Source organism: Coffea arabica, chromosome 3c (assembly GCF_036785885.1).
Source record: "Coffea arabica cultivar ET-39 chromosome 3c, Coffea Arabica ET-39 HiFi, whole genome shotgun sequence".
Lineage (NCBI taxonomy): Eukaryota > Viridiplantae > Streptophyta > Magnoliopsida > Gentianales > Rubiaceae > Coffea > Coffea arabica.
The window spans coordinates 6,507,660-6,651,838 of record NC_092314.1 but is presented as its reverse complement, the minus strand read 5'-3'; the positions used below and the strand labels follow the sequence as shown (position 1 = coordinate 6,651,838).

The window sequence follows — 144,179 nt, the reverse complement described above, 5'->3', positions numbered from 1 at the left end:
AAAAACACTTTCACCATGGTTAATCGCACAATTCCCACCCCATTTGCCCCAAAACCCTAGTGTGAAAAAATCAAACAACTTGATCGGGGTGTTGCAGCAAAAGTGATAATCACTGGCGTGGGAGAGGCTATGAAGGTGCAAATGGAGTGGCAAATACTTTAATTATTAAACCTGACCCGACAAAAGAGATGGGTCAACGGGTTACTGGTTCAATCAGTGGGTGAGTGATTCAATCAGTGGGTCACTAAATATATTTAAATATTTTGTCTCATAATTTTTGATATGGTTGAAACTATAATAAATTATGTCATAATAAATGCTCAATTAGTCTAATTTAGCATAGAATTATTAATTCTTATAAGAATTAAAGAATTAACAACTCTAATTTACGAGTAAATCTTATACACACTGACAGTGTATACACTATCATCGTTGGATCTATAATATATGTGCAAAAATTGAATTTTAAATTCAAATTTTGCATATTTGTCATTCATCAAAGTAGAAAAGATTAATCCTAAATTTAATTACTAATCTACCAAACTTCAAGTATAAAATTTTATCTACGTGTAATTATCTAATTTATTTATGAATTTTAAGTGCAAAAGTTTATTAAGAACAATATTTGCTTTTAAAATTAATTGTGTAATATGTTATTTTTTAAATCCATTTCATAACTTATAGAGTTTGGGGAATAATAAAATGTTATTAAAAGATTCTAAATAAATTTTGTTTTGGAGAAATAAAATAAGAATAAAAATATAATATATAACATAAGAAAAACAAAGCAAATAACAAATGGGTTGGTTTAGTGGTGGTTGCACTCTACTCCTACACATAAGGTCCTATGTTCAAACCTTCAATTAAGCATCTTCATAAAATTTTTCCCACAACATATAGCCCGGATTCCTTAGAACGATTCCTTAGAAAACCAGCCGGTTCATCGGGTTGACCGGTTGAATTGCCAGTCCGTTAACAAGTCAATGGTCTAATTGCTTGAATGGTCCATCATATAGCTCGGGTTCCTTATAAAATTAGCCGGTTTACAGGGTTGATTGGTTGAATCGCTGGTCCGTTGACAAGTCAACGGTCTAATTGCTTGAACGATCCAATTAAAGACCTAGTCCGACTCAGTTGCTGATTCACTGGATTGACCGGTTGAACTATTGGATCGGGTCACGTTTAATAAGAAAAATAAAACAACTAACAAATGGATTGTTAGTTCAGTGGTGATTGCACTCTACTTCTACACATAAGGTCCCATGTTCAAACCTTCAATTAAGCATCTTCACAAAATTTTTTCCACAACAACATATAACCCGGGTTCCTTACAAAATTAGCTAGTTCATTAGGTTGAACGGTTGAATCACCGGTCCATTGACAAGTCAACGGTCTAATTGCTTGAACGGTCTAACATATAGCCCAAATTCCTTACAAAACCAGCCGATTTACCAGATTGACTGGTTGAACTGCCAACCCGTTAACAAGTCAATGGTCTAATTGGTTGAAAGGTCCAATTTAAGACCCAGTCCAGCTCAGTTATTTGTTCACCGGGTTGACCGGTTGAACTGTCGTGTTGAGCCGGATTTAATAACGCTGGCAAATACTGAGGAGAGATGACTACTTTTATCCGTACCTCGTTTATGGTAATTCAAAATCTTCATTACTAATCCATCTGTGTTTAAGATTGTTTATATGCATGCGTAATTGAAGGGAAATAAGATTTGTTTATATATCTGGGTAATGGTGATATTGGGAGGTTAGGTAGTCCAATATGTAGGTTCTGCAGTAGAAATTAGCATTCGAAATTGTGGTCCTACCTTGTTTGTTGTAAATTCACAATGTCGAAAAAAAGGAGTTGTTTTGAAAGTGATGTATTTTAATGACTGAAAAGTAACAACTTTATTTCTTTAGGGTCTTTATTTGGCTAAATTTGACTAATTTAATATTTCATTTGTTAGTCTTTATGTGTTGTTTTGTTGTGTTATTGACCTTTTTATCTCAATTGTCATTGTAGAGTCTGATACTGAATTATTTACTATTTGAATGCATCATGGGAGTAGAATTATGCGGGAACAATATGTATGGTATGTTAATGGAGAGGTAGACTATATAGATTTTTGTGTTGTCGAAAGAATGTTAACCATTGGACTAAACAAATGGTAGAGAAAATGAGACCTGGTAGAGCTGCCATAATGTACTACTACCTTGAACCAGACAAGGATCCAACAAATGATTTAAGAGAGTTGTGCACTGATGATATGTTAAAAAATTTTGTGCTTGGGCTTATAAGTACAAGGTAATGGAAGTCTATTGTAACCGTTTAACAGTTGAAGAAATTAATAGTTGCAAGTCTCCCTTAGTGGTCAAACCAGCACAGTAGAAGAAGAGTGGTGTTTTGATTATAGAGTTGGATGAGGAGGGTAGTATAGTAGGGGAACCATCTTCTCATCTAGTTCCTAAGAAGAGGTTGTTTATTAGGAACTCAGGTGGAGAACAAAATGGTAGTAGAAGAGCATCCAAGAACTAGCAACATAATAGTGGCTCAAGTGGTAGACAAAGTACTGATGCACAAGCAACTAACACGCTATAGCAGCATGTAAGATGCTCAACTGGTGGTCAAAATAGTGATACACTAGCTTTTAAAGACTAGCAACAACATGTAGGTGGTTCAAGTGAAGGACAAAGTGGTGGTGCACAAGCATCTAATAACCAGCAGTAGCATGTAGATTACTTAAGCGGAGGACAAAATAGTGATGCACAAGCATCTAACCCAGCAACATGGTGAAATAGCTACACAACAAGAAGGAAGGATTTGTTAGCAACCTATTGAAGATGAAGAACATGGTGGAGATGATGAAGATTCTGGATTGGAAAATAACTATGAGAGAGTTAGTGCTGATGTAGAATATTCTAGAGATCAGGCTTTTCTTGATGATTTGACATTTAAGCCAATCCAGTATACAACCACATTAGAAGAGGTGTAAATTGAAGCACCTTCATAGCTGGGAAGAGCTTCAACTCAGTAGGCTGCCACTGAACAGGATGAAACATAAGAATCACCATAGCTGCATCAAGTGCAACAGAAACAGGAAAAAGTAAGGAGAAGAAGAGATACATAATAGCAATAGCAAACCCAAGAAGGAGGACCTGAAACAGATGCATTGGCAAAAGATACACCCAGATTATCTAAGTAGTGATTCTATTCATCAGAAAAAGATCACAAAACTGAACAGTATGTTGGGAGGTATAAAGATTTTCTTGAAAAACATTTAGAATTGATACGTACCAAGTTCAAATTGGGTTTGAAATTTGAGCCACAAGCCCAATTCAAAGTTGTTTTCTAGGAATATGGTATTAAGATGGGAAAGCCAGTGTACACAAAGAAGAATGAACTCAAGAGAGTGAGAGCCAGGTGTAAAGCTCCATGTCCATGATATGTGTTTGCCTCAATTGAAAAGACATTTAGCACAGTAGATTTTGGGATGAAAACCATGTATGACAAGCATAAAAACTGCAATCATGCTTGGAAAAATAAAATTTGAAGGCCAATTGGTTGTCAAATAGGTAATGGAGAGAATTAGATCAAATACTCGAACGCTAACTCGGGAGATTAGGTAAACTATAAATAAGGAGTACAAAATACAAATTTCTAGATGGCTGGCTTCTAATGCAAGGAAAATGGCTTTTAAAGTGTACAAGAAAATTTAGGAATATTGTGCTGAGAAAAAGAAGACGCATGAAGGAAATACAATAGAACTAATGTTTACTCAATTTAGAATACCATGGGGTAATCCTAAATTCATGAGGTTGTACTACTACTTAGGGCCATTGAAGAAAGGATTCAATGATGGCTGTAGGCCAATAATAGGCCTGGATAGTTGCCATCTAAAAGGGATTTATAGAGGTCCGTTATTAACCCGTTGTTGTATACTCAAATAATGGATGGTGGCCCATTGCTTGGGCAATTGTGAAGAGAGAAGCAACTAAGCAGTGGGTTTGGTTATTGAAATATCTAAGTGAGGACTTGGAAATCGAAAACCAATATCACTATACCTTTATATTAGATCATCAAAAGGTATGGTTATTAACAATTTCTTAAGCTTTCAAAGTTGCTTTCCTTTCAAATTTGTGAAACTAACACCCTATCATTATTCCATTTCAGGGGCTAGACAGGGCATTTGCTGAAATTCTGTCAAACGGTAAGCACAAGTACTTTGTCAAGCTTTCATACATATACTTTTTTTTATCAAGGCTTTTGCATTGTACTCTTTAAATTGTTTAATAACAACTTTCTGGAGCTTTGTGAGGACAGGTATTGTGTCCAACATATGTACCACAATTTCAAGAAAAAACATCCTGATTTGGCTCTCAAAGAGAAGTTATGCAATATAGCATGCTGCACAACAGTGGAGTTGTACAATAAAGCTATGAAGGAACTTCAAACTTTTAATAAGGATGCATATGAACGAGTCAAGAAAGCTCCTCATCCTCGGCATTGGTGCAAGGCATATTTTCCAACTTACATAAAGAGTGACATGATAGTGAACAACTTATGCGAGTCTTTTAATGCTCATATTAAAGATGTAAGAGACCAGCCTATCATCACAATGTTGGAAATGATAAGAGAGTATCTTATGAATAGGATACAAAAAAGATGGGCTGTAATGGAAAAATACGAAGGCCCCATTGGATCTTTTATTATTGAAATAGTTGAGAATAGGGTCAAACATTCAACTTAATGCATGCCAATTTGGAATGCATTGCATGACTATCAAGTTAAGGGTCCAAGAAGAGCCCAATTTGTAGTAGACATGCAAAAAAATAATTGTACTTCCAAGTTATGGGAGATTAGTGGAATTTCATGCTGTCATGCAATTGCTACCATCCTTTTGCGAGAAGAGGATCCTCACAAGTACTTAGATGGTTGTTATAGCAGAGGGCTCTTCATCAAGATTTATGAGAATATCTTACAGCCAATTAGTGGTGACGATCATTGGCCCCCATCCACCATGCCTGTATTGAATCCGCCAATCTCAGTTACTCAACTTGGTAGGCCTAAAAAAGCCAAGAGGAGGGATGTGACTGAGAGTACATATCATGGTAGAAGATTGATAGGGAAGATTGTCATTCATTGTAAAAAATGTGGTAAGGTTGGCCATAATGTAACTATGTAAAAGAAGCCTCTTAATGACGAAAACCAACATGGTGCTAACAGGTCATCCGAGGCTCAACCTAGTAGCTAGTAGAGATAGCAACCAATAGAAAAAAGGAAGACTATAGTAAGTGCATTATATTTGTTCATTTTTTTCACTATTCTTCATTCGTCATGTACTTACACATATCTATTGGCAGTCTCATAGAAACTACCAACTAGTCCAGTCTTCTCAAAATTTGCAGCAAACTGAGTAATTCACTCAAAATTTGTAGCAACAAGCTCAACAAGCTAATGATAAAGCTGGGTAGCAACATCCACAACAGAAACCATCTAGAAAAGCCTCAACTACAAAGCCTTTTATCGATGCAGAAAAAGGAGCCATTAATACTAACTATGCTTATTTGGGTAAAAAACATCCATTCACAGTTGGCAATTGGAGGGGAGATGGAATGGAAGAGGTAGGGGTAGAGGAAAACAAGGTGGAAGAGAAATAGGAAGAGGAACAGCTATTGGAAGGGGAACTCAGCCATGATATTTCATCTAGACCACATTTTTAATTGACTCTTTTTGTCTTATGTTGTGTAAACTGATGGTGACTATTCGTGGCCATACAGGAATATGTTTTTGTGTCTAGTAGTTCCTTTTTGTGTCCAGTAGTTCCTTGTTGGTAACTTGTTGATTCTGCCTTGCATTGTAGCCAATTTTTGTTACTCAAAAATGTACTACTAAAATAGTTAATATGATACAACATGGCTTTATCTGCTCCTTCTTATTGCACTATTATTATGACTTTTTTCTAACCATAATACAAAACAATTCATTGAGTTGAGTAAATAAACTACAACACTTTCATTTAATAAGAAGAAGCAACTAGATATTTCATTGAGGCAACAAAAACACAGATTTCATTACAAGCATTGTGGACACATTATATAGTTATAAGTCGAAATTTAAATAACAAAGAACAATTTGGATCATCTTCTTCCCATGGAAACTTGAACTTGGTCCATTTTCTTTGCAAGCAACCCTTTATTTGTCGAAAACTAGCAAGGTTTCCATTTTTTTTTTTTACCCCAACTCACCAAAATTTAAAAAGTCAGCATCCATGTTAAAAAAACCAATTTTTGCAGCAACTTATTGACCCATTTCTTGCAGCAGATTTTTTTCTCCAATTCTTTAAATTTTCCTTCAATTTTGCTACATTTCTTTTATTTCTTCTTGCTATTTCTCCATATTCATCTTTGTCATTTTCAGCTGCATTAATTCTTCGAAGAAGGTCAGGTATAATCTCCGTCTATTGACGGCACATCTCCTCATCGATCCATGCCCAATATTCGCAGCAACCTTTTGCACACATAGCAGACCAATGGTTAGGATTCCTTGAGATCCATGAAATTATCACCCTGGTCTCTTTGTCACATCTATACACGGGGAGAGGGGAACTATTCATTCTTCGCATTTTGAGCTTCGGCTTTAACAACAATAGAGATTTTTCTTACCCTACTATATCTAGAGATTTAAGGTAAGGGAAGAAGCTGACTTTTTCCTCAGTAAACACTCCTGCATAGACTATACTGTCCTTCATATTCAGCCATGCGTCTCACATGATGATGCTTCCTATCAATCTTAACTGTTCGATTTGATAAAAGGACCATGAATATGCTCTTTTATTAGATCAAGGACCAAAACTTTACTTTTAATTGTTAGAGGACAAAAACTTTACTTGACAAAAAGTTGTAGGGTTATTGGGACTTTTTTCCCCACATAAAAATGGTCCTGTCTCCATCTCTAAACCTTTGCACAATTTTGAATGCTGTGTAAGACCACTGTAAATAAGGCGTTGATCAGCGACTTTACCATTCTCAAGAATGCATATCATGGGGAAGAGTTCATTCATTTTGATGCTGTTTTCCCTTTTAGCCCGTCAGTTCTTCTTCTCTCTATTCTTCCGGTGTTCCTTTCTATTTTTTTGTGCTTGTATACTTGCTAGTGATTCATTATTTAATTAAACTTTGAAAGTCTTTAATGCCCAAGGAATTCGTTCCCGTGTGATTTAAGTTACTATCAACTTTCAAGAATCTTTTTTTTTAATCATAGATGCTTTACATTTGATCATAAATCTTTAACTTCTTTTTCCTCTGCCATTCCATTAATAATTGTTGTGACTAAATTAGATTTTAAATCTTCTTGAATGGAAACTAAATATTATGTTCTTATCTTTGAAACCGCAGAAGAGCTCGCAATGCATTCTGAAGCAATTGAATGTAAGGTTGTAAGGTATATTTCACCCTTCAAATGTTTTGAGAAATTTTGCAAGACAGTATGCAAGCAAATCAAATTCAATACTTGGAGGTGTAAGGGCAACATTTGCTATTGCACAAAAGGATAGAAGGATCAGCACCACCAGAAACTTCCCCAGCACTTCCTCCACTAGGGTCTCTTCATATTCATGTTTGAATATGTTGCCTGCAAATGAATCATCCCCCAATCCAATCCTAGAGGCCCATGGTGCCAACATCAGTATTTTAGTGGGACGTACAATGTTAATTAGTGGAGAATGTTTTTTACATTATTCATGTAACCAGTATTGAAGAATGGAAGAGACTGTTGATATGGATTTGCTGAATCTTTTCATTTTGCACCCTTAACAACTTTGATAAAATATTCCAAATATTCATTTGTATATAGAATAATAAGGCAAATTACACATAACCTCCATATGGTTTCACTCGTTGCTACATAACTTCTCTGATGTTTCAAAATATCTACTTTACCTTCATGTACATTGGAAATTTGATAGAAAATATGTCATTAGTTGAAATGCCAGTATCACCCTTAGTTATGCACTGAGTAAAACGGCGGTCTAACTATCTCATATTAAAACATAGAAGGATTAAGTGGATAAATATAAAAAATCAAAAGAAGGTAAAGTGGATATTCATGCAAATTATAAGGGGGAAGAGTGATATTGTAATTCTTTTACATGCATTCTTAGAGGTGTTTGGTTCAAAAATTGCCATAACTGGTTGTACTTTTCATCCATTTTTCATTTTATATAAAATCACAAGAAAATTATATAATTATTTAAAACCTTAGAAAAAGGTTATGTAACAATGTACAAAACTACAAGAAGGTCATATGTAATTTACTCGAATAATAATGATAAGTTGGTGAGGGGAATGAATTTTCATCAAAATCTATAGGGTGTTTGAATTACTAAAGTTTGATAGTAGACTTTGGACTTTAACTTTTGCTTTTAATTTTTTTTCCTCTCTTCAATTTCTCCCATCCAATTTGATGCCATAGCTATAATATCAAAATAGTAGCATTATTAAAAGAAGGGAAAATTGTTAAAAATTTCCCTAATATTTTGCAAAAAAAATTTTTTCTCTCACTTTTAAAAGTATATTTTTACATCCCTTATAAATTTATATTGGTTAAATTTGGTCCGTACATAGGTTTCCGACTAGTTTTTAATCGCAATCCATAGTGTGCCTTACACGTGATCATTTTTTAAGAACAAAATTATCAAATTAAAATTTACATAATCTGATCCATAGTCCCTCACATTTCACAAAATAAATTTTTTTGTCCCTCACATTTTACAAAATGAATTTTTTCATCCCTTATTGATCATGTGTACGAATAAATTTTCTTTAAAAAATCATGTATATATCTATTTAATTTGACCTGAATAATATGAATAACATGTAATATATTTCTATTTGATTTCGTTTGAACATACTATTCAGGCGAAATTAAATAGATATATACAAGGATTTGAAAAAATTGGTAGTTTTTCACTCATGTTCATTTCCTTTTACTCGAAAATTGAAAATAAAGAAGTTATTTAATCCTAAATATTATCAAGTGTTTATATCGAATTAAATTTGGACAGAAAAATAAACAAAGAAAAAGTATGACAAAAAGAAGTAAGTGATTGATACTTTCAAATTTTAAGACAATCATAAGGCAACAATTTCAAATGTTGATCTTAAAGGTGGCTAGTAGAAATTTTAAATTTAAACTGCAATTTGTTAGCATGACTATAAAATTCGAATTAGACCAATTAATTAGATGACCTTATTACACAACTCAATAAATGAATTATTGTCAAAAGAGAAAAGGTCATAAATATTGAATATATTCACATGGTGAAATCAAATAGATATATATATATATATGGATTTGAAGCAAAATTGTTAGATTTAAACTCGCACACATATATATCAAATAGTAAATGTACAATTACAATTAGTCTGTTTAGATGAAATCAAATAGATATGTACATGAATTTTAAAAAAATTATTCATACATATGGTTAATGAACGATGAAAAAATTCATGTTGTAAAATGTGAGGGACGAACGAATTCATTTTATGAAATGTAAAGGACTATAGATCAGATTATGTAAAATTTAATTTGATAATTTTGTCCCTAAAAATGATCATATGCAAGAAACGTGATGAATTCCGACCAAAAACTAGTCGGAAACCTAGGTAGGGACCAAATTTGACTAATGTGAATTTGTAAGGGATGTAAAATTATACTTTAAAAAGTGAGGGACGAAAAAGTCATTTTATAAAATATGAGGGACGTTTTGAACGATTTTCCCTTAAAAGAATAATCATTACTCCCTTTTACATCAAAAGTATGTTTTCAACATAAGAGTTGGTGCACCAAAATATCCAAAATGATATATCAAATTTGTGATACAAAAGTACTCTTTTATTATCATCTATTTCTAAGAATATCCAATTTGTCAACAGTTGACTTTCCCAAGCAACGTTTGGGGAGAATAGGATATTCATTGATCATGAGCCCACTTGTTGGCTCGTTCATCCTATTGAGGACAACATAACAATCTAGCATAAATGTGCTGTGCCGAAAATTGATTAAGCTATTTTCTCCTCTTTCCCTATCCCATCCAAAAACCAGAAGTTAATCTCTACAAACACTTTCAAGGAAAAAAAAATCAAAATTGCCATGTTGACGATTCTAAAACCATTTTGCAAATCCCATTCGAGAAAAGTGTTTGACAGTGGATCGATCTGCTTTCAAACTTTACCATTAGTTCATGGCAATAGAAAGATAATCTCAAAGTGCTAACCTCGTTTTATTAGACATAGTACAACAAATTTTGACAGATTAATCAGAGACAACCTTTTGCAAACACATCAAAATCAATCAACATTATCTTTCATTGCATTGAAAGTAAACGGCTAAAGTACTACAAATAATTGTAAAGGTTCACTTGATCAACTTCTTGAGAGATTGCACTATCGATTATCAAGCCCTTTTTGCGAAGGAGACAATCACATCCATGAACTCAGTCCTGCCGCTGGACATGCAATTAGCAAATATTTCCTTGGAACTAGAGAACGTTTCTTCTGTTATTCCTTCACCAAAGTGACCATACAAGCAAGGATCTGCAAGATATTATTCCGATGGATCTCACTTCTCAGTATCCTCAAGACCATCAACCATAAAAGATTCTTACTACTGCTGGTGAGGGTGTGTATTGTGAGATATTGAATGAATCTAGTTTCTCTTATTCAATCAGACCCTTTAAAGGTGACGTCAATTCATTAGCACCATAACCAGTTATATTTTCACTAAATACTTGTTTTACCCTATCAAAATTTTTATGTCAACGCAAAATTGTCTTAATCAATATCTTCTAAACCAATTGAGCAACAATAGAATCATGTGGATTAATCCTGGAAATACAGCATTATAACCTCGATTCCTGAGTTGATCCAATGACATTGGAGCATAAATTACACACGTACATAAAAATGCTTAAATCGACTTACTAATAACCTATTATCCAGTATATTATTCAGCAATCAATATTTCATATTTCTTAACATGGACGTTAGGAAGCGACAAGATGGGATTATATTATACTAGTTTTTCAGCCCTAACGCCATGCATCAGATAGCTGAGACTCATTATTTTGTTGTTACGTTTGTGTGTTTTTTTTTTCTTTGTTAGATATAGTAATCATGTGTGTGAGTGTGTGTTTTTTCCTAATTGCACAGATAAACATGACCTTGAAATCAGGTTATCGAACATCTTAATGTAGTATTAATCAGTAAGTAATGCTTAAAATTAGGTAGAACTAAAAGTCATGATTATCTAACATTCTTAACGTAGCATTAATCAATAAGTAATGCCTAAAATTAGGTAGAACTCAAAGGCATAAGGCTATACATGTAATGTGTAGTCTTGCTTATTAGTCAAGTTACTTATCTAAGATAAGCAAATTTTCATTTTTTTTGATAATTTCTATTTGCTAGTATTTCAAATTTAACAGTTTGATAGAAGAAAGAAATAAAGAAAGACAATTATAAAATGGGTTTGTCATTTTCTTTTGTTTGCTAGACTTGAATGAGCATTCAAACATATTTAAAAATATTTTCAAACCAACGTAAAATTGAATTAATCTTTTATGTATATACAGTGGCTTTTTTTTTAAATATTAATAGGTCTGGATTCATGATACATAATTTTTATTCAACTCTAGCCCATCATGACCTCGGTTTATACATACTACCATTTCTCCTAATCAAGATTTCATATTAGATCCCATTCTTTTTTGTTGCAATTTAGATGATTGTTTGATTGATAGATTAAAAGTGTTCAAGAATGGAGAGAGCAACAATGGTTTCTTTGGACAGGACATCATCCGCTGAAAATGAGCCTTGGACTCTTAATATTGAACAACTTCAACTTGCAAGGGTGAATATACAAATTTTCTTATTTTTCTTTCTTTCTTCCCTTTTTTTTTTTGGCTATCTATCTCTTTTTTTTTTTTTTTTTTTGGAGATTTTGATGATTTTGGTTCTGATAATTTGTATACGAGGCAACACTTTATGTGATGAGTATGAGGAGCATGGAAGAAACTCTTTGAATTTTCACTAAGATAATGGCCTAGATATATACAATATCTAACGATTTCTTGAGTTTAAAATTTTTCTTTTTTACTTTCTAGGTTCTTTGGATTTATAATTTTTACTTATTTGATGATTCTTTCTATTACTTGGTTGATGATTTTTTTTCGTAGTCTATATCATAAGCTGCAAAATTATAGGTTATTTTGTGTTCTTAAACCATGTGCAAAAAAAGGAGAGTTTCTCTTTTCCTTTTTCTTTTTTAATAAAAGTGGTATTCAAAATCAAGAGATAGTTGGAATCTTTAAATGGTGAATTCCAAATCAACTTGTTTTAAGGATAGGTTAGAACAAAATGTTAAGAAATAATTGGTGGAGATATTCTAAAAATGGGGTAACAAACTCGTGTTTAAAGTTAGAAAATACGTACTTATTAAATTATTTTTTCATGCTCAAAAGAAAAAAGTTGGGCCTACTGTAGAAGTTCAAAAACTATAATCCATTTCTTAATTTGCATTTTTTTATGAAGAAAGTTTATCCTTTTGCAAAAAAAAAAAAAAAAAAAAAATTTTAAATGAGAATCCCTTTATATTTTTAAATTTTTTTTGTAAAACAGAAGGACCTTCTAACCATTCTAAGAATTCAAAAAACAACTGGGCAGCTGCTTGCAGCAGAGTGCAAGGTTCCCTTGAACTCTATTTGTGTGGCTGTAATTGGAAATTGCTGACCGCCAAAATGTTCCCATCCAAGACCCCCGTGCGGACAGAAGTGAATTTCCAGCAAAAACCATTGCCATCCAATGTCAAAAACCAAAACACCCCTCAAGCTCACAAAAATCACAGTATAACCGACCCACCAAACACTGTTCACAGGCTATTGATGCTGTAAGATTGGGTATGGACTGAGAATGAAATTATCTTATCTTGGATTAAGTTAAAGGACAAAGGATAACAAATAAAGTCCAAACTCCAGAGTTGCTGTTGCTCTTGCCAGCTAAAAAGTGGAAAATGACAAACTCGGATCATAAAACTGCTACCAATTTCTGGCCTCTCAAATTTAACCGATCTTGACTGGATATGAGCCATGTTCTAAACATGTATTATTTCTGATCGTTGCTGTAGTAGCGTACACAATTCAGAATTTGTGAGTACTAATCCAATCCTAGCTACTAGTTTCTGCTTGTAATTTGAGGATTTAAAAGTATAATTCTTGTAGTTATGATTTTGACAACTCCGATGACACAGTTGTAGATATTCACTTCTTGAGGGATTACATCGCAGATTATCATGCCCTTTTAGCCAAGGAGACAATCACACTGATGAACTGAGTCTTCTCTTTGGACATGCGATCAGAAAGTATTTTCCTGTACCTGGAGAACACTTCTTCTATTATTCCTTCACCAAAGTGACTAACAAGCAAGGGTTCAGCGACAGCTCTCATGCATTTGGCAACATAATATCCACCATCTTTGAATTTATCAGACTCAAGATCGTCACTGTCATATGCATTCCAATGGATCTCACTAGCCTCAAGATGATCAACCATAAAAGATCCTTCCATCTCAACTAGATTTCTTACTTCTGCAGGTGATGGATTGTAATGTGGGATGTTGAATGAATCTAGTTTCTCTTCTTCAATTAGACCCTGCAAATGTGATATCAATTTATTAGCATCAAATAGTAAAATTTTCTCAAAATACTAGATTTAATTAACCGGTAATTTTGTTATGTACAACAAGGATTTGTTTAAGGATCTTGAATCATGTGGAGGAATCACTTGGGTGTCATTAAAATCACGTGGCGTAATCTTGAATATCCAGTAAATAAATTACAATTGTAAGGACTTTAAAAATTTTCTTTATGACTTGAATCTCAAAATGATAATAAAAACAATCCCAATATGCTGATGCTAGCTCCAGCTAAAAGTGAAAATGACAAGAAGAAGTAACATGGGCCTAGCTTCCAAAAGTACACCAATTTCTGACTTCTCATATATATTTAATCAATGTGGACTAGACATGACTTGTGTTCTAAACATCTATTCTTTCTTATTCCTTGCTATAGTACTAGACATAATCAAGAATTAAAGAGTACTATTGTACTACTGGTTTCAGTTTATAACTTCAGAAGTCAAAAGTACAGCTGTTCTAGTTCTACTTTTGATAACTCTGACGTCTAGTTCAGAGATTACAAGATAATAGACTTCTTTAGATGAAACTCAATTAACGCTAATTCCTACTTTGTTTAATACTGTGAAGGTTTGAGAATATGTTATATGCTGAACTGTGGTGTACATTGGAAGCAAATTACACAATTTTCTAAGAATAAGATTATTCAAAATACAAGGCAAATACCTCAGAAACCAGATCATCAAGGGCCAAAGCTAAAAGCTCCCAAATGTAGCAGCCATCTTTGCTACAAGGATCTTCACTTTTTCTCCCCAAAATCGTCAAAACCATGCGGCCACCAGTTACCAATTCCTCTGCTCGGCAGCTCAGAAATGTCGAGAAATCCTTCTCAAATTGCTTGACATATGCCCTTATCACGCTTGAAGGGCTTGAACTTGCCATGTAAATGTTTCCTTTATTAATCTCTTCCAATTCAGGGACCTAAGGAGTAAAACCAACATTACTTAAGTTCAATTTAAAAAAAAAAAATTTGTAAACTTGAAACCAACCATAAAAAAAAAAAAAAAGATGGAGAAAACATGCTTGGGACAGCCATTGAAGACTATAAGATGAGTGAACAAAATGAACAGTTTTGGTGGGGAAAAGCCTTCGGTAGAATGAACCAGGAACTCCAGCGAAAAAACATGGTCCAAACCCTGATTCCATCTGCATCTTCAGTTTTTCTTGAAACGGTGGCACAGACTTGAAAATGGTGTTGAAATCATTGCTAGGAAGATCATTCAAATATATCTGATATTCTGGAGATTTATGGCCAAAAATTTTGCGCTTCTTGTCGACAGTTTTGATTAGCCCAGAAACAGCCAGAAAAGTGTTAGGTCCAGATGAACATCCCAAGTCCGCAATGCATATGCTTTTGGGGATGAGGCTGCAGTAGAGATCACTTATGGCCGCTTCTGTTATTGGCCTGGTCATCAGTATCACCTTTTGCTGCATGGTCCAAATTGAAGGTAAATGAATACTAATCAAATTGTTGTCTTTTTCCTTATAACCCACCAAAAAAATGGAAAAAAAAAATGCATGCAAAGATTGTATCAAGATTAAAGGTTGGTGCAAATTTTGAAGTTAGGAAGTAATCCCAAGAACAAAATATATTGTTCAAGGATTATATTAACTATATAGAGAAGAAGAAAACTAAGTTAGAGGTAAAAAGAGAGCATAATTTATTAAGGATAAGTAGACAACCGGAACCAATGAGTTGTTTGCATAACTTATATCTCCATTCCCTCCATTCATGTGAAGAACTTCAATTACTTCCATCGCCCTTTCGCTTTCGTGACCGACTTTCTTTTGATGAAACAAAGCTAATTAAGCTGATTTTCCTTGCTTTGATTTGCTTCGATCTGTGGGTTTTGCTTAATGTGCTCATATCCTACTTATAATGGTTGTCATTTGCACCCTGGATGTTGACGGAGATATTATTTTAATACTTAAAAAAAAAAGTGGCTAAAAATTATTTCTTCGTGCGAAGTTGAGATACACACAAGGAATGAACAGTTTTGAATTGCATACGTTACATAAGTTACCTGCGTTATTAAACGCATCGGCTGATGTCATAGAATTGGACAATATCAGCCATTAATCTCAAATAGATACAAAAAACGTTGTCAATTTATCATATACGAACGAACTTTAAGATTTTTACCTAAAGAGGTAGAGCTAAAATCTGGAAAATTGTACTCTAGTCGACCAAAAGAATACTGAGAAAAAGAAGGAAAAAAAAAAAAAGAGATCATTCGAAATCTTATCTTTTAGAAAGAAGGAAGAAAGGCTTAATAAGCTGATAAGCTCCTTGTGCCTCTCTCCTCCCCCCAGTGGTTGTGCAGATTTATTAAGGGATAATTTCAGAAACCTTCCTTGAGGTTCCTGACAATTTCACTCAGCTCTCCTCAGGTTTAAGAAATTACACTTACTTTCCTTGACATAGTAAAATACCTACAATGTCCTCTATTTAGTAGACAATTTTAAATTTAAGGTAATAAATTTACAAAATCTAAAAAAAATCTATTTTTTTGTCTCTTGTCTATTTTCTAGTTAATATAACCTCTTTTATTATCTTCAATTTTGTAGATATTAGCAAATTGAAATTACAAAATCTATAAAGGGAGTAGATTATGTGTCAACTAGAAGGAAATGAAGAGACTCGCATGATAGAGAAATAAATAATGAAATTGATGATTGAAATGGAAAGAAGAACTAAAGATGTGAAATTTATCATACTTTATTTGTTGTTAAGAAAAACTTTTATAAAATATCAATAATTACATAATGATTTCTTTCATTGGGTTAGAAATTTTTTATTATGATTTTATTGTGGAGGTAGAATTTGTTATCTACTTTTTAGATATTAATATTTTTAAGAACATAGGACAGTTGTAATGGTGGTTCTAGATCAAATTATTTTATATTGATATTTAATTTGAGGGTATAAAATTGGTTGTCAATGGGGTTTTATGTATTTTTTTTATCGTGGCAAGTATTGATACTGTATCAAACTAACTTTATCGAACTAAAATTAATTTATATACCATCCTAAATCAACACACTACTTAAGTTTTAAGTTTGGGTTGAGCAATAGAACCTGCATATGAAAAAATGAAGAATTAAATCGATATTCTTGCATTTTAAATTACAATTGTCTCTATTTGAAAATTTTAGTTAAATCATGCCTCTAGCTATTAGCAATTTCAGGAAAATCCAAAAGAAGATTTAGACAATTGTTCTCAGGGTCATTTCCAATACAAATTAAAGAGAATAAGAGGATTGTGGGTCGTGTAACGAGTTGGTTTAGAATTAATGAGCTATGCCCTATTGTACTAGAAAATTGAGATCCGAGAATATCCTATATCCTATATATCATTTATTATACTAACATCCAAGCCTTCCAATTTCCTGAAACCTTTATCATCCGTTAAGGAATTAATTGGATGTTTACATAATTGGATTTTAATTATAATTAATTAATTTAATTATTATCTGAACAATCATTATCATATTTATGTCCCCATGTTTAGCCGATACTCTTTTTTCTTTTTCGGTTTCCTTTAAATTGAGGTGAGTTCTTTGAGTTTGTCTTCTTCGATTGTAGTTTTTTTGTCTGATGATTGATTTATTCAAAAACTCCATATAGTTTGCCTTTTGATACTTCTAATTCAAAAAACTAACTAATTGTATAGTTTTTCTTAGTAGATCCCAGAGACTCTGTCTCTGGTCAAAGTACAATTTGAGATAATGTTGTTGCTTTCTAAAATAATCAGAAAAGCAATTTTATCATCTTTTCTTCCTCAGCCAAGGTATTATCTGTTTTTTTAAGTCAAATAACCTTATTTTTCATGAACTTTCTCATATTATTCTTTACTCCAGGGATCTGTTGACTACATTCCAGTAGTTATGGTTCAAGTAGTTATTTTTTCATGTAATATGATTTGAAATTCAACTTGTGTTTATTTTAATTGAGAATTTTATGATTGTAAAATTTATTAACTTAAAATTTTGTACTTCATTGAAACTAAAAAAGAAAATTAATCATGCTACATAGTGCTAAGATGTCATTTGCACTCTATTTGCTTTCTATGTTATGATCTCGTTTTTGTATTATACTGTTTATATAGTTTCAAATACAAAAAATTTGTTTTTTTATACCATGTAAAAGAATTTGTAATGGAACTTGATGAGTTTAAATGCTTTAACTACAGCACCATTTTGATTGCATTGTATTAATTCATTTACTCATAATTGTATGTTGTACAATGATAAATAATGTTTCTTGATTTGATTGAAGCAATTATTATCCATAGTTCAAACGAGTCACTTAAGTAGAGATGCTATATTGAATACTTATAGAAGTAAACATTGAAAAATATCATTAAGCAGTTTCTACCTATAGTTTGCAATTCGAATTCATATGAGGAATTTCTTCTGATTTTACTTATCATTTTCTACAATTTCAATTTTAGAGAATATTATTTGCACCAATTGTTTATAATCAAGATAGTTTCAATTCAGATCTTTAACAATTATGCAGATTTGAACTTATTTATGAGATTATAAAGAAATACCCCTAGCAAAAAATACCAAATCTGAATAGTTTCTACAAAATTTTGAAAAATACCATTTAAGTTTCTTATCTATCTATCATTTTTGGATATTATTATCTCTGTAAGAAACATGTGATTAAGTCGTATTATACCCACCAAATTATATAAACAGTTAGTAAAAAATAAAATTATTTTAGATTAGATTGGACGCAAAGTAATTGATGGATAAACTTGACTTGATAATTCAAGTTGAGCTTAAGTCGAGGGAGAAATCAGAAGCATTGCTTGAGGATCTTTCACGAATATATATAGATTCGAGAGATGAAGGGTCCAATTGATACTTTAAAATATTTTATCATATTGGATAAGTTTTAGAAGAGACATTTGGATACTTTTCAATTACACTTCAAATATTTTTACATTTTCAAACTACCTTTATCTTTGCAGTTGAAATTCAAACATAACATTTGATCACAACAGATTCTTATATAGTATAACGATAAGGATGTTTTATTGCACATTATTTTTATTGACTCACTATGTAACTTATTATTTTTCTATTAAAATCACACGATAAAATCATCATACTTCAGTTCCTATACTACAAAATATTAAACAATAATTATTAATTATCTTGAATCACAAGCACCAAATTCCCGCGCGTCGCGCGGGCTGTCCCTTCCTAGTATATATATATAAAGGAGTTGTTGTATGACTCTTGGGTGATTTTCATCTAACATTTGTAGGGGCGTTTTGGTAATGGTAAAAATATAACAGTATTGATTAAGCAAAATACACAAGTTTCTGTTGCCTAATTTTGCATGGTTTACCTACTGTACCCTTTAGTGGCTAATGGTTTGGCTACTTTGCCATTGATTTAGCAAAGTGGGTAGAAAAGCGAAATTAACTCCCCTCAAGTATGTTTAGCTGAATTGATTATGCAAATTAAATGCATTTAAGATAATATTGGTGCAGTAAAGTTAAAAATGAATGCTTGAATTGTAACTGTAGAAAGTTTCGTCTTCTTCATCATTCAAGCTCAAGAACCATTAATTCAACTCTTGCAACAAATGGCACTTATTTGAATTAATAATTGTAGCACATTGATGAGGCCATTAAAGTGTGAGAGGTAAAGAATCATTTGGAATAAATGTTACAAGAGTAACGCAGGACCTCCTATTTTCTTCAACATTTGCTCATCAATTTGTAACGTAGGTTACCATAATGGCTATTGTTAAGGTACAAAATTGAGGATTAAGAAGGTTTGCACAATACCAAAGTTGGGTTTGTAGAGGTATGCTCAATTTTGCTCTTGCTTTCTGGTCTATGAGTTGCATAGCTTCCATTCTACAAAATCCTGAATAAGCCTTTGTGCTTGCTATTGCAAGCGGACGAAGTGTGGAGATATTTTGCTCTTAGATTGCATTTTACTACTGAAGGTACATGGTAACTCTATATTCCCACTTGATGCATGTCATTTATTGATTAAATATGATTACAATTATACTTGATCCATTTGAATCATGTGCTTAAATGAACAAGTGTGTGAATGATTGTTCCATTTTGAAAATTATCTTGTAGTTGATACAATTTATTGGTTCAATAGTTAAGTGACTGAATTGTTGTGTGTGGATAGAAATTGCCATTTGAATAGATAAATAGCTATATTTACATGCTTTGTTATTTTTGTATTGAATTTCGTAGACATGAGAATTGCATAAATTCAATTGCAAATAGGATTTTAGATTTTACAACTAGCATAACTTTCCCTCTTGAGTGTGTTTTGTTACTCTAATAAACAATTGAGCTAGACAATGACCCCGCCAAGCATTCACTTTAAGAAACACTAAACACTAATCTTGGTTAGTGGAGAATGATAATTGCCTACAGATGTAGACAAATTTTGGTTAGTTTCCTTCATGGGACTCGATCTCTTTATGAATATAGAAGTCTCGGACACACACATTATATATATAAACATATAAAATTGAGGTGGGGAAAATTAAAAAAATAAGCCAGAATGAGAGTTTTTCAACTTATTGAGACTACTTAAAATTGAGCTGGTATCATTAAAACTTGGATCAGAATAATTAAGTGGTGTTTGCACTCTAATTTGGAGATGACTTTTTAGGAGTCTGACATGATGGTTCAAATCAAAATGAATAATTTTATGGCCTTGCTACTCCCACTGTGTATGTGTGTGTGTTTGTTTTGGTTTTCTATATATGTTCATCTATTATCTTTTTGCCATTTCAATTCTAATAAAAACAAGATAATTGAACACGTAATCTGTCAATAAATTGTCAAATTAGTGGTCCAGCTCTAAAATTGCAAAATTGATCAATTAGGAAACGATAAAATTAGAAATTGATCGATTGTCCTTTCCTAATATAGGTGCTTAGACAAGAATTGTGTACATAAAACAATCAACGTGCACAATAATACAACACATGTATGTGTGGCTACTCTTCAACCATGCGTTCAATCACATATTTCAAATTGTATCTCAATATTGATTTCAACCACCCAAAAGTTAAAGAAGGATAATCTCAACCATCAACCCCACTTTACACAATTATTTCTAGTAATCATATTTATGGACGCCTCATTTGTCAAAATCCTATAGAACAGAGCACCTAGAAAAAGCCTTTAGTATTATTGTCTGTTTCTGCATTTCACCCAAATGGACCAGATCAATAAATCATACTAAGAAATGGCTCTATCAGTAGGCGAGGTCATCCACACTAATCCAGGCTTGAAGCCTATAGTAGCCATAACTAAAATTTAGTATCATCAATGGGTCAACTAGAAACATTAAAAGAAGACCAAATGGTCATTGCTTTGTGCTAAATCAGTTATACTATTTGTTACTTGCAGTGCTCTCAACGTTTAAAAAAAAAAAAAAAAATTTGTGTCCAACCAACAGAGTGAAAGTTCTATAGGGCGAAAAAAAATTAATTATTAATATTAGTTTCACATCATTTTGACAATATGGTTTGCTTTTCTTTTGGGTCAATAGAGCTTTTTGGAAAATTAGAATGTCTTCTTTCCATTTATTTGAGTATCACCCTCTTCCCCAAAGGTAAAAGCATTGCGTCTGCCCACAAAATTAGTTGGTTGTCATCCCATTATTTGGAAATATGCTTTTGCTGCTTGTATGCACAGCGCTTCCAACTCTAATTTTAGAAGATCAATGCAATAAATGTGAAGAACGTCTCAGTATTTTTGCACATTTTATTCGTAAACCAAATTGATTGATAACCCAAGTTCAATAAAGATGAACTGCGCGCCCAGTTGTTCGCATCGAAATGATGAAGTGCTTCCTTCTAATTGCTTGCAGTTGTGGAAAGACATTTCCTATGTAGAGTCCTTTTCAATTGTTGTGTCAATGCGTAGTGTACAGCGAAGTTACTATTTCTTTACAAAAGGTCATGCATGCATCTGTATCTCGTTACTAATTAAAATGGTGTGTTGGTGAATAACTTTTAAATATTTTTATAAGCGAATTATGATCGGGGTAATACCTTCACTATGGTGTTGATCGAAGCGGAAATCACCTAAGTAAAATAGAAAATGAACTCAAGTGAGTTTCTATTTTATTTATCCAAAGATCACAAGTATTCATATGGACAGTCACCGTCATAAGTACATAAGTTTCCCCAAAAGAGACTATCTTTTTTTTTTCTTTTTAAATTTTGATCAGGAGAAGGGGTAGGAAGAAATTGGTTCTACAACTTGGAAAATTATTTCTTAATAGATGTAAAATTTTTTATATTCACATGTTCAGTGAACTTATGTGAGGCCTTGGCTTGAAATAGTACAACAAATTGTGCAAACTTTTCATTCTTCCATTAAATGCCTAATATGGGACACACTCTCTAGAAGTGCGTAGCAATAAAACGCATCCTACCTCTCTACGGCTAACTTTTATATCCATCAACATTTTTCAATCTTCAACGAATTTATAACTTACACCTTAGACTCGTACATAATTCATTTTCAAACTAATATATATATGTGTGTGTGTGTGTGTGTGTTTCTATATATAAACACACACATATATATTAGAAAACAAAAGTCAGGTGTACTAACAAGGTTTTGAAAACCAAGAAACGAATAAAGATATTGCTAAAAGTGACGAAAGCCGTATTACTCGACACTATTAGAAGTATTTTCAACTAAGCTATTTAAGTATTTAGTTACCTAAGCCATTTACTCTGCTGTTTTGGTGTCTAGACCAGCTAAAATTAGCTTTGCCAAAGTTCTAGCCAGGCTGTTGGATATTACAAATGTCAAGAGTTCAAACCTTGCCTCCAATCAATTGTCACAATATGTGGTTTTCTCGAATTTATACGGATGCGTAGTGCTCCGTCTGTTCTGATGGTGGTTCAGTTTTCATCAGTCTCCCTAGGTTCAAACCTCCCCTTGTAGATTAAGTTAGAGTAGGGAAGTATAGGAAAAATGATGATGATAGAAAAAAAAAAAAAAAAAGTTCAAGGTAGTTAAATACAAGTCAAGTCCAAAACCGTGTGATTACTTTATTTCCTTATTTTTAAGAGTTGTCAGCGATCAGAGTCCGAGTACTAGCTGGTTTTGTGTCTTTAGGCAATCTCGAGTCTTATGTATATTACTATCATTAGGCAATCGAGAGTCCTTATTTATTGCAAAGGGCCTAAACATATTGAACTCAATTATCTGATCTTTGAAACCCCATTGAAGCAAACTAAATACTTCTCTTTTAGGATACTAACTCTCATGTAAAGCCATTTATTTGAGGGAAATGAATCAAAACTCATTTGACCAAAGGAAGGAAGCAGACAACTAATGCTCACAGTGAACTATAAAAGGATCTTTTCATTGCATATTAAACTGCAGAAACTATGTAATGTTAGATTCATGAGTAAAGGATTATGTGAGACGGTTAATATATAAATAAGAGATCGAAACCTAACAGCTTAAACTTTTGGATTAGAGTTGGGTTCTTAACTTACATATTGGGCTCTTTGGTAGATTCTCTCGAGGTATTTATCTCTATGAAATTGGTATCAACGTTTTAGGTTATGAGACTGGTCTACTCATGGGCAAGTGAATTCTTCTAAAAGTTGGACCAGTGAAAATTCCCTTCTTAATAGTGGACAGAAGTGCTAAAGTACTAAGGAGTTTGGTTAGTGTTGGACTAGGTGCGTCATGGGTTTGACGGGGGTCCAGTTAATGTTAGACCAAGGAACCAAGGGTTAGCAGGAGTCCAGAATACAATTTAAATAGATGTTGAAGAAGAGTAGGTTCATATTTGAGAGAAGAGGTGACTTTAGATGATAAGGTGAGCTTGCGTTGAGTATTAAAGTGGACTCGAACAAGGACTTGTAAATTTGAATTCAATGTGAGGGGTTACTTATGAAGGAGGTGATATATTAGGTTCATGAGTAAATGATTATATCTCACATTGGTTCGAAAGATAAAAAAAGAGTACTTAATATGTAAATCAGGGATCGAGACCTAACAGTTTAAGTTTTTGGATCAAATTTGAGTTTCTGACTTAAATATTGGACTCTTTGGTGGACTCTCTCGCAATATATTTCTCCCTAAGTCCCTATCATGTAATAAACACATTTTGAAACCCCAGGACCCGGTAAAGCTTAATGTATCTGGCAGTGGATATTTGTTTCAAACTTTACCAGTAAACCTTGGCAATAAAAAGATAATCTCAAAGATCAATGGTAAGATTTTTTTTATTATGTTTAATACCTACGAAGCAAATTGGTAAAAGACATTGTTTTGCCACCACAACAACAGCAATCGACATAATCTTTTATTGCACGAAAAATGAACGACTAAAGTACAGCATAACAATGGAACTCCCTTTTCGGATCCCTTTTGACTGCTTCTTTGGAGGTATAGGCAAAGAAATTTCATAACAAACCATTGTCAAGGTGTAGTTCTTAGGGGAACACATTGCATATTATCATGCCCTTTTAGCCAAGGAGACAATCACATTGATGAACTGAGTCTTCTCTTTGGACATGCGATCAGAAAGTATTTTCTTGTACCTGGAGAACACTTCTTCTATTATTCCCTCATCAAAGTGACTAACAAGCAAGGGTTCAGTAGTCAAAGTTGAATATAGAAAAAACACTCTTTTAAGTATAATAAATTATCTCAATAAAGGATAAAGAAGTAATAATTTCTATTTAGGTTGATATATATTGCCAATTCTCTAAAGGCATGTTTTCTTATTGGTGCTAAATATGCTACTTTAAATAATCTACTTTAGTGCTCAGAAGCAAGATTTTGAAATGAAATATAGAATATCCACGTGTTTTGATATAACCAGAATAATGTAGTCATATGTTTTTGGTGATATTTCATTTACCATCATGTTTTGAAATACAAATCTTAACAAAATGCTTTCAAACGAAAAAGTTTGAAGCATTATCTATGTAAGAAAAAAATTTGGAGTAAATGATAACAATTCTTCTTCACATTTTACTGGTGTTAAATTTTAGCTCCTTACATACAAAATAAAGATTATAGTCCCTAACAAATTCAAAACGTATTTTTCTGGTCCCTCAAAACATTCCCAGCCATATTTTCGTCGAAAATAGTCAAAATAGATGCAGCTAAATGGTGTGAGGGATGGCTTCAAACTTTCTGATTTTTCATTCGGATAAAATTTTTGAAAAGTTAAAATATTTATCTTCAAAGTTAGGTTTGTGCCTATAGATCATTCTTTTTCTTTTTCTTTTTTTTTTCCCTTTTGGAATATACCAGTCACTGTCGATCAAATCATTCAAGTCAATTATACAATGACTAGATCAGTAACGTCAACCAATAATCTACCTTTAAAACATATAGTTGTCACCCAATTGTACTATGATTTAAAAATAAAAACTGGAGTACTAGACTAATGACTACATCCAAAAACCCCAAAAGAAAAAAGAGTCGACTATAACTAGCAACTGTGATAAGTGACGCCCGTGTGTTTGGATAGAAGATTATTTAGGATAATTTTTTAAAAAAAAAAATACTATAACGCTCATTTGTTGTGATGTTTGTGTAAGATAAAAAAAATGAAAAATGTATGTATGATACAAGCAAAAAAATTTGAAAAAAATAAGGTGCGATCCAAACACACACCAATTTCATAAAAAGTGCAAAAAACTCCTCCACTACCAATCGGTGTAAAAAAGAATAGTTATTCTGTCTTTTTTTTTGTCCTGACGGAGTAGGTGTCCAGGTCAATCCTTATGGAGCCCAACTAATCCCACTCCGACCCGGGAGGAGGGTCTCCATTCCTCCAAACACGATAACTACAAGACTCGGACCCTTGTCCGTTATTCTGTCTTTTTTTTTTTTCCTGACGGAGTGGGTGTCCAGGTCAATCCTTATGGAGCCCAACTAATTCCACTCCGGTCCGGGAGAAGGGGCCCCATCCCTCCGAACACGATAACCACAAGACTCGGACCCTTGCGGACATTGGACACCACCTCCTAAGAAGATTTACTGAAACCAACCGAGTTGCCCATAAGAAGCAGACAATTTGGTCGGAGGTAAAGGTTGAACCCCTGGCCCTGACCTCCCGCCTCACCGGAAGAAGTGGTGGCCGCTGAGCTTTAGTGGTTAGTTATTCTGTCTTCTCAATATTCACATCATTATGTTGAAAAAGGTTGCAAACCGTCGCGTGTACGTAATATTTCCAATCTAATGTTCAAAACAATGTAAGAAATTGAGGGACAGATCACGTGATCAATGCACATACTTCTATATTTGGGAGCAGCAATATTTGGCATTTTGCCTGCAAATGTGGTTCAATAATTTATCATGGTTTTTCATGGAATATGATTTCCTAGTTGTTTTTTCCCTTTCCCTTTTAGTTTTGGTAGGAGAAAAAAGTGTTCAATGATTCACTCCGGTCTGGAGTTAACGCTTGAAGAACCCTCCTGAGAATATGAAAGAGAGAAAGAGAAGACATTTCAGAATTGGACGTCAAGATTCTGAAAGGAGAACAATGCATATTCATCAAAATCCTGTCACTAATTAGATGCCAGTGATATAGGCCATTGATATTTGCAATTCTATGCAGAAGGGCATTAAAGACAAATGGTCCAGCAAAGAACTACAGCTTAACAACCTCAGGGTTGTTCTATTTGAATCCAACAATAATGCTAACATCATCAAAGTTAGGTCATGCTATGAACCATAATGTGCATCAGCGTAAGAAGTAAGAAACCTGGCATTGAAAAGGACAAGCACCAGTATCAAGTACCACAACCACCAAGACTGTGTCGGATACATGTCTGATTTACATCAGGAAAAAAAAGGTAGAGCGGAACTGGCTAGGGAAATAGAGAGAATTCTGAGTTATAGAGGATTTGAGAAAAAGATTCATTCTCTTCATAAAAAAATAAGAGATAGAACCAATAAAGATTTCTTTTTCGATTCATCCCTAGAGTTGAATACCTCATTTAAGAATTGTTTTTAATCCAATACATAGGAATCAATAGAAAAGGCAAATCTCTTATGATGCACTAGATTTGACTCGATTATTGGTAGAGTGAATAAATTAGTCATTTTTTGAAATTTCTGTTCTAATTTAAAATTGTGGTGTAAGGTGTATCCTTCCCTGTTCTAGACATGAAGCAGATGAAATAAATCAAAATTGGATTCTTGTTCAAGAATAAAATCTTATTTGAATTGTCCATATCCAGTTCATAACAATTGTTATGAATCTTCTTAATTGATTTTCACATGTTTATAAACAACTTTTGTACTAATACCCTAAGATTCAACACTAATTGGCTAAATGATCTCAAAGCAAAATATTGCAATCTAACTGACCCTAATAAAGATTATAGTAGAGAAAATTTTCTATATCTAACCCATAATTGAAACAAATATCCTAGCATTTAGGGTTATAAGAACTAATAGACGCTTTTATTGAATAGAAATGTTGAAATTTGGCTAAGCGGACAAATGTCGCCTATGGTGCCCAAGTTTTGGGTGCTCAAATGAATATCTCAAAGGAAGTGAAGCGGCAGGAGCATACAGATATCTTCAACTCTTTGGAGTGTCTGATATTTGGTATACACTTTAGGAATGGAAGAAAGAAGGAAAAAGAAGAAATTTAATGAGCATTAAGTTACCTCTTTTCCCCCTTGTTTAGGGTTAATAAGTTTTGAGGGTTGAGTGTGTAGGTAGACAAAATGCTTATAGACCAAAACCACATTCTTCCATTGAGGCCTTTCTCTGCTTCTGGAGCACACAATGCGATTAAAAGTTTATTGCAGACCCCAAATTGGACGATTGGCACAAAGTTTAGGCCAGCCTGATTCGTCTATGTGGAGGGTGGTGTTTCGTTTTGCTCTTTCTGGGAGTAATATGTTCATGTTGGTGTGAAAAAACTACACTTGGCCTAACATATAGGAATTATATAGTAATATTGGTTCAAGTAATTAATTTGAGTTTTGAATTATTCTTTTTTCGACAGCCATAAAAGGTGCGAAATAAAAAAACATGTCCAATTGGATTAGATGTTTTTGGAACACTTTATAAAACTTTGCTGTATTTTTTTATTTGTTTTAAATATTTTCTAACGGAGTTTTCCTTTTAGGTGTTATTATTAGAGTTTTGGGGCGATTTTGAAAAACCACAATATCCACCACTTCCTACCTCTGCAACCACCGGCAGAACCAGAGCTTGGGAGATTGGGGGGCGAAATTTGTGAAGATGTCATTCTCTTTTTTTCTTGTAAAAAAATTTGACGGACAAAAACATAATAATATTCATTGGGATATAAGTGAAACTCTTAATATTTTAAAAGAGAGATAAAAGGACTTTTAAAATTTTGGAGAAGGGGGCAAAACCTAATTTCTTCAAGGATATATATGAAACACTTACAAATTTTTAAAGAGTTATGGAAGAATTTCTAACATTTTGGGGAGGAAGCGGGTCGCTCCCTACCTTCCAATCCATTGCAGCCGCTAGTGTCTGCAGCCCTTATCCCACCCATCATGGGAGAAGAATAAGAGAAATACGATATTGCCCGTATAATCCTTTATACGCCTATTATCCAATACTCAATATAATCCAACCTATAAATCATCAATAAAATAGGACAGACGTACTTAAACAAGCTCACTAACATAATTTGGCTGGTCAATGGCACCGTAGGCGAAATTAATGATGGATACATACATACATATATATATATATATAAATCAAGTACAAACATGATAGACGAAAGCCTGCTCACTCATTATGTACAACTACTGATCAAGGTGCAGTCCATATTTGTGTTAATAACGAAAATTTTATTTTATTTTTTTGTAACAATTAATTTCGAAGAATATAGTTTTACACTTTTAGGATTAGTTTGTAGGAGAAGTGATGGAAATTTTTTATAAAAAAAAATACATTACTACAATTATGGTAGCTATCAGTATAATTTAAAATTCATAATTACACAAAATAAAGTATATATCTTTTTTGGAATATGGTAAACTACCATGTAATGTGATAGTAAAAAGGTAATTCAAACGATGACAAAGTTAAGAACACCACACGGGTCTCCGGGCATTGCATGTAGTAACATAACATTAAAACGATTGTTTCAAAATAGGCCAATAGCGGAAGGGGGAAAAAAAGTTTGCGTATGGATATTTTCTTCCCCTTTGTGTAGTTGTGTCAATTGTTATACTTTTATTATGTAATGACAAAACATTAATAGTTAGTAGAAAACGTATTTTGACGCCAGTCCCTACCAGTATAAATAGGGCTTATGTCCTTATGCACCCAGTAGTAGGACTACTAATTGGATTTTATGAGATGGGTTCTGGCAAACCCAAGTTCGGAACAAAAAAAAAAAAAAAAAAAAGTTGAATGTTTGAGTTTTTAAAATATTGGGGTTTGAGTTCAGGCTATGAGGCCCACACTCACTGATTTATCGGAGGTTTCGGGCTTACTTCGGGCTCTCTTGATACAATTAATGGACAATTATGTATATTAGTGCTCAATGCACATCCTATGTGTGTGCAATCAAAAAATACATAACATTTAATGTCATATATTTTACATTAATTTTTTTTAACTTAAGCAAACTTTAATCTTTTAAATTTTTTCATAAAATAATTTTATATTAGTTGTTATAATACTTAGGGATAATTATGTTGAAAACATACACTTAAATGGTTAAAAGTGAAAATAGTCATGAGTAGTTATAGGTAGTTAAAGTAAAAATAGTTTTTATAATAGCAAAAAAGGAAGTTTATAAAGTGTTAACCCCAAACTAGGGGTGGGTACGGGTCGGGTACCCGACCAGCACATAATTTAGTTAATCCGATCCTAATATATCGGATCAACTATTTTGCGACCCTAATCCACTCCTAATGTCTCTGGGTACCCAACCTAAAAAAAAAAAAAAACCTACTTTCCACTAAAAAAATTTGATTTCCAATTAATATCAACCTATTTTCCAATATAAAAAAACCTGCTTTTCAATTAATATTAGTAGAGATATTGTAATCAAAATCCATACATCACCATTTTCACACACTGCAACCAACAATCAAACCAATCTCATAAATTTAGTACATATTAGAATTATAATATCTAATACATAAAATCAAGTTTCATGATAATTTGAATACATCGACATTCTCACACATTTCATCCTTCTATAACACAACAAATACAAGGATAATAAGCATTTGGCAACTTGCCCCAACTTCCTTAAGGATGTTATGGTACAAGACTGCATCTCAGATGAGCAGACTATAGAATCAAGTCCGGAAAAGAATTGAACAGAACTGATTACTTTTGGAGAAAGTATAAGCAAAATTAGTTTGAAAAAATCTTCCCTAACTTCCTTACATCTTTGGAATCGATGGAGGTAGAATAAAAATAAAAAAGATAAAAGGGATGAAAAATTTTTATGATAGAGTTTCACAAAATTTTCTTCATTTGGTTCAAACTTCACCGAGAATTTTCGCTTTCTTCAAACACAATGAGCAGAGTCGAATCATATGGGATTAGAATGTGAGGCTACGAGCCACTTCACTTACACTTAGAATTTAAAATTATAAATCATAAATGACTCCTAATTTTTTAATATTTATATAATATACCCTGCGAGTCGGGTATCCACGGGTTTTATTTTTCTAATCCGTATCCGTATCCCTTTTTTTGCGGGTATCCGATCCTCATCTGCCCCACCAAGAAAAATCGGATCGGATATCCTATTTTTCTGGATCAAGTCGGATCGGATTCATCGGGGTTTCAGAACGACGGATTTTTTGCCCACGCCTACCCCAACCCCTTCCTCAGGCTTTATATATAGTATAGATAATATTATATATCATTATAAAATTATACAAATTAAAAACTAGATAATGTATTAAACACATAACATATATTTATCTAAATAATTATTTTTGCTTGGCTTTTATTGAATCAGCCCAATGAAGCTCAAACTGGACCAATTACAAGTAAATTGGACTCGTACTTAGGTCCAAACTCTATCTCTCTGCCTGGCTGTTAAAGGGAGTGGGTTCGGCTCCAAAACTTTCAGGCCAGCCAGGCCTGGGTCGGAATAGTCCGGGCCTATCTGATTGTCCTCATGAGCAGCCAGTAGGCAGGTGACTTCGATTCGACTGTGGTTTATCTCAGGAGTCTCTCTCCCTCTAGTCTTGGACCCAAGAAGAAGAAACAGGGGTTTCGACGGTCAAATAAGTAATCAACAGTTTGTTGGACTTGATTTGGCATCGGTTTGTCGTCGTTATTGATATTCTTTTTTGTTGTACCTGGGAACTTTCACTGCTTATCAATGGAGCCGGTACTCCTAACACCTCTTAATCTTATTGAAAATCAACCTTTTTCTACATCGCGTGGAAATATTTACTTCAAGATTTTCTATGCACAAAGAATTTTAAGTTTTTAATCAATTTTGTTTGGATTGAGATAATTTCAGATAAAATAATTTGCGTCATAAATTCCAATCACCTTTTTATCTTACATACACCACATCATAAAAAGTGCACAGTAATTATCTCAAATAAATCATCCAAATAAATTTCTATCCAAACAACCTATAAACTACTCTTTTACGATCCTCCACTTGGGATTTCCTATACTTTTCTTTTTGTTTATATGTTGGCCAAAACATTTACGAAATGCAATGTTTCATAATCTTGTTCTTTAATTGCTTGGGATGTAATATGTCACTTATCTCCCCTTTGTCTTGTTTGTGATGAGAAGGGTGACAAGATCTTTACCAGGCCTTGATAGGGCTGGAGCTGAACCAAGTAGCTCGGCTCGAGCTCGCGAGCTACTTGGTCAGCAGCTCGAGCTCGAGCTCGGTTGATCAAGTTCGATCTCGAGCTCGAACTGCTCGTTAGAGCTATCGAGTCGAGGTCGATTTTAAAAATATGATACTCGAGAGTTCGACGAGTTCTATCGAGCTTTTTATAATATATATTTTAATTTTTATTATTGTGAAATGTCAATAATATCCTTTATTTAAAATTATATATAATATATTAATTTTTGTTACTTGAGCTTGATTAGGCTTGATTGAGCTCGAATAAATTCGATTGAACTTGAATTGAATTAATTACATTTAATTAAACTCGAACTCGAGTTCCACAAATTGATGTCGAGCTCAAACTCGTCAAGTTTTGAGCTCGAATTTTAAAAGCTTGACGAGCTCGAGCTCGAGGTTAATTATTTACTACTCGAGCTCGACTCGACTCGACAGCAGCCCTAGGCCTTGATGAGGAAGTAATGATTGAGCGCGCCCTCTTGCACGATGACAAAGTTGAATTTGTTGAACGGATAATAATGAGTTGCCTTCTGCCATTTAACCCAAGCTAAAGCGCGCTCCCGTTTGTTTTCAATTTCTTCAAAGCCTCGTCAAGAGTGAAAAGTCAAAACCCCACCAAAACTCAATGTGAGATTCTGAACCTGGTTAATGCCTAATAGATGAATCACACGATCGTAGGCCTTTCTTCTGCTTACATGGACATTTTTCATTTTTTGTAAATGAAATCCCGAATAAGAGCAAATGACACAAATAGTCCCTCAACTGTTTTAGTAAAGTCAAGATATTCCCCTAACTTTGTTCTTAGCCAGTTTCATCGTTCAACTATTTTGTTGTAATGAATTGGATCCTTATCTGGCTAAACCACCTAATTAGTAATATCTCTTTGCCAATGATTAATGACCGTCAAAGTGAGGGCAAAATAGAAAAACTACCAACAGCCCTTCTTAAAATTTAAAAAATGGCGAAATTACAAAGAAATTGGATTAAATTGACACTAAAAACTTGGTGCTTTTTTTAGTAAAAATTCTATATAAAGCCTCAAATTTTAAACTCAATCTCATTTAGATTCTGAAATTATATCAGTCAAAATCTGAAATTATTTCAGTCAAAATCGTGTTTTTTTCTACACGCAAGCTATCACAAATCAATGATCAATGAAAACAAATTAAAGAAAGTAAGGTATTACACAAGTGCTGAAATTTTTGTTTAAGCTAAGTCTTGTGCTTTATAAAGCAATATCGTGACTGTTATATTGGCTTCTTGAAACATTGGAAGGTCCGGGAATAAGGCAATAGGTCATTAATAATGAAAAATACATACAATAAGGAGATGCATAATACCAAGTTACAAACTTCTTTATTTTGGTTAGGGGTGGCAATTGGATCAAAAAACGGGTTAGCGGATCAGGTCAAGATCCGGGTATAACAGGAGACCCATTGAACCGAACACAACCCGTTAACCCGCGACGAGTCAATATGCCTGACCCGAATACGAAATTTTTAGGTTGGCGGATCACCCGAATGATCCAAAACATAATTTTAATTTACTAATTTACCGCTATAATTTCTAACAGAATCAATTCCGCACAAGACTAATTACATAATCAGTAATAAAAATCTCAATAAAACAATCTCAAACCAGATCTGAAATAAATTAAAACACTGTAAAAATGTTTATCCCAAGTCAGATATGAAATAAATTAAAACACTTTAACAGTAGAAAATAATGTTATACATCATTTATCCAAATATAACAATTCCAACTTCACACAAGTTAAACAAAATCGTTTAGGATCAAGTGGTGAATGCCTTTGGGGGAAAAAAAAAGAATAACTTAGTTTAGTCAGATAAAATATTTTTTATATTTATTAAATTATTTTTAATTCATAAACGAGTTACTAAATCAACACATGGGTGACATGAATTCCACTTATTTTCTTTTTGAATTCATCTAGTTCGACCCAATTCTAACCCTAACTAGCGAAGTCTCAACCCAAATCTATTAATTTTGTGTTAGGTTCAGCTCATGCCAAAAATTACCATCCCTAATTTTGATCATTCATTTTGAATCTTGAAACCTAGTCATCAAATCAAGCATAACTGTTTTTCAAATTGTCACGCTGTGAAGAATCAATGTCTCAACAATTACTCCAGTCCCAAAACCAATGAACACACCCCATTCTAAGCCTTCATTGACTGAGGCCTTTCTCATGTCATCAAGAATGAACAAGACACATGTATTTGACACATACCCATGCTCACTTAGCACGCCTTGTGGCACGTGGCTTTCCAGGTTTTATAGCCAGTTGTTCTTCCACTTGATCCAAAATTGCAGGCCCACCCAATGGCGGAGTTAGGAATTAACTTTGGGGGAGGGGCGAGTCTATAGCAATGAAAGTGAAATATATTTACAAAAAAATAATGTGAACATATATACCACAAGATTAGAAACAAACTTATATAGAATGAAAATTACTTATACGCTTCACATATACGAAAATATCATCATATTTACAAATCTATTTGATTGTGTGGGACATATGAAATTGTGCACGACGACTTTTAATTTTATCAAAGTCATCAATGATTGAATTTATATCAAAAGTTCTAGCAATTTCTTTCTCAATATACATTATCATAGAGTTAGCAAGAAAGTCTTCCTCCATCCTAGAATGCAAGCAAGCCTTGATAATTTTCATAGCAGAAAATGCACGCTCTGTTGTAGCTGTTGAAACAGGAAGAGTCAAAATAAGACGAATCAATCTATCAATAAGAGTATAGCACATTGACTTTCTTGTCTTTGCTAACACTTGGCACAACTCCTGAAGTGATGACAAATTTTGAAGCTGAGAATTACAGGAAAACTCAATCTGGAAAAGCTCTAATTGAGTTCTTAAGTGTAACTTCTCTTGATCTGTGAAGTCAGCTGAATAAAACTTGTTTGCAAGTTGACACAAATTTGTTCAATATTGAAAGCCTGAAAATTATCTTTTGGGTGCAATGCTGAACTAAGAATAAGCAACTCTATTACATTTTCCTTAAACCTATTCTTCATTTCAAGTATTTGACAATCAACCGTTGCCAAAAATACATCAATCCTGTAGTGATGCTCCATGGTAATTGGATAATTTTGTTTTCGAATTCTTCCTCGACCTGCTTTATAAATGACATTCATATCAGACATCTCTATATTTCGTGAATCACAAAATATCTTTACATTGGTGAACAATTCATTCCATCCATTATCTCTGTAACTTTGAAGTCGATCCTTTGTTACTGAAACCAATTTAAGGGCATTCAAAATATCTTGAGATTTGCATTGTAAAGCTTGAGAAAGTACTTGTGCAAATCCTAAAATGTCCCTCATCATATGCATAACAAGAACAAAATCAAAGGATGTCATGAAATTGTAAACTCTGTCAGCTTCACTTCTTTGAGTTGATGTATTTCCATAATTGATAACATCAATTAGGACAAAGCAAATGTCTTCATATTCTATGAATAAGTTACAGATAGAACTAAAATGAGACCCCCATCTTGTAGTCCCTAGCCGTTTTAAGGTACCAATCTGATTCTGACCCCTACCAGTCTCAAGTTCATCAATAGCAATCAATTCAGCAATTCTAGTAGCTCTAGCAACTCTCAGTTGGTCCACACGTTTGCAAGAAGATGAAATTAAATTTATAAGAATAGATAAGTATGTAAAGAATTGTTCCACAGGAATTACCTCTTGAGATGTTGCTACCAATGTTAATTGCAGTCGATGAGCAAAACAGTGAATATAATATGCATAGGGGCACTCCTGAATAAATAATGCTTGCAGTCCATTCCATTCTCCACGCATGTTACTAGCTCCATCATATCCTTGACCATGAATGTTTTGCACACTAAGATTATGGCGAGAAAGGACGTCACATATCTCCTTCTTCAAAGTCAAGGAACTGGTTTCGTGCACATGAACAATGTCAAAAAATCTCTCTCGAATATAGCCTTGCTTGTCCACAAATCCAAGAACAATAGCCATTTGCTCTCTTTTTGATCTATCTTGAGCCTCATCAACAAGTATAGAAAATTTTGAATCACTAATCTCCTCTCGAATATACTTTTGTATATTGCTCGACCAAATGGACAATATCTCCCTTTGGATCGTAGGAGAAGTATAAGATGCATTTCGAGGAGCATTATCAAGGACCACAGCAGCCACTTTTTCATTATAAGAAGACACATGCTTGATCAACTCAATAAAATTACCTCAATTGTTAGAATCTAAACTTTCATCAAGACCCCTAAAAGCCACCGCTTGAAATGCACACCATTTTGCAACATCTATGGAAACTTGAAGTTGCAACCGATTTTTTGCAACCATCTCAGAATTTTGCTTCTCAATAATTTTATCAAGATGTTGCAATGAGTTTCCCAAATCATGATAGCATTGCATTGCCACTTTGTGTGATGAGTTAGGATCTTTTCCAATGTGATTTAAAAAAGTGCAATTTTTTCCATCATTTACCTTCTTCCATGATCTAAATCCACTAGTTGTGAATGTCATTGATCTAAAACGGTCCGTTGGCTTGGAAAAAAGTGAGCAAGGAAGACAAAATGCAGCATTCTTTGTTGGAGAAAATTCCAACCAATCTGAAAACAATTTATACCAAGAGAAAAGGAAACGTCAGCCCTTCTTGTGAACAACCATTGATTCAATCGGAAGCTCAGGTTGGTATGGCCCAAACTTAATATATGCTCTCCGTACCTCATCCTTTTGATGCTCTAGATATTCCCAAATGGATTTTCGCTTTCCAGGATCACGTTCTATGGATAAAATATCAAACTCTAATGATTCAGCTCTACAAAATTTCTTTTTTTGATGCTTAGGAGAAGAATCACGAAGAGGACAAGGAGTTTCACCACTTCCACTTGGTTCTAGACGTCTTTTCTTGAAAAAAGAATCAATTGTCCTGTTGGCCATTACCACTATATTTGCAACGAAACAACAACCTGTAACCGAAATAAAATTGATTGAGAAATGCTGGTTATGGCATATAGAGATGGGAATTTGACCAATGCAAAAGACTGGTTTCCCTAATTCCCTTACAAATTTCGGCCATTCAGCCTGACTAAAAAGCCTAGCCATCACCCAAGGAAGCCAACAGGATTCTCAAAATAAAATTAGTATGAAAATTGGAAAAGGAAACCAGTCTCAGAATCAACTAAAATAAATGCTTATCACCCGAATTCAGAAGGCCAAGTACAAAAAACAATACAAGTCCCTCTCGAGCAATTCATCAAGCAACTGGCGGGCAAACTTTTTACACCCACATTTCACTAAATAAATGCAATGTCAAACTAACCTAGTAAATGGTAATAGCTTGAAATTTCAGAGCTTTTGGTACATCCAGTTTCAAAGCCACGCGTTTCAACTTTTGCAGAAAAATTCGGGTGAGAACTGAGAAGTTACAATCCTCTGCCACAAAAAAAAAAAACTGGAGATCAAAGAGGGAATTGAAGTTGGGAGTTGAGAGTTGAGAGTTGAGGCTTTTCTGTAAGAAGGAAATAAGAGGTGAATTGGTGAAAAACGGCAATTGTGAAGTTCAGAAAATAGTATGTAAGTTATTTGGACCAAGTCTGTTATTCTCCGTTAAGAAAATAGTGACAATTCTCTGTTATTTGGACCAAGTCCAAATAACTTTCAAACATTATTGCTTGGGCCCTTGGGGGGGCAAAGTGAATTTTTTGATCAATTTTTGGGGGGGCAAAACATAATAATAAAAAAATTTTTTCTTAGAAATTTTTTTTTTAACAATTGGAGGTGGGCGGTTGCCCCCGGCCCCTGGGCCCATCAAGATGTGCAATCCAAAACACTGAGTTCAATCAGAAATACCAAGAGGCTCAAATGCTTCTCTCATGCACTGTTCTTCGAGATAAATCCGGGAACATCCTTGAGAAGATTAAATGGAAGCCCAACCTCATGTAGATGGCCATCAATAGCACTGTGACTATCAGGAGAATAGTTTGGGCTGCCAACACAATCTAAAAAAAGGGCCGGTCAACTCCAACAACAGGGTCAGCACCAGTTATGAGTGCTCCTGTGCCATCTCCGAGCAAGGCCTGAGCAACAAGACAATCCAAATGCGTGTCACTTGGACCACAGAAGGTAACTGTAGTGATTTCTGATTGAACAACTAGGACGCCAGCATTTTTGTTGTTGTCGGTAGAGGTGGCAAAATGGGCGGGATGGGCGGGATTTGCTTGGGTTTGAGATAGAACCGAGTTATATGGGTTTGGGTTCAACCTTACCCATATGTGTTTCGGAACTAACTTGGGCGGGATCACTTTGGGATGGGTTTAGATTGATCCCGCCCAATACCCAAATCCATTTTCTACATATTTTTTTCCTTTAATTCATTTTTTATATAATTTTAATATTTTTGATTTATTAAATTTCTTTTAGTTTTATTAAATAAACATGCAAGTGCTTTATACTCAAGATTCCCACCAAAAATTGGATTAACAAATAAAGGAAAAGATAGATATACAGCCATATTCCAACATATATCAAGATGGCCAAGGTCCTTAGGATGTTGAATATTTATCCTCATCATTGTCCAAGGATGACAGGTCTAAACTGACTGAAATGTTGAAAATTCTTGTGGATAATGACTAGGAAGATTATTAGATTATATTCGCTGGTATGACTATAAAAATTGTTAAAGATAATTTTTGAATCTAAGACTCCGTTTGGATTGGCTATTTTTTCAAAAAATAAGTTTTTCAAATACAATGTTATAGTAATATACAATAACTCAAGAAACATTCCATGCATATTAGTATATCAAATATTTCAAAAAAATTTTATAGTAAAAATTTTTTATATACACTACTACAATAAAATATTTCAAAAACGCCCCCCAAAAACAACTAATCCAAACGGAGCCCTTGCTATTTGAGCCCAATGGGTACCCAAGTATTTCCTACCCTTTCCCATTCATTATTGGGTATAGTTGGGATGTGTCCCAACTTAAACCCAATACCAAATTATAATACCCATTCCGCCCAAAGTTCCTTTGGGCATGGGTAGCCCATTGGGACTTGGGACAAATTGCCAGCTCTAGTTGTCGGTCAAGTCCTTGGCTAGCCGGAGAACCGTTCCACCCACAAAACAGTTCTATTGGTACATCATGAAGCGCTTGACCGATGGGCAGAGGCCCAAAAGCTTAGTGAGCTAACAGTCCGCTCCAGGCATGTCTTCCCCACTAGTGGTACAAAAAACTAAATGGGTAATCCCATATCGTGATTTGCTTTTTGGGTGCTTCTTTCTACTGAAATCGATAAACTTAGCATCTAAGCTAATTTCACAGAAGAACCCCAAAAGACGTTAACTTTTTGGGATGCTTCTTTGCAGCAGTTTTGGTACTTCAACAACCACCATGTCTCACCTGGCATCCAATGAGGGTGCTATGTAAGCACAAATATTGGGGTTTTCCTTCAAGATTTCCTCTGTCAAGTAAATGTAACAATTGATGACGTTTTGACCAAAAAAAAAAAAATACATGTAACAACCGTCGAGTTTTGTCTCACCACCAAAAATGGATTAAATTTCTCTTTGAACTATAGGTCGAAAATTCGAACATCACTTGTGGTAAAAAAAAAGAAAAAAATCTACCATTTGATCTAATCGAATCTGTATACTTAATATTATTGTTGTTCACTTGTAGTAAAAAAGAATCCATCATTTGGTCAAGTCAAATCTGTATACCTAATGTTATCGTTGTGGTAACACTTTTTGATCATGGATCTCTCACCTAAAAGTATAGTAAAATAAAAATCCATTAGTATTAATTTGGATAGTCTAAACTTCTTTTTCCACAAACCAATTAAGCAATTATAATGTCATATTTGAGCAGTTCGAAGAAGTCTATTAGTGGCATGAACAAAATTTTACCTACTTGGCACAAATTTTAATTTCCGTCATCACCTGATTATGAAGAAAATTTTGAGTGGAACTAACACCATGAATATAGAATACATTGACGTGAAATTATTATTTCTTGACATGAAAGTTTAGCCAAGCAGTAAGCAAATTCTTAGGGTTTTTATTGTTTTTTAAATTAGATTTAGACGAATAATTCATCTCAGTCAACCGCACAAGTATGCAGCAGAAAGTGCGCGAAATTTGCAAACTCCAATTTTGTAAAACTACAAAAGCCTATAAAACCCTGAATATATCTTAATTTCAATTGTACCTTCCTTCCGATGATCTTTAACCCATTTTTGGATGAATATGGTACAATCTCAATCACACACTCGTCAAATACATGTTTCATACATAATATTACTTGTTGGCCATGAATAAGCAACGAGCATGAGAAAGAAACCTTTGTTTAAATCATACATTGGATTTTTTGGCACGAAATACATATTTATCTCTTCTTCAACGTTGTTGCATGATTATTTACATTGTCTCTGTCTTGTTCTTTAGAGTCATCTATGCATTAGTTAAGTTACTGAAGTTAAAAAGTATTTTGGGTAATTGAGTAACCCTACATTATGTTGAATAAATAGTTCAGCAACTCTAGCATAAGACTCAATGCAGCAAGTAGAATAATTCTACACACTTGAACCAATGTTTTTGTGATTATGAATGCATTCCTGATCACTTCGTGTAGCGAGAGATGCAGGCCAGTTTAAAAACAACAAAAAGAAAAAGAAACCATATTTGCCTTAAAAAAGACTTTTAAGGTTGATTAATTGGTGGAGAAAGAAAGGTAAGCTGAGGTTTAGGTGATAGCAGCTAATATTGATGTTTAGGGAAATGCTTTGGTTCATATAGTACCAGTTTAGGGGCTTCTATATAACAAGTTTACATGCCGGCTGAACGTTGACAGGGCCACTCAAACCGATCAAAGTTGATTTGTGGACAAAGCATTGTTTTCCTTTCTTTAGTTTAATAGATCCTGTGCCTTGCAAACACATATATAGGACACAAAGAAAGCTGCTGCAATCAATCACTATCATCTTAGTGGAAGAGGACATAGTCAAACTGTCCGGGCAGGTTTTTTTTTTTTTTTTTTTTTTTTTTTTGTATTTGTCTCAGACAAAAAGTGTTTATGTTTTGATTTTGCATATTTATTGATCTGGATTTTGTTTTTCTTTGTGTGGACTATAATTGCATACAGCATCATCATATGTATATTGAATCTTCTGCATTTGAGCCTTTCAACTCCTCATCTCCAAGTCCCATTTTTTGTCAATAGCATCATCTAAGACTGAGTCTGTGACCTTGCCTTTCTTTTGGGATTTTCCTGTGACGAATCATGCTCATGATTATGACATTTATCTGTCTTATCCTCTTTCATGTGCGCAACAGAAAGATGAAGTTACAAGTAATTTCACACCCTTCAAGACAATTGATCCACTATGGTTTATGCTCTGAATCCAATTCATGTCATCATGTATCACAACAATGAAGAATTACTAGGGAATATGTCAAACTTCTTGGTGCAATGAAATCAAGTTCTTCATATCATATATGACAAAATATACCAGAATAAGGTGTAACACCTTATTGTCATGATTGTTACATAAACTTAGGGCACACATAAAAAAAATTACTTAGTACTCCATAGTAATACAGATTTGGAATATTCATTGAAAGATTCAAACATGATTACTTTTGAATCGTGACACTGTGAAGAACCACTGTCTCAACTGTGATTCCAGGCCCAAAACCAAAGAGCACACCCCAGTCTAAGCCTTCCCCTGTGGTGTTGAATCCATCATTGGCTGAGGCCTTTCTCATCTCATCAAGAATGAACAGGACACAGGCACTTGACGTATTTCCATACTCGCTCAGCACATGCCTAGTAGCCCGTAATTTTTCGGGTTTAAGAGCCAGTTTTTGCTCCACCTGGTCTAAAATTGCAGGCCCACCAGGATGCGCAATCCAGAAGAGTGAGTTCCAATCAGAAATACCGAGAGGCTCAAATGCTTCTTTCAGGCTCTTTTCAGTGTTCTTGGAGATTAACCCGGGAACATCCTTGAGAAGATGGAACGTAAGCCCAACCTCACGAAGTTGGCCGTCGATAGCCCCGTGACTGTCTGGAAGAATGGTTTGGGCTGCTGTAACGAGCTCAAACAAGGGCCTCTCAACTTCGGGAACGGGATCGGCGCCGATAATGATGGCAGCTGCCCCATCTCCAAACAGGGCTTGGCCTACAAGGCTATCCAAATGCGCGTCACTTGGGCCATGGAATGTAACTGCAGTGATTTCTGAGCAGACGACAAGGACACGGGCACCTTTGTTGTTCTCAGCCAGGTCCTTGGCTAGCCGGAGGACCGTCCCACCGCCAAAACAACCCTGTTGGTACATCATGAGGCGCTTGACGGATGGGCGAAGGCCCAAGAGTTTGGTGAGCTGATAGTCTGCTCCAGGCATGTCCACACCACTAGTGGTACAGAAGACTAGATGGGTGATCTTGGACTTGGGCTGACCCCATTCCTTAATGGCCTTTTGGGCTGCTGCTTTGCCCAGTTTTGGTACTTCAACAACCACCATGTCTTGCCTAGCATCTAGTGAGGGTGCCATGTAAGCACAAATATTGGGATTTTCCTTCAAGATTTCCTCTGTCAAGTACATGTAACGCTTCTTAATCATGGATTTGTCACCTGAAATGAAATTCAAAAAAAAAAAAAAAAGTTCATTAGAACCAATTTGGATCATCCAGCTGCTTACTTAGATGATGAATTGGGAATTATCAAGTCATCATGGTTGAACAGTTTGAATACGTTTTCTAATGCAAGAAAGTTGAGTTTTATCCACTTGGGGCAATATCTAATTCCCATCAGAAAAGTATGCTTACATATGTGTCTACCCTATCTATCTGCAAAGAAAAGAATTAAGAAATTAACACACATCTTAGCATGAACCTTTAACCAAGAAAGAATCTGACTTTTTAATTCTTCAATTAATCTGGAGTTTCCAAAAACATATTTCATAAATCATGTGATAGTTTTCTTTTTTTGTCTTTTTCCTTTGAGTCATGTTCCTACTTTTGTAATCCAGGGAAGGCCAAAAACAAAACTTCCATTTATCCTTTGGTATTTTCACTCTTGAAAGCATACATTTTGTCTCTTTTACTGCATCAACGTGTTGGAATGTATGCCCTAAGACAATGTATTTGTTTTTATTTTATACATTCCTAAATTATATGTTTTGTATTTTAATAATTTCTTATTTATCTGTTAAATATTGGATATAACTGATAAAGTCCTTAGAATGTTTACTAATGTGATGGTAGTCACAAGAGTTGATGACTATGAGATATCAATCGCATTTATAGTAATATTCTTAAAATTCCCTAGTTATAGTACTAATGAAATAGAACATCTTTAGTACGGTAAAACTAGTACATAGTTAGCCTCTAATTAATGTAATTAGTGGTTGTTCTCATCAACTATGGTATGATGATACCTAGGCTAATGTGTAGATAATTTGGAAAGTACAAATGCATTGGAATGATCCATTTAGAGATCCCGTTAGGATATCTATCTAGTGCCAATGGTGTATCTCTAGTGAAAAATTGTGTAAGTGATCCTACGACTTGAGATCACCATAGTATCTTGAGTGTGAATCGCTACATTTTGACTCTATTTACTTGTTACTCTTCGTGAGTACCTTAAAGTGTAGAAGTTGGATGTAGTATGAAGCATGTAAAGAGAATGGATGATCGAAATAGGATTTACCACTCTGATAGAAGGAGTTGATATCCGGATGGCCACTAGTGGGAAATTAGCCCTAAAGTCGACTATTAGGTAAATTGAAGAATGTCTTCAATTTAACCTAATTCAGGGTAAATTTCGGGAACTAGAAAACTTAATTAGTCATTAGGGAATTGGCACTTATTCCTTATTCCTGACTAATTGGATATTTTTGGTGAAAGGATAATAATTACACGGTAATTTTTCACGGAAAGATTAGGTCAAATTCCCTTGACTAATTCCGAGTAATTGGGCGGTTGCGATGTGTTGCTAGACACCGCTCGTGATCTTTAATTATGGATTAATTATTTATTATAAGTTATGATAAAATAAAGTCGTTTATTTTATCTAATTATTAAACCATAATTATTACCAACTTATTCGGGACCTATTGGGTCACACGCAATAGAGGTTTAATCCTGGATTAAAACTATATAAATTATCGGGGTTTAATTTTAAAAGAAAATAAATTCCAGGCCTATTTGAGTAAATAAGAGTGAACGATTATCTCTTATCTGTCAGATAACTGATAGATAGAGTTTTGGGTGATGAGAAGTCTTATCGTTTGATTTTGAATCAAATAGAAAGACTCATCATTCTATCTTATTATCTTTCTTTCTCCTTTTAACTCCTAAGGGAGAGATAGAGGAGGTGACAAAGGTGAAGGTAACAAAAAGGCAAAAGGGAGAATCTGTAAGGGTCACATTTTTCGAATAAGAGCAAGAAGGGCTAGCAACTTTTTCATGCTCTTCAGTACATAGTTCGTGAGACGACCCAGGGTTGCTCTAGCGTGGATATCAGTAGAGGCAGGATGACTGGACTGCTCAAGGGCTGACCATCCTCAAACAACGCTGTAGGGAGACGCCGCTTGGATTAAGGTAATCGTAAAACCCACTTTTAGTACATCATACGTAAAATCTAGGGTGATTCCTGGATGGTTTTAGGGAAAAAAATTTTTATTTTTCCGCTGCGTAGTGTCCCTAAAACCCGACAGTGGTATCAGAGCCATCCTTAAGAATTTTACGTATGATTTTAAGCAATTTTGGATTCATGGATTAATATTACTGGTTGGATTTAATTGATATGCGAAATTGTGTGTAAGAACAAGTTTCGGAGGAATAAAAATATTGGGACTATATGGAAACTTGAATACCAAGGGCGTTTAGAACTGGTTTCATGCACCTTGGACTCTTGTTATGGTTCCGACTAGTCTGATATTCTTCTATCTTAATCCCTTGCATTAGCCAAGAAAGCTTTGAATGAACAAGTTTGCTGTAATCTGATTATAGCGTTGTTATGGGTTTGGTTTTCTGAAATTTTGAGGCCTCCAACTAACCTTTAAAATCTGGAAAAGTTACAGATTTTATTGGTTATTCATTCAATCAAAACTTGAATTTTGATCATCACTTTGCAGGGCATTTGCGGGTCATGCTGTCCAACGTGATTATCAGGTTTTCTTTTTCTTATGAGATGGAATCAGACCTGAATCTTTGTTGATGATCTGCAAGAGTTGCTGGTCTCTTAGTTTTATGAAAAAAAAAGGGTTAGCAGCCAAAGTGCAGCAGTTTTGCTGCTGCAACAGCCGACATTGCTGCCAGCGATCTTCCAAGGGCTGCCGCTTGCTGCCGCTGCTATGTGAGGCCGAGGGAGGCTTCCTTGGTGGTGGTGGAAGGTTGCTATAGCTCTTGGTGGTTGCTAGGTAAGCAAACCAAGAGTTTTCAAGGCATGAGAATGCATCAAAACTGCTGCAAATTGCAGCAGCAACCTATGCAAGAAAAAACTGCAGCAGGTTACTGCTGAAGATGAGCTCCATTGTTGCGACCACCTGGGAGCTACTGCCGGGAGCTGTTGCCACTGGTGATAAGTGTAGAACCCAGTGGTGGTGACAGTAGAAATGGTGGCCAGTGGTGGTCGCAAGTGATGCTAGAAAACGATTGCAAGAGTGGTTTAGGAAACTGGAATTTTTTTTCCCCTAAAACTTGAAGTTTTGAACTTTTGGCAATCCTTTGAATTAAATCCCATTTTAATTGTTAAAATGTGTTATGGAATCATTTATTTCATATATTATTAGGTTGGGAATTATTTTAGAACTAATTTGATTAATTTGAATTATTTTCCCATTCTTTCCTCAAATTAGTTGAGGATAAAGTTGACCTAATAAAATTTAATTTTACCAATATTTCTTGCGTATGCATAGACCCAAAATTTGTTTGGGACCTTAGGAATTAAATCCAATTAATCCATGAATTGAGATTGCTTATTTTACATGCTTTTCTTTTATTTAAAGTTGTTTAAATTGTGAAAATGCATAGTGGATGGTTGTGGATATAGTACGCAATATGATTGTGGTATTTTGGATGGTTACAATCATTCTAGGTTTGAATGGTTGTAATTAATTTTAAAATAGGGCCTGCGTGTCCTGCCTTTCTTATTTTCTAATTGTAATTTCTTTTCTCATCTAAATTCCCCCCGAATGTAACTCGGGGTTTCTTCTATACTATTTGTAATGTACAATAGATAGGAATAGATGATAGGAATTTATATAATTTATATTTGAAAAGAAGAAAGGAGGCATACTACAACGGAGGAGTTCGTCTCGGTATTAATGATTTTAGTCTCATGCTAATTTTCCTAATGGCCGGGGAAATTAGTTTAGGAATATCCACAACCATCCATGATTTAAATTCATGTTTATACGTTTTTGAAATGGTTATATGCATGTTTATTGATGAGACCAGACGAGCAATTTTTCCAAATTTTAATTATAAAATATTTTTGAAAAAAAAGGAGACAAATCCCTCAACAATAATATTAAATCAATAAAATGTCTTCCATCATTATAGTATAAAACTAGAGTAGTTATTAAGTGCTAGCTTGTTGGGATTCATCCAAGGCTGCCTTACTTACTACATGTTTTTTCTATGAGAAATGTTCTCAAGAATGATGGGTTTGATTTAGCTAAAATTATAATTTGTTGGGATTCACTCAAAATCATTAATTTTAGAGGCAAGTGTTGGGTTGATTCATAGAGATTTAAAGTCAAGAGTTGACACCCAACTAATTTAGGAATTACAATAAGTTGTAATTGGTAAAAGTACCTACCTTTCATAATTATTTTCGATTTGTTGGGACACACTCAAGGTCGAAATAAATTAAGATAGGATCCTAGCCACTATGAAATTTTAGAAATTCCCGATTCAATTTAAGAGGGTAATTGATTTGAAAAAAATTAGTGGAAATAAAATCATAATTTTGAATTTTATGATTTTATTAAACAAAACATTTTTCTAACAAATTCTATCTTTCATGTTGTTGTAGAATGAGTAACAATTTGAGCCTTCGTACTATTCTTACTGATTGCAAACTCAACGACACGAACTTTCTTGATTGGCATCGTAATGTCCTTATTGTTCTTACTTATGAGAAAATTGAGTATGTACTTGATGGTCCAATGCCTCAAGAGCCTGAACCTACTGCACCTGCTGCTGTTAGAAATGCTTATAAGAAACATAAGGATGACAATAGGGAAGCTTCATGTATCATGATAGCTTCCATGACTCCTCAGCTTCAGCAGCAGCACATGAACATGGGGGCGTATGATATTGTACAACACCTGAGAGAGTTATTTGAACAACAATCAAGGACGGTTAGATATGATACCTCTAAAGAATTGTTCAGGTGCAAGATGGCAGAGGGAGCACCTGTTGCTCCGCATGTCTTGAAAATAATTAGGCTAATTGAAAAACTGGCCGAATTAGGTTTTAAGATGGATCAGGAGTTGAATGTTGATTTAGTGCTCCAATCTCTGCCAAATTCTTTCTCACAGTTTGTTATGAACTATCAGATGAATAATCTGTAGCACACTTTGTCTCAATTGTTGAATGTGCTGAAAACTGTCGAGAAAGAAATCAAAAAGAGAAAAGGCTCTACTGGTGTGCTTGTCGTTACTTCCTCTAAGAAGAGGAAGAGGCAAGAAAAGGGATTTAAGAAATCCAAAAACAAGCCCACCCAAAAGCCCAAAAAGGCAAAGGCGGACCAGTCCAAAGCAACCTGCTTCCATTGTAATCAAACTGGACATTGGAAAAGGAACTGCAAGTCATACTTGGAGAGCCTGAAGCAAAAGAAGCTTGCTGAAGCTTCATCATCAGGTACATATATGATTGAGATTAATGTGTCTACTTCCAAATCAGACTTTTGGGTATTAGATACCAGATGTGGTTCTCACATTTGCACATCTATGCAGGGTCTAAGGGACAGTAGAAAGCTGGGAAAAGAAGAAGTCACCTTACGTGTGGGCAATGGAGCAAAAGTTGTTGCTTTAGCTGTAGGGACTTATTATATCACTTTACCCAGTGGATTGATTTTAGAATTATTAAATTGTTATTGTGTTCCAGCACTTACTACAAACATCATTTCTATTTCCTGTTTGGATTTAAATGGGTTTCGGATAACCCAGGAGAATAAATGTTGTTCTTTTTCTAAAAATGGTGTGTTTTATGGTTCTGGAAGTTGGAATAACGGTTTATATATTCTAGATCTTGATCATCAAATTCTCAATGTGAGTGAAAAAAGAATGAGAATAGATAAACTAAATAAAACCTACCTCTGGCACTGTAGGCTTGGTCATGTAAATGAAAAACGCATCTCCAAATTATACCAATATGGATACTTGGATTCATTTGATTATGAATCATATGATACATGCGAAGCTTGTTTACTTGGCAAAATGACCAAAATGCCCTTCACTGGAAAAGGGGAACGAGCCAGTGATTTACTTGGGCTAGTACATACTGATGTATGCGGCCCAATGTCGATCACTGCTAGAGGTGATTTTTCATACTTCATCACCTTCACAGATGACCATTCGAGATATGGTTACGTGTATTTAATGAAATACAAATCTGAATCCTTTGAAAAGTTTAAGGAATTCAAGAATGAAATAGAAAAACAAACCAATAAAAGTATTAAGACACTACGATCTGATCGTGGTGGAGAATACTTAAATGACGAGTTTGGAGTTTATTTAAAGGATAATGGAATAGTTCCACAATGGACTCCTCCAGGTACACCACAGTTAAATGGTGTATCTGAAAGGAGAAACCGAACCTTATTGGATATGGTTCGTTCTATGATGAGCCACTAAAGAGCCCCAAAATCGTTTTGGAGATTTGCATTAGATGCAGCCTCTTATACTCTTAATAGAGTACCCACTAAAGTTGTCGACTCCACACCATATGAGATATGGAAATGAAAGAAACCAAATCTGTCTTATATGAAGGTTTGGGGCTACCCAACTTATGTGAAGAGGGCAGAGTCAGACAAGCTTGAAACTAGATCTGACAAATGTTTGTTTGTAGGGTATCCAAGAGAGTCTATAGGATACTATTTCTACAATCCAATTGAGTAAAAGGTGTTTGTCTCAAAACATGCTATTTTTCTAGAGAAAGAAAACATTCTAGAAAAAAACAGTGGGAGTAGAATAGATCTTGAAGAAATTCAGGATCATCCAACAAACATTGAACGATCTAATGAAGAACAACTTCAACCACATAATGATGGGGCAGATACTGAAGCTATTGATACACAAGGGCTCCGTAGGTCAGTAAGAACACGCTCAACTCCTAAGAGATACCAATTTCTTATGAGCCATAGCAATGATGTTCTAGTCATTCAAGATGACGAACCTACTACTTACCAAGAGGTAATAAGTAATCCAGACTCCTCTAAATGGTTAGAAGCCATGAATTCCGAAATAAATTCCATGTATGACAATAAGGTGTGGACCTTAGTTGATCCACCTGAAGGGATAAAACCTATAGGGTGTAAATGGATCTTCAAGAAGAAGACTGACATGGACGGTAATGTGGTTACCTATAAAGTTAGATTGGTAGCCAAAGGCTACAAGCAGAAAGAGGGAATCGATTACGATGAAACTTTCTCACCAGTAGCTATGCTTAAATCCATTCGGATATTGCTTGCCATAACAGCATATCATGACTATGAGATTTGGCAGATGGATGTAAAAACCGCGTTCCTTAACGGGACATTGTATGAGGATGTGTATATGACACAACCTAAAGGCTTTACATCTACAAATCCTAGTCATATATGTAAGCTACAAAAGTCTATTTATGGACTTAAGCAGGCATCTAGGAGTTGGAACATCCGATTCGATGAGACGATCAAAGAGTTTGGATTTCTCAAGAATCCGGATGAACCTTGTGTGTATAAGAAAGTTAGTGGGAGTTCGATTGTTTTCCTTATTTTATATGTAGATGACATATTAATAATGGGAAATAATATACCGATGTTACAATCGGTAAAGGGTTGGTTGTCGAAGAACTTTTCCATGAAAGATTTAGGAAAAGCGGCCTATATATTAGGCATTAAGATCTATAGGGATAGATCTAAAAGGCTACTGGGTCTTTCACAATCTACATACATAGAAAAAGTGCTAAAAAGGTTTAGCATGGATCAGTCTAAGAGGGGTAATTTACCTATGACTCAGGGTATAAGCCTTTCTAAAAACATGTGTCCAAAGACACAAGTTGAGACTGATAAGATGCACAATGTTCCATATGTTTCAGCAATTGGATCAATTATGTATGCTATGTTATGTACAAGACCTGATGTCTCCTATGCTCTGAGTGTCACAAGCAGATTTCAAGCTAATCCAGGTGAGGGTCATTGGATAGCCGTTAAGAACATTCTTAAGTACTTAAGAGGGACCAAAGATTTGTTCTTAATATATGGAAAGGGTGAGTTAGAGCTCAAAGGCTATACTGATGCGAGTTTTCAATCAAATAAGGATGATTGTAAATCACAGTCAGACTTCATTTTTACTCTTAATGGATGTGCTGTTTGTTGGAAGAGTTCCAAACAAGACACCACAGCGGATTCTACAACAGAGACTGAGTACATTGCGGCCGCGGAAGCAGCTAAGGAAGCGGTTTGGATCAAGAAGTTCGTAACTGAACTTGGTGTGGTTCCAACCATTGTTGATCCGGTCACTTTGTACTGTGATAACAATGGAGCTATAGCTCAAGCCAAGGAAACTAGGTCTCATCAGCGATCCAAACATGTGCTTAGGAGATTTCACTTGATTAGAGAAATCGTTGCTAGGTATGATGTAAAGATAGAGAGAGTCTCCACAGAGGATAACATAGCTGATCCTCTTACTAAAGTTCTTCCTCAAAAGAAGCATGATAGTCATGTATTATCTTATGGGATGAAAAACATGGATAATGTGTTTTAGTGCAAGTGGGAGATTGTTGGAATGTATGCCCTAAAACAATGTATTTGTTTTTATTTTATACATTCCTAAATTATATGTTTGGTGTTTTAATAATTTCTTATTTATCTGTTAAATATTGGATATAACTGATAAAGTCCTTAGAATGTTTACTAATGTGATGGTAGTCACAAGAGTTGATGACTATGAGATATCAATCGCATTTATAGTAATATTCTTAAAATTCCCTAGTTATAATACTAATGAAATAGGACATCTTTAGTATGGTAAAACTAGTACACAGTTAGCCTCTAATTAATGTAATTAGTGGTTGTTCTCATCAACTATGGTATGATGATACCTAGGCTAATGTGTAGATGATTTGGAAAGTACAAATGCATTGGAATGATCCATTTAGAGATCCCGTTAGGATATCTATCTAGTGCCAATGGTGTATCTCTAGTGAAAAATTGTTTAAGTGATTCTACGACTTGAGATCACCATAGTATCTTGAGTGTGAATCGCTACATTTTGACTCTATTTACTTGTTACTCTTCGTGAGTGCCTTAAAGTGTAGAAGTTGGATGTAGTGTGAAGCATATAAAGAGAATGGATGATCGAGATAGGATTTACCACTCTGATAGAAGGAGTTGATATCCGGATGGCCACTAGTGGGAAATTAGCCCTAAAGTCGACTCTTAGGTAAATTGAATAATGTCTTCAATTTAACCTAATTCAGGGTAAATTTCGGGAACTAGAAAACTTAATTAGTCATCAGGGAATTGGCACTTATTCCTTATTCCTGACTAATTGGATATCTTTGGTGAAAGGATAATAATTACACGGTAATTTTTCACGGAAAGGTTAGGTCAAATTCCCTTGACTAATTCCGAGTAATTGGGCGGTTGCGATGTGTTGCTAGACACCGCTCGTGATCTTTAATTATGGATTAATTATTTATTATAAGTTATGATAAAATAAAGTCGTTTATTTTATCTAATTATTAAACCATAATTATTACCAACTTATTCGGGACCTATTGGATCATACGCAATAGAGATTTAATCCTGGATTAAAACTATGTAAATTATCGGGGTTTAATTTTAAAAGAAAATAAATCCCAGGCCTATTTGAGTAAATAAGAGTGAACGATTATCTCTTATCTGTCAGATAACTGATAGATAGAGTTTTGGGTGATGAGAAGTCTTATCGTTTGATTTTGAATCAAATAGAAAGACTCATCATTCTATCTTATTATCTCTCTTTCTCCTTTTAACTCCTAAGGGAGAGATAGAGGAGGTGAAGGTAACAAAAAGGCAAAAGGGAGAATCTGTGAGGCTCACATTTTTCGAATAAGAGCAAGAAGGGCTAGCAACTTTTTCATGCTCTTCAGTACATAGTTCGTGTGACGACCCAGGGTTGCTCTAGCGTGGATATCAGTAGAGGCAGGACGACTGGACTGCTTAAGGGCTAACCATCCTCAAACAACGCTGCAGGGAGACGCCGCTTGGTTAAGGTAATCGTAAAACCCACTTTTAGTACATCATACGTAAAATCTAGGGTGATTCCTGGATGGTTTTAGGGAAAAAAATTTTTATTTTTCCGCTGCGTAGTGTCCCTAAAACCCGACACAACGGACTCAGATGCTGTTAGTGTTGAAATGTTCTTATAAGGGCGGTAGAGGCTGTAAATTCTGTATTAAAGTATGCAGACTAGACATTAAAAAAAAAATTGCAGGCTAAGTAAATTGAGCTCTCATTATGGATATTTCTCAATCATTCAAAAATTTCTGTGTCTTTCAGCAAAGAAGAAACTTAACACAGTTTATTTTAATTAGTAGGAAAAGGTAAGTTACTAACTATCATGCATGGTCCATAACAATTCTAAGGTTTTGCTTCAACGTACGAATGTTTTTTCTGATCTTCAAGGCACTGTAATTATGAGAGTTACAAGAATGCAGGTGAGTTATTACAAAAAAAAAATGAAAACCCAATGAGGTCAGGTTAGAATGGATTTATGCATAGAATTTTTCTATTAAGTAGCAAAACGAAATGAAGGAATGAAAGGAAAATGATCTCAGAAGTCAGAAGCTTCAAACTGTGTTATGGAACCTAGAATACAGCTGGTTCATATCATTTCAGCAAACTAACTTCTTTTATTGGAGGAAACAATTAATCCCTGTTATTCAATCCTCCCCTCCATCTTTCACCTAATTCCGGGAAAAAGGTGCAATTAATATCATTCCCACCAATTACTTACCCAAAAAAAAAAAAGAAAATCAGTCACACTATTCTTTTTCTTTTTGTTTTTCCAATCTTCTATATATATATATATATATATATATATATATATATATCTTTCAAGACATTCAACAAAAAACCAATCAATCAATGATTTATGCAAAATATTCGAGACCATGCATTTCTAAGCCTCCTAAACTCTAATGCATGTCTAAATATCTAACCAAGACACCCTAGGTGATCATCAAGTTTTACGTGTACAAATTTCAACCGAAAAAAAAGCCCAAGTATTTTGGCTGACTTTCTTTAAGAAAAAAAAAAAAGAGATTATGATCAATCAAACAGATTAATCACAAAAGCAAAAGGGTTATATATACTTACACATGCGCTTAAACTTTTCTTTGAGCTCAGTCTTATGCTCACTATCAGTAATGCGAAAATAATAATCCGGATAAGTGCTTTGCTCGACACAATTTGGTGGCGTAGCTGTTCCGATGGCCATGATCGTCGCCGGTCCTTCAGCCCTTTGAGCCCTCCTAACTTCCTCGACGGTAACCATTTTTGCTCGGAAAAAGAGAAAAATTAAGGTACGTAGACTTTTGCAGGTAGCTGCTAGCTTTGTAGCTCCGGAAGAAGTTGTGGCTGTGCAAGTCTGCAAAATGGTTTGGTATATATAGTACTCGAAGATGGGGTAATTACTATAATGGTAGCTTAGAATCACATGCCTAGCGAACGTAAGGTTGCCGGCCGCACGTGATAGTTTCGTGTGGTTTGCACTTGCCCCTCAAACCATCTACATGACCCCGAAATTTGGTACCTAACACCGAGTTCCAATTTCCCTGCATACTCTCAATTTTTGTTGCCATGTTTGGACCTTAGTGTCATCAATCAACACACAAGCTAGTAATAAAGCTATAATAAACCTATTTCGATATGGTGGTTTTTTGAGAAAAAATTGATTTACTAGTTTTTCATGCTATCTGTCAGGTTTACGGTCCGAATTTTGAGGATAAAAAGGGTGTGAAGAGAAGAGGAAGGACAAAAAAGAAAAAAATTTTGGTTCACTAGTATTACTACTATTTTTTTAACTAGTATTTCATTAATGGTTTAATTGCTTAATATTGTTTAAATAAGTCTTGGTCTAATAAGAATTCAAGGTTGAAAATCTATGAGTTAGAGGTTTTTTAAGTTCAAATTTTGCTCTATGTAAGTTTCTTCTAATCTAAGCATATGTTAGTATACATCCCTTGTTATGTCATAATTTGTTTGTGCTGGTCCAAGAAATGATGGTGACTTTCTCGTAATCTTATTTCAGAAATGTTGTTCAAGTATCAGCATTGAGTAATTGTTCCTAATAAGAATAACCTTTTTCATTACAGTTATAAGATATGTTCTTGGTTAGTGTGTGTGTGGATAGTAGTTTATTTGAAGATAATTTTGTATTAAAAAAAAAATACTGTAACATTTTTTTGATGAGATATATGTGAGATCAAAAGATTATTGAAAAATGTAATGATGATATAAGCAAATAAAATAGTCTTAATTTCTTAAAAATCCGGCTAATTTGTATTGACAACATATATATAAAAAAATAAAAATGTATTACTTATTTTTTTTTTTAAAAGGAAATTACTCTGTAGTTATGTTTTTGGAGTTATCTCCGAAAAGCTGCATTCTGTTGTTAAATGCAAGTTGTTCTGCCATAGAACCAGCAATTTTCATGAGTTAGAATAAAGACTCTCTATTTTAATAGATGGATATTTAAGTGCGTTGACTAGGTAGTGATTGAAACTCCACAAACACTTCAAAAAAGAAGGAAAAAAAAAAACCAGAGGCATTTTTAGAGTTGAAAATAGCTACCTATGTACTTCTTCAGGCATATGTGTTCATGTTAACGTAAGATTCCAATCAAGAGTTCTGCCTAAGAATAATTTTCCGGCAATCATTATGAGGAAAATATTAGGACGAAATCAGTAGAAGGAATATGGACTCAAGAAACTAAAGGAGTTTGTTCTTAGGGATAATTTCAGAGATTTCTCCTCAGATTTCTGATAGTTTTATTTATTTAGTGCTCTGAGACTTTAAAAAATCTCATTTGACGCTCCTACTTCAAACTTTTTGTGACCTTTGAAACCTATTTCGAAATATAATATTAAAAAACTCATTTTGGAAGAGGATATGCAATTTCATTCCGACTTTGCCATTTTCTTGTGATTTCTTAATTGTCATAACACACCAAATTTATTGCTTAACTCTTGTAAATTAATCGATGTTGTTCTTTAATGAAAATTTAAGAGTTGATAATAAGATCAAAAAAACTCTTTAACAATTTTTGTGATCTGTATAAGTTTTAACCAAAGCTTAATTATCTGGATAAAATGCAAAAATGACTTGTACATTATTGAATCACGAACATTTCCATTTGATTTGTCTTTTCTTCTTTTGGTAGTTGTGATTCAACGTCTACTCTCTGTTCAACCGTCTTTGTTACGTGGACTACATAGTATTTAAGATATCAACTCGAACTAACAAACAAAATATCTACCAATTTATCAAGCCTATCTACTGATCCTGCATCAAAGATGAGATTATTCCAACGGGAACCAGCACGTTGTTGCTCCTAACAATCAACTTTGTTCATTTCCATGAAAGTTGAAGGCTTTTTTCTGGCATATGATCAAACAACCAAATTAAGTTAAAATCCTGTCATGATTGGTATAGGCCAGAAAATTCGTCTTCAAATTAACGATTGAATATGTCTAAAGGTGCCCATTGCATACTCATTAAAATATATTTTTGGTATTAGATTTTTAGAAAGATAATATTAATTAGGAAAAGTGTATAAATACAAGAGAGAGTAATAATTATCAGTATGTTACTATGACACTAGTTTAAAAAACCCTTAATGGTTTTCCACTTTCCTTTATACTCAAGTACCTGGGAACCAAACTCATCACATCAAATCAATTTACATGCACATCTACTTTCCATTTCCTGGTACAAATGGTTAGGATTTGTTCATGATATTTGGCAAACAATTGCACAACACGTACATTGAATGTTCATTTGATGCTTTTAGACAAATACCTAAGACTTTCAGCAAAGGTTTCATTTGCTACATTCCATGTACAACGCTCTTGTAGGCCACCAACAGAGTTTTAAAACCTCTCCCTGAGTGTAGGTCAAGGGATTTGGTGTAGATCGAGAAATCAATATCCAAGTCTTCTTGAAAATATTTCGCCAACGGGTGCTTATGTACTCGTCTGAACCGGTGATGGTTCATCTGGTTCCCCTTCACCTCTTTAGGTCCCCCTCCCCTAGTGTAGAGTAGGAGTAATTAAAGTATCGAATTTATCACGTCAACAAAAAAATATATATATACAATTTAATTCTCGTCGGGGTCTAACTGTAAGCATGTGACCAAGATTCTTGTTTTGGGGACGAATCTCAGTGCAAGGTCCAATTACTGAACAAAGGGAAGTTACTGTGAAGACATCAGCATGAATCTTGTGCTATAATTGAAAGTGAAATAGCTTTGATGTTATTAAGGTTGTGATACGAGAGACTTGGCCGAATGAAAATCTCTAAACTTACCAACCACCATTTCGTCATCAATGCAATCTCCAACTCAGCCCCATACCAGGACATCACTGAACGGTTGTGGAGGATTAAACTCTTCCAGAATTTCGACATCAACTTGTAAAATTGTTCACCATATCACCAGCTTTCAAAACCGTCTTCAAAAGTGTTTCTCTGATTGACCAAAAAGGAAAATGAAACAAAAGGGCTTTCTTTGCTACACTGTTTGGCAGAAAATAAAGAGGCTTTAAGTCTTGCTACTAGGAAAGCTTAAGAACACATGGAATCAGTTCGCTAGTTTCGATTATTATGGACTAACTTCTCATGTTCCAGCTGCTTAGACTTTCACGTCTGCAAAACAATTTCAATTTAATCAGGCACGTAATCCAGTCCAGCTATAGGCAGATTATTTCAATCTATAATATCGTCAAATTTTTATAATGGATACAAACCTGATCTAGTAGAATTTATTTTACTTACCAAACTCTTTACATTTGGTAATAAAATAGTTCACCAACTAACTGATGTGAATGGTTTTGAAGCACTTCTAGTATCTAGTGAAGTCGACCTGCGCATCTTGGACGAATCTGCACCTGTTATCATGCTGCCCAATGGCGAAATAGTCCATATCAAATTGTTTCAGTTCTCAATTTAAAACTTTCCCCAGAAAAAGAATCCTACTCTATAACTTGTAACCAATAAGACCACTCAAGCTTTTAATAGCAATTATTATAGAAATCTGGATTCTTGTGGATCTTTCAATACAGATGCCAGCCATGGCTGTAGCGTAAACCAACCAAAATATCTTCACATTGTCGTATCCATCATGCTAAGCATCCTTGTCAGATTTACTAGCAATTGCCCCTAATTGACATCTGCAGCAGGGCTTTGATTTCTAGCTGACACTTGGCTGGGGGCAAGGTAAATAGGAGCACACGATTTTTAACCTATTAGCTATAAAATAATTAGGATAATGCTAATTATAAGTAGGAGGACATAAATATTAGTTTGAATCATAAGAATCTGTAAAGATATAAAGAAAATTTTGAAGTTCGATCTCTGAATCTTTCTAGGCTGGTGTTTTAATTTGATGACTTGGTTTTACATGCATAAGCGTGGAAGCAAACAAATACAGAAACCGATATTTGCCGACCCTTCACTCTCATGCTTCACATTGACTTGGTATGATATTCATTTGCAAGTAATAAGCATTTGAACCAAAGAAATATTCAACCCAAATTGCTTTGATATTCACCGCCTACTGAATACAAAAAAAACCACGGCAAAAACTTATGACGAACCAATTAATTAGTTCCAGGACATCAAGAATAGTGGTGGAGGGTTAAGCCATTCCAGCATTCCTCCGTCATCTTGTACTTGGACCATTGGGATCATATATTATATATATGTATAGGTCTTGTTCTTAATTACAAAGAATATCAAGATGAGCAAAAGTATTCTGCCCTCGTACATATATATATTACTTTGATAGTTTTATTTTTGAAGAATGGTGTTATTATATCTTTTTTAGTGAAAGAACATATTATTGTCGTGACCCAAAAAATGGTGATACAACTGCAGATGTAAATAATCATAGAAATCACATAAGCTATTTTTACTAAATAAAATTTTTAGTCACTTTTCACATAAGTTGTTTTTAAAAGGAGTTATTACTAAAAAAAATCATATAGTATAAATAATCATAGGAATCACATAGTATACTTTTTGGCCAAAAAATAAAAGTATATACTTAATCATTGAATAATACTAATGTTTTCCACATGCATATATCCACTTTTCATTTTCTTTCTTTGAAAGTGAACTATAACGGTAGTAAAATGTTGGTATTTGTCCATAGTTAAATATATACAGCTGTCTTTTTTTTTGTAAAATAGTCTTGTATTCATAAAAAAGAATTTCACTTCTTTTACTTTGATTGTCCTTATTAATAATTCCTTTTGATGTTTAAATATATCGATATTTCTTTACACAAATATTCAAATATCATAAATTATCACAAGAACCTATAGAATTTATTTAGTAAAAAAAAAACTTATTTCATTTTTATAATTACATATGCAATTGTATCACTATTCTTTGGACTCTACAAGGTTTTTTAACTAAGAAAAAACTATCAAAGTATTATGTACACGAGGGTATGAATGTCTTGTCACACCCTTCATATACAGAAAAGCACCCAAAATGTTTACCTATTTGTCTGTAGTGGGCAATTTATGTTACACGGAACAATTTAGTATTCAACCTACATTGCGGGGATGGACTTGCGATTAAGTCTAAAAGCCATCTTGCCTACCAAACTGATGGGTAAATTGTAAATGACTAGCAAATGTTGTAACAAGAATTGACTTCAAATCGTGATAGATATCACTTTCCTTTAGGCTTTATTTGTCCAGTATAATGTGCAATAACCTTGGACAAATATCCTTTAGGATAAGATGAAGTTTTGTTTGTCTTAACCTTTTGCACAAAGCAAGACAAACCCTTTGTGAACTAAGGAGTGCTTTTTGAGAGAGTAAGGATAGTAGCAAAGTGATTTTCTGCAGCAAACCACTCTCTACTTGACCTCTTTATATAGGAAGATTGTTTGGGAAACAAAAGACCTCATTAAACACTTGTATGAATAGATTCAAAGCATTGTGTACACATTCATGCACTTTAATTCATGCATCTCATGATCATTAGATCAAAACATGAATCTATCCTTTCATTCAATAATTCCCATATACATGAATACATTCATAAATGAATGTACATTTAAGAAACATTCACAATACTATACATATACCAAAAATTAATGAATATACATTAATTACATGTATGTACATCATACAAATTTTGAAAAGTTTCCAACAATCCCCCGCCATTTTCAAAATTATAAAATGGATTTCTAAAAGGTCACCAAGTAATCTGACACTCATATGCATAAATAATGGTGTCTTTCGATTGAACCACTATCTTAATGAAGGTTCTTTGAAATCAATCATTCAAGGTGGTAGACAAGTTTTGAACCACTTGGACATTGGACCAACCTCATAAACTATTCATACAAGTGTTTAATGAGGTCTTTTGTTTCCCAAACAATCTTCCTATATAAAGAGGTCAAGTAGAGAGTGGTTTGCTGCAGAAAATCACTTTCCTACTATCTTTACTCTCTCAAAAAACACTCCTTAGTTCACAAAGGGTTTGTCTTGCTTTGTGCAAAAGGTTAAGACAAACAAAACTTCATCTTATCCTAAAGGATATTTGTCCAAGATTATTGCACGTTATATCGGACAAATAAAGCCTAAAGGAAAGTGATATCTATCACGATTTGAAGCCAATTCTTGTTACAACATTTGCTAGTCATTTACAATTTACCCAACAATGTATCGTTGAAGAACTTATGATTGTGCATTGCTCAGTGTGTGATGTGTTTATGAGGTTGGTCCAATGTCCAAGTGGTTCAAAGCTTGTCTACCATCTTGAAGGATTGATTTCAAAGAGCCTTCACTAAGATAGTGGTTCAATCGAAAGACACCATTATTTATGCATATGAGTGTCAGATTATTTGGTGACCTTTTAGAAATCCATTTTCTAATTTTGAAAATGGCGGGGGATTGTTGGAAACTTTTCAAAATTTGTATGATGTACATACATGTAATTAATGTATATTCATTAATTTTTGGTACATGTATAGTATTTTGAATGTTTCTAAAATGTACATTCATGAAATATGAGATACAAACTCTGCTGCCATTGTTGAATCAGTGATACAAGTCTGTTTCTTAGAACCCCAAGAAATTGCACCTCCACCAAGCATAAAGATCCAACCACTTGTCGACGAGTGATCATCTTTATTGGTGATCCAACTAGCATCTGAAAATCCTTCTAGAACAGAAGGATAACCGGTATAGCATATACCATAGTCCTTAGTGGCCTTTAAATACTTTAAAATTCTGGTTACACCTTGCCAATGTAACCTACTAGGGTTGCTTGTATATCTGCTCAATATACCAACTGCATATGCAATATCAGGTCTAGTACAAGTCATTGCATACATTAAACACTTTATAACCTTGGCATATTCCATTTGAGATTTTGGATCCCCCTCATTTTTCACAAAATTTATTTTGCGATCCAATGGTGTTGAGGCTGGAATACAATCACTTTGATTGAATTTGTTAAGAATCTTTTCAATATAATGTGTTTGAGACAACATTATATTATTATCATGTTTGAAGATTCTCATACCAAGAATGACATCTGCCTCACCCATGTCTTTCATGTCAAATTTGCTTGAAAGCAAAGTTTTTGTGACTTCAACTTGTTCCAAGTTAGTCCCAAAAATCAACATGTCATCAACATACAAACAAATTATGACACCTTTGCCATCATCAAACTTGCTATAAATACATTTATCGGATTCATTTATTTTGAATCCACTAACAAGAATAACTTGGTCAAATTTCTGATGCCATTGCTTCGGTGCTTGTTTTAATCCATATAAAGACTTTACAAGTTTACACACCTTATGCTCTTGACCAGGTATCACAAACCCTTCGGGTTGCTCCATATATACTTCTTCATCTAAATCACCATTCAAGAATGCTGTTTTAACATCCATTTGGTGAATGACTAAATTTTGGATCGAAACTATAGCAAGTAGCACTCTAATTGTAGCAATTCTAGCTACTGGTGAATATGTGTCAAAATAGTCCACACCATACTTTTGTGTGAACCCTTTGGCAACCAACCTGGCCTTGAACTTATCAATAGTTCCGTCGATCTTCATTTTCTTCTTGAAGATCCACTTACAACCAATTGGTTTTGAACCAGATGGTAAGTCTACTAATTTTCAGGTTTTATTACCCATGATTGAGTCCATCTCATCATTAATAGCTTCCTTCCAAAAGGAAGCATCTTGTGAGTTCATTGCTTCTTCATAGGTCTTGGAATCAGCCACAATATTGAAGCAATATGAGATTTGGTTGCTCACTGCATCTCTAGTTCCTTCAACTAGATACATATAAAAGTCCGAACCGAAGTCTTTTGACTTTCTAGCTCTTTTGCTCCTTCTCAATTCAATGGTTTCATTTTCACCATCTTTTGTCAATTCATTTGATTTTGGAATAACATCTTTTATAGAGGTGAACCTATTCTCTTCAAAAATAGCATCTCTAGACTCAATTATGGTATTAACCGAAATTGAATCATTAGGTTCAATTACCATGAACCTATATGTTTTGCTATTTTGTTCATATCCTAAGAATATACACTCCACACCTCTTTCTCCCAATTTCCTTTTTTAAGGTTCTGGGAGTTTTACAACAGCTCTACAACCCCAAACTTTCAAATAGTTTAGGTTGGGCTTTCTTTTATTCCAAAATTCATAAGGGGTTATAGAATTCCTTTTATTAGGAACTCTATTTAGGATATGACAAGCCGTTAACAAGGATTCACCCCAAAATCCTTGATTTAAACCAGATTTTGACAAAAGTGCATTAACCATTTCTATCAATACACGATTTTTCCTTTCGGCTACACCATTTTGTTGTGGTGTGTAATGAGCAGTCACCTCATGTTTTATTCCAACAGACTCAAAATAGGTAATATCATAATATTCCCCACCTCTATCTGTCCTTAGACATTTGATAAAGGATTCACAATGAAGTTCAACTTCTGATTTGTATGCCTTAAATTTTTGCAAAGTTTCACCTTTTGAGTGTAATAAGAAAACATGACAGTATCTACTATAATCATCAATAAAAGTCACAAAGTACTTTTTACCACCCAAAGTAGGAGTACCAGGCAAATCACATACATCACTATGAATGAGATCCAAGATTTTAGATGATCTTTCAACTTTAGGAAACGAATTTCTTGTGATTTTCGTTAGCATGCATGTTTTGCATTTTCCTTCAATCTTTTCACAATATGGCAGCAAATCAAGTCTCATCATTTCATGCATTCTTTTGTAATTAACATGACCAATCCTATTATGCCATAATTCAAAAGAAGACTCAACCAAGTATGCAGAAATAATATCACTCTTATTATTTCTAATAGCAAGTACATTCAACTTAAACATCCCATTAAAAAGATAACCCTTGCCTACAAACATACCACCTTTAGACAAAATAAATTTGTCAGACTCAAACACAAGTCTAAAGCCAAATTTATTTAACAGTCCAGCCGACACCAAATTTTTCCTAACTTCCGGTACATAAAACACATTTGTCAAGGTTACAACATTTCCGGAAGTAAATTTTGATTCTACTTCTCCAATGCCTTGAACCGGAATTGTAGCAGAATTTTCCATGTAAACAACGGCGTTTTCATCCACCGGTTTCATGGATTTGAAGAACGTTCTATTGTTACACACGTGTCGCGTAGCTCCAGAATCAACCCACCAAGCAAAATCATCTTCAATCATATTGATTTCAGATATCATTGCTGCAAGATTTTTGTTTGTGGTTTGGGAAGACTCTTGTTTCTTCTTCTTGTTTTGAAAAATCTTGCACTCGGACTTGTAGTGTCCCTCTTTCTTACAATAGAAGCATTGTCCCTTCTTTCTTTTCTTGGATTGATTCTTGGGTTGTTGCCCCTTCTTGCTTCCTTGAGACTTTTCAGTTTACCTCTCTTCAATCACATGCACTTTTGAAGTAGAATCTTTGTTCTCTTCAAGGATTTGACTATCCTTCTTTTCTTGCATGCGAATTTCCTCTTCTACTCGAAGAGATTTAGCAAGAATCTCAAGAGAGATATCCTCTTTCTTATGTTTGAGGTCTCTTTTGAAATCTTTCCAAGAAGGTGGTAACTTATCTATTATAGAGCAAACAATAATGGCTTCATCCATGTGTAGATTGTGTTGTGTGAAGTGATTAAGAAACCTTTCAATCTCACTAAATTGCTCCATAACAGACTTATTATCTACCATTTTATAATTATTAAAAGACGAGACAAGAAACTTCGTACTTGTAGCATCTTCTTGCATGTACTTGGACTTCAATCGATCCCAAAGTTCCTTGGCGGTAGTAATTGAATGGTAGACAGCGAACAGGTTGTCACTCATGGTATTGAGGATGTGACCACGGCATATTTCATCGTCGTTCTCCCATTTCTGACGGTTTCGGATGTCTTCAAGAGTTTCTTCATCGGGATTGATCAATGATTTTGGTGTGGTCAAAACATAGACCACTTTGAGTGCAGTGAAAAGGAAACGAACACGTTTTTGCCAACGAATGAAATTCCCTCCATCAAACCTCTCGAGCTTGACAATATTGGATGCCAAATCTTTCAAGGTACCAGCCATTGTAGAGTATAAATAAAGCCTAAAGATTGTTGGGTAAATTGTAAATGACTAGCAAATGTTGTAACAAGAATTGGCTTCAAATCGTGATAGATACCACTTTCCTTTAGGCTTTATTTGTCCGGTATAACGTGCAATAACCTTGGACAAATATCCTTTAAGATAAGATGAAGTTTTGTTTGTCTTAACCTTTTGCACAAAGCAAAACAAACCCTTTGTGAACTAAGGAGTGCTGTTTGAGAGAGTAAGGATAGTAGGAAAGTGATTTTCTGCAGCAAACCACTCTCTACTTGGCCTCTTTATATAGGAAGATTGTTTGGGAAACAAAAGACCTCATTAAACACTTGTATGAATAGATTCAAAGTATTGTGTATGAATAGATTCAAAGTATTGTGTACACATTCATGCACTTTAATTCATGCATCTCATGATCATTATATCAAAACATGAATCTATCCTTTCATTCAATAATTTTCATATACATGAATACATTCATAAATGAATGTACATTTTAGAAACATTCACAATACTATACATGTACCAAAAATTAATGAATATACATTAATTACATATATGTACATCATACAAATTTTGAAAAGTTTCCAACACAAACTTGCGAGATATTTGAATTGCCAGTGTAACTGATCACCATATAGGAAAGGGTTGGGGCAAATGTTGAAAGTAGGTAGAATAGAAGCCAGTGATTGGTTGGAGGAAAGACGGTTAATTTTGAATTCAAACTCTCACTTGTACTTAAAAAAGAAAAAAAAAAAGGGAGCCAGTGATGGGGTGAGGGAGAAAATTTGGAGTTTTGTTTGGAATTAAAGGGTTACTTCCACGCGTACGATTTTCCCAGATGACGAATCAGTAACATATGAATTCAGACGCAGTGCTGATGGCTAAACATGCAGGATGGTGATAAGAGTTTATTTTACGTATTTTTAGTGTGTTTTATTAGTTAATTTTGGTTTGATTATTTAGTTTTATAACTAAAATAACTAAGGTTTTGGTAAAAAAACTACATTTTATGTTAAAATGGCTAAACATTGCATTTTATGGATTTTTATGGTAAAAAAACTTCATATTTTGTAGGTTTAATGATTCAATCATCAAATGAAGTGCATTGGGAAGATATTTGGATGATTGAAGATGGATTAAAGTGGTGAAAAAAAAAATATGAAGTGTAAAAGGAAAAATGCAAGAAAAGTCAGGTTTAACAACTCTGACACGTTTTGGTATTTTGACTATATCTGGAGCTACACAGATCGGATCAAGGTGATCTTGGTACCATTTTGAAGCTAAGAGATATATCTACATTTGGTATGAAGACATCAAAGTCCAATTCAGCCGTTTTCATAGTCCAAAAGTTGAAATACCGAAATTCAACTCAGCTGTCCAAAGTGGAAAACAGAGCTCCGACCAGTCTATAGTATTTCAGTCATATCTCAGGCTACAAAGCTCCAATTTGGATGATTCTTGAAGCATTGAAAAGCTAACTCAAAGGGCTACAACTTTGGTGTTTTACACAAAAGCTAGTTCGGCCTTTATGATAGACAAAATCGCAGATTAAGTAAGGCCAAAGTGAATACGCGAGTACACAAAACGTGACTTGTAACCGCGTTTTGTGTAGGCGCGTTTTCTGGCCGAAATTCTGCAATTTGACTCAGCCATTTTCCTTGTGTTCATACCACTTTCCAGCTATAAGATGCAAGGGAATTCGGTGCACATGCTTCAGAAGACAAAATGGCAGACAATATGGCTTATTTTCAAGTCAAAAACAATGGTTTTTGACTATCTTAACAAAATGAGATTTGAAGAATCATAGCAGCAAATTTGGACTGGGAGAAGAGGAACTTTTCATGAGTTTATATGCAGAGACAGAGAGCCATTCATTCATTATCATACGGGAGAGAACTTGAAGTGCAGAAATGTAGTTCTTTCATTTCCTTAGTGTAGGATAGTGTAGTAAGTGTAGTTAATCCATTCTTGTATAATAGCTAGATTAGGATGAAGATGGAGATGAAGAAGGAGGAGTTGAAGCTCAAGTGACATGGGTTATCTCTACTCCAATTCTTTATCTTTTGTATTGGATTCTTAACTATGGTTATAATGCAAGTTCTGGAATTTATGTTTATTATTTGTTTCTAAAGTTTATGCCTTGGGTTTGGTTGAACTTCCTATGATTGTTAGTGTTTATTATTTGGCTATTTGATTGCTAGTATTTGAGCAAGTTATTTAGCACTTTGGCTCTTTAAATCATGATTAATCTGGTACCATTAATTGTGATTATCTAAGGTGTTATTTCTGCAATGAAAATTGAGATTTAACATTAGTTCAATAAGTGCTAAACATGGGGAGTACACTCACGAGAGTAGAGGTGCACCTATGGGGTTTTGGTGATTAATTTCATGTAATTTCATTGAAGAAATGAACTTGTAACTAATTTCATAACCATGAGAATAGATATGGATTGGTTATTAGTATAATTGATTCACTACGAAAGTAGGATTCAAATGCATAAGGAAATTACACCATAACTAGCTTAGATGTAGTACTCAATGATCCAAATATAACACTTGCATGAGTAGTTAGGGATACCACAACCTAAGGAGCTTTTATTTGTTATTTTGTATAATTTCAGTAGGTTAAATTTCTTATAATTCATTGATAGTCTAAATAATAGAGAAGCTTTAGTAATACCAGTAATTGTTCACTCTTCCTTGTGGGATCGACCCGATATATACCCTAAACTACTAGTTGATCTGTATACTTGCAGTGAACGGGTGTAATTCGGTATTTTTTAGCTTGCACGTATGTAAAATACCCGCCAAGTTTTTGGCGCCGTTGCCGGGGAAGATTTGGCAATATCGGTGTGAAGAGCAACTTTATTAGTTTAGACATTTTATTAATTATAGTGTGAATGTTGTTTTCTGTTATTTTAGTGTTTTAAATGTGTATGTGTTTTATCACCTATTCTTCTTACTAATTTTGCTCTTAAATTGTTTAAAAGTAATTTTAGGTGATGAGAAGGATAGGTCAATTTGGAGGACAATGCTTGAGAAGTGGAAGATTGGCAATGGATGGTTATCAAGTGCAAAGCTCCTTCAACAGAGGTAACCAAAAATTTACTGAATGTATGTCTTTTGAAGATGGTTTAAGGTGCTTAAAGGCTAAATTTGATGTTATGATGTTACAAGTTCAAATGGACACAATTAAGCATGAAATTGAGCAAGGGAGGAATGTTACTGCTTTTAATTCTTATCATGTGATTTGTGACTTGTGTGGAGGTTATCATGCTACTAATACATGTATGCAAGCACAAAATGTGGATTATTATTATGAATTCGAGCATTACAATCCTTGTTTTGATCAATATAGTGCTAATTGGAGCAATTCTCCTGCTTATGGTTGGGATAATCAATTTACTTATAGTAATTCTTCATATTTTTATGATTACCAATCTGAATGTGTCCAATATGAATCAAAACCATCTTGGGAGTTGGCAATAGAAAAAGTAGCTAATGATTCTAAGCCATCTTGGGAGTTAGCTTTAGAAAAATTAGCTAATGCAACTTCTGACCGTTTTGATAGGATTGAGGAAAGAATAGATGAATTAGCTTCTCACTTTGGTAGAATACATGAGCAATTGAATGCATTGTGTGAAGTTATTTTCTCTAATAATTTGCAAAACGATCCTAGCATGAATGGTAGGAATGTTGTATGTGAAAATGGGTTGCATTTTGATGAAAATGATGAATCTCAATTGTGTTTCAATGAGCAAATGTCCATTTCACATGATAATATTGTTGGAACTAACTTTGAACCTCAAGAGGTGAGTTTTAATGACTCATTTTTCACCCCTCTTGAGGAGTGCATTGAAAGTATAGGTTCTAAAGGTATTCCTGCCCAAGATACTCTCATGACATTTCTTTTGGTAAGTTCTCAAGTGGTGCATATTCAAGGTAATATTTATGAAACACTTGGATTAGGTAAGTCACTTCTATTTCTCACATCATTAGATCATGTGGCTTTTGCTATAAAGTCACCTTTTAATGATCCACCACGACCTAAAATGGTGGATTATTCTTTAACCAAGCCTCCTTGATAATGAGGTTCAATAGTCGAGCCAACGACTATAAATAAAAGCGCTTATTGGGAGGCAACCCAATATATATATATATATATATATATTTTTAGCTATTTATGTTATTTTGGGGTGATTTTATGTTTACAGTATGAGTTTGAGTTATTTTGATGTTTTTCATTTGTAGGTATTGGAAATGAAAGCAAAAGTGACCAAATGAGGTGAAAAAGGCGAAATTTGATCAAGGAACTCAACCCCTCGATTTGAGTAATTGTTGTTTTTGATTTGTTAGAAGGGGTTAAAATGCATATTTTGATCATTTTACATGTGCATGCATTGAGAATTTTAGCAAACAAATGATCTATGATGCATTTTGAAAATTTGGGGTATCATTTGTAATTATTCTTAAGTTAAATTTCTGCTAAATTTCGCAGCAGAAAATGCGTTTTTCTAAAAAAAAACGCGCCAGTGAATCGCGTTTTCATAGAATCGCGTTTTCAATTCTGCGCCTATAATGAAGAAAACGCGCCTTAAAAACGCGACAGAAAGTCGCGTTTTCTACCAAGTCGCGTTTTCCAGCCTGATCAAAAATTGAAAACGCGCCTTTAGAAACGTGACATTAAATCGCGTTTTTAAGCATAGCCGCGTTTTCGATCCTGCAAGATATGTGAAGAAACGCGACTTCAAAAAACACGGCTTGGTGGCGCGTTTTGATGAGTCACGTTTTCTGAGCGAAAATGCAGCTTCCTTGATTCTCTTTTTCTTCTTTTTCTCATATATTTTCTTGTACCTTGAGTTGCTTATTGTATTTTTTATAGGTACATCACCAAAACAAGGGCTTGAAGTTACGGATCGCCGTTTTGATGTCTTAAGCCTTTGTTATCACTTTTGTTTCTCATTTTCCATTTTTAGGTTTACATCACTAATGGTTATCCAATGGAACTCATGAAGCGTTGGAGATACACGGACAATGGATCTTGAAGCTTCATATTCAATCACAACAATAGGGGAGTATTACTTTCTTCATCTTAATTTCCCTTTTTACACATTGAGGACAATGTGCATGTTTAAGTGTGGGGGGAAGAATTGAGATTATATACATTGTATGTGATTGAATTATTAGTTGCAAATATTGGACTTGTGTTAAAATTCAAAATTTTTCTAACATCTTGTCCAAAATTGCAAATTTGCCCCAAAAATTTTAAAAATTTAAATTTCATCCAAAGGGGTAACAAAGTTCCATACCATTAGTAGTTCAAATTCCTTCTACATTTGAGATAAATATATGTGGTTTAAGCACTTCTTTTCTCATTTAACTTGGAAATGACTATTATGTGATTATAATTTTTGCATTTGTAGGAAAGTATATCTTTTAAAGTGGAGAAAATTATGCCTATATTTTTTTTTTGCATATTTGATGAAATTTCTTCGCTTTATTTGATTTTATAAGTTAAGTGATAAATATGGTCAATAAGTGCAATACTCTTCTCATGATTATTCTTTTGAGGAATTTATTATTATCTTTGCTGTAAAAAGAAAAAAAGAAAAAAAATGAAAAAAAAAGAAGAAAAAAAAATTTATTTATTCTACTCCAATGATTCTTGTACTTAGTAACCGGAAGTCTTCATCTACAAATGTCGACTTTCGCGTAAAACGGTACTTGAATTAAGAGTATGCAAAGCAACTTGAGTATGTGAAGTGTTGAGTAACCGGTGATCTTCATCTAAAAATGTTGATCCTCACGTAAAAATATACTTTCACAACTTAAGTAATATTAGCTATATTATATAAATAAATCCCTCTTTAAATTAAATAAGAAGATGATCATGGGTTTAGAAAGCATATTATTGACCATATAAGTTACTTACTTGTAAGATTGGGTAAGGATGAAAAATGGATTTGAACCTGTTATAATTACGGTATAATTGGCTCTCCTTTACTTGATATTATGAGTACTTGAATTTAATTGAATAATTGCATAATGGTTATTTACTTTGTTTTGAGGAAATGAAGTTGAAATGCTACATATGTTTATTTTCAACTTTTGGATCATGGTTGGTTTGTATTTCTTATTGCTTGAGGACAAGCAATGATTCAAGTGTGGGGGTATTTGATAAGAGTTTATTTTACGTATTTTTAGTGTGTTTTATTAGTTAATTTTGGTTTGATTATTTAGTTTTATAACTAAAATAACTAAGGTTTTGGTAAAAAAACTACATTTTATGTTAAAATGGCTAAACATTGCATTTTATGGATTTTTATGGTAAAAAAACTTCATATTTTGTAGGTTTAATGATTCAATCATCAAATGAAGTGCATTGGGAAGATATTTGGATGATTGAAGATGGATTAAAGTGGTGAAAAAAAAAATATGAAGTGTAAAAGGAAAAATGCAAGAAAAGTCAGGTTTAACAACTCTGACACGTTTTGGTATTTTGACTATATCTGGAGCTACACAGATCGGATTAAGGTGATCTTGGTACCATTTTGAAGCTAAGAGATATATCTACATTTGGTATGAAGACATCAAAGTCCAATTCAGCCGTTTTCATAGTCCAAAAGTTGAAATACCGAAATTCAACTCAGCTGTCCAAAGTGGAAAACAGAGCTCCGACCAGTCTATAGTATTTCAGTCATATCTCAGGCTACAAAGCTCCAATTTGGATGATTCTTGAAGCATTGAAAAGCTAACTCAAAGGGCTACAACTTTGGTGTTTTACACAAAAGCTAGTTCGGCCTTTATGATAGACAAAATCGCAGATTAAGTAAGGCCAAAGTGAATACGCGAGTACACAAAACGTGACTTGTAACCGCGTTTTGTGTAGGCGCGTTTTCTGGCCGAAATTCTGCAATTTGACTCAGCCATTTTCCTTGTGTTCATACCACTTTCCAGCTATAAGATGCAAGGGAATTCGGTGCACATGCTTCAGAAGACAAAATGGCAGACAATATGGCTTATTTTCAAGTCAAAAACAATGGTTTTTGACTATCTTAACAAAATGAGATTTGAAGAATCATAGCAGCAATTTTGGACTGGGAGAAGAGGAACTTTTCATGAGTTTATATGCAGAGACAGAGAGCCATTCATTCATTATCATACGGGAGAGAACTTGAAGTGCAGAAATGTAGTTCTTTCATTTCCTTAGTGTAGGATAGTGTAGTAAGTGTAGTTAATCCATTCTTGTATAATAGCTAGATTAGGATGAAGATGGAGATGAAGAAGGAGGAGTTGAAGCTCAAGTGACATGGGTTATCTCTACTCCAATTCTTTATCTTTTGTATTGGATTCTTAACTATGGTTATAATGCAAGTTCTGGAATTTATGTTTATTATTTGTTTCTAAAGTTTATGCCTTGGGTTTGGTTGAACTTCCTATGATTGTTAGTGTTTATTATTTGGCTATTTGATTGCTAGTATTTGAGCAAGTTATTTAGCACTTTGGCTCTTTAAATCATGATTAATCTGGTACCATTAATTGTGATTATCTAAGGTGTTATTTCTGCAATGAAAATTGAGATTTAACATTAGTTCAATAAGTGCTAAACATGGGGAGTACACTCACGAGAGTAGAGGTGCACCTATGGGGTTTTGGTGATTAATTTCATGTAATTTCATTGAAGAAATGAACTTGTAACTAATTTCATAACCATGAGAATAGATATGGATTGGTTATTAGTATAATTGATTCACTACGAAAGTAGGATTCAAATGCATAAGGAAATTACACCATAACTAGCTTAGATGTAGTACTCAATGATCCAAATATAACACTTGCATGAGTAGTTAGGGATACCACAACCTAAGGAGCTTTTATTTGTTATTTTGTATAATTTCAGTAGGTTAAATTTCTTATAATTCATTGATAGTCTAAATAATAGAGAAGCTTTAGTAATACCAGTAATTGTTCACTCTTCCTTGTGGGATCGACCCGATATATACCCTAAACTACTAGTTGATCTGTATACTTGCAGTGAACGGGTGTAATTCGGTATTTTTTAGCTTGCACGTATGTAAAATACCCGCCAAGTTTTTGAATGCAATGCTGATGGCTAAACATGCAGGATGGGCCAAAATGGTAGTCCATACAGACTGCAAATCAGTAATGGATCAGATAAACAGGTGCAATTACTGATTACAGCATTGCAATTATCCTGGAAGACGTGCAGGAACTCAGAACAGGCTTCGAAAGTTGTAGTTTTGCATTTATACCTAGATCAGGAAATGAAATCAGCCATACACCAGCTCAATTTGCTGTTAAGTTAGTGCATGATGTTGAATGGGAACAAGATTTTCCAAGATGTCTGATAGATTTAGCACAGAAGGAAATGAGGGCAATGATCCCTTTTTGTAATTAATCCTTGTGCTATCAAGTGTTTATATAAAACTGTTAAAGTTTGTTAGAAGAAAAAAAAAAAAGGATTTGGACGCGTTAGAGTTTGGGATCTGCCTGTATGTCACTTTTTTCATTTTTTATGAAATAAAAATCTTATTAATGAGATTGCTAGATATTGTCCAGTACAATTTGCTTAACAAAATTTGGAGGGAAATTTCACAGAGTCTCAGAAAGGGAGGCAATTTTTACATAATGAGCTAAACGATGCTCAAGTTTATTAGTCTTTCTTGAACCTCAAAGTGCATTGAGAATATACTGATCTAATAAAACCAAGTGAATATCCTCAATTATCAGGTTTATCTACCACTGCTCTTTAAAAATTTACATCAACTAATCGATTTGGACGGTTCGTAATTTAATGGAAATGGAGCTTAAAATTTCAAAAACTTCTTACTTAAAGTTCCGTTTGGATTGGTTATGTTTTGAAAAACAAATTTTTCATATATAATGTTGCAGTAATACACAAACAAAAACAATTTCAAAAACATAAAAAACAACCTTAAAAACATAAAAAATAGCCTCATGTACAGTAAAAATTTTTCACCTACATTATTACAGTAAAATATTTCAAAAACACCTCCAAAAACAATTAATCCAAATGTAGCTCGTAAGTAGCTATTATTAACTAGTATAAGTTAAAAAGTTGTACGGACTTTCCATGGAATAAAAGTGTAGAAGTAATTTTGTTACAGGAGAGCTTCTTTTAAAAAGTGCACAGTAATATCTCGCATAAATCACATCATAAAAAGTGCACAGTAATTATCTCAAATAAATCATCCAAATAAACTTCTATCCAAACAACCTATAAACTACTCTTTTACGATCCTCCACTTGGGATTTCCTATACTTTTCTTTTTGTTTGTATGTTGGCCAAAACATTTACGAAATGCAATGTTTCATAATCTTGTTCTTTAATTGCTTGAGATGTAATATGTCACTTATCTCCCCTTTGTCTTGTTTGTGATGAGAAGGGTGACAAGATCTTTACCAGGCCTTGATGAGGAAGCAATGATTGAGCGCGCCCTCTTGCACGATGACGAAGTTGAGTTTGTTGAACGGATAATAAAGAGTTGCCTTCTGCCATTTAACTCCAAGCTAAAGCGCACTCCCGTTTGTTTTCAATTTCTTCAAAGCCTGGCTAATGCCTAATAGATGAATCACACGATCGTAGGCCTTTCTTCTGCTTACATGGACATTTTTCATTTTTTGTAAATGAAATCCCGAATAAGAGCAAATGACACAAATAGTCCCTCAACTGTTTTAGTAAAGTCAAGATATTCCCCTAACTTTGTTCTTAGCCAGTTTCATCGTTCAAGTTGAAACTACCGATCCTAAGTAGGATCGATTTTAGTTTCACAGGATCGGATCGTAGGATCGGATCGTAGAATCGTAAGATCCTACCAAAAGCTCTTAATTGCAATTAAAGGTTGCAATTCTTTGATAAATTACAAATATACCACAAATATTTTCATTTATTTGCAAAATGGAGCTTTGTATTTCAAAAATTTACAAAAAAAATTGTAGGATCGTACGATCCTACCGATCCTACGATCCTACACGATCCTACCGATCCTGCTACGATTCTATGCGATCCTGCAAAGATTAATATGATTTGTGACTCTGCATACGATCCGGATCGATTTTGGTTATCCGGATCGTAGGATCGTACGATCTTACAATCCGGATCGCGATTTTGACAACTATGCGTTCAACTATTTTGTTGTAATGAATTGGATCCTTATCTGGCTAAACCACCTAATTAGTAATCTCTCTTTGCCAATGATTAATGACCGTCAAAGTGAGGGCAAAATAGAAAAACTACCAACAGCCCTTCTTAAAATTTAAAAAATGGCGAAATTACAAAGAAATTGGATTAAATTGACACTGAAAACTTGGTGCTTTTTTTAGTAAAAATTCTATATAAAGCCTCAAATTTTAAACTCAATCTCATTTAGATTCTGAAATTATATCAGTCAAAATCTGAAATTATTTCAGTCAAAATCGTGTTTTTTTCTACACACAAGCTATCACAAATCAATGATCAATGAAAACAAATTAAAGAAAGTAAGGTACTACACAAGTGCTGAAATTTTTGTTTAAGCTAAGTCTTGTGCTTTATAAAGCAATGTCGTGACTGTTATATTGGCTTCTTGAAACATTGGAAGGTCCGGGAATAAGGCAATAGATCATTAATAATGAAAAATACATACAATAAGTAGATGCATAATACCAAGTTACAAACTTCTTTATTTTGGTTAGGGGTGGCAATTGGATCAAAAACGGGTTAGCGGATTAGGTCAAGATTCGGGTATAACAGGAGACCCATTGAACCGAACACAACCCGTTAACCCGCGACGAGTCAATATGCCTGACCCGAATACGAAATTTTTAGGTTGGCGGATCACCCGAATGATCCAAAACATAATTTTAATTTACTAATTTACCGCTATAATTTCTAACGGAATCAATTCCGCACAAGACTATTTACATAATCAGTAATAAAAATCTCAATAAAACAATCTCAAACCAGATCTGAAATAAATTAAAACACTGTAAAAATGTTTATCCCAAGTCAGATATGAAATAAATTAAAACACTTTAAAAGTAGAAAATAATGTTATACATCATTTATCCAAACATAACAATTCCAACTTCACACAAGTTAAACAAAATCGTTTGGGATCAAGTGGTGAATGCCTTTGGGGGAAAAAAAAAAGATTAACTTAGTTTAGTCAGATAAAATATTTTTTATATTTATTAAATTATTTTTAATTCATAAACGAGTTACCAAATCAACACATGGGTGACATGAATTCCACTTATTTTCTTTTTTGAATTCATCTAGTTCGACCCAATTCTAACCCTAACTAGCGAAGTTTCAACCCAAATCTATTAATTTTGTGTTAGGTTCAGCTCATGCCAAAAATTACCATCCCTAATTTTGATCATTCATTTTGAATCTTGAAACCTAGTCATCAAATCAAGCATAACTGTTTTTCAAATTGTCACGCTGTGAAGAATCAATGTCTCAACAATTACTCCAGTCCCAAAACCAATGAGCACACCCCATTCTAAGCCTTCATTGACTGAGGCCTTTCTCATGTCATCAAGAATGAACAAGACACATGTATTTGACACATACCCATGCTCACTTAGCGCGCCTTGTGGCACGTGGCTTTCCAGGTTTTATAGCCAGTTGTTCTTCCACTTGATCCAAAATTGCAGGCCCACCCAATAGCGGAGTTAGGAATTAACTTTGGGGGGGGCGAGGCTATAGCAATGAAAGTGAAATATATTTACAAAAAAATAATGTGAACATATATACCACAAGATTAGAAACAAACTTATATAGAATGAAAATTACTTATACGCTTCACATATACGAAAATATCATCATATTTACAAATCTATTTGACTGTGTGGGACATATGAAATTGTGCACGACGACTTTTAATTTTATCAAAGTCATCAATGATTGAATTTATATCAAAAGTTCTAGCAATTTCTTTCTCAATATACATTATCATAAAGTTAGCAAGAAAGTCTTCCTCCATCCTAGAATGCAAGCAAGCCTTGATAATTTTCATAGCAGAAAATGCACGCTCTGTTGTAGCTGTTGAAACAGGAAGAGTCAAAATAAGACGAATCAATCTATCAATAAGAGTATAGCACATTGACTTTCTTGTCTTTGCTAACACTTGGCACAACTCCTGAAGTGATGACAAATTTTGAAGCTGAGAATTACAGGAAAACTCAATCTGGAAAAACTCTAATTGAGTTCTTAAGTGTAACTTCTCTTGATCTGTGAAGTCAGCTGAATAAAACTTGTTTGCAAGTTGACAAATTTGTTCAATATTGAAAGCCTGAAAATTATCTTTGGGGTACAATGCTGAACTAAGAATAAGCAACTCTATTACATTTTCCTTAAACCTATTCTTCATTTCAAGTATTTGACAATCAACCGTTGCCAAAAATACATCAATCCTGTAGTGATGCTCCATGGTAATTGGATAATTTTGTTTTCGAATTCTTCCTCGACCTGCTTTATAAATGACATTCATATCAGACATCTCTATATTTCGTGAATCACAAAATATCTTTACATTGGTGAACAATTCATTCCATCCATTATCTCTGTAACTTTGAAGTCGATCCTTTGTTACTGAAACCAATTTAAGGGCATTCAAAATATCTTGAGATTTGCATTGTAAAGCTTGAGAAAGTAATTGTGCAAATCCTAAAATGTCCCTCATCATATGCATAACAAGAACAAAATCAAAGGATGTTATGAAATCGTAAACTCTGTCAGTTTCACTTCTTTGAGTTGATGTATTTCCATAATTGATAACATCAATTAGGACAGAGCAAATGTCTTCATATTTTGTGAATAAGCTACAGATAGAACTAAAATGAGACCCTCATCTTGTAGTCCCTAGCTGTTTTAAGGTACCAATCTGATTCTGACCCCTACCAGTCTCAAGTTCATTAATAGCAATCAATTCAGCAATTCTAGCAGCTCTATCAACTCTCAGTTGGTCCACATGTTTGCAAGAAGATGAAATTAAATTTATAAGAAGAGATAAGTATGTAAAGAATTGTTCCACAGGAATTACCTCTTGAGATGTTGCTACCAATGTTAATTGCAGTCGATGAGCAAAACAGTGAATATAATATGCATAGGGGCACTCCTGAATAAATAATGCGTGCAGTCCATTCCATTCTCCACGCATGTTACTAGCTCCATCATATCCTTGGCCACGAATGTTTTGCACACTAAGATTATGGCAAGAAAGGACATCACATATCTCCTTCTTCAAAGTCAAGGAATTGGTTTCGTGCACATGAACAATGTCAAAAAATCTCTCTCGAATATAGCCTTGCTTGTCCACAAAGCTAAGAACAATAGCCATTTGCTCTCTTTTTTATCTATCTTGAGCCTCATCAACAAGTATAGAAAATTTTGAATCACTAATTTCCTCTCGAATATACTTTTGTATCTTGCTCGACCAAATGGACAATATCTCCTTTTGGATCGTAGGAGAAGTATAAGATGCATTTCGAGGAGCATTATCAAGGACCACAACAGCCATTTTTTCATTATAAGAAGACACATGCTTGATCAACTCAATAAAATTACCTCGATTGTTAGAATCTAAACTTTCATCAAGACCCTTAAAAGCCACCGCTTGAAATGCACACCATTTTGCAGCATCTATGGAAACTTGAAGTTGCAACCGATTTTTTGCAACCTGCTCAGAATTTGCTTCTCAATAATTTTATCAAGATATTGCAATGAGTTTCCCAAATCATGATAGCATTGCATTGCCATTTTGTGTGATGAGTTAGGATCTTTTCCAATGTGATTTAAAAAAGCACAATTTTTTCCATCATTTACCTTCTTCCATGATCTAAATCCACTAGTTGTGAAGGTCATTAATCCAAAACGATCCGTTGGCTTGGAAAAAAGTGAGCAAGGAAGACAAAAGGCAGCATTCTTTGTTGGAGAAAATTCCAACCAATCTGGAAACAATTTATACCAAGAGAAAAGGAAATGTCAGCCCTTCTTGTCAACAACCATTGATTCAATCGGAAGCTCAGGTTGGTATGGCCCAAACTTAATATATGCTCTCCGTACTTCATCCCTTTGATGCTCCAGATATTCCCAAATGGATTTTCGCTTTCCAGGATCACGTTCTATGGATGAAATATCAAACTCTAATGATTCAGCTCTACAAAATTTCTTTGTTTGATGCTTAGGAGAAGAATCACGAAGAGGACAAGGAATTTCACCACTGCCACTTGGTTCTAGACGTCTTTTCTTGAAAAGAGAATCAATTGTCCTGTTGGCCATTACCACTATATTTGCAACAAAACAACAACCTATAATCGAAATAAAATTGATTGAGAAATACTGGTTATGGCCTATAGAGATAGGAATTTGACCAATGCAAAAGACTGGTTTCCCTAATTCCCTTACAAATTTCGGCCATTCAGCCTGATAGAAAAGCCTGGCCATCATCCAAGGAAGCTGATAGGTTGCAATTTTATCATTTATTTTATTATTAATTTCCCCTATTATCTGACCTAATGTGGATTATTTGTTAGATTCTACTCACTTTTGATATTTTGCATATATTTCAGGGAGTAGAACGAAAATACCATAATAAGTGCCAATTTGATAATTATCAGGAAAGAGTTCAAATAGCAGGCAATCAAGGGCATTCTTGAAACAAGAAAATGCAAGACCTTATTGGTAATTTTGACCGAAGACAGCAACTAGAAAAAGGGAAAAGAAAGCAAACCTCAGAGTCTTCTTTTTCTCTCGTGCGGCGGACGCCGCACAGGAGGAGTAAGCACTTAGATAGGAAATATAGGAATTGCAGAGGAGAGCTGGCTTTAGTCTTAGTCTTTTCGTCTTGTAGCTAGCTTCACTTTTTGACTTTGCTTAGCCTAGAGTAGTCATTCTCACGTATGTGAGGGAAAATGAGGCATCAGCCTTGACCTTCCCTTTGTAGCTTTTAGTTGTTTTTTTTCCTTCTTCCGTCGCATGAGCCGACAAGTGAGGACAGTAAATTATACTCTGCAACTTTGCTGTGATTTATTGCTTTGACCGAATTGAACTTGGGCATTCTCTCAATTGATGGCCGCGGCTTTCTTTACAATTTCTGGTGGGTTTAGTTCATCAATTATGAATTAATTTTCCAATTCTAGTCAAGGAGCAACGAAGGTTCTGGTTCGCCTAAAAATTGTGAGATCGATTTAATTTAATCTTTTCTTTTATTTATTGGTATTCGCATATTTCTTGATTGCTATGCTTATGGTTATTTAATTAATTGACTGTTTTGGATCCGGATAATTAATTGATTTGGTAACCTATTGTCAATTAGGGCATTAAATCCGTAATTGTTTAATTGTCCTGAAATAGTGACAACTGGCACGATTAGATTCGTGTCAGGGGGATACGCGAGTTAATCTGAAATAACCCTGGTAGTGCGTTATTTGGTTAGAATAGGGCTCCTCTAATACGTAAGGCAATTGGAGAACTAAATTCTACGGGCGTACCTAAGATTATTTCTCAATTAGAGCAGTGATTAATGGGCGTACCTTGATCACCGACACAGTAAGGAGGGGTTGACTGCCATCGCTTGTTTGGTAGTTATAACCTATTTATTGATAAATAATTGGAATTGCCTTTGCTTCAATGATCAATTAGGTGAACCATTGCTGAAGTTATTTCTTGGCTAGATTTTTAATTAATATTACCTTGATTTTAGTGAATTGCCACTTGACTTTTAGTTGCCTACTTTATTTTATTTTTAATTGTTTCCTTGTTTAATTGAGTTAGGCCTTTAATTATTGTTATTCTAAGTTCAGTGAATTGTGGTTTAATTTATAGTCAGTTATTTATTTTTATTTTCTTATTTGAATTTATTTGGTTGTCGTCGTTCCTACAAAATCACCCCCTGTGTTACTTTGAATTTCTTAAGAAACAAATATACCCAGTCCCTGTGGATACGACCCTACTTGCCCTGTCTACAAATTCATAATTATTTGTGAAAAGAAATAACCATTCCATTCGGGTATATCGGATCAACCAAATTCTTCGGGAACAGGGTGAATCAAGTAACCCATTGCACACCTAGAGTCCCTGCTCCAGTACTTGAAATTGGGTTTGGTCATTTTAACTGGCAATTAGGTTTAATTTTATTGTTGTACAGACTTCGACACCCTGTCAGAAGCCAACAGGATCCTCAAAATAAAATTAATATGAAAATTGGAAAAGGAAACTAGTTTCAGAATCAACTAAAATAAATGCTTATCACCCGAATTCAGAAGGCCAAGTACGAAAAACAATACAAGTCCCTCTCGAGCAATTTATCAAACAACTGGCGGGCAAACTTTTTTCACCCACATTTCACTAAATAAATGCAATGTCAAACTAACCTGATAAATGGTAATAGCTTTAAATTTCAGTGCTTTTGGTACATCCAGTTTCAAAGCCGCGCGTTTCAACTTTTGCAGAAAAATTCGGGTGAGAACTGAGGAGTTACAATTCTCTACCATAGAGTATTAGCTTGTATTTTGAAATGAAAAAAAAAAAAAAAAACTGGAGATCGAAGAGAGAATTGAGAGTTGAGGCTTTTCTGTAAGAAGGAAATAAGAGGTGAATTGGTAAAAAACGGCAATTGTGAAGTTCAGAAAATAGTAGGTAAGTTATTTGGACTAAATCTGATATTCTCCGTTAAAAAAATAGTAGCAATTCTCTATTATTTGGACCAAGTCCAAATAACTTTCAAACATTATTGTTTGGGCCCTTGGAGGGCAAAATGAATTTTTTGATCAATTTTTTTGCGGGCAAAACATAATAATAAAAAAAATTTTACTTAGATTTTTTTTTTAACAATTGGAGGGGGGCAGTTTCCCTTCGTCCCTGGGCCCACCAGGATGTGCAATCCAAAACAGTGAGTTCCAATCAGATATACCAAGAGGCTCAAATGCTTCTCTCATGCACTGTTCTTCGAGATTAATCCGGGAACATCCTTGAGAAGATTAAATGGATGCCCAACCTCATGTAGATGGCCATCGATAGCACCGTGACAATCAGGAGAATACGTTGGGCTGCCAACACAATCTAAAAAAAGGGCCGGTCAACTACAACAACAGGGTCAGCACCAATTAGAGTGCTCCTGTGCCATCTCCGAGCAAGGCCTGAGCAACAAGACAATCCAAATGCGTGTCACTTGGACCACGGAAGGTACTGTAGTGATTTCTGAGTGATTTTTGTTGTTGTCCACCAAGTCCTTGGCTAGCCGGAGACCCGTTCCACCCACAAAATACTTCTATTGGGACATCATGAAGCGCTTGACCGATGGGCAGAGGCCCAAAAGCTTAGTGAGCTAACAGTCCGCTCCAGGCATGTCTTCCCCACTAGTGGTACAAAAGACTAAATCGGTGATCTTGGACTTGGGCTGACCCCATATCGTGATTTGCTTTTTGGGATGCTTCTTTGCAGCAGTTTTGGTACTTCAACAATCAACAACCACCATGTCTCACCTGGCATCCAATGAGGGTGCCATGTAAGCACAATATTGGGGTTTTCCCTCAAGATTTCCTCTGCCAAGTAAATGTAACAATTGATGACGTTTTGACCACACAAAAAAAAAAAAAGGTACACGTAACAACCGTCGAGTTTTGTCTCACCACCAAAAAAAGATTAAATTTCTCTTTGAACTGTAGGTTGAAAGTTCGAACATCACTTGTAGTTAAAAAAAAAGAAAAAAAATCTACCATTTGATCTAGTCGAATCTGTATACTTAATATTATCGTTGTTCACTTGTAGTAAAAAAAAAAATTCATCATTTGGTCAAGTCAGATCTGTATACCTAATGTTATCATTGTGGTAACACTTTTGATCATCACTTGAAAGTATAGTAAAATAAAAATCCATTAGTATTAATTTGGATAGTCTAAACTTCTTTTTCCACAAACCAATTAAGCAATTATAATGTCATATTTGAGCAGTTTGAAGAAGTCTATTAGTGGCATGAACAAAATTTTACCTACTTGGCACAAATTTTAATTTCCGTCATCACCTGATTATGAAGAAAATTTTGAGTGGAACTAACACCATGAATATAGAATACATTGACGTGAAATTATTATTTCTTGACATGAAAGTTTAGCCAAACAGTAAGCAAATTCTTAGGGTTTTTATTGTTTTTTAAATTGGATTTAGACGAATAATTCATCTCAGTCAAGTATGCAGCAGAAAGTGCGCGAAATTTGCAAACTCCAATTTTGTAAAACTACAAAAGCCTATAAAACCCTGAATATATCTTAATTTCAATTGTACCTTCCTTCCGATGATCTTTAACCCATTTTTGGATGAATATGGTACAATCTCAATCACACACTCGTCAAATACATGTTTCATACATAATATTACTTGTTGGCCATGAATAAGCAACGAGCATGAGAAAGAAACCTTTGTTTAAATCATACATTGGATTTTTTGGCACGAAATACATATTTATCTCTTCTTCAACGTTGTTGCATGATTGTTTACATTGTCTCTGTCTTGTTCTTCAGAGTCATCTATGCATTAGTTAAGTTACTGAAGTTAAAAAGTATTTTGGGTAATTGAGTAACCCTACATTATGTTGAATAAATAGTTCAGCAACTCTAGCATAAGACTCAATGCAGCAAGTAGAATAAATTCTACACACTTGAACCAATGTTTTTGTGATTATGAATGCATTCCTGATCACTTCGTGTAGCGAGAGATGCAGGCCAGTTTAAAAACAACAAAAAGGAAAAGAAATCAATGGCAATATAAAAAGAAACCATATTTGCCTTAAAAAAGACTTTTAAGGTTGATTAATAAGGTGGAGAAAGAAAGGTAAGCTGGAGTTTAGGTGATAGCTGCTAATATTGATGTTTAGGGAAATGCTTTGGTTCATATAGTACCAGTTTAGGGGCTTCTATATAACAAGTTTACATGCCGGCTGAACGTTGACAGGGCCACTCAAACCGATCAAAGTTGATTCGTAAATTTGTGGACAAAGCATTGTTTTCCTTCCTTTAGTTTAATAGATCCTGTGCCTTGCAAACACATATATAGGACACAAAGAAAGCTGCTGCAATCAATCACTATCATCTTAGTGGAAGAGGACATAGTCAAAGTGTTTATGTTTTGATTTTGCATATTTATTGATCGGGATTTTGTTTTTCTTTGTGTGGACTATAATTGCATACAGCATCATCATATGTATATTGAATCTTCTGCATTTGAGCCTTTCAACTCCTCATCTCCAAGTCCCATTTTTTGTCAATAGCATCATCTAAGACTGAGTCTGTGGCCATGCCTCTCTTTTGGGATTTTCCTGTGATGAATCATGCTCATGATTATGACATTTTTCTGTCTTATGCTCTTTCATGTGGACAACAGAAAGATGAAGTTACAAATAATTTCACACCCTTCAAGACAATTGATCCACTATGGTTTATGCTCTGAATCCAACTCATGTCATCGTGTATCACAACAATGAAGAAATACTAGGGAATATGTCGAACTTCTTGATGCAATGAAATCAAGTTCTTTATATCATATATGACAAAATATGCCAGAACAAGGTGTAACACCTTATTGTCATCATGATTGTTACATAAACTTAAGGCACACATAAAAAAAAATTACTTAGTACTTCATAGTAATACAGATTTGGAATATTCATTGAAAGATTCAAACATGATTACTTTTGAATCGTGGCGCTGTGAAGAACCACTGTCTCAACTGTGAGTCCAGGCCCAAAACCAAAGAGCACACCCCAGTCTAAGCCTTCCCCTGTGGTGTTGAATCCATCCTTGGCTGAGGCCTTTCTCATCTCGTCAAGAATGAACACGACACAGGCACTTGACATATTTCCATACTCGCTCAGCACATGCCTAGTAGCCCGTAATTTTTCGGGTTTAAGAGCCAGTTTTTGCTCCACCTGGTCTAAAATTGCAGGCCCACCAGGATGTGCAATCCAGAAGAGTGAGTTCCAATCAGAAATACCGAGAGGCTCAAATGCTTCTTTCAGGCTCTTTTCAATGTTCTTGGAGATTAACCCGGGAACATCCTTGAGAAGATGGAACGTAAGCCCAACCTCACGAAGATGGCCGTCGATTGCCCCGTGACTGTCTGGAAGAATGGTTTGGGCTGCTGTAACGAGCTCAAACAAGGGCCTCTCAACTTCGGGAACGGGATCGGCGCCGATAATGATGGCAGCTGCCCCATCTCCAAACAGGGCTTGGCCTACAAGGCTATCCAAATGCGCGTCACTTGGGCCACGGAATGTAACTGCAGTGATTTCTGAGCAGACGACGAGGACACGGGCACCTTTGTTGTTCTCAGCCAGGTCCTTGGCTAGCCGGAGGACCGTCCCACCGGCAAAACAACCCTGTTGGTACATCATGAGGCGCTTGACGGACGGGCGAAGGCCCAAGAGTTTGGTGAGCTGATAGTCTGCTCCAGGCATGTCCACACCACTGGTGGTACAGAAGACTAGATGGGTGATCTTGGACTTGGGCTGACCCCATTCCTTAATGGCCTTTTGAGCTGCTTCTTTGCCCAGTTTTGGTACTTCAACAACCACCATGTCTTGCCTAGCATCTAGTGAGGGTGCCATGTAAGCACAAATATTGGGATTTTCCTTCAAGATTTCCTCTGTCAAGTACATGTAACGCTTCTTAATCATGGATTTGTCACCTGAAATGAAATTCAAAAAAAAAAAAAAAAAAAGTTCATTAGAACCAATTTGGATCATCCAGCTGCTTACTTAGATGATGAATTTTAGGAATCATCAAGTCATCATGGTTGAACAGTTTGAATACGTTTTCTAATGCAAGAAAGTTGAGTTTTATCCACTTGGGGCAATATCGAATTTCCATCAGAAAAGTATGCTTACATATGTGTCTACCCTATCTATCTGCAAAGAAAAGAATTAAGAAATTAACACACATCTTAGCATGAACCTTTAACCAAGAAAGAATCTGACTTTTTAATTCTTCAATTAATCTGGAGCTTCCATAAACATATTTCATAAATCATGTGATAGTTTTCTCTTTTTGTCTTTTTCCTTTGAGTCATGTTCCTACTTTTGTAATCCAGGGAAGGCCAAAAACAAAACTTCCATTTATGCTTTGGTATTTTCACTCTTGAAAGCATACATTTTGTCTCTTTTACTGCATCAACGGACTCAGATGCTGATAGTGTTGAAATGTTCTTATAAGGGCGGTAGAGGCTGTAAATTCTGTATTAAAGTATGCAGACTAGACATTAAAGTAAATTGAGCTCTCAATATGGATATTTCTCAATCATTCAAAAATTTCTGTGTCTTTCAGCAAAGAAGAAACTAAACACAGCTTATTTTAATTAGTAGGAAAAGGTAAGTTACTAACTATCATGCATGGTCCATAACAATTCTAAGGTTTTACTCCAACGTACGAATGTTTTTTCTGATCTTCAAGGCACTGTAATTATGAGAGTTACAAGAATGCAGGTGAGTTATTACAAAAAAAAAAATGAAAAATGAAAACCCAATGAGGTCAGGTTAGAATGGATTTATGCATAGAATTTTTCTATTAAGTAGCAAAACGAAATGAAGGAATGAAAGGAAAATGATCTCAGAAGTCAGAAGCTTCAAACTGTGTTATGGAACCTAGAATGCAGCTGGTTCATATCATTTCAGCAAACTAACTTCTTTTTATTGGAGGAAACAATTAGTCCCTGTTATTCAATCCTCCCCTCCATCTTTCACCTAATTCCGGGAAAAAGGTGCAATTAATATCATTCCCACCATTTACTTACCCAAAAAAAAAAAAGAAAATCAGTCACACTATTCTTTTTCTTTTTGTTTTTCCAATCTTCTATATATATATATATATATATATATATATATATATATATATATATCTTTCAAGACATTCAACAAAAAACCAATCAATCAATGATTTATGCAAAATATTCGAGACCATGCATTTCTAAGCCTCCTAAACTCTAATGCATGTCTAAATATCTAACCAAGACACCCTAGGTGATCATCAAGTTTTACGTGTACAAATTTCAACCGAAAAAAAAGCCCAAGTATTTTGGCTGACTTTCTTTAAGAAAAAAAAAAAGAGATTATGATCAATCAAACAGATTAATCACAAAAGCAAAAGGGTTATATATACTTACACATGCGCTTAAACTTTTCTTTGAGCTCAGTCTTATGCTCACTATCAGTAATGCGAAAATAATAATCCGGATAAGTGCTTTGCTCGACACAATTTGGTGGCGTAGCTGTTCCGATGGCCATGATCGTCGCCGGTCCTTCGGCCCTTTGAGCCCTCCTAACTTCCTCGACGGTAACCATTTTTGCTCGGAAAAAGAGAAAAATTAAGGTACGTAGACTTTTGCAGGTAGCTGCTAGCTTTGTAGCTCCGGAAGAAGTTGTGGCTGTGCAAGTCTGCAAAATGGTTTGGTATATATAGTACTCGAAGATGGGGTAATTACTATAATGGTAGCTTAGAATCACATGCCTAGCGAACGTAAGGTTGCCGGCCGCACGTGATAGTTTCGTGTGGTTTGCACTTGCCCCTCAAACCATCTACATGACCCCGAAATTTGGTACCTAACACCGAGTTCCAATTTCCCTGCGTACACTCTCAATTTTTGTTGCCATGTTTGGACCTTAGTGTCATCAATCAACACACAAGCTAGTAATAAAGCTATAATAAACCTATTTCGATATGGTGGTTTTTTGAGAAAAAATTGATTTACTAGTTTTTCATGCTATCTGTCAGGTTTACGGTCCGAATTTTGAGGATAAAAAGGGTGTGAAGAGAAGAGGAAGGACAAAAAAGAAAAAATTTTTGGTTCACTAGTATTACTACTATTTTTTTTACTAGTATTTCATTAATGGTTTAATTGCTTAATATTGTTTAAATAAGTCTTGGTCTAATAAGAATTCAAGGTTGAAAATCTATGAGTTAGAGGTTTTTTAAGTTCAAATTTTGCTCTATGTAAGTTTCTTCTAATCTAAGCATATGTTAGTATACATCCCTTGTTATGTCATAATTTGTTTGTGCTGGTCCAAGAAATGATGGTGACTTTCTCGTAATCTTATTTCAGAAATGTTGTTCAAGTATCAGCATTGAGTAATTGTTCCTAATAAGAATAACCTTTTTCATTACAGTTATAAGATATGTTCTTGGTTAGTGTGTGTGTGGATAGTAGTTTATTTGAAGATAATTTTGTATTAAAAAAAATACTGTAATACTTTTTTGATGAGATGTATGTGAGATCAAAAGATTATTGAAAAATGTAATGATGATATAAGCAAATAAAATAGTTTTAATTTCTTAAAAATCCGGCTAATTTGTATTGACAACATATATATAAAAAAATAAAAATGTATTACTTATTTTTTTTTTAAAAGGAAATTACTCTGTAGTTATGTTTTTGGAGTTATCTCCGAAAAGCTGCATTCTGTTGTTAAATGCAAGTTGTTCTGCCATAGAACCAGCAATTTTCATGATGTTAGAATAAAGACTCTCTATTTTAATAGATGGATATTTAAGTGCGTTGACTAGGTAGTGATTGAAACTCCACAAACACTTCAAAAAAGAAGAAAAAAAAAAAACAGAGGCATTTTTAGAGTTGAAAATAGCTTCCTATGTACTTCTTCAGGCATATGTGTTCATGTTAACGTAAGATTCCAATCAAGAGTTCTGCCTAAGAATAATTTTCCGGCAATCATTATGATGAAAATTTTAGGACGAAATCAGTAGAAGGAATATGGACTCAAGAAACTAAAGGAGTTTGTTCTTAGGGATAATTTCAGAGATTTCTCCTCAGATTTCTGATAGTTTTATTTATTTAGTGCTCTGAGACTTTAAAAAATCTCATTTGACGCTCCTACTTCAAACTTTTTGTGACCTTTGAAACCTATTTCGAAATATAATATTAAAAAACTCATTTTGGAAGAGGATATGCAATTTCATTCCGACTTTGCCATTTTCTTGTGATTTCTTAATTGTCATAACACACCAAATTTATTGCTTAACTCTTGTAAATTAATCGATGTTGTTCTTTAATGAAAATTTAAGAGTTGATAATAAGATCAAAAAAACTCTTTAACAATTTTTTGTGTCATTGGTTCGGACAAGAAAGGTTAAATTATAAAATTACGAATGATTTATAATACTCTTAAAAATAACTTGCAATAATTTACAACCATGAGAATACCTTTTTACACTAATTTAAACATAATACAAATAAGTTTATACATAAATTTTAGCATGTTTTATCTTTTTAGTTGTCAAGCCATTGATTTGGACACAAAAATTAGAAAATTCCAAATTATGTAAATGATTTATAAATTAACTCAAAACACCATACAGTAAAGAAAATATTATCTTTGTCACTTGTAAAAACTTCAAATAGACTTTCAGATATATACTCTTGCTATTTAAAAAATGCGCTACATTTTGTCCCATCAGAATAAACCTTTATACTTTTTGTTTTTGTTTTTCATTTGTTATTAATTTATTCACGTTTTGGTAATAAAAAGTAAGACAATAAAAGGGCAAATTTGGAATGGGTTGGATTTGCTCACGTTTTGTTCTTAACATGCTCACATTTTGTTATACTTACTCTTCCAAAATGAATTTTTTAATATTATATATTAAAACGGGTTGTAAATGATGCAAAAGACTTAAAGTAAAGAAAACAAGTGACATTTTTCAAAATTTAAGAGTCCTAAATGAAACTGTTAGAAACCTTGGAAGAGGTTTCTAAAACTATCCCTTGCTTTTAAATCGAGTTGGGATTGGAAATTAGCAAATTTTGGCTGGAGTCTCTATTGCGGGTTTGTGTGGTAAAAGGTCATATCTGCTGAAAAAGCTTCTAGCAACAAGAAGAAAATTATTATTCGTGTAATGCTATAATTTGATTGGGCAACCTATGCAACAATTGAAGCACTTTTTCTATAATTTCCTTTCCCTCTCTATATCATTGTCATCCAGTGGTTTCGAGCTTGACGGCTTCATTGAACTAAACTGAGGTCCTCATCGAAATTGTATATCTAGATATTCAAAGATTGCCCATTTGTTATCCAGTTATTGGCCAATTACTTGTTGGCCCTAAAATGCAAACTTTTGAACTGCCAAGAATTATTCATGTACTTAATTTTCCAATGAAACACAGCCTTAGCAGATCAAATTAGCCAAAACAAGTAGACATAAAAAGTTTTTGCACATATACTTTCTGCAGCATAACCAATCATTCAAACAATCCGGACGGACAATTGAGATTGTGGCTACTCAGGAGAAGGTTTTCAATGCTCACAAAAGTGTGATTTATTCTCTGCTTCACCTTTTCTAGCCACTTAATTTAAGTTTACCATGTGTCTGGACCTGTGGTCCAGATTTTTGACACGACATACAACATGTTGGAGTATATTGGCTTGAGTAATTAACCTCAAAAACAGTTAGCTCTTAGTAGTTGGTAAAGCCCCTCGGGGTTGGCTTGGATGGCATCAGGGTAGCTCCTTTGAGTCTTGAGGTCGTGTATTCGAGTCGTCCCTTCTACCGTGCTGTGTATCCTTGGAGGGTGGGGTGCACAGGCACAGAGAGATTAGTCCGGCAAAGTTGAAATTCTTCCTGAGTCAAAAAAAAAAAAAAACTTAGTAGTTGGTAAAATTGGCATGATTAATTTAAGGTCAAAATCCTTTTCTTCCCTAGCAATTATCTACTTAAATTAAAAAAAAAAAGTATCTAGAAACGCTTTGGCAAAAGAGGATCTAAGAAGGAAAAACAAAAGTATCTAGTAATTATGTTTAACATACGAAAAAAAAAGGAGTATCTACCCCAACTACTTGGGCAAAAGAGGTATGCATGACGCATGCAAAGGCATAATCTTCAAGTCAAACACGAAGAAACTGATCTAGGACAGTGTTGTTTCAAGGTAATCTACATCGCATTGTCCGAAATTCATTGCATTTAAAAACATTAGCGTACAGAAAAAGAGTTTCGATTGATATTTTCTGAAGTTTTTGTAACAAAAAAAAAAAATGTACTATAGCGATTTGACATAAGGTGAATGAAAAATGTATTCACGAAAAACGTAAAATTTTTTTTTAGAGAAAATGGCTTTCCAAACAAGGTTGACAAAAGAGCAATTCATAGAAGGCAAAAGAAGAAATCTTTTTGTGACCTTTGAAACCTATTTCGAAATATAATATTAAAAAACTCATTTTGGAAGAGGATATGCAATTTCATTCCGACTTTGCCATTTTCTTGTGATTTCTTAATTGTCATAACACACCAAATTTATTGCTTAACTCTTGTAAATTAATCATGTTGTTCTTTAATGAAAATTTAAGAGTTGATAATAAGATCAAAAAAACTCTTTAACAATTTTTGTGATCTGTATAAGTTTTAACCAAAGCTTAATTATCTGGATAAAATGCAAAAATGACTTGTACATTATTGAATCACGAACATTTCCATTTGATTTGTCTTTTCTTCTTTTGGTAGTTGTGATTCAACGTCTACTCTCTGTTCAACCGTCCTTGTTACGTGGACTACATAGTATTTAAGATATCAACTCGAACTAACAAACAAAATATCTACCAATTTATCAGGCCTATCTACTGATCCTGCATCAAAGATGAGATTATTCCAGCGGGAACCAGCACGTTGTTGCTCCTAACAATCAACTTTGTTCATTTCCATGAAATTTGAAGGCTTTTTTCTGGCATATGATCAAACAACCAAATTAAGTTAAAATCCTGTCATGATTGGTATAGGCCAGAAAATTCGTCTTCAAATTAACGATTGAATATGTCTAAAGGTGCCCATTGCATACTCATTAAAATATATTTCTAGTATTAGATTTTTAGAAAGATAATATTAATTAGGAAAAGTGTATAAATACAAGAGAGAGTAATAATTGTCAGTATGTTACTATGACACTAGTTTAAAAAACCCTTAATGGTTTTCAACTTTCCTTTATACTCAAGTACTTGGGAACCAAACTCATCACATCAAATCAATTTACATGCACATCTACTTTCCATTTCCTGGTACAAATGGTTAGGATTTGTTCATGATATTTGGCAAACAATTGCACAACACGTACATTGAATGTTCATTTGATGCTTTTAGACAAATACCTAAGACTTTCAGCAAAGGTTTCATTTGCTACATTCAACGTACAAGATTCTTGTAGGCCACCAACCAAGAGAGTTTTAAAACCTCTACTTGAGTTTAGGTCAAGGGATTTGGTATAGATCAAGAGATCAATATCCAAGTTTTCTTGAAAATATTTCGCCAACGGGTGCTTATGCATTTGTCTGGACCGATGATTGTTCATCCGGTTCTCCTTCACCTCTTTAGGTTTAGAATTTATCACGCCAACAAAAAAATATACATATATATGCAATTTAATTCTCGTCGGGGTCTAACTGTAAGCATGTGACCAGGATTCTTGTTTTGGGGACGAGCAAGGTCCAATTACTGAACAAAGGGAAGTTACTGTGAAGACATCAGCATGAATCTCGTGCTATAATTGAAAGTGAAATAGCTTCGATGTTATTAAGGTTGTGATACGAGAGACTTGGCCGAATGAAAATCTCTAAACTTACCAACCACCATTTCGTCATCAATGCAATCTCCAACTCAGTCCCGTACCAGGACATCAATGAACGGTTGTGGAGGATTAAACCCTTCCACAATTTCGACATCAACTTGTAAAATTGTTCACCATATCACCAGCTTTCAAAATCGTCTTCAAAAGTGTTTCTCTGATTGACCAAAAAGGAAAAAGAAACAAAAGGGCTTTCTTTGCTACACTGTTTGGCAGAAAATAAAGAGGCTTTAAGTCTTGCTACTAGGAAAGCTTAAGAACACATGGAATCAGTTCGCTAGTTTCGATTATTATGGACTAACTTCTCATGTTCCAGCTGCTTAGACTTTCACGTCTGCAAAACAATTTCAATTTAATCAGGCACGTAATCCAGTCCAGCTATAGGCAGATTATTTCAATCTATAATATCGTCAAATTTTTATAATGGATACAAACCTGATCTAGTAGAATTTATTTTACTTACCAAACTCTTTACATTTGGTAATAAAATAGTTCACCAACTAACTGATGTGAATGGTTTTGAAGCACTTCTAGTATCTAGTGAAGTCGACCTGCGCATCTTGGACGAATCTGCACCTGTTATCATGCTGCCCAATGGCGAAATAGTCCAGAACAAATTGTTTCAGCTCTCAATTTAAAACTTTCCCCAGAAAAAGAATCCTACTCTATGACTTGTAACCAATAAGACCACTCAAGCTTTTAATAGCAATTATTATAGAAATCTGGATTCTTGTGGATCTTTCAATACAGATGCCAGCCATGGCTGTAGCGTAAACCAACCAAAATATCTTCACATTGTCGTATCCATCATGCTAAGCATCCTTGTCAGATTTACTAGCAATTGCCCCTAATTGACATCTGCAGCAGGGCTTTGATTTCGAGCTGACACTTGGCTGGGGGCAAGGTAAATAGGAGCACACGATTTTTAACCTATTAGCTATAACATAATTAGGATAATGCTAATTATAAGTAGGAGGACATAAATATTAGTTTGAATCATAAGAATCTGTAAAGATATAAAAGAAAATTTTGAAGTTCGATCTCTGAATCTTTCTAGGCTGCTGTTTTAATTTGATGACTTGGTTTTACATGCATAAGCGTGGAAGCAAACAAATACAGAAGCCGATATTTGCCGACCCTTCACTCTCATGCTTCACATTGACTTGGTATCATATTCATTTGCAAGTAATAAGCATTTGAACCAAAGAAATAATCAACCCAAATTGCTTTGATATTCACCGGCTATTGAATACAAAAAAAACCACGGCAAAAACTTATGACGAACCAATTAATTAGTTCCAGGACATCAAGAATAGTGGTGGAGGGTTAAGCCATTCCAGCATTCCTCCGTCATCTTGTACTTGGACCATTGGGATCATATATTATATATATGTATAGGTCTTGTTCTTAATTATAAAGAATATCAAGATGAGCAAAAGTATTCTGCCCTCGTACATATATTACTTTGATAGTTTTATTTTTGGAGAATGGTGTTATTATGTCCTTTTTAGTGAAAGAACATATTATTATTGTCGTGACCCAAAAAATGGTGATACAACTGCAGATGTAAATAATCATAGAAATCACATAAGCTATTTTTACTAAATAAAATTTTTAGTCACTTTTCACATAAGTTGTTTTTAAAAGGAGTTATTACTAAAAATAATCATATAGTATAAATAATCATAGGAATCACATAGTATACTTTTTGGCCAAAAAATAAAAGTATATACTTAATCATTGAATAATACTAATGTTTCCCACATGCATATATCCACTTTTCATTTTCTTTCTTTGAAAGTGAACTATATAGGTAGTAAAATGTAGGTATTTGTCCATAGTTAAATATATACTGTTGTCTTTTTTTTTTTGTAAAATAGTCTTGTATTCGTAAAAAGGAATTTCACTTCTTTTACCTTGATTGTCCTTATTAATAATTCCTTTTGATGTTTAAATATATCGATATTTCTTTACACAAATATTCAAATATCATAAAGTATCACAAGAACCTATAGAATTTATTTAGTAAAAAAAAACTTATTTCATTTTTATAATTACAGATGCAATTGTATCACTATTCTTTGGACTCCACAAGGTTTTTTAACTAAGAAAAAACTATCAAAGTATAATGTACACGAGGCTATGAATGTCTTGTCACACCTTTCATATACAGAAAATCACCCGAAATGTTTACCTATTTGTCTGTAGTGGGCAATTTATATTACACGGAACAATTTAGTATTCAACCTACATTGCGGGGATGGACTTGCGATTAAGTCTAAAAGCCATCTTGCCTACCAAACTTGCGAGATATTTGAATTGCCAGTGTAACTGATCACCATATAGGAAAGGGTTGGGGCAAATGTTGAAAGTAGGTAGAATAGAAGCCAGTGATTGGTTGGAGGAAAGACGGTTAATTTCGAATTCAAACTCTCACTTGTACTTAAAAAAGAAAAAAAAGGGATCCAGTGATGGGGTGAGGGAGAAAATTTGGAGCTTTGTTTGGAATTACTTCCACGCGTACGATTTTCCCAGATGACGAATCAGTAACATATGAATTCGGACGCAGTGCTGATGGCTAAACATGCAGGATGGGCCAAAATGGTAGTCCATACAGACTGCAAATCAGCAGTGGATCAGATAAACAGGTGCAATTACTGATTACAACATTGCAATTATCCTGGAAGACGTGCAGGAACTCAGAACAGGCTTCGAAAGTTGTAGTTTTGCATTTATACCTTGATCAGGAAATGAAATCAGCCATTCACCAGCTCAATTTGCTGTTAAGTTAGTGCATGATGTTGAATGGGAACAAGATTTTCCAAGATGTCTGATAGATTTAGCACGGAAGAAAATGAGGGCAATGATCCCTTTTTGTAATTAATCCTTGTACTATCAGGTGTTTATATATAACTGTTAAAGTTTGTTAAAAAAAAAAAAAAAGGATTCGAACGCGTTAGAGTTCGGGATCTGCCTGTATGTCGCTTTTTTTCATTTTTTATGAAATAAAAATCTTATTAATGAGATTGCTAGATATTGTCCAGTACAATTTGCTTAACCAAATTTGGAGGGAAATTTCACAGAGTCTCAGAAAGGGAGGCAATTTTTACATAATGAGCTAAACGATGCGCAAGTTTATTAGTCTTTCTTGAACCTCAAAGTGCATTGAGAATATACTGATCTAATAAAACCAAGTGAATATCCCCAATTATCAGGTTTATCTACCACTGCTCTTTAAAAATTTACATCAACTAATCGATTTGGACGGTTCGTAATTTAATGGAAATGGAGCTTAAAATTTCAAAAACTTCTTACTTAAAGTTCCGTTTGGATTGGTCATTTTTTGAAAAACAAATTTTTCATATATAATGTTACAGTAATAGACAAACAAAAACAATCTCAAAAACATAAAAAACAACCTCAAAAATACCAAAAACACACAAAAAAAACCCTCAAAAATGCCAAAAAAAAAAACCTCAAAAACATCATAAATAGCCTCATCTACAGTAAAAATTTTTCACCTACATTATTACATTAAAATATTTGAAAAACACCTCCAAAAATAATTAATCCAAGTGTAGCTCGTAAGTAGCTTATTATTAACTAGTATAAGTTAAAAAGTTGTACGGACTTTCCATAGAATAAAAGTGTAGAAGTAATTTTGTTACATAGTTCGCCACCCGATCTTCTTTTACCACACCAAAAAAGCATGTGCCACCGTCTTCTCACCAACTCTTCGTATTGTCTAATCACTTTCTTGACCGTGTCATCTTCGCATGGAGTTGCAGACAAGTCGGGCATAAAACACAAAACTTTGAAAAGTCAGTCTTGAACAATTGTAAAAGGTTCTACGTAATTTTTGAAAGAAGGTGGCTGTTTCATAGTAAATTCCAGAATGTCATTTCATGCTATGATATTCATGCTATAGTTGTACTTTTTTCTTGAATCAATTGTATTATATTTACTTGGAAGGTGAACATTGTTGTTACCTGTCATTTTCAGAGGAAATGAAACAATAAACATAACTATGCTATCTTTGTTCCCAATGAAATTTACCAGTTCTTCGCATGCATAGGCATTTTTTAAACATTTACTGAAAATTATTGTGACTTTTCGTGAGACTCGTGCTTCGACTCAGCCAAAATAAGTACGCTACAAGAAATTCAATCGTAATTAATAGTTATGTTAGTTGCCACTAATTCATTGATTGAAATGTGTACTGCATATTTTTCTTCACTTTGTTCGTATTTGATGCTGAAAACCTTTAACGAATTAAATTATTTCTAAAAAAAATCACACAATAGTCACTTCAAATCCTTTGTCACCAATTTTATCTCTGTCATATTTGTCTCGTTTTTGTTTAACTGTCACGTGTATTGTGTTTTCAATAGAATCCTAAATCTGTTCATCTTTGTTTAACTACCACGTGTATTGTATTGTTGGACTTATATTCCAATAAAACCCTAAGAGTTATTGATTATTGAACTTATTCACAATAAAATTTTAAGAATTATTAATCAATACACATAGTAATTAAAGAGGGACGAGATAGACGGGACAGAGACAAAATTCGGGACAGACGATTTCAAGCGCACTGTAATAGTATATCATTTCAGATAATATTCAGACTTCTCCAAAACACAGGCTAATAATTGTCCTTAATGGATGTCTTAAGTATCGATGAGATTTCAAGCAATATTGCTTTCCAATCTCAACTCGAACGCACAAATGCCATGATTTAGTGATTTAGCCAATTCAAAAGCTAGGATAGACGGCAGGGCTTTGACATATATTCTAGGCTTACACTTGGCTGGAGCAATTACACAGGAGTTTCGGATATTTAACTTGTATTTTGAATCAATTAGGATAATACAAATAAGTAGGACAGCCTATGTTGATCTGTTTGCACGCATAAGCATTTTAACTCAATAAATGTTAAGCACAGAAAATTTTCATGCAACAGTCTTTTGAATTGATTTAGTACACCGTTCATTTGCAATTTAATTACATTTGATCTAACAAATTCAGAAGGCAAATTTCGCAGAAAGTTTGATTTCGCAGGCTTGTGCTTAATATTGACTTGGGTATGATGCTACTTTCTGAAGTTTTTATAGAAAAAGGCATTGTAGCGATTTGACGTATATAAAATAAAAAAATTGAAAAATATATTCACGAGAAACGTAAAAAATTTTTGGTAAAAAATGACAATCGAAATTTACCTGCGAAATTGCGTAAACAATTAGGCTTTTGAACCTAAAAAATGCACAATAGCAAATTGCGGAAACCTTTTTTCTCCCAAACTTGTGCTTTTAATTGACCTACAATGAGAAGCTTTACTCTATATAATTAAAGAATAAGGATTAGATAAAAGTTGCAAAATATTTATCGGTGTTTTCGATGGTAATATTTGTCTTCTTGTTGCTCATTGAATGCAAGCAAAAACCATGGCTGCAACACAATATGACTCCACCTGTTGCTCTTTCTCATATCCAATACAAAACATCTTTATCCTAATAGAGTTTTAAAGTCTCAATTTGCTATCCAGACTAGGGCTGCAAACGAGCCGAGTCGAGTCGAGTTTTGGTCTAATTGAGCCGAGTCTTCACTTAATTTTAGTGAACTCGAACTCGAGCTCGAGCTCGACGAGCTGACAATTTCAAGCTCAAGCTCGAGCTCGACTTGATTCGAGCGAGCTCGAGCTCGACTTGATTCGAGCGAGTTCGAGCTCGAAAAAAAATAAAAAATAATTATTTTATTTTTTAAAAAAATAAAATAATATTTTTTCCTTAATAAATAATAAAATATTAAGAATATATATGTAATTTTACTATTAAAATAAAAAAATAAAAAATATATATACTTAAAATAAAAATATATATATACTTAAAATAAAAAATAATATATATATATATATATACATAAATACACTCAATCTCCCGAGCCGGCTCGCGAGCTAACGAGCTTAGTATCTTGAGCTCAAGTTCGAGCTCGATTTCTATTCGAGCCAGCTCGAGCTCGATATTGACCGAGCTCGAGTCGAGCTTGACTTGAGCCACTCGTGAGTTCGATTCGTTTGCAGCCCTAATCCAGATGCTTGCGAGCGGTTCGGTTCATTTGCAGCCCTAATCCAGACTATTAATGCCCTTCTTCCACAGCAAACTATTGCTGTCCATATTTGATGTTTTAATTTCTGAAAATTATATGCAGATTTCCTATGATACATCTCCTGCTCAAATTTAACTTGCAAATAGAGTCATTTGGTTGAAACATAAGTAATATACTTTGAAGAAGGAGAAACAAATCCCTCCTTCTCCTCCTCCCAAAATAAATAAATAAATAAATCCAATAGAGAAGGATATCTAACTTACCAAAAGTAAATTCTTGGTGAATGCACTTACCATGGTTGAGATCATGCTACCTGGCTAATGTTCTACTGTTTCTCAAATTGCATGCAAAACATGATGCTTTTACTTATGATCTTTGAATCCTCAAATCCCATCTGGACTAATAATTATCCTTCATCAAAAGCAAACTAAGGCCTCATTTGGAGCTACGTTAACTTACAGGGAAGCACTATTGACACAATTGCTTTTATTAAAAGTGCTCTTAAATTATCAAAAATTGGACTCGTTAAATTACAAAAAATTGGTTATCAAACACCCCAAAAATACTATTAGTGTTTAAAAGCGCTTTTTTTTTTTTTTTATAAACGCACCGCAATCCCAAACAGGGCTTAAAGAAGTATCATTAATTGATTTTTTTTTTTTTAAAAATAAAGGGGGAGATGATATCTAGATAACCCTAATACTATCTTAATTTTCATTGCATTCTTAGCCAAATTAAAATAGTTAAGATCTGAGATATGAAATAGGGTGTGTGAATATCATTTCCTCACATAAGACGCTAATCAATCTTAACCAGATTTTTCAGTTCAATTTCATGCTAAAAGATACACCACTTGGGCTTCAATAGTAGGCTATTTGGCTGCCTATCTAGGTAATAACTAACCTACGATTTTTTTTTATTTTTTTAGGAGCCTCCAATCTTAAACTATTGTGAATTAATGATCACAACACAAATAACTAGAAGTTATTAACTACTAAGTACTATTAGGGCCATAATAGTTGGATCTCAATAGCAGAATTAGGTTGTTTTTGGCCTAAACAAGCCAACCATTTGACTTCCAAATAGCTTTTGTGCCATTTAATGTCCAGTTCTGTACGATAATCTGGAAACACTTTCTTATAGCCCAACTTAATTATTCAAATTTACATTGTCATTAGCGAGTTATTACAAAAACACCAACAATGAATCCAATCCTTTGCCACAATTGTTTCCTTATATATTTGTTTGGCCATTATTCATGGCACTCCAATTATGACTAACAACAATACATCCTTTTCTTTTCTTTTCTTTTCTTTTTTTGGCTGTAAAAGCACATGAATAAAATAAAGTGTCATTTAAAAATGTGAAGTGACAAACTACCAATAACGTATTTCTGTTATTAACTAGCATGCAACCGATTTTATTGTGTGATTCAAAAGACAAGTTTCTATTCGAAGCACCTTTTTACAGGCGTTCTTATTCTATTATTTCACTTTGATTTTAACTTCTAGTACTCGAAAATCAGTTTGTTTGATGCTATCATTTGCTTTTAAACCTAGATTTTAGAATGCTTTTAAAAGACCCAAAAAATTAAAGTTTAAAATCTATGAAGGAATAGCTTTTGCTCATTCTGATTAAATTGCATTTTGCAAAATCTAAAGCAACAGAGAAAAGCCCCTATTGGTTTGTCTATTCGTCTTCAGAAATTTATTTATTTGTTTTTTTACTTAGGAGTATCCCAACCTTTCGATCAGATTAATCCCCTAAAACTGTGTAGAACCTTGCTCCAAAGATACACAGCGAGATAGCACACAAGTATGGATCAGAGACCTGCAAACATTTATTTGGTTAACCCTTATTTTAACCAACACATGCATGTACCATTTACCTTTTTCACTTCCTTTCCTGTGTTATATTGCTACCTTATTATGATTTTTATCGGTTGTTTGTTAATTAGGTCCCCCATTGGATTGCATAATTACTACTTCAATAATGCTTGAGTCGCATTTCACAGAGTATACTTACTCTGCTTATCTTAGAAATCTGCTTGACAAGAGCAGCAATATCCATCTCCAAGTAGTAAGCTAACCAAGAAAATGGCTTCTTCTCAATCTCCATTTTAATTTTCTTTTCTGTTTGCTAAGCACTTTGTATTTCTTTACTTGACTAGAATTACTATAGAATTACACACTTACAATAGGAAATACAACAAGTACAGTATAGAAAATATTACACTACCCTGTTTGGGTTGCATCTGTTTAATAGAAAGCATGATTATGTCTTTGAGAACACCGTTATACGTGTTATGTAGTATTCAACTACCAACAGAGTAGTTACAAACTTACAAGGTAAAAGGAGGAAAAAGAAAGAAACAAAACCAGACAACATATTACAGGAACTAAAACTAGGAGAGAATTTTGAGCGGTCCCTTTGCAGCTTTCCCTAAAGAGCCGAGCAATGTTTACCCAATTGATGCATGCAGGATATTGGCCATTGCATATTTGCCTCTATGCCTTCTTAACACGCGTAGTATCTAGTAATATTCATCAGTGACACATCCCCTTGAAGCTGATTGCACATTCTTGATGTACTGGCACCAGGACAAAATGGCATAAGATTCGAGTCTCAAAACTTTGTCTGGTGGAAAGAGATCAACTCAATCAAAGAATACAAGGAAAACTGCATACCTTGTAAAGTACCCCTCGGTCGGCTTTATACGTTGGGGGTTTCCATTTCTTTCTTCTCTCATCTAACTCGGTATCTGTTAAATCAACATCCATCCTCCGTTTTTGGATGTCTATGGTAATGATATCCCCATTTTCTACAAGACCAATTGCACCACCTTCCTGCAAGTGAAGTGCATTCCACTCAGTTAAAGAACAAAGCTTTTGCTTAATCAGACTCCATAAGATACATGTAGATTTGCCTGACATTTCAGCAAAAAGAAACTCTATCAAAAGCTTAGTTGCCGCACTAACCAACCCATCATATTTGGAGTACCATTCTTGCATCACGGCCCTACCAAACATTGAAGTTCACTTGAGGAGGAATGGAAGGGAAGGGGGAATGGGTTAGGTTTGTTTAGAATGTGTTCTCTTCAAAACACTAAAAAGTTAGTTCTTCTTAATCACACGTTATTCATTTATTTATCTTTTAAGGCTGACGACCGGGAGAGTTTTTAAAGGTATCCGCAGAGGAACAAAGGTCACGTTCCTCTTCTTCAACAACATCATCTGTGGATGCAAAATTTGATTAAAATCCACACATAGCACGCAAGAAAACAAGAAGCATCTTATCCCTCCTGTAGGTCAAGGCTTGTCTAAACCAACGTCAAGTAGCCACAACTATCTTTTGATCGGTATGCAGTAGCGACATGGTCAGGTACTGATGCAACATTAACTATTGATGAGTTCCTAACTTAGGTCCTCTCAGTTCAAATTGTTAAACAAGAATATACATGTTATCTTCAATGCCTGCCAAACTAGGGCTCTGATTTATCTTGACTCTTGCATAAGTTAGTCCATTAAAGTGCAAGGAATGCCAAGCAAAAATCATAATACAGAAATGTCAAATTGTTATTTTCTTTTTATAAATAAGAACAGCACTGCTTAACCAAGTGCGCATCAAGGAAACCCATCTCTTTTACAACTTCAAGTTGTATTTATGATCTCCTTGGAGCAATGTGATGAAGAAGATGCTCAACAGAAGAGAAGACAAGTTTGAACTGCAGAATAAAAGGGCCGACACAACTTGATCATTTGCATAAATGTAACCAGATACAAGGTATGCATGTTGACCATTTGAGCCGAGAGCAACACTACATCAATGTTATATATTAGTATTTTCTGACTCGTTCCTTTCTCTCTTTAACTATTCATGACCTCCATTGTTCCTTCAACACATTTTAGACACAAAACCAGCATACCTGTGCTTCTGGACAAATGTGTCCAACGACATATCCATGTGAGCCTCCAGAAAATCTTCCATCAGTCAGCAGTGCAACATCCTGCAGTATTTAAATTGAGCCACAAATTTTGTTTAGCGTAAAAAGTTGCCACCAATATCATTTCAGGTCTAGACACAGCTAAATCAGAAAAACATTTTAACACAAGTTTCAAGACAACAAATAAACATTTTGCAGAACTTCCCGTTCCATCCCCAGTATATGCTGACATCATACAAGGAATACATGAAACCAAGTAGCCAATTGTAACTGTAATCAGAGGATAGCACACCTTTCCAAGACCTGCACCCATTATTGCACTAGTTGGTGTAAGCATTTCAGGCATGCCTGGTCCACCCTTAGGCCCCTCTCCTCTAATAACAACTACTTTCCCCTGGAAGATGAGAAACATATAAAAAAAACATAAAAGAATATTACAATTAAAGCTAGTCAATATATCATACCAAAAAGATACATTTAATTATAACAGTTTACTTCCTGAAGTATAAAGAGGAGAGAAAGTAGGAGCAGCTAAGATTATTGAGCAAGCTTCTCACATTTCAAGTACAACTTGGCTCAATAAGGTTCATTTTTCCACTAAACTACAAAGAGATCAATCTTTCTTCAACTTATTTAGCACTAATTAACTTATGAACCTGGACCATGGCACAATAAGCCAAAGGAAGTAACAGGAGAAGGTAAGAGAAAAAGCCAATCAGGCTTTACTCAAAGTTGCAAGGTTAAATGTTGTTCAGTGTGGCTTGAATATAAAACCAATCAAGCTTGAAAAAAAAATACAGGTCTGCTTATTGTTCTCTTAGATGTGATGAAAACATAAAGGTAAGCAATCATTCATAGCAGAGGATACTGCCTACCGGTATCAGCTTAAACAAAGACAAATATTGGGAAAGCATCAAAGGAGAAAGAATCCAAAGTGGAAAAGGGGGATCATTTATCAAGAACTCAAGATTTTTCTGTCAAATATATGAGAAAAAGATTCAAATATGGTTCCGTCCCCGCTTGAAATTGTATATGAGAGGCAAAGAGGTGCACATTCAAGATGAATAGCATATAATTGGACACAAATGGGCTGAGAAAGTGTACAGTTTAACAACTACACAGGAAACAGAGAGTGAAATGCCATGAAAAATATTCAGTTTGTTGTCCTCAAAAATAGCGACAGGCATGAGATCTTAAAATGAACCAAAAATCATGTTTGTGGCAAAACACAAAAACGCCATGTAACCTTGAATAACAATAAGTTACTAGGTCCCTATATGAAGAAAGAAAGAAAAAAAGATATTAAGGGGTTTTAAAGAATTTTACTTTTTGAATTGGCTAACTTCCAATACAGAACTTGCAGAGCCATTTTAAGTGCCAAAAAAATTGACCACGAAACTAGACCAAAATCTAGCAAACCCTAGTTTAATAACATAATCAGGCAGTAACAGGTACGAATAAATAGGCCATCAGCAATTAATGCAGGAGCTAAGCATTACACCTTCCGTAGACAGATCTTTTGTCCTCTCTCCTACTCCTAAAAAGCAAGTACACGGTAAAAAACAGAAGTCACACAAGTAGAGACCTCACCTTAAAACTTGCAGGATTTTCTGAGATAGCCTGGAGCATATTTTCCTCTCCTTCAAAGACAAGAGCCGGACCTGAGAGATAAATGCATAACAATTTTCTCTTTAGCATGGCAGATATGTTCAGAAGAAAAGGTATAGATTTCATCAAAAGGAATATTATGGTTGCAACACAGCTCACCTGAAAAATATAGCCCTTCTTTTCCTGTAATTTTTGCCACAGAACCCTCAGGTGCAATATTCCCATATAATATTTGGATGTGACCAGTTTGTTTGATGGGGTTTGCCAATGGTCTTATAATTTGCTGTGAAAAGAAATATGGCCTTAATTTTGCTTGTACCAATACCAACAGAAAATAACAATACATCTAAGATGGCCTTAATTTGGCTAACCAATTAACCAACAGAAAATAACAATACATCGTTGCCACAGATTGACATTATCTTCTGCTGACAGGAATTTACCTGACCCTCAGACAAAGATGGGAACAGTTTTGCATTTTCAGCCAAAGTCTTTCCAGTCACTACACAAAAAACAGGCATAAAAGATTGAAGAAGACCAAATCAACTTTTAAGAAATTTAAAGCCACAATAAGGGTGGGATGCACATTTCAACCTATAAAGCAGAATTAAAGAAAGAACTGGAAATGAAAGAGAGCTTTGAAGCAGAGTTAGAAATTTTCCCCTGCTACCATTTCCCGACACCTAAAAAAATGACAATAAGCATACCAGTGATACAATCCCCATCCAGAAATCCAAGCTCCAATAGGTATCTGATGATTGCAGGTGTACCTCCAATCTACAAAATGTTCAATGAGAAAGTAATTCGTACAGTAACATCATAAAGACAAAAACTGGAGCAAAATAGTCACCCACAAAAGTATACAAACCCTGTGGACATCCTCCATTACATATTTGCCACTTGGCTTTAGATCTGCGAGGAATGGAACCTTGTCACTGACTTTTTGGAAGTCATCAAGAGTCAATTGCAAACCAACAGACCTGCCAGCATCTAGCATGTGTTACTTTCCATTAACTGGTAAGAAGCAAGGCTAGCATCCGGCATCTCACCTTGCAATAGCAATCAAATGCAAAACAGCATTTGTGGATCCCCCCAATGCCATGACCATCACGATTGCATTATGTAGTGATTTTGGAGTGATAATATCTCGTGGTTTCAGATCCATCTTTATCAAGTCTAAAAGATATTTTCCAGCAAGGCGGCACTCATCCAACTTGAGTGGGTCTTCAGCAGGTGTTGAAGAGCTTGTTGAATAAAGAACATAACAGCGTCACATAATAGCATCTAGGCTAAGAACAATACATCAACCCAAGTAACCTGAATCAAAGATGGGAGAAGAATTTATTAAATTCTCTACCTGTAAGGAAGGGACATTCCCATAGTCTCAATGGCAGACGCCATGGTGTTGGCAGTATACATTCCACCACAGGCACCAGCTCCAGGACATGAATTGCGAACTACATTCATCCTCTGTTCATCACTGACAGAACCACTGACATACTCCCCATAAGCCTACAGGAAGAATTATGATAAGATTCATGGAATCCAAGTATTTACGGATATAGAAATTGATCAATCATTAGTAAGAGAAGACAGAAAATAGAGAAACAGGATGACAACTAAACTACATGCTCCCCAGACAAGGATTAGCTGAAGTTGTTCCCAGTAATTTTAATTAAAAGAAGGAGAAGCATAAGCTTTTGCAGGAGTAGCAAATTAGTTCAACTACAAACTAATCCTCCAAATCAGATTGCATAAGATTGTGTTCTTTCAGGTAGACCCTATTTATCTGCACTAGATGGAAATTAAAGGAAGAATGAGGGCAACTTCACTATTCTTCATCTCCTTGCTTTTTTTGAAATCTTCTAAAACAAGAAAAATAGACAAATATTTATGAAGTTATTTTGTTTTCTAAGCCTCAAATTTCAGTTGTATGAAAACTAACTCAAATTATCCAAGGAAAACTAAATTTAGTTTCAGCTATGAACTAACTCAAATCATCAGTCAGCCTGTATGAAAAAGCAAAAAGCACTCTAACAAGCAGAAAGGAAACAGGAAACCAGGAAGGGGGAATGGGGGAGGACAGAACATAAGAGAGCAAGAAAAACCAGCTACCCAATCAAAAGAAAAGCAAAAATTCAGCAACACTAATGCAGCATACATACCTGGAAGGCAGATACTATGTCGTATGTATGGCCTTGAAAATGTCCAGGCTACAGAAGAAAACAGAAAAAGAAACTTTAAGCAGTACATCCTGACGCAAATGAATGATTCACAGGCATTTTATTTAAGAATCACAGCCTGCATAACAGATACAACAACCAGTTCAACAGCTTATTTGTTTATATGCTAAAGAACAGAGTAATGACTTTGATCCTGACGCTATCTGCAGACTTTTTCAGCTTTTACAATTAAAGAGTGGATATCTCAAGATGTAATGCCAACATTGGATATACACACAATATAGAGTACTGACCAAATATCCTACTTGGCAGTATTGTTTTTTGCATCATCTTCTAGACTTTTAGACTCCATGTCCCTTGGTGTCAACTTCACCAGGTAAACTCTTAAATAACCATTCATGTGATTCCCAGAAGGCATAATCTAGCTATTAATCTCAATGATGGTCCACGACATAAAAATTTGCAAAAGAAAAAAGAGAAAGGCCCCAGAGCTTCTTGCTTGAAGTTTTACTAGATGATTTGGAAAAGCACCACAGGATCCTTAACAAGCTTCTGTTTTTAACTAAGAATGGAAAGAATAGTTAACAGTATTAAACAGAGCTATAATAAAACTAACCTTTATGGTTCCCCCATAAACCATAATGCTTGGCCGATTTAGCCGTCCCATTGCCATTATTGTACCGGGCATCTGCAGCATTAATAACACTAAACTGAATTCATTTCACTTTGAGATTTGTTTCAGTAGTACTTCATCTATAAATAACTTTAAAAATTTGACTCTCCTAGAATGAATTTCCAATGTACTAATTACCATAGATATAGAGAAGGCAAAAGACAGGAGACAACTATGGCAAATTTATTCGGCAGACAAAAGTATATCCCACAAAATTCGGGGAAATGGCGAGTTGTAATGCTCAAAATTACAAAAGTATCACGCCTAACATGCAAAAAGTCTCTAGAAAATTAAACAATCAAAGTTCAAAACTTTCTGTATTTTGAGTCTGAGGCCATGATTTTTATATCACTTGACCATCATGAACTCAAATTGATTCAGCATTTCAAAATGTGCTATAACTAGAGGACTTTTTGCAATGAATCATTTCCTCCAACAAGTAAATGCTTAAAACTGTCAAACCATGCTTTCTGGAGGTAGCTAGCGGAAGTTGTAAAATATATTGGGGAAGGGACAACCAACAAAGAAAAAAAATGCAACGTCTACATATTTCCTTCTATTAAGTTGAAAAGGTGCAAAGAAGCCTATCCTTTATCTGTCAGCTTAAGTACTAAGTTTATCAGACAAAATATTCAATCTCCAAAAATGTCATATCCCATCATGGTAGAAAACATAAAGATTTTTCTTTCCACTTTCAGAAATAATTCTTAGTGGCCTCCAGGCTCAGAAAATCTGATTCTTCATTCGCCAACAAAAATATCCACAAAGAGATAGCATATGCGATGACATTCATAAATTCAAGCGCCTCTTATAATAAAATAAAAAACAAATGAAAAACAAGACAAGTAGAAATGATTGTAGTCCTAAATCGTATTCTGGTACCACTACACTAGTGAAAGGATTAGCTCAGAATAGCTCAGAACAGAAGGCAGGTTGAAGAACATTGACAATTTAAAAGAGAAGGTTATTGAGCATTTGAAATTAAGCTAACCTGCCCCACTGAAGGGTTAAATTCAAACAATTTAAGATAAGACCTCGCAGACTAGTGTTGCTAACTAAAATGACTACCCATTGCTGGAAAATCAACACGTTTGTTCAAAAGGAGAACTACTTACCCCTCTCTACAGAAAAACCATGAATAATTCAATAATCGAGACTTTTACATTAATTGTTAAAGTCTCTCATCAAAGCTCAAGCTTCCAATGCAACACTCATCAAAAGTTCGAGCAAGTTGCAATATTATACTAATCTGTCCCTTTAAAAAGTTAATCAACATCAAAGGCGAATATCAGCCCTCGCATGCTAACAATATAGTAACTAGGATAAGTTCTCCATCTGAAAATTCAAGGTAATAGTTCCAAAATGAGAAAATGATCCCCCATATAGAAGACCCAAAAATGCCAAAAATCACTTCTTCTATACAAACGATTAATCCCTCTCTACAAAGGTTAATCCAACAATGAAATAGCATTGAAACGCTCAAATCTTTACCTAAAAATGCTGACCACATTTCATCGAAAAAAAGCGTTACAGCAGAAAAAGATGTAAGGCCTTACATTTTTATCACAACCCGGAATGGAAATGTTTCCATCATACCACTGCGCTGCCATAACAGTCTCAATACTATCAGCAATCAAATCCCTTGACTGCAAACTATAGCACATTCCTCTAGTCCCCATAGAAATGGCATCACTAACTCCAATAGTATTGAACCTAAATCCCACCATTCCAGCCTCTTTAACTCCTTCTTTAACAGCTTCAGCAAGTTTCAACAAATGCATGTTGCATGTATTCCCTTCATACCAAACTGATGATATTCCAATTTGAGGCTTATGCAAGTCATCATCTGTCAATCCTACTCCATAAAGAACTGCCTGTGAGCCCCCTTGGGACTTGGGTTCAGTGATTCTTGAGCTGTATTTGTTCAGCTTCTCCGATAAATCGGTAGTTTGTGGTGGCAGAGGTGGTTGTGCAGTCTGAGTCGTGGATGCTTGGATGGTGAAGTTGGGAACCCTTTTAGGTAAAAGATTGAATTTTGGGATGTGGGTTTTGAAGGGAGAAGGTGTTGGGGTGGTTGGCGGGGTTAATAGAGCAGCTTGCATGGTGGCGGCGGTGGTGGTGTGAGCGCCGGAGTTGGTGAGAGAGAAAAGGACAAAGTAGGGGTTTAAATAGAGGATTAGGACACGATGATGTTTGCTCTTGCCTTTTGGAGGAAAACGTGGGAATAGGAATGTGACCAAATTGATTGAATTGATAAGAGAAAAAAAAATGTCTATTCTTTTTTAATTTTAGTGAGATAAAGACTAATTTGATTAATTTACACTAGGTGGGTTTGAATAGGAAATTATTTAAAAATATTATGATATGGTATGTGTAAAATAAAAATATTATTTAAAAATATTATGATGTGGTATGTGTAAAATAAAAATATAATTAAAAATATAAAAAAATGATTGAAAAATAGATTTAAATAGTTGTGATTGGTGTATATTATAGATTAATGTGATCTTATGCTATGGATTTAGGGAGATAGCTAGCATGTTTGAACTACTAATTAATTTAAATCATTGATTGCACTGTTGTAATTAAATTTGTTTAGCGAGTACAAAAAGGTTTGATTAGAGTAAAAATTATGGTTTTGTACCGATTGAAGATTATTTGAAATTTTTTTTTATATTATTTATTATAGTACTTTTTTATATGATGCATATGAAATAAAAAGATAGTTAAAAATGTATCTTGCAAATAATTAAAAAAATTTTCAAATTACCATATCCAAAAGAATCCACTATAATAACTACATGTCTTATTAATTCGAATGTGTGGACAAACAGACTGACTTTTAGTTTTCATTTATATGTGCAGTCTATTCGTAGCATACAACAATTTTTAAATTTAATAAAAGCTTGAAATTTTGGAGACATATAAAAGAACAACACCAAGTGTGAGCAGGGGATGTAAAAAAGATAAAAATATATTCTTAACACTAATGTAACATAATTGTGCCCTTATGAAAAATGTCTAGCTCCGCCATGTGTGAGTTGTTTGTAGTTGGTATGTTTCATAAGAGGAGAATGACAGATGAGAAAAGTTTGGGACAAGAGCGAGTACGGTTAAGGTTTGATACAATTGGTATAATTGTTATATTTCTTTTAAAAGTTGGTACACCTTTATCAATGTGGTTGTATTCATATATTGGTATGATGTACACGAACAAAATTCACACATACAACAATGTGATGTTAATATAAACCAAATCATATAAAATATACAACAATGACGAGACAATTGCAGGAGTATTTGCTCCAAACTCGAAAAATTATTTCAAATAATATTTCGCTTGCATCATAAACACATTTTCCAACCTACCTTTTTATATTCTCAATCATCTTTTTATCTCACATACATCATATCACAAAAAGTGCCACAGTAATTATTCTAAATAATATTTCAAATAATACACTATCCAAACAAACCCCTTATTCCAATGAAGCATAAATGTTGGAGGGTTGTCCATATTTCGATGAGAATGATCGATCATTAATAATTTTCTTGTGAAAATCTGTCCTTTTTTTTTCTCCAAAAGTCCAATTCCTATACAAAGATAACACTAAGAAAAAAATTTATTTGTGAATTATTTCTAAAAATTTATTTATTTGTATCATCAACACATTTTTTAATAATTTTTTTTATTTCTCATACATCATATTAAAAAAAATGTTACAGTATTTTTTAAAAAAACTTATCACAAATAATATACTATCCAGACACACTCACTGAAATGGGTGGACTGAAAAAGATGGATTGAGGATTGGTGCAATTACAGGATCTATATCAATCGCACCATACTTGCAGCAGACCGTATTGGTCAGATGAGCTCAGTTCAATTTTGGCCAACCATTAACTAATTTAAATGGGCAGTCCAAATTGAACTGAATTTATTCAACCAATTTGAGTCATTGGCAGCCATCTACGATTGTTCTGCACTGCAGACAGCCCAAATCTAGTAAGTATATCAAGAACTAATATTTACCTTTACTTGGCCATTGGCTGAGAAGGAGGGCAAAAGGCCAGAATTTCTTTTTTTAGGTAACAGGCATTGAATTTAAGATTTTTTATTTATAATTTCTTCTATTTTTACCATCCAATACAATCCTTAGTAAATTGTTCATTTACTTTGTATACCCTTTGTTTCTCTCTCATTTTTCTGGAGGGGATTAACTTTAATTCAGATGACTCTGTGTAATAGCTGTTTGCTATTAGAGTTAGACTTAGTTTGTCATTAATTTAATCTCTCTAATTACCAAAAAAATAAAAAATTTAAAAGATCTTGCTTAATATGCTCTTAGGAAGGTATTGATTGGGTTTATTTGCCTTTAAATTTTTATTTTTTAAAATAATGTACTTAAAAAAAAAATAGTGTCACATTTGTTGTTAGTGTTTGGATACCCTCTTTTGGACGTACTCTTATAGCTAGGCAGACATTTTTTTGGGGCCCAATATAGCTAGTCCCATATAGATAGGGGCTAATTTGCAATTTGTCTCTACCACTTATTGCTGTGAATGATGACTCTGTGGGGAGACACATGACCAATCCAATCAGATGAAAAGGCGTGCAGTTAGTCCACCGTAAGGCATAAAAGGCGTGCTACTCTTTCCACGCCCAAAATGAAACCGGCAGCGATTGGGCACCAAATCCAATAATTACACGTCCAGTCAAAGTTCAAAAACGTCTAGTCAAAGTTTAAGATGCGTTTGAAAACTGAAAACTGAAAATAGAATTTATTCATTAAGTTGTTAAATTATAAATGTTAAATTAAATATATCTGAGTATATATCACATCTAATTTATCGCTTACATTCTATTTGATAATTCAATCCATCAATTAAATATAATGGATTCAGATCTTAATATATTTAGAATGTTTGGTAATAAAAAATTAAATATCTGAATTAATTAAATGACACTGAATTTCCTAAGTAAAACTTACTTTCAAATGTGATATGCATTCAAATGAATAAGATTTAATACTTAACAATTCAATAATTTAATGAATTCAGATTTCGAATTTCAGGTTTTAAACTTCAATTTTATCAAACCTACCATTATATTTGAAACTAAATTTTATTTAGAAAATTCAGTGTCATTTAATTAATTTAGATATTTAATTTTACATATTAAGTTTAAGTGTTAAATTGAATTATTAAATTGAGCCAAAAAATCTCTAATTCAGAAAAAAGAAAAACAAAAAAACCTAAAATTCCAAATCTTATCCACGCTCGCGGTCAGCGCGTGATTCAAGACGCATCTTCGTTTTGGGATATAACAAGTCTACACCCATCAATGAACATTTCACCTTACAGGTTTGGATTTTCGGAAAATCAAGGAAACCCATTAAGGGTTAGATCTTTATTCTTCAATTTATACTAAGGAATTGCTTATTTTTGCTTCATTGTTGTTATTTAAATTTTTTGCTGCTATTAGGAGCTAAAATTCTAATTCTTAAAAATCGGTTTTGTATGGTAAATACTACGAAATTTTGATCTTTCTCAGTTTTTCTTCTTTGTTTGAGATTGAAAGTTTAAATCTTGAATTGGGTTTCTGGCCTTTTCTTCCCATTTTTTGAGAGCAGTTTCTTTGGGAGATTTTTTTTTTCTTTTGTTGTTTTTTTGATAAAGGTATTATTGTTATTTATAAGTTTATTTCTTTTCATGAATAATTGAAATGGAAAGGGGTATCTCCAGCATTTCATATTGTTATTTCTCTTTTTCCCTTTTTTTTTTCTAATTTTTGGGTAATAGGTTAGGGTTCTATTTTTTTTTCCCTTTTTTTTGTTGATTCTCTTAATGATTATTAGTCTAAGTGCATTTGCCTCTTTCAGTGGTTTATTTTCACCCAGGAAGACAAAAAGGACAGAGACGGATGGCAGTTTCATGGAAACCAAACTGGGCTTAGTAAAAAAAATAAACGGTGAAAAAAGAATTGATATTTTTTTAAAAATTTAGTTTATAGTCTGAGTTCTTAATAGTTTTGCTCGCAATATTGCCAGCAAATGGGAAAATTGTTGGAATTTCTGAGTTAGTTTGGTGTTTAATTTATGATCTGATCATGTTTTGTGGACGAATTGTTGATCACCAGATGTTCTATTGACTCATTTTTCGGTTGGAGTTGAGATTGCCAGTTGATTGTTTAATTTAGTATCATGCCTCGGCATTGTGTAGTGATCACTAGGAGCATTAGGTGATCTCTATGATGTAGAAACACAGTAAAGGGAAGAAACAGAGCTACATTTCTTGAAATTGCTTTGCCCTCTGATACATTCCCCTTCCTCCTCTGCTGGTTTTTACTTGTAAATGCTTCTGCATGAGTGTAGTGGAATATTCTCATTTCATGCTGTCGGAGTTGATATGAAAACTGTGTGCTTCAACAATTAGTCAATCTTTCATCTTGTTTCATTTATTTGTCCATGTTATGATGTGACCAAGTATGTATATGTGTATTTTGCTTTCTCTCTAGGCCTTAAATACACCTGCCTTGGGTTTTTATGCAGATTATGGATCAGATGGATATTGATCGTGTGCCAGATGTTCCTGACACCCCTGATAGACTGACTGCACAGGAGATTAAGGGGAAGAGCAGTGGAAGAAGATGCAGTGGAAGAAGATGCAGTAATTTGTCCATCTCTGGTAACCGCAATAGTTTTGATGGACTAACTAGAACTCAGTTTAAGGTTAATGATAATGGGAGTGGGAAGTGTTCTATGGGTACTCCAAAAAGTGCCATTATTTCGTCTGATCACTGCAGTTCAGACTTTGTCTCAGGAAATCCATCATACTCCAACAACCCTTCATTTTTTCGAAGAATGAAAACTGATGAAATTCATAATCATGAGCGCATAAATTTTCAACCTAGAAAGACTGATAGATCGGTTTATGTACCATCATCTGCTGACCAAGATGGCTGTCTAGTAGATCTGACTGAACGACATGGACATAATGGACTGCATAAAAATGTTTTCCCCCGTGGAGCACCGGCAAGTACCATGGGGAGTTCTTCGATAACATCATGCTTTGTTAATAAAGGTAAAGAGCCTAAAGACACTATTTCAGGCTTTGATCGTGGTAATGTAGTTAATTGCACCCAACTTAAAGCTGGCAAGGTTGCTTCCACATCTTTAGGTTCAACTAGGTTACCTAGAGCTACTGGTCAAAAGAGATTGGTTCGAAATGGATGCATTTCTCCACACAACATAGCAAAGGCCAAACAGTCTGTTGTGATGGACAATGATGGCTTGGATGGTGGAGCTAATCATACTGTACGGGCTGTATCCAGTTCTCCACAGATTCCAATTGGTAAAAAGGAATGGATTGGTGAAGACCTTAGCTATGATAGAACAAAGGGCAAAGGTGTTATGAAGATTCTTTCATCAGTCAAAAAGCCTGATGCTCAAAGTGCTCATCCGCCTAGCAGGTAATTAATCCATTGTGGTTCCATTCATGTCTATATAAACCTGTCTCTCTAAAATTTGGAGACAGGTGAGGACAATGGAAAGTCTTAGCTTTCTAAAAAAAATTGTTAACCCTGTCTAATTGTCAAACTGCTAGGAAATGTTAATGTATTCTTCGTCTATATATAAAATTTCTATGCTTTCTATACAGTAGATGGGATTAAGCGTCTGGTACGGGTTAGCAGCTTGAGATATAAATAATTTATGCAATGTGAGGAATTTGACTATCTATCTTTTCATTATTCCTAAATAGATAATTCGGACATCACCATCTTGTTTCTAGCACCTCCCTTTTAACCTTCTAGACTGAGCTGATGAGAAAAGAATGTCAGATCTTTGTTATCGTAAAGTTATCAGAGTTTTTAGATGAATATTGAAACCAAAATTGGCACATATGTAGATAGTGAACCAATATTTTTAGGTAAGGGAATATTATGAAAGAATTTTAGCACTTACTGAAAATGATGAGTTGATATTAAGAATCAAAGAGAACTGAAGGCCAAATAGCTTTGGATCCCATTTTTATTTTTTCCTTAAAGTTTTCATTTTTATTGCATAATGATAAGGTGGTATGGTCAATTTAAACATTGTGTTACAAATTTAAATGTTCACAGGAAATAATTATGTCCTGTTTTTGTAATCAATAAAGAGGTTTGCATTTGTCTGCTCTGATGTGAAAATTTGTATGTCTCATTTTAGACGAGTTGTGTTAATATCTAATAATCAGCAAATTGTTCTGGCATATATTCATGCACTTGCATTTTGGCCTTTGTCCTGCTTATCCTATTGACAAAAGTACCATAGTGGTTTTGTATCTGAAGCATTTATACACGTGGTTTGAATTATGGATTTTTCAATTCTCTATTTTAATATTTTTCTCCTGAAAAAGTTGAGAAATTTTGAAGTAAGCATCCATAAGATACGGTTAATTCTCAATCACACTAAGGACTAATTATTGTCTTCTATTCTTAGCTAAATTTATTAATTTTATTGGAGTTATTGGTGGCTTTGCTGTTGATGGACGCTTCAGTTTATCAATCCTTTATGTGCTAATCAAAGTGTATTGTTCTGTTAATACACTAGCAGGAATCCTGTCGTGATCAATGAGGTAGTTAATGAAGTTAGTGACACCAATGGAGATGCAGGTATAAGCTCTGAGGAACTTAGTGGATGGAGAAATACACGTAACCGAAGTAAGAAAAGCAATTTGCCTTGCTCTCGTGAGAATAGTAGTATTCCTAGGGATAGTCCTGGCTTAAACAAGGGTTTGCCTTGGCATATGGTGGAGAGGGGAGAAACTGGAAGTGCAACTGGGACCAGTCACAGCAATCCTTTGGATCTTGATGCAACCTCTAGTCGAGATGCCTCTTTGCCTTTTGGAGAGCAAAGGACATCCCATGTTGGGTCTCAAGTAGGCCAATTCAACAGGCACAGCTCTTTTGCAAACACACTGTCCAAGAGACAAAGGCAGGGGTTTGCCTCAAGTAGCCATGGTGAATGCTCTAGAGCAGCCATGGATAATTCAGATGTTATACTTCTTGGCTCACCTGAGAATAATGCAGGACAACCAAGAACAAGTGGGACAGTTAGTCAAAACAGCTTCCACTCATTAGAGCCAGTTATTGAAATTGATGAAACTAATCCTGAAGTTAGAGGTGATGGATCTAGCAATGTTGGTAGCAATAGTCATGATGCTGGTGATATGGCCAGACAAATCGAAGCTGATGAAATGTTAGCTCGGGAACTGCAAGAACAGCTTTATAACGAGGCACCTGGTGTTGGTGTTGGTGTTGGTGAGGTAATACCCAAGTTTCATGATCATGGCCCTCATTTAATGTGTCTTCCATATTGGTGCTTCCAACTGTTTCTCTATTTAATGACAGATCGATGCGCATGTGGCATTGGCCTTGCAGCATGGAGAGGATTTATCACCCATTTTTCCTAGAAGTCGTGCATTTCATGCTGTGAGTCAACTTATGTTTAATGATTCTCTTGAACTAACTGTATGAACTACATACATGCATGCATGTTTGCTGCATTTTGACACTAGTAGTTACTAGATTTTAGAGGATTATATCAACACTTGTAGCTGAAGTTTTATGGACAATAATAAACAACAATACGTTGAGTTCTTGAACAATGTGATTTAAGCACTAGTTGGAGGTTCTAGATTATTTCTTAGAATGCGCTGATTGCATTCCATGCATGACTTAGTGGTGTTATTTCTTTTATATTTTTTCCCTGGGCTATGCACATATCCTACTTTTATCTACCTCCAGTAGAACCTCTGATTACTGAAGTATCTATAACTGTGTGGGTCTCATCTGGATGAAAACCTTGTGGAGAAACTGGTAAATATGTGCTCATATGCCCTTCTGATTCATTGATAAGAGGTATTTGACGTCTCTTCTGCATGAAGGTATCAAAGGTTGGTATGGGCATAAAGGATATTGCCTGAAATTTAGTAGCTGGTTTTATGAGCCCTTATGTTTAATGCTAGATGTGGTATTTAGATTTGCAGTATCATCCTCCAAATGCTCACTTTCTCATGCTCAAGTCTGGGTCAGAAGATGTAATGGTCACTGTAGTCACAACTGAATATATATTGGTAGCAGGGAGATGGACTAATATATTGTGTGCCAAGGAATTTAATTAGTGTATAATGGTTAAGAATTTTGTTCCTACCTAGTCTAGAGTATATAATCCACTGAACAAACAGTTCAGCATTACAATTGCTCAGCACTCCTTTTCGGTTATATAGCTCTCAAATAAATTTTTTACTGAATCATGTATATCTGACAAATAAATTAGTTCACAAAGAAAAAATATCTGGTCTTTGCTAGTTTCTTTCTTATCGATTAAGATACACTGAGTGAGTTTGTGGCCCAAGCTTGAGCGCCTCCATACCACTCTAGGAAAAAAAATTCTGGATCGAAAACAATCATTAATGTTTGCTTTCAGGTTCGTTTTTCTTTCCTCTCGAAGATTGAAAATTAGCAATTTTTTGAAGCAAATACCTGTTTGACTCTTGAAAGAAACCAAAACCTCAACAAAGTATTTTCTGGCAATACAGGTTATCACGCAATTTTAGTACTGTAATGATGCATTTTAACTATTGACTCAAAATGACAGTAAGCTTAGTTAATTTTCTTTCTGGGAAACTCGTTCTCATGCTTTAGTAATTGCTATTAGATTTGGTTTTACTGTTAATAACTGGGGATGTGACTATTTACATTTTTAAGTCTTCAATATTTACTCCCATATGACTCTCTTAACGAAAATTTCTTTTGTTTTATTACACAGAGAAACTCATCTATAACTAGCTCTTCTAGACAGTCTCAATCAAGCTCAGCTCTGGGCCTCTTGCGTAGAGGTTCTCAAGCTCGAGCCGCTTCTGGCAACAGAATGGCTAGGTTGAGAAATCGTTTTCCTGGACGGCCTCGTACTATATCATCATCTGGAGAGAGAAACCCTGTCTTTCCTGCAGACATGGATGTTGACCTTGTATGCCTCTTGCTTCCTTTTTTTATTTGCAGTTTTATTGTTGTTTTCCTAATCTTAGGTTAAGGCCTTACTTTTTTTTGTGTTCGATAAAATGTCTTGTGGTGAAAGCTGTTTACTATGTCTTTAAATTATGTCTTTGGATATTTAAAAAAAATGTTTATATGCAAGAGTGAAGGTTGCCTATACTACCCGTTGGGCAGAATTTGTTTTTCCTTTCAGATAGGATTTGCTTTTGTTACTTTATTTTTTCTCTATCCTCCTACCCCAGTTATTACTAGTTTAGATTGTAGAACGTTTATGAGTTCTTACAGTAACTTCCAACTAATCAGGAGGTGCTCAAATTAGAAGGTTGTCACTATTTGAGGAATTCTTTGGTGTCATAACTACTTATTGAGCACAGAAACACTGCAAAAAGAAAAAGAAAAAATCATTGGCAGGATTAGAAAAGAGCATTTGGCAGTAAAGTTATCTTCAGGTTTAACCCCGAGACTCAAAATATTTTTCAGTTTTATTGAATGTGTAGTTTGTGGCATCCTAGCCATGTTGCTTACCCGGTTATATTGTTTTTATGTCTTTTCTGGAGGGATGGCTAGGGAGAGAATGGATAATTTGATCCTAGTGAACTCTTCAGGGCTGTTTCTCATTTTTTATCTTATTGGAAACTGTGTTTTACCAACCCCATATGTCTTCCTTCCTCCTGCATGACGTGTCTCCCACTTCCCTTGCCCTACCACCCCCCTTACCTGTAGTCCTACCACTCCTGCATGCCATGCATTTACAATATTTTTTAAAAGGTAAGGGAGAATGAAGTAACTGGAAGCGTAAGGGGATGCATTTTGCCTTTATGTTAAGACGAGGAACAAAGACCATTGATGACCAGGATATATTAGATAGGTGTCTACCGAAAAATACAAGTACAATTGATAATCATGATCTGTATAGAGTATAGAGTAAACACGCTGCATTGTATTCATAATGCCTATATCTATTTGACGTTGGAAATGAATATAAATGTACTGGGGTTTTTTTTTTTTTGGGTGGTTGGTTATACTTACATTCACTTGTTGCTTTCTGATATCCCTCTTGTGCAATGCAGAGGATGTATATATTGGAAACATTAGAGGCGATCAATGACATGGGCGTAGCCAATGGCTTTCTTCAAACCCAGCGTGACTTTAATGAGTAAGATGCTGTAGAAGTAGATAATTGTGTATACTTCGTCTTTATTGGCTCTGTTTAGAAAAGTTCCAGTGAGCTAGCATCAAGCCATTAAGAGTCATATGTTAAATCGTTTTATCCTCACATGTAAAACAGTCGCATAAATAAACAGCATGCACTTAGTTAGAGTTTTAGACAATTTAGAATCATGATGCAAATCATTTCGATCCCCGGATTTAAAATAGTCACATAGAAATACTTCTTTTGGACAATTTTTGGAGTTTTATATGCTTCCAAAACTAAATTGCTACCTTTTTGTGGGATCTTGGATTTGCAAATAGTTAGCAATCTATTTGCTTAGCTCTCCTGTTTGGTCTACCTGTGCACAGGTTTAGGTTGCTTGAGTATTTTATATGCAAGAAAATTAACTTGTCTCCTATATTGAATAGGCTTCTTCCTTGCAGTAGTTTAATTTTCTTTTCCTGATCCCCACTGAATTTTGACATTTAAAAGTTTGTAGTGCTCTTCTGCCCATGCAATTTGTGTTTTCTTCCTTTCTTCTCCTTGTAGATAGTGTGTGTTTACTTCGCATATGATGGATCAATCTCATGATGACCTATTTTAATTTGACAAAATTCGACAACTATTGTGATAAGCAGGTGAAATTCTTTTGTGGCACAAGATTTTAACCAGCTACATGTGCTAAAAAAAAAAGCTGGGAAGAGCACATGTTATCTTTCAGTATTAAGTTGCATATTGTTTCCTGATACTTTTGGAAGACATCCACTATCATAAGTTGATCATGATGTAAACCAAATTCATTAGATAATTGTTTTACTCTTACCAGTAGTTGAATTTTTGAAGTTTTTTACTTCATCACATAAAGTTGACCACAAGAACACTAACGTGTCCCTTTTGCTTCTGCTTAAAATCAGAAAGCTGTTGCTTTACAATAATGGTGCACTGTTATTGATTCCTGGCAAACAAGTCTCTTTTCTATATCATACATTACTTCATTTTCTAATTTTAAACCCTAATGTTTGAAGAACTGACTGCATCCTTTCACCTGATGTGGTGGTAAATTCTAGTGGATTGGAGATTTGGAGGGAATATAGAGGCAGCTAGCCTTGCTTTGGTGTAATGGGGTGGGTGGGTTGTCCTATGGTTTTGAGTGTAACAGCTACTCTTTGGTTGTTAATTCATGACTGTTGAATGTGTCAATGTGTTTTCTATGCTTATTCAATCACCTAAGGCATGGGTTCTACCGTTTTCGTCTTTACAAATGACCTGAAGAATATTTGTGATTTCACTAAAAGCCAAAGGTTTTCATATTATTATTATTATTGTTGTTGTTGTTATTGCTGTTGTTGTAGTAGTAGTTCTTGTTATTTTAATTTTATTTATTTTATTTTAATGGTCCTCTGTCCATGTCTCTATTTATTTTGGCTTTGTTTTTGGGTTAAGGAATGACTACGAAATGCTGTTAGCCCTTGATGAGAATAATCACCAACATGGCGGTGCATCTACTGCTCAGATTAATGGTTTGCCACAATCGACAGTTCAGGTACTCGTTATAAATCTAGAATTCCTGATAAGCTATGCACTTGATGTCCTTGTGATACACCTGATGACTTGCCTGTTTGTATACACAATATATTGTACAATGTGCGGGTTGCTTAGTTGCAAAATATAAAAGCTGTGGACTTGACAGTGTTATCCTGAGCCATAAAAGTAAGCTGTTGACCTTGTGTTTTTGGTACTCATTTACTGCATTTCTGTCCCTTCCATGCAGAGTGACAATCTTGAAGAAGCTTGTGCAATTTGTCTTGAAACACCATCCTTGGGGGACACTATACGCCATCTTCCTTGCCTTCACAAGTTCCACAAAGATGTGAATACCTTTTCCTTTTTTTTAATATTTTATTCTATTGATGTATTAGTTGTTTAAATGCTCTCCAGAAAGTGAGCAATCTGAAAATTTTCTGGGCCTTATACAGTGCATCGATCCATGGCTGAGGAGAAGAACATCATGCCCAGTATGCAAGTCATCAATAACATGAGTAATTTCTGCCAGTCTAAAGAAAGAAATTACTCATTTTTGTGGCGAGCAGGGCCCTGGCACCACAGGTGGGCCTTTTATGGATTATTCAGGTAACATATGGCAAGTCTTTTTGTCGCCTCAAACTTTTGCTTTGTCGTTTGATGGCTTCTTTTGAAAAGCCTCATGTAACTACTACCAATAAAGATTTTTGAGTTTTTAGCTATATAGGCTTATGGTTATTAATGGTAAAGCTTGAGAGCAAGCACATGGACTCTTACAATGTGTGCTTAACTGCGTTGAGCATTATTACTTGGCTTTGGAAATGAATGGAAGTATGCAGCTTCTCCACGGGTTAGAGCAAGCTGCATAGTGAAATGATAAAGTAGGTGCAGAAGGGGAGCCACAAGCTTTTGATTAGGCATCAATCACATCTTGGATGGATTTGATGGCGCTCTCTGATGACCGTATTGATTTTGTAAAATGTTGGCCATCCATATACCTATGTTTCTGTTTTTTTTTTTATTGAATCTTCAGAGCCAGAAGGTGCGATGGCCTTCCCCTGGCACTGAAACTTCTTGTTGAGAAAAGCAGTAATAAGATGTTTGCTTTATGCTTTGATGCAGTAGATTATGGAGTTTTTGTTCGTTTTTATCTATCTTTTAATCAGGGCCTTCTTAACTTGGATTTTAAGAGATGAACTGGGAATCCAAAGATGTTTCTGTAAAGAAAGGTGCTTCTTGGGAAATTAATGCAAATATTTGGTGTTGGCAAGTCTCATTCCAATTTTGAAAGGGACCGAGTTCAAGAATCCTTCCAAGTTTACTTTACAAGCACACCCCACAAAGCTGTCATTTAAAAGCAAAAGTTTCGAATGCCACACAATCCTCCCTCCACTTGTACACCAATATTACTAGCTCTAAATTGTAAACAATTTGTCACGGGCTGCCTAAATTCCTATAAGCACTCGCATTGTGCGGCACTAACAATTGTCCGAGACTCTAGCTATGAATGCCTTGCTAGTTCAGCCTAAACCTCTAAGTGCGTGAAAGATGTGCGGAAGTATAAAAGTAGTAAACAAAAAGAAGTATTGGAGGTTAAGGAAACACCGAAACAGTGTGTTGCTCTTGCACAAATGTTACAAGATGTCTCACAAATGAAGGGGCTTGGCCATTTTATAGGTAAGCCAAAAAAGCCATGCAAAGTTTAGAAAACTCTACACTAAATCTTTCCACACTTAGTCTCTAGAAGCTTTTATACTAGCCTACACTCTTATGTACAAGCTCTAGACTTCTCCTAAAGCAATCCGGGAGCCTCTAAAGCTTGCTACATCAAAATATCTCATCAAACCATACCTATGCACCTTCAGTAATCCATCTCAAAGGCACCCGGCTTCCACCGTTTCCCAAAGGCAGCGCAAAGTCCAATAGACTAATTGCCAATTACCTTGCCAGCGGTTCTTTTTTCAGTCTCTGTTTGGGATCATAAAATGTGATTGATGACTCGTATTCTTTCTTAATTTCACCTTTGTTAATCTTTTACGATGATATATGAGTACGAAGTAGCAACCATTACACACAAGAATTTGCAATGACAAGTATCTCAACAACATAATGGAATCTGCAATTCTGCATAGAGGGTATGACCATCCCAAAGTTTATCATCAATCATAAAGGGGAAGGGGATGATGGAAACAAATAGGCAAGGCATAACAAGCTATTTAAAAGAATGGTAGCAAAAAACAAGAAAATTAAACAGGCTAGTCTGCCCCTTCATAAATAACAAACAAACATGAATTTCAAGTATCAAGCAGCACAGGCCGCATTTCAGAGGAAGCTGTGAAACATTCCGCCTGCACTGCTAAGGGAATGGCAAAATGACCCTAGTCTATAATAAGTTATTCTCAAGCAATACAAACCCAAGTTATTACATGCTTTTATTGTTACAAAGATCTAGCCCATTGATGTCATTTAATCCTGTATCCCACAGTGCTTGATCGAGTCTATCGAGCATCCTTGGACAATAAATTATTGGCTTCAATTTTCCGTGCATTGCACAATTCATCACACGAATCGCCCCGTTCAAAAACAGCAGCAGCCCCCATTCCGGTACCTGCAATCATGTTCAAATTCACAAGTTGAAGTCAGATCTTCAAGCAAAATTGTATAACTATGCACCACTGGGTAACAATGAGACTAAGAACAGAGAAAGAACAAACCTATACACATCGATACCACCCCAAAACGGCAATCCTTGCCACGGCGCTTCATTTCATGTAAGAGGGTGGCAACACAACGGGCACCTGTAATAATATGCAGAATATCTCAGCAAACACATAATTTAGGACTTTGGAGTATTACATACACATCTATGGTCAGTCGTTACATCAAAAAGTATATTTACTCGAATAACAAATCACTGCATCATTCGATGTTAGACTGCTAATTGATCTAGAATGTCAAGCAAATTAAGAATGCTGATAGAAGGACAAAGAAGAAGACTCAATCAGAAACCAAGAAATATCTCTATCATGCACAGGAAACAAATTATAGCATTATCTCTTTAGTGGTTGACAAAAGATGAGCCATGTATACGTTGAATCTTATTAACATCAATTGCTTCTTGAATACCTGTGGCACCCAATGGATGTCCGATAGCCATTGCACCTCCATTCACGTTAATCTTTTCTGGATCAAGTCCCAGCTTCTCACGGCAATACACAAATTGCGATGCAAAAGCCTGAACATAATCCATTAACAGGTTTCACAATCAAATTATAATCAAGGAACAGAAATATCAGAAGTATCCAAGGGCAAAATGCTAAAGTTGCTGCATAAGAATCACCTCATTTATCTCAAAAAGATCAATATCCTCAAGTTCAAGTCCAGCAGATTTAACAGCAGCTGGGATAGCAACAGCAGGACCGACACCCATGATGGCTGGGTCTACACCAACTGCAGCAAAAGTCCTGCCAGAGCAGCAATAGGAAATATTGTTCAACATTGAAAAGCAACTTTGTCCGCTCAGTCAGAAGTGGTTCACACCCATAAGAAACCCCCAGAATAAGCTATATATTGCAAACTACCAAACAGTATGCTGCTCAATGACCAAAGAAGGCAGAATATAAGAAGACAAGGCATTTCACGCACAAAGAGAACCATCAGGTGAAACATCAAGGATAGGGTGGTCATATACCAACTTTTCATACATAAACAATATGTATTTCTACCAAGAAACATGGAAAGAGATAAAACATTCAGATGATAGGAAAATTACAGAAATCACAAGGTAAAAATTCAGTCAGGCCTATTGATAAAATTATGTTCAATTCTTACTGAAGATTCAATTTGCCATTGACATACCTAAAAACACCAAGAATTGGAAGTCCTTTCTGCATTGCAAGACTTCTCTTCATCAGAAGTACAGCACCAGCTCCATCGCTAACTTGGCTAGAATTTCCTACAAAACAGGCAAGAAAAAGTCGGCACAGGAAAGTTTGTATTTTCCTAATACTGTCAACAATACATGGTCCACTACTACCTGCAGTGGTTGATCCATCTTTCTTGAATACAGGTTTTAGCTTTGCGAGGTCAGCTACTGTTGTGCTTGGCCGAATTCCATCATCCACTGAGATCGTGACAGGTTTCTCGTCTCCAGTTTTTGGGTCAACAATCTAGTCAAATGCGGTATAAATCCATATTAAAGTCAATTCTATTACTATATTCTATGAGCAAAATGAATTGAAGCACATGAAGAAAGTAGCTGTCTAAAGTTCAACAGTCATCACCTTGGTAGCTACAGGTATTATCTCATCTTTAAATCTTCCAGAAGCGGTGGCAGCTGCAGCCTTCTTATGTGACTCAACCTTACGATAGATAAAATGGATGTCAATCATTATTTAAGGAGAAAATGAACATTGGACCAAATCTACTATCAAAATTTTGGAAAACTACCGCAGCCTGGTCTTGTTCCTGCCTTGTCACATTAAAGCGATGTGCAACATTTTCTGAAGTAACACCCATTGGAAGAAGGCAATTCTGTGCCTCCGCCATTGACTTCACCTAAGAACAGAGCAAACAGTATGTGCAAACATCAAGGTCATTGAGCACCCATGATCATGGAGGTGCAGATTATAAAGCATAAAGAAAGAAACATACTCGTGGATTAACTGATCCTTCCCAAGCCATTGGATTTGTGGTCATTGATTCCAATCCGGCACCAATCCCTAATTCATGCAAATTTTAGCCGACAACCACAAAGTAAAGCATCCATATGTTCCAAATTATAATAAAAGCATCTCCAGAGAACAGATATCTTCTAACCTATGTCATAGAAACCAGCCTTAATTGCTGCAGCTACATCAGCTACTGCTTGAAGGCCAGATGAACATTGTCTGTTCACTGTTCTTACTGGCACAGTTTCTGTGGCAAAAGATACAAGTATATCAGCATACATGCATTGGTCTACAAGATATTTTAGCCCATAAACTTCAATAACATATATCCTTGCCAGGAAAACCAGCATAGAATGCAGCCATCCTGCATTCGCTGGCTCTTTGAGAACCAGGAGCCAAAACTGTGCCCACAACAATATCACCTACTTCACTTGGGTTCAAGTTCGTCTTTTCTATTAATGCCTGAGAAGATAATTTTGATACCATCAACTATTAGCAAATGTATGGCAATGTCAGCATTAAAATTCAGTGATATGGGATAAATAGACAAAGGATGCATACCCTTAAAACTGGTGCAAGTAAATCATCAGGATAAGTATCTTTGAAACCACCCCTTTTAGACTTGCAGAGTGCAGTTCGATATGCACTGTACAAACAAAAGCAACAAAGATAACATTTTGAGGAAAGGCAGCAACTCATTCTTAAAAAGAAAAAAAAATTTGGGGCAATAACTTACGCTACTATGACCACATCATCACCAAAAGCAGATGTCCTGTGATATGCAGCACTGTCACCAGCTGCACACACAGAAGCCTGACAGGAATACGCAAAAAGTTAAGCAGACCCCATTATAAGAGTCACCTAATGCAAAATCCCTGCTGAAGTAACTTTTTCCTCAACCAAAACAAAAACAGATACATATGCATATTTCTGTCATTCTTTCCAGTTTACTATTACACAACGTATTACTGAACTCCAGTAAATTTCTCATTTTTTATTCACTATCACTACCCAAAAAAATATATGATATTATTTTCCATGATAATCAGAAAATCCAAGCTTAGAAACCTTTTAAACCTGCTCTAAGTCAGTTTGCTCAATCATCAAGGGCACATTCTTTTAAACATATGGACAACTTTTAGCTCTGAAAGATGCTGTGATTAGCTTATTTTAAGTTAACAAGAACAGGCCCATGACCTTGAACTAATCTATAGGATAGCCTGTAAATATCACATGTTTGATTAGTCTAATCTTTGATCCATGAACATTTTCTTCACACATCAACAAAAACAGGGGGGAAAACATAGAACCTATTAAAACAATATGAACCGCGACCCCATCTTATGTTAATTTATTGATTCAAGAACAACTCCTCGTATCAAATAATAATTCAATAAAAAAAGATATACCAACTATTTGGACAGATATGCAATTCATGCATCCTTGCATAGATCGTAAGCACATATTCTATCTAGAAGCTCAAAACTCAAATCATCTCACGATTTCTTATAAACCAGATTTTGGAAATAAAGAAAACAGGAAATTTAACAATTCCACAGCTTCAAGATACCATTTTTCTACTCAAAATTCAAATCATCTCATAATTCCTCATAGAACCCAGAATTCAGAATTAAAGATAAAGGGTCATTGAACATTCCACAGCTCAAAGACACCATTTTGTTCTGCAAAAAAGAAAAAATGATGAAAAAAAGCAAAGGGTCAATCAAGGACTTACAGACAGGGAAGAGTCAAGATTTTCAAGGGAAGAAGAAGTGAAAGATGGCTTGAGGTGCTGCAGCACAACTCTCTGCCTCTCAATCGCTCTTTCCATTCTCAATTTCTTTCGTTCTCTTTTCTTCTTCTCTCGAAATATTTCTGAAATTCAACGATTGGATTGAATTGGACGACTGAATACTGCGTTTATATAGATGTGTGCTTGTATTGGGATTTGTGAGAGATAAGGACAATTAAGAAAAAACTGAAAAGAAAAATACACCTTTTTTGTTTTCTTTATCTTTTAAATATACACATATTTCTCAGAAGAAGAAAAGAGAAGATAAATAGAGAGCGGATAGCCGGATACGCATAAGAATTTGATGAGGATATGTTATGTGGCACTGACGAGATTACGCAAATTTTGTTATGGCCCACGCGCTTTATTTGGCAAGTGGCAATTACTACTAGTGTATTTGGGTGAATTTTCTCCTTTTTTTTTTCAGAAGCTTCTCGTTCGAAGGTTTGATTACATTTTTTTATTTTTGAAATATTTATGATACTTTTTTTTAAAAAAAAAATTATCTAGTAGGCGAAGAATAGAATCTAAAAAATATTGAGGGAAAGAGAGATTGTATTGAGAATGTTTATTACTTCCTCGAAGTTATAGTTTAAGAAAAATTAATTAACTTTGTTGAAAGAATGAATCTAACTTACCATCTTTCTATATGATCCCTGTATTAAATGGGGCATGACTAATTAACTCTACATTAAATAAGTTAAATTATATTCAATAATAATTTATATTAAATAAGGATATTTTAAATAAATTAAAAGATAATTACATTTTTCAATTGAAAAAGTGGACTATAATTTAGAAGGAATGAAAAGAAAACAAGTCTATTGAAATGAGAAGGAGGATGTACTACTTTTATTCTCTATTAGTAATTGAATGGTGGGATATTTCTTTGTTTGAATTATTGTAGATTTATCATTAATAGAATATTGATTTTTAGAATATCCAATGCATATCATGTGTATGTTTGAGGCTTGATGTTATTTCATTATTGGATTTTAGATAATTGCTTTTAAGTCTTTAAAGAATCTTCATTTATTCCTCCTAAAAATAGAACTTCAATATTCTCTCAATGGAGCGAATAATTAGATCTTTGTTGATAATTCATCATACTCTTGATGTCATCATTATGCTTTTATAATATGAAAATATCAAATCATTTTCTTAAAAATCTATTTTAAATTATTAAAATTTCATGCTTAATAGAATTGAAAGGTCTTGGATTTGATATTAAGGAGGAAGTTGTTTTGCTCATAAATCTAACTTTTTTTTTATTTCCAAAATTGATGTGCGGACAATTTGCAGAGACAATTAAAGTTTTCTTGTCATTTTGTGTCCTTGAATTTCTCTTACTATTTAGTGGTAATTTTTGTTATTCTCATGTCAATAGAAGGATGTTCAAGTCGTTTTCTCATTCTATACATAAATTAGAATCAAATTGCATTTAAAGTTTTTTTTATGAGAAATAGAAATAGAGATTACAAAAAAAAATTAAATTCCAATTCCATTGATTGAGCAAACTAAATTTTAGACAATTTCATAGATTGGTTCAACTTATCTAATTCCTCAATAAACAAATAAAACTTGTTTTCCTTTTCTTTTATTGGAAAATAAAACAAACAAAAAGGAAAGTTGAAAAGCATTGGCGTGCTAGTACGTGCACCCATAGGTGAGTGGTTCATTGTAGATACAGCGTCACATCAAATTGCGTGTCGGCCCACCAATAGAAAAGAAATCATCACTGGGCTCCCCATTTTTGTCCTTTCACACATTAAACACGTAACTTCCGAGTCTACCGCAATTCATCTGACCGTTAATTCATTGGTCAAAATTCAACTTCCCATCATAGTCTACCAAAGCAACGTAGATTAGCAAGTAGGGCGTACGATTAAGTAATACACTACTATCTTATGCTGTAAGCCGCCTTCCCATTTACGTTAAAAATTTGTTCCTCTCTTTCGAAGATCCAAAGTCAAAGCTTTTAGTCAGACTCCGTCGGCGACTCGGAGGCCCATCGCTCTGCCACCGCCTCCCCGCCACCGCCGCAATTAAGCTGATTTAAATTATCCGAACTGCAGCTTTGTCCGTTCCAACTAATATTACTACACAGTCCGGACTTCTTTTTTCTCATCGAGGCAACTCCTCCTTCAATTCAGCCCGTTGGCAACCTCAGGTTGGTTCATCTATGCATGTAATTATGTAAACGACTGTCAATATTAGGTTTTTATTTTTCGGAAGCAAATTGGGTTGAAGATTGAGTATGGCAACCTTTCTAATTTTTTAGGCTTTATTGAATTGTTGGATAAGTTGAATTGCGAGCAGTCTGAATTTACAGTAAATGCAATGCACTTACTTGTACTGCTTTCTTCTGCTAAGAAAGTCGCTGTATTGACATGCAAAAGTAATCCATTTATTTGATTGGTATTATATTTTCACATGATCAAGGCACGCACATCTGCATAGATATTCATGTACATATGGTGTACTTTGAGGGGAATAGCAAAATCTTTCGTGCTGTCTGTCATATCTTTTCATTGTATGTTATTTATTAATTTGTGCTCCCTTCTTCACTGGCATGTCCTTACTACACTTAAATTTTTGCCTGGAGGCTTCCAATCCTAGTTTCACTCAATACGAGCCAAACTTCTAACCAATTTGGTACTTCCGCAGCCCTCTCATTGTTGCTTTCCCGGCTAAAAGCTGCTTTGAGGTGCTTTCAATTGATTAGAGCGTTTAGTTTTAGCTTACTTTAAGCTAAAGAAAAATTGATTCTCACGGTGTTTATTACAGCTTTTAGCTTTTTTAAAGATGTGAAAGAATAAAGTGTTTTTGAAATTTCACACAGATACCCTGTAATTTGCTTTAAAAAGAAAAACCAATCCATAACAGGGCATGAAAATGAGGTTTCACTGAGGAAAATGAGGTTTCACTGAGAAACCTTCTTGTAGCGATATTTGATATTAATGTTTAGTAATCAATTGCACAATCTTGTTAATGGAGTGCTTTGATAAATGTTGTATTGCCTTCGAGTCCCTTTTGACATTCCCTGGTTATATGATTCATTTTCTCACATTTATTTATAAAATTTTGCAACTGAAATGTTTTCAAGGATGGATTTCACATTAAATAAGAGTTACAAATTTGGTGAATAGTTGGTGATGCTTACGTGATTTGTTGCACATTTTGATGTTTTCTGTGAAAATTTTAAATGAAAGACTTGGCTGGTTCATTTTGTACTTTAATTTGATACTGCATAGCATTTACAGGTAGAAGGTGTTATGGTGGGAGTAATACAAAGATTTGTTATTGCGTCTATGTTTATGTGGGCCGCTCCTGTTGCTATTTTATATGGTTTCAACCATAATTTCTTTCCTGGTAAGTAGAACTCTCTTTTGCAGCTTCATGCTTCTTTTATAGTTAGTCATTTTCTATACACAGACTTGCATGAAAAAAGATGTTTTTGACTCTCTGTAGTGTGAAAACAGTGAAAAGTGCCAGTCTAGATTTTTGTCATAAATTTGTCCTTGAAAGAGGCATTTTATGAAGCTTGATTTATAAGGGTAATGAAGTTTTTAGGGCTTGAAAACTGCCAGTTATATAAAGATAAGTTGACTTAAAAATCGAAGACAACCTGCTTGTTTTTATCTAAGCATACGTTCTATTACTATATGGAACTCTGAGGTGCATCTTTGGCAGAAGGAATATGTCTGTCACTCGTGACCAAGGCACTTTATTCCTGCTAGAAAAATAAGCATTTAACAGCCAGAAGTGTTACCATTGCATTGAAATGAGAAACGCAGAGTTGTTCGCAATTTGCTAAGACGTACTACTTGTTTTTTCTGGTACCTACAGAATTTTAACGTCTTTAGTTTTTCATGTTAGGAAATCAAATCAAGTAGGAAAATGAACGGGTTAAAGACATAAAAAGGTTGTGCCTATTTGCAAAGGAAGGAGGTAGAATATTAAATTTATCCTGTAAAGTATTATAGGTAATGATTTGTGCTTCTTTGAGTTGACCGGTAATGTAACGTCCTGTGGAGGATATTTTCTGGTCAATTTTTTATGTTTATCATGTTACTGGAATTGCTATAAAATGTAAGGTCATGAGAAGTGGGAAGGATTGAATGGTTGTCCTTGGCTATGCTGCAGAGTGATAATATTTATTAAGCCCAGTTTACAGATTCTATCTAAGGAAGGCTAAATGGTGGCTTGTCACATGAATGATGGTTTTAGGTTAGAAGTTGTCATTGAGGGCATCCTTGATCTGTTCTTGCTTGCTACATGTAGTTTGCTTTTGATGTTTGTTACAAGTGGGCACTATTTCAACATTAAATTTCTTAATTACTGACTGTATGTTTTTGCTGTTGAAAAGCAGGTTTAGTTTTATTGTGGGTGTGGGCTAAGATATATATTGATTGAGATGTTACAGCCTAAATCTTCCCTTCGCTTAAGGATTTGTGTTTGTTTTTTAACCTTTTGGTTTCCCTTTCCTTGAGGGGGATTCATTTAGGGGAAAGAATATTACACAACATGGTTCATAACTCATTACTAAATATCATCATATTTCTTTGTCCTTATCTGAAATTTTTAGAAAGATGTTAATTATGACGGAACATATGTGAAAATCTAAATCATTGATTCTACATTGAAGTATAATATTTTGAAAAATATTTGTCTTAGTTTTAGCTCTGATCCTTCAGTGTTGTCCTCTTTTCTTTTTGCAGTTTAGGAGTTCATTGTTGAAGGCAGTTTAGATAGTTTAAAGTAGACTCTTAGCTGTTGTTATTTACAGATGTGTGCATTTTGTGTCACGTTTAAATCGTTGTCGCACTTGGACCACTGTTAAATGATTGTGATTTAGCTGCTTAACCTCCTGAAAACTCAAGAGTCTAGATTATTTTCCATTGCCCTTTCCGTTCTGGCCTTGTGGTAGTATTCAGTATCATTATTGCTGAGATGATAAGACATTTTTTACTGACATGTCCACTCTGGAACAGGTTCTACTCAATTGTCTCCTTATTCTGTTACATTGTTGAGCGGCTTCCTAGCTGTCATATCTGTGAATATGGTTATCGCATTCTACATTTATATGGCAATGAAGGAACCATCATATAAGCACGAGCCCGATCCTAGATTCCTTGCAGAGGCCAAGGCTAGTATTCAGCACTCTGAATCAACTGAACTTGAGGATTCCTCAAGTACACGGACGAAACAAGAGTAGCTCTGTCTGGTTGCTGTCTCTCAGCCGCTGGATTGTATTAAAAAGAAAATGTGCCAGCACAATGACGTGTTAATTGAGAAAATGTGCCAGTACATTGACTTACTAATTGCATGCTAATGCGACAAATTAATTTTCCCTAGTCATGGTTCTGTTATAGTGCTGGAGATAGTGTTGGCAAATTTCGCCAGATAACAACAGTAGAACTGGAATACACTACTGTAATTTTAGAGGGCTGGTAGTCCAGCTAGATTGATTCATCTTCTTCACGGTATTGTCTTAGTTATTGTCATTCCATCGGCTTATTTGATTTACTATTTTTACTTTTTGCCATTTTTGTTGTTCTATGTCCAAGGGACCATACCATAGGTTTTGAATCTTCAAACACAGGAGTATTGAGTTGTAGGTTGAACTTTGGAGCTTCTTTCTTGATATCAAGCTTCCAAATTCACATTTATCATATATTGAGCATAGTGAATCTACAAAGAATGAAACCCGTGGGGTATAGGATCATCATGGAAATATCGACAAATTCTTCAATGTTTGTAACAAGCATCTATAACTCAATTTTAATCAGGTACAAAGGAATTTTGAATGTCCACATGAAATAGTTTTGCATACACATTTGATGGAGACGTAGCTACCCAACAGGATTTGAGGCTTTGAAGATTTGTTAATGTTTCATCTATTGAACGTTTATTTTTGTTCTGCTATTTATGCCTCACTCACGCACTTCCTTCGGTGTTCCTATGTTTTTTTTTTTTGTAGGAAAAGGTTTAGAAAATATGTTTCCATAGTATTACAACTTTTGCCATTGGAATTGAGACAGTGCGTGTAAATTGCATACACTTTTCCTTTGATTATGCCTACAATTTGTTTTAAAGGGTTTTCCTAATATATGTGCTTAGGACACAGAATAGCACACAAGTACACCAAAAAGAAAGGGGGTGTTCGTTGTAAAATTACACAATCACCCACCCCCAAATTGCATACACTTTAAATCTAGAAATTAGTAGCCAAAACAATATTATTGATTTCACTTATAATCATGGCGGCGCCCTTATAAATTTTTTTTTTGTGCATGCAGATTTAGATGAAAACCACATCATCACTGATCAAATATTAAAATTCACTTTTTATCCATGTATCATATATTTATACCTATTAGTGTAAAAAAATCTTTACGCTAACCGTGTATATACTATTAATCTATAAAATTATTCTTATCATGACATCAAATTAAATTCTACTTCACCATGTTGGATTTTACATCATAGTTAAAAGTGTTGGGAAAAAAAATAGGGGTGTCTATATCCCTAGGTTCTAGAAAGGAATAGATTTCTAATAAACCAAACAATTTGTTTACGCGCGGTGTGATTTTAAGGAATAGATTTTCAATTAACTAAACAATTTATTTACGCTATGACAAAATCTAGTGTTTCAAAGTTTCTGCAACTCGGTTGATAATTCATGCGTGTAACATCCATACTTTCCTTTTCTGTAAAAGCTTATCTTTTTGTAAAATTTTCAGAAAGCATTAATCTTATCTTTAGCAATTCAAATGGTAGATAGTTAACGTGGGGTGGATTCAGAACCCCTTATGGCTAGCTAGTCACCATACATCGTTCTTCTTTGGCATTGGCAATGCCTCGTCCCATTGCTTCAAATTCAATTCATTCCCCGGCACCACAGGCTTGTCTTTCTTTTTCCGTTTTCTTTGCCTCAATGCAGAGTTAATAACTTGCCAATAAAAAGGACATTAAGATCTTCTCCATATATATATGTATATATATTGAGGCAATGTACTTTCATATAACACACGGCCAAAGGCTCTATCTAGGACACAACCAGAAGAAAAGGGCTCAAGAAACAATGGCTGATCCCATCAAGTTTTGCCTCCTTCTTTTCATTTTTGTTGCATTATTCCCCCTTGGCTACCCCCAATCCATTGATCATGTACCCATTTGTGAAAGAACAACAATGGGCAATCTTTGCATTGAAGTCATTGGTAGATCCATCTCGGATAAATTGAAGACAACTCCAATTGGTCATTTAACCATTCTCAAAGATAGAGTCAAGTCGTTCCTTCTTACTACTCAAACTCAGATTGCTGATAATCTCAGGAAGATCAATATTACCTCTAGAGCTAAATATTGTCTTGACACTTGTTCGTATCAATATTCTCAAGCTATTTCTCTGCTAGAAGAGTTGAATTGGAATGATCTTGATAATCATAATTATCCAGATCATATGGCTACCCTTGAAAAAGTTCTTGATGCAGTTAATACTTGCACAAATGTCTTCTCACATCCTCCTATTCCTACTCCATCACCAATCAATGTGTACAATGAAGACACCAGAAAGCTCATTGAAGTTACTTTACAGTATTTAAATCTTAATATATGTCTCAAAATTACTGCTTGTAGTTTATAATCATAGCCATGTACATAGATGAATGTTACGTACGTTACACCATTTATGTCTTCAGAAGCTTTTCATTCTTAATTAGCATTTGTTATTTTGACTATCATTAGATTATCTCCTTCTTCGTTATTCTCCGAATTATTTCGAACGGTTTGCAGCCTAATGTTATAGGGACATTTGAAATTAAGCCTAATTGCTAATCTGCTGTTATATTTAGGTGGAAAATTCGGATGTCATTTTCCAAGTGCATGATGTGTAAAGTAGTGTGAAGTATTTTCTACAAGAAAGAAAATGAGAATAAAGAAAAGAGTGGATTGGTTGTTCATACAAATAGGCACCTTATGAATTGTTCTTTTTTTTTTTTTTTTTCGTACTAACGAGGCCTTAGGAAGGCAATATTTGGTTTGAAAGGCTTGGAGGAAGTTAGAGAGAAGAAAGAGGAGGAGATGCACCTTTCTGGTATTTCTACTTTGTACTCTAAAGGCACAGTTTGGGTTGAAGGAAAATGACAGAAAAGAAGGAAAAAAACTCTAGTGAAAAAGAAAGGAAAGGAAAGTAGAGGAATGCCGATTGAAGGAAAATGCCCATTTCATCCATTTTGGTTGGATTAAATATGAAAAGAAAAGAAAGGATACATTAAAATTATTGTTTGCATTAGGGAAGGAAAAAAATGAAAGAAAAATATCATGCGTTAGTTGCATGTTTATTTATAACAACTTAAAACCTTAATTTAAAAGTACATAGATTTTTTAGAAAATTTTAAAATTTTCATTTGTTTTTGTTTCCTTCCCTCCATTTCCATCCACTTTCAGACAGCAAGCAAATTAACAAAAAAAATAACTAAACCTTATCCCTTCCTTTCCTTTCCCTCTTAAAAAAAAAAAAAAAATCTAAACATCAAAATCCTTATCCCTCTATTTCCTTTCCTTTTACGTCCTATCCCCTCAAAGCAAACAAGATAAGCATACCAAAAAAAAAAAAAGAAAAAAAAAAGAATACGGACCCAAAAAGAGAATTTATTATTTCAAATGGTAGATAAATGAAGTGGATGGTTACAAACTAAAATGAGGTAACTGAGGCTAAATTTAGAACCTAAAAATATACTTGATATTATCCAATCATTTTTTAATTTATTGTTAAGAAAGAATTAGTGACTGGATTTTCTTTCTTTTTCTGTATTCTTTGCTTAAATATTATAGAGTTAATGACTTCTGTGTCTATATATATATATATATATATATATATATATATATATATACACACACACACACACACAGAGTGAGAGGTAACCTACTCCATGAGATTCAGATTAGGCTCTGGGGCCATAAACAATGGCTGATCGCATCATCCTCCTTTGCTTTACTCTTTCCTTTTCTGTTGCATTAATCCCCCCCTATGTCCACCCTCAATCATCTGATTATCATCCCATTTGTCATAACACAACTATGAGTAGTCTTTGCAATGCTATCATTGATGAAGACGATGCCTATTATTGGAAGACAAGTCCAAGTGGTCATTTAACCATACTCTCAAGTAAAGCCAAGGAATATAGTATTACTGCTTATACACAAATTACTGAACTTCTCCGGAGTAATCATAGCCCTCCTCTTGAATCTCGTCTTCGAACATGTTTGGATCAATATTATAAAGTTGTTTACGTGCTGCAAAATTTATATTGGCCTGAGCTTAATGGCACCACCAACTATCCAGATTTCATGGCGGAGCTTGGAAAAGCTATGGATGGAGTTGATGCTTGCAGAAATGTCCTCACACAATTTCCTCCTCTTCCTGCTCCATCACCGATCAATGTGTTTAATGCAGACATTAAAATGCTCATTGAGCTTACTTTACAATTTTTAAATCTTCATGTATGTAAGAGAATCACTTCTTGTATATTCTAAGTATCTATAGCAATGAGCATGCATGATTGAATGAACGTCATGCTACACCACATCTTAAGAAGCTTTTCCTTCAAAGTCTTCAACATATAAATAATATATTGTATATATTTATTTCAGGCCATTCAAAGCCTTTGTTTTTTTTTTTTTTTATTCAGGCCATTGAATTATATCCTTCGTACTGGATTCACTTCGTAGTTAGTTGGGTACCAAATAGAAGAACCCAATTAAGATTAGAATGATGCATTTTTACATGTGAATCATTTTATCAAACAATTGATTATCTTTTTATTCGATCAATGGACATTGTAGTTCTTTGGACATGCTTTATGGGTTGTTTGTCTCTCTCTTTTTTTTTTTAAAAAAAAAATTGTTTTCTTTTATTTTTCGCTTCACGTATGTAGGTATTTAAAGTCGTAAGGTTGCAAATGAATATTACATATATGGAAAATTATTTTTTAGAGTTCAAAGCCAAAAGTGTGAAAATGATATAATCTTATCCTCTACTACAGAAATTAACTCATACTAACTGAGAAACTTATTGCTGGAAATATTATTTGATTCCAAGTTAAGAAAGACGCTAAAGTAGCAAAATTTGTCACTCAAAAAAGCTTCTGTTTTAGCACCTGTTTAAGATAGGATTCTAAATTGCTTTGTCTGGGGGGAAAACTGAGAATCTGGCAATTGAATGATAGGTATCATCAAATAAGATGTCCGCAGGAGGTTACCAAAATGTTTCGAAAGATTCATTTCACATGCTTAACTATTTTTGGTAGTAAATAACTTATCAAACTTCTTGAAGTGGATTATTTTGGCCATTATGATCCATTCTATATATCCTTCGGATAGTTTGAAGTTAGCGCCATGTAAGAGACACATCTCTTCTTGAATGAACAGTTTCGTCATTTTGCAGCCAAAATTGCTCTGTCCAAATCAATTAAAGTATTGCATCGCTTTAGAATAAGTTCCAAATGTCAACATACAATCTCCTAGCCTTATACTAAAACTGGATTTCAGGGTTTTTTTTTTTTTTTTTTTTTTTGGAGCAATAGAAGACTTAAATTGATTGAGGCAGATGGATTTCAAGTGTAAAATGATGAAATTGCTTATTAAAAACTGAGTTTGCCTCTAACGTGGCCAATTTCTCTCTATTTTGACGCATAATTAAACGTAAATTAATGATCGAGATGAATCACTTTAAAAAAATTTGGTAGCCTCGTGCACACTTTATTGAAAAAAAAAATTTGTTGGATATCAATTATCACAAATATGGATATGCTAGTTTTTTTTTCGCATTGGCAAATTGTTTCACTGGAAAAAGATTGGTGACTCCCCGTCACCACAGGCTTGTCTTTCTTTTTCCATATTCTCTGCCTAAATACGGGGTTAATGACTTACCCAGACAAAGAAAGAACTTCTGCACATACCTATTTAGGCAATTTGCCCTCCTATTTTATGATATCCGGCCAAAGGTCATAATCGGACAACAAACAAGTATGGCAAATTCCATCAAGCTTTGCTTTACTCTATCCCTTTTGGTTGCGTTATTCCCCTTTGGCCACCCTCAAGTAGATTATCATGTTGTTTGTCAAAGGACAACAATGACCAATCTTTGCAATTCTGTCATTGAAGGAGATGATGGCAGAGGTTCTAAGACAACTCCAATCGGTCATTTAACCATACTCTCAGAAAAAGCCAGGGATTTTAGTTTTGTTGCTCAAGAACGAATTCGTCAACTTCTTATGCCATTTATCGAGGGAAAAGCTAATGACACTCATCTTAAATATTGTCTTCAACTTTGTGCAGATCAATACACGAGAGTTTCTTATGCTCTACACTGGTTTTATTGGCCTGAGTTTGATCCCAAGAGCAATTATCCAGACTATATGGCCAAGCTTGGAGAGGCTTTGGATGGAGTTAATACTTGCATGAATGTCTTCACCCAATTTCCTCCTATTCCTACTCCATCACCTCTCAATGCGTATCAAGTAGACATTAAAATGCTCATTGAGCTTACTTTACAAGTTTTGAATCTTAATACATGCGGCAGAATCACTGCTTGTAGGTTACAGTGATCGATTTATCAGCATCCTACCCCAGATCCTATGAAGCTTTTGCTTTGTTTCTTTAATTATTTTTTCTTCTGCGTTTGGCCCCTGAAGGATTCGTCCTTAGCTAAATTGACAACCGAAATTGTATATCGAAACAATTGTCAGCCGTGTATTATAGGCGCTTTTAGAATTAGTCCAATTGTTAATTTGGTGCTAACTAAATAAACTATACTGATGTAAATAAATTCCCAATGCATAATTGATAGTAGGAGAATGACTGGGTTGGGTGTTTGAACAAGCTAGCTCCCATCCCATACCATGTTCCTCTTGTCATTAACTGAATACGTATACGCATCAACATGATTTTCATTTGTACATTAGATTAGATCATGTTGGAGATTATGCCTCTAAGTTAAGAGTTGTCTATTCATTTTCATTAGTGATTCCTTAATACATTCATCACCCTTTCAAATTCATTCGTACATTCATTTCCTTCTAGATTCATGTACCTCTTGAAATTTATCAATTTGTCTATGAAATTTTCTAAATTCATGTACTTATGATAATGATGGTGCGTGTATTTATATCCTTATGCTCCTATAAATAGAAGACTTAGAATTTCAGTCAAGGGGTAAATTTCATTTTCATTCTTTCTTATTACTTTGTTGTATTGAGTAATCCATTACAAGATCAAAACTTTTGATTTAAGAGTGCGAGCGACTAAGGCTAGCTACTCTATCTTGAAAAGTGACCGCTTAATGAATTATATTGCACCGTGAACATATTTCTATAGGAATGAAATCACTTTTAAAGACAGTAGGATATCTTACACATTGACTTTTCTTTTAGTTGTCAAAGTCAAATTACTCATATTTTAACAAATCCAACAAATCCAAAGCAATGTGTTGAAATTCAGATCGTTAATTGAACCATCAAGGTGTTTCGGTCGTAGTTCAACTAGTCCGATTGGTACAACGAATTTTTTAAAGAATAAATTGTATAAATATATGTGCACAAAATAAGATATCCAATGGACAAATTTAAGATTTTATCTGATAAAAATATTTTCAAAGAATTTGGACTTTCACAAATAAATTTTTAAAATTATAAGTTCAAACAAATAAATTTCATCTCAACTGTATTGACCAAAAAATAATCTTAAATCCTACCTAAAAACACCACAATATTTTGAAATGAAACAAAATTCATGTATTTGGAAATAAGACATTATAAGTTTAAACTTTAAACCAATCTTTGGGAATTAAACATTGCAACTTTGTTAAGGAAAAAAAAAAAAAGAAACTTGGAGTCTAAAGGAAGCCAGGAAATTAGAAAGCGGAGACGAAAACGTGATGAAAGGCAAAAAATTAGAAAAAAGTGAGTGAGTGTGGCACTTAGTGATTAGTCTTTGAGATTAAGGAGAACCAATTCTTTTCCTTTATTATTTTTTTCTATGTAACAGACAAAAACAAAAAAGTTGCCTGTTCAATGATTCATTTCGGTTAGAAATGTTCACATAGTTCACACTAGTTCTTAAATCCAGTCAATCTAAAGTATGAATCGAATCAAAACCATGATCAATTTGTGGTCCGACTAGTCAAATCGGCCAGTACCTCCCAAAAGCGCTACCAAATTTTAATGTGTCGAGTGTTTCCAAAAAATTTTCTTTGCAATCGTGTTTTACAAGAATTTGTTTCGTTGTTCTCCTTTAGTTCCCAAAAGCACTACCAAATTTTAAAACATATTCCAAAATGATATGAATTAACTACAATATTTTATTGATTAAGAAAATTTAAAAATTTTACTTTAATGAAAACTATATTTATAAAGTAAAAAGAAAAAATTAGCCTCAACAATTAGAAATAATAGCATATGAGGTTGAAGCAATAACAAATAATTAAATTTTATAGTGAAGATGACTTTCAAAAGAGATTAAATCACTGATTCTACTCAAACTTCTACACTTTCACAAGAAAATAGATTTTTTAAATATAACTCTTGAGTAAATTAAATAACCAAATAACATTAAAAACTTAGCAATCCAGACCGTAAGTAGCTAAAGTGGTAGATTGCAGTAGATCTACGGCTTTTGCGACTGTAAACTAAGATTTTCGGCCCAATTCAGACTACATCAAATTAAATCAGTTCAATCTGACGTGTTCATTTCAAATTTTAAAAAAAAAATTCAAACTTAATGGCCCAGATATAAGCTTCTTAGGTATAGATAGACGGTATCAGGTCGGTCTAATCTAGATAATTTATTTCAAATTTAAGGAAAAAAAATTTTTTGTTCTCCAAATTAAATGGCTTAGGTTGGTGCCAGATCAAGTTAACCCCATCTGTAAAACCATACCTAATTACAGTTACAATAGGGTGATTAGAGACGGATTGAGGGTTTGTTTGATAATATAAAAGAGTATTAAAACTGAATTTTTTTAGATATTCGGATGTTTTGAGTGTTTGATAAATGAAAATCCATCTACTAAACTTGTTAAGCAGTATTGAACTTGTATGTATTTTTTTCAACACAAGAATTCTAACTTAATGCTTAATTCTGATAAGAATCAATAGAATTATTTCAACTACTTTATCTTATCAACCAAATCATCCTTGTTTGTTAATTATATTCAAAATTCTTATTGAATTAAATAACCTGATATTCTCTATCTAACGATTTTCGATTTCTCTTTTCTCTCTTTTTAATTACTTTCACATCTTCTCCATACTCCTCATATATAATATATTACATTTTTATATTAATTTGATTTAAAAATAAATACTGTCATTTTCATACCTAACAATTTTAAACTAATTAAATTATGAATTCTATTTCTTTTAGGATGAAAAGATATAAGGACAAAATTATCAAATTTAACTTATTAAACATTTAGTTATAAATGTTTATCAAACAATTAGTTATAAATGTTTATCAAACAATAGAAATAGGTTTAGCATTATTATTCAGACATTCATATATTTCTTTTCAGTGTCTAAAATTCAGTAAATTAATTGTTTCAATATTCGGATTTCAAATTTCAGATTTCAAAATTCAGATTCAATCTTATCAAACGGAATCTTAGAATCTTTCCCGTCAAATGCAACTATTGGAAATATTACAACGAATTGGCAAATATCGTGACAAGAATTGCCTTCAAATCATGATAGAATATCATTTTCCTTTAGACTTTATTTGTCCGGTATAATGTATAATAATCTTGGACAAATATCCTTTAGAATAAAATAAAATTTGCTTGTCTTAAACTCTTGCACAAAGTAAGACAAACCCTCTTGAATTAAGGAATGTTTTTTGAGAAAATTCAAAGTAGTAACAAAGTGATTTTCTATAGCAAATCACTCTCTATTTAATCTCTTTATATAGGAGAGATTGTTTACGAAACGAAAGAACTTATTAAATAGTTGCATGAATAGATTTAAGGTATTGTATACAAATTCATGCACTTTAATTCATGCACCTCATGATCCTAAGATCAAAGATATGAATCTATTATTGGATTCAAGGATTTCCACATACATGAATATATTCATGAATGAATATACACAATGTATGTACATTTTAGAATCATTCACAATACTAAACATGTATGTACATCAAAAATATGAATGAACATACATTAATTATAATATATGTACAATTTAGAATCATTCACAATACAATACATGTATGTACGTCATATAAATTTTGAAAAATTTTCAACAATCTCCCCTCCCCCATTTTCAAAATTTAGAAAATAAACTTCCAAAAAGTCACAAAATAATCTCACATTCATATGCATAAGTGATCAAGAATTTTGGATTTTAAACCTATATCTCTTGATGTTTTTAACACCAAATTTCTTGATAACCCTTTTGTCAAAGGATCACTCAAATTTTCATTATATCTCATAAAGTCAATTGATATGACTCCATTTGTGATCAAATTTTTTATATAACTATATCTTAAACCGATATGTCTTGACTAACCATTATACGCTTGACTATATGCCTTAGCAAGTGTACCTACACTATCACAATGTATTGAGATCGGTGACAAAGGTATTGGCCACAATGGTATATCACAAAATAATTTATGTAGCCATTCAGCTTCTTTACAAGCCGAAACAAGTGCTACAAACTCTACTGTCATTGTTGAATCGGTGATACAAGTTTGTTTCTTAGAATCCCAAGAAACTGTATCTCCACTAAGCATAAAGATCCAACCACTTGTCGATGAGTGATCATCTTTATTAGTGATCAAACTAGCATCTGAAAATCTTTCTAAAACTGAAAGATAACCGATATAACATATATCATAGTCCTTAGTAACCTTTAAATACTTTAAAATTCTGGTTACATCTTGCCAATGTAACCTACTAAGGTTGCTTGTATATCTACTCAATATACCAATTGCATATGCAATATTAGGTCTAGTACAAGTCACTGCATATATTAATCACCCCATAATCTTGGCATATTTTAATTGAGATTTTGGATCCCCTTTATTTTTCACAAAGTTGATTTTGGGATCCAGTGGTGTTGAAACTGGAATACAATCACTTTGATTGAACTTGTTAAGAATCTTTTCAATATAATGCAATTGAGATAACATTATACTGTTATCATTTTTTTAAGATTCTTATACCAAGAATGACATTTGACTCACCTATGTCTTTAATGTCAAATTTGCTAGAAAGCAAAGTTTTGTTGGCTTCAACTTGCTCCAAGTCAGTCCTAAAAATTAACATGTCATCAACATATAAATAAATTATAACACATTTGCCATCATTGTACTTGCTATAAATGCATTTATTGGATTCATTTATCTTGAATCTACTAGCAAGAATAACTTGGTCAAATTTCTAATACCATTGTTTCGATACTTGTTTTAGTCCATATAAAGATTTTGCAAGTTATACACCTTATGTTCTTGACCAGGTACTACACACCCTTCGGGTTGTTCTATATATATTTCTTCATCCAAATCACCATTCAAGTATGCTATTTTAACATCCATTTGATAAATAACTAGATTTTGGATAGAAGTTATTGCAAGTAGTACTCTAATTATAACAATTCTAGCTACCAAAGAATATGTGTCAAAATAATCCACACCATACTTTTGTGCAAACCCTTTGGCAATCAATCTGGTCTTGAACTTATCAATAGTTCCATCAATCTTCATTTTCTTCTTGAAGACTCACTTACAATCAATTGGTTTTGAGCCAGGTAGTAAGTCTACTAATTTTCAGGTTTTATTACTCATAATTAAATCCATCTCATCATTTATAACTTCCTTCCAAAAAGGATAATCTTGTGAGTTCATTGCTTTTTCATAGGTTTTGAGATCAGCTTCAATATTGAAACAATATGGAATTTAATTGTTCACTGTATCTCTAGTTCCTTCAACTAGATACTTATAAAAGTTTGAACCAAAATTTTTTGACTTTTTAGTTCTTTTGCTCCTCTCAATTCAATGGATTCATGTTCATCATCTTTTATCAATTCACTTGATTTTGGAGAAACATCTTTTATAGATGTGAACATATTTTCTTCACAAATAACATCCGTAGATTTAATTATGATATTAACTGAAATTGAATCATTAGATTCAATTATCATGAACCTATATGCTTTGCTATTCCGTGCATATCTTAAGAATATATATATTCACACATCTTTTTCCCAATTTTCTTTTTTTAGGTTCTGGAAATTTTACAACAGTCCTACAACCCCAAATTCTCAAATAGTTTAGGCTGAGTTTCTTTTATTCCAAAATTCATAAGGGGTTATAGAACTCATTTTATTAGGAACTCTATTTAGAATATGACAAACCGTTAACAAGGTTTCACCTCAAAATCCTTGACTTAGTCCAGACTTTAACAAAAGTGCATTAACCATTTCTATCAATACACGATTTTTTATTTCGATCACACCATTTTGTTGTGGTATATAAGGAGCAATTACCTCATTTTTTATTCCAATAGATTCAAAATAGGTAATATCATAATATTCTCTATATCTATCTATTCTTAGACATTTGATAAAGGTTTTACAATGAAGTTCAACTTCTGATTTAGATGTTTTGAATTTTTGAATTACTTTATCTTTTGAGTGTAACAAGTAAACATGACAATATCTAATATAATCATCAATAAAAGTCATAAGATATTTTTTACCACTTAAAGTAGGAGTGCCATTCGAATCACACACATCACTATGAACAAGAGCCAAGATTTTAGATGATCTTTCAACTTTAGGAAATGAATTTTTTGTGATTTTCATTAGTATGCATGTTTTGCATTTTCTTTCATTCTTATCACAATATGGCAGCAAATCAAGTCTCATCATTTCATGCATTCTTTTATAATTAACATGGCCAATCATATTATGGCACAATTCAAAAGAAAACTCAATCAAATATGTAGAAATAATATTAATCTTATTATTTCTAATAGCAAGTACATTCAATTTAAATATCCCATTGCAATGATAACCCTTGCCTACAAATATACTACCCTTAGATAAAATAAACTTGTTAGCCTCAAACACAAGTTTAAA

At 34.3% G+C, this 144,179-nt stretch overlaps 6 protein-coding genes, 1 long non-coding RNA gene and 2 pseudogenes across 9 annotated transcripts; 2 read left to right on the top strand and 7 right to left on the bottom strand.

Annotated features, from left to right (window-relative positions):
- Positions 1-13,304: 13,304 nt before the first annotated feature.
- Positions 13,305-15,600, bottom strand: LOC113734824 (S-adenosyl-L-methionine:benzoic acid/salicylic acid carboxyl methyltransferase 3-like). The gene is made up of 4 exons (XM_027261561.2): positions 15,424-15,600; positions 14,764-15,168; positions 14,407-14,661; positions 13,305-13,697 (listed from the first exon to the last, which is right to left on the bottom strand). Exons 1-4 carry the CDS (start codon positions 15,496-15,498, stop codon positions 13,338-13,340), a joined length of 1,095 nt encoding a protein of 364 aa, XP_027117362.1. The 5' UTR covers positions 15,499-15,600; the 3' UTR covers positions 13,305-13,337.
- Positions 15,601-33,693: 18,093 nt separating this feature from the next.
- LOC113735467 (chalcone synthase-like) lies at positions 33,694-39,413 on the bottom strand (annotated as a pseudogene).
- A 1,674-nt stretch (positions 39,414-41,087) lies between these two features.
- LOC113734419 (chalcone synthase 2-like) lies at positions 41,088-53,581 on the bottom strand. Its single transcript, XM_027260954.2, has 2 exons — positions 53,193-53,581; positions 41,088-42,248 (listed from the first exon to the last, which is right to left on the bottom strand). Exons 1-2 carry the CDS (start codon positions 53,368-53,370, stop codon positions 41,251-41,253), a joined length of 1,176 nt encoding a protein of 391 aa, XP_027116755.1. The 5' UTR covers positions 53,371-53,581; the 3' UTR covers positions 41,088-41,250.
- A 21,592-nt stretch (positions 53,582-75,173) lies between these two features.
- LOC113735466 (chalcone synthase-like) lies at positions 75,174-82,110 on the bottom strand (annotated as a pseudogene).
- Positions 82,111-83,256: 1,146 nt separating this feature from the next.
- On the bottom strand, positions 83,257-86,170 carry LOC113734418 (chalcone synthase 2). The gene is made up of 2 exons (XM_027260953.2): positions 85,897-86,170; positions 83,257-84,426 (listed from the first exon to the last, which is right to left on the bottom strand). The coding sequence occupies exons 1-2, from the start codon at positions 86,072-86,074 to the stop codon at positions 83,429-83,431; spliced, it is 1,176 nt and encodes a 391-aa protein (XP_027116754.2). The 5' UTR covers positions 86,075-86,170; the 3' UTR covers positions 83,257-83,428.
- Positions 86,171-99,675: 13,505 nt separating this feature from the next.
- Positions 99,676-108,100, bottom strand: LOC113734417 (dihydroxy-acid dehydratase, chloroplastic-like). The gene is made up of 14 exons (XM_027260952.2): positions 107,419-108,100; positions 105,806-105,877; positions 105,172-105,219; positions 104,364-104,518; positions 104,056-104,250; positions 103,875-103,986; positions 103,714-103,783; positions 103,450-103,508; positions 103,166-103,289; positions 102,989-103,059; positions 101,691-101,792; positions 101,381-101,461; positions 100,143-100,301; positions 99,676-100,045 (listed from the first exon to the last, which is right to left on the bottom strand). Exons 1-14 carry the CDS (start codon positions 107,962-107,964, stop codon positions 99,989-99,991), a joined length of 1,851 nt encoding a protein of 616 aa, XP_027116753.1. The 5' UTR covers positions 107,965-108,100; the 3' UTR covers positions 99,676-99,988.
- A 2,989-nt stretch (positions 108,101-111,089) lies between these two features.
- Positions 111,090-120,698, top strand: LOC113734415 (uncharacterized). 3 transcript variants are annotated; one of them, XM_027260951.2, is made up of 10 exons: positions 111,125-111,263; positions 112,414-112,945; positions 113,042-113,333; positions 114,457-115,168; positions 115,254-115,334; positions 116,674-116,874; positions 117,971-118,056; positions 119,497-119,596; positions 119,825-119,923; positions 120,030-120,698. In XM_027260951.2, exons 1-10 carry the CDS (start codon positions 111,207-111,209, stop codon positions 120,090-120,092), a joined length of 2,223 nt encoding a protein of 740 aa, XP_027116752.1. In that variant the 5' UTR covers positions 111,125-111,206; the 3' UTR covers positions 120,093-120,698. The 3 variants fall into 3 exon arrangements, with proteins under 3 accessions (XP_071938206.1, XP_027116752.1, XP_027116751.1); XM_072082105.1 differs by having other exon boundaries at positions 111,090-111,226; positions 112,414-113,333; XM_027260950.2 differs by having other exon boundaries at positions 112,414-113,333.
- Positions 120,699-121,816: 1,118 nt separating this feature from the next.
- LOC113734414 (3-ketoacyl-CoA thiolase 2, peroxisomal) lies at positions 121,817-126,236 on the bottom strand. The gene is made up of 14 exons (XM_027260949.2): positions 125,980-126,236; positions 124,981-125,057; positions 124,806-124,890; positions 124,580-124,706; positions 124,393-124,491; positions 124,228-124,295; positions 124,024-124,131; positions 123,858-123,935; positions 123,611-123,743; positions 123,433-123,529; positions 122,915-123,038; positions 122,701-122,809; positions 122,289-122,372; positions 121,817-122,182 (listed from the first exon to the last, which is right to left on the bottom strand). Exons 1-14 carry the CDS (start codon positions 126,073-126,075, stop codon positions 122,073-122,075), a joined length of 1,395 nt encoding a protein of 464 aa, XP_027116750.1. The 5' UTR covers positions 126,076-126,236; the 3' UTR covers positions 121,817-122,072.
- A 1,738-nt stretch (positions 126,237-127,974) lies between these two features.
- Positions 127,975-131,584, top strand: LOC113734630 (uncharacterized). The gene is made up of 3 exons (XR_011841527.1): positions 127,975-128,206; positions 129,300-129,408; positions 131,031-131,584. It is a non-coding gene; the product is annotated as an uncharacterized lncRNA (long non-coding RNA).
- The last annotated feature ends 12,595 nt before the right edge of the window (positions 131,585-144,179 follow it).

Excerpts from the sequence above, each read along its gene's own strand:
- LOC113734415 (XM_027260950.2), top strand. The coding sequence starts at position 111,207 with ATGAACATTTCACCTTACAGGTTTGGATTTTCGGAAAATCAAGGAAAC. Across the intron at positions 111,264-112,413 it reads ATCAAGGAAACCCATTAAGG|ATTATGGATCAGATGGATAT; the intron begins GTTAGATCTTTA and ends GTTTTTATGCAG. Across the intron at positions 115,169-115,253 it reads TTGGTGTTGGTGTTGGTGAG|ATCGATGCGCATGTGGCATT; the intron begins GTAATACCCAAG and ends ATTTAATGACAG.
- LOC113734824 (XM_027261561.2), bottom strand. The coding sequence starts at position 15,498 with ATGGAAGTAATTGAAGTTCTTCACATGAATGGAGGGAATGGAGATATA. Across the intron at positions 15,169-15,423 it reads CAAACAACTCATTGGTTCCG|CAAAAGGTGATACTGATGAC; the intron begins GTTGTCTACTTA and ends TGGACCATGCAG. Across the intron at positions 13,698-14,406 it reads TTGATGATCTGGTTTCTGAG|GGTCTAATTGAAGAAGAGAA; the intron begins GTATTTGCCTTG and ends TCACATTTGCAG.
- LOC113734419 (XM_027260954.2), bottom strand. The coding sequence starts at position 53,370 with ATGGTTACCGTCGAGGAAGTTAGGAGGGCTCAAAGGGCTGAAGGACCG. Across the intron at positions 42,249-53,192 it reads AGAAAAGTTTAAGCGCATGT|GTGACAAATCCATGATTAAG; the intron begins GTAAGTATATAT and ends ATTTCATTTCAG.
- LOC113734418 (XM_027260953.2), bottom strand. The coding sequence starts at position 86,074 with ATGGTTACCGTCGAGGAAGTTAGGAGGGCTCAAAGGGCCGAAGGACCG. Across the intron at positions 84,427-85,896 it reads AGAAAAGTTTAAGCGCATGT|GTGACAAATCCATGATTAAG; the intron begins GTAAGTATATAT and ends ATTTCATTTCAG.
- LOC113734414 (XM_027260949.2), bottom strand. The coding sequence starts at position 126,075 with ATGGAAAGAGCGATTGAGAGGCAGAGAGTTGTGCTGCAGCACCTCAAG. Across the intron at positions 125,058-125,979 it reads ATCTTGACTCTTCCCTGTCT|GCTTCTGTGTGTGCAGCTGG; the intron begins GTAAGTCCTTGA and ends TATTCCTGTCAG. Across the intron at positions 124,891-124,980 it reads GATGATGTGGTCATAGTAGC|TGCATATCGAACTGCACTCT; the intron begins GTAAGTTATTGC and ends TTGTTTGTACAG.
- LOC113734417 (XM_027260952.2), bottom strand. The coding sequence starts at position 107,964 with ATGCAAGCTGCTCTATTAACCCCGCCAACCACCCCAACACCTTCTCCC. Across the intron at positions 104,251-104,363 it reads GGAATGTCCCTTCCTTACAG|CTCTTCAACACCTGCTGAAG; the intron begins GTAGAGAATTTA and ends TTATTCAACAAG. Across the intron at positions 103,509-103,713 it reads GGATGGGGATTGTATCACTG|TGACTGGAAAGACTTTGGCT; the intron begins GTATGCTTATTG and ends TTTTTTGTGTAG.